The sequence below is a fragment of the Salvelinus namaycush genome, chromosome 30 (genome assembly GCF_016432855.1).
Source record: "Salvelinus namaycush isolate Seneca chromosome 30, SaNama_1.0, whole genome shotgun sequence".
NCBI lineage: Eukaryota > Metazoa > Chordata > Actinopteri > Salmoniformes > Salmonidae > Salvelinus > Salvelinus namaycush.
This window is the reverse complement of record NC_052336.1, coordinates 26181730-26325212: the sequence shown is the minus strand read 5'-3', so window position 1 is coordinate 26325212 and position 143483 is coordinate 26181730. Positions and strand designations below refer to the sequence as shown.

Sequence of the window (143483 nt, the reverse complement as noted above, 5' to 3'; positions counted from 1 at the left end):
AATTGAGAACGTTTTCTGGAAAGCCTTTCCATCTACCAGAAGATTTTTCATGAGCATCATTGAACAAAGTTGAAGCTGCGCGCACCGTATTCAGTACGCTCATTGCCTCTTCAGAAAGTTACAGGAAATACGAATCACTGATGCATTCTGTTAATGTAAGGAAGTGCGCTGAGAGTCGGGAAGCAAGTTCAGGGAATGAGTGTTTTAATAAATAAAAGAAACAATGAACACAAAACACACAACGCACCGACATGAAAACAGAGTCAAAACACCTGAGGAAAGAACCAAGGAGAGTGACAGATATAGGAAAGATAATCAAGGAGATGATGGAGTCCAGGTGAGTGTCATGAGGCGCTGGTGGGCTTGACGATGGTGACATGTGTGTGGGATAATCAGCAGCCTGATGACCTAGAGGCCGGAGAGGGAGTATACGTGACCCCCTACCCGACGCGCGGCTCCAGCCGCAGGATGCCATCAGAAGGGATGAACCCGGGGATCAGGAGCGGACTGGTCACCCTTGCTGATGTGCGAGAACCTGTCACGCCAGCTAAGGCACAGGAACCTGTCGAGTCAGCTGGGGCGCGGGAACCTGACAGATCGGTTGAGGCAGGGGAACCTGACAGATCGGTTGAGGCAGGGGAACCTGACAGATCGGTTGAGGCAGGGGAGCCTGGCGATCCGGCTGAGGCATGAGAACCTGACGAGGTGGTGGAAGCAGGGGAGCCTGGCGATCCGGCTGAGGCACGACAGCCCGACGAGCCGGCTGAGGCAGGGGAGCCTGGCGATCTGGTTGAGGCATGAGAGCCTGTAGCAGTTCCCGGACCCGATGTCATTACTCTGACACAAAAAAATAACACTCCCTGATGCTTTCCTTATGTGAGGTGTTATTCTGTAACAAGTGCGCTGAGAGTCGAGAAGCAAGTACAGGGAGTGTTTTAATAAATAAATGAACACGAAACACAAACAACGCACCGACATGAAACAGAGTCAATAACACCTGAGGAAAGAACCAAGGAGAGTGACAGATATTGGGAAGATAATCAAGGAGGTGATGGAGTCCAGGTGAGTGTCATGAGGCGCAGGTGCGTGAGACGATGGTGCAGGATAATCAGCAGCCTGATGACCTAGAGGCCGGAGAGGGAGTATACGTGACAGTTAATGTCTTATGATAAACTTCGGCAATTTTTGACAATTATTTTATACATTTAATTGATTCCCTACTAATTACAATACATTTTTGAATATTGTTGAATCCTGTTTTATTGTCTGGATTCCTTGACTCCATCTGCGTTCTCCGTATTGCGGATTTTATAGGGCCCCCACCGTAGCCTAGGCTACATCTTGAGGAGGGAATTTTCTGAAGTCCTCTTTCCCTCCAAGACCCCCTTCGCCCCTCCCCTGCTGCCGTCTGCTCCTCTCATGCTATCCCGTGGCTCTGTGACTTGTGCTGCGCTCGTCTGTGGACTGCCACTAGAGCCTGGCTGCTCTCAGCAGGGCTCCCCTAGTCATGCACAGAGACCGGCGGGCTTTAGGATCAACACGCTAATCTCTGTTAACACAATATCCAGGGGCAACTTCAAACGACAGGAAGAGGGAGTCAGCAAGGTGGTTTTGGAGAACCTGGGGCTCTCTTTGTTATGGGCCTATCCCTCGGAAACCATAGCAATGGTGATGTGGAATTCATGTTTGCATGTGCAATCTGCCAAATAAGAAAAGACTCTCACTGGTTTATGGTATCAGCTGTGGGGAAACCACATTGCCTTAGCGTCTTGAGCATATAGCTGAACAAGGACGCCAGTCTTATAGTATAGAGATCCCTTGTTATGGATAAATGTCATGCCTGCTCCCACTCCCCCTCTCTGGTGCTCGAGGGCACCAGGCTGCCCATCATTATGTACACCAGCGCTCATTGGACTCACCTGGACTCCTTCACTTTGTTGATTGCTCTTCTCTATCTGTCTGTTCCTTAGTTGGTTCCCCGTGTCAGCATTATTGTCGTAACGTCATTTTCTTCCCCCTGTCCAGGCGCTGTTCTGGTTTTGTTCTATGTCCGTTGTTGCATGAAATGTTCACTCCCTGTACTTGATTCTCGTCTCCAGTGTCTGTCCTTACAGGTAAATATGTATTTAATGTACCTGTCTATTTCAATGGTGGTAAGAAATGTAAGTTATGTCTGTAATTCTGCAGAAATTCTTAATGGACTTATTAGGGTTTAAACTGCTATTAAGCTGTCGCAACTATGGCACACTAAATTCATCACGAAACCTACTCTTTGGTTTGTATCAGTGGTTGTGTGTGTTTGTGCGTGTGTGCGCGTGTGAGTGAGTGTGATACTTGATTTGACTAACTCGAGGTGAAAGGCCAGTAGAAGGGGGACTGTCATAGTAACTTAGAGTACCTCATAGTTAAATGAAGGCTGACACCCCACAACTTCAAGGATTTTCACCACTGATGTAATATCCTTTGTGTGTCGGTGGTTCAGTACAGTAAATCCTACATGTATACTATTTCTATTACGGCGATGCATGCCGTCGCTTGACCTTTACCATTTCAATTAGCTGACAACTCTATGGATGTTAACTTACTTTTAATACGACATGGATTCTGGAATGCAAAATAGTGACATTTGCTTCATGGTTTTTCCTTTCATTGAGGAAATTCCAATCCAGTCTGGCGTAGCACAGACAAAGTGTCCCTTTAGGCTTATTGTGATTCATTTAGACCACTAAATTGTCAGTTGTTATGTCACCAAACTATGTCTAGGAGTGAAAAATGCCTTTTTCTCCCCAGCATGCTATTTTGAGACAGTTGGTAGGTGAGGCCCTGTAGTGGTCTGGATTCACACAAACCTGTTACATAACCTCGATCAAAGTCTTATGTCGGCAAATCCTGGAACGTGATATTGTGGGGTAGTCACGGGGAAACAATTACTTAGACATGACTCTGAACACACAACACCTAATACATCAAATGAACTCAAAGTGGTCATCCCACTGGTACTTGAAAGATATGATTCTAGAAAATCCCACGTCAACATGCCAATCAACAAGGATTCTGTAGACAGGTGTTGAAAAGAGAGTTTCCATGCAGCTAAATTCAAGGTTTTAAAGTAAGTCACTTCCCACTGGGCACAGACGTCAATTCAACGTCGATTCCACGTCGGTTCAACGCAATTTCATTGAAATGACGTGGAAACAATGTTGATTCAACAAGTGTGTGCCTAGTGGGTTGTATCTTGTATTTAGCCTCCATTTTATCTGTGCTCGGAGTGTAAATCTTGGCACATACTGTATATAGGTCTCACGTGCAAATCTATGCTGCTGATAAAATAACTAAACTGGAAATAACGTTGCTACCAAATCAGTGCCTCCTCTGCACAATATGCCCGTCACAGTTGGGAAAACGTGGCATTTCAAGATGGAGGGGTATTCAGTCTGCTGCTGTGCTGTTGTCGTGCTCCGAGTTCAACCTCTCCTTTCTGCTAACAGTAGGGGAAGGAAGGAGGCGATGGAGAGTCGGATAAATACGGGGGATTTATCCCCAGAAACCTGCCATAGCTGTTATCAGCTTTCAATTTACACAGTGCCCATAGTATTGAATAGAGCAGCGTGTGGGTGGGTTGGAAGGTAAGTCGGTGTGTACAGTCCACACACACACACATATATGTGTGTGTGTGTGTGTGTGTGTGTGTGTGTGTGTGTGTGTGTGTGTGTGTGTGTGTGTGTGTGTGTGTGTGTGTGTGTGTGTGTGTGTGTGTGTGTGTGTGTGTGTGTGTGTGTGTGTGTGTGTGTGTGTGGTGTGTGTGCGTGCGTGTCTGTTGCCTAAAGAGAAGGCTGTACCTACCGTTGTGCAAAGTGAATGGCTGTTTTGTTCTCAGGAATGGCCTGTTCTGATCGTGAGGCCTGCCTCTATCAAGTACACGGACACACACACACACACACACACACACACACACACACACACACACACACACACACACACACACACACACACACACACACACACACACACACACACACACACACACACACACACACACACACACACACAATTTGTTTTACTATACTTGTGGGGACCAAACAATTGATTCCCATTCAAAATCCTATTTTCCCTAACCCCTAACCCCTAACCTAACACTAACCCTTAACATAACCCTAACCTTAACCCCAAACCCCTAACCTTAACCCTAACTCCTACATAACCCTAAACATATCCCCTAACCCTAATTCTAAACCTAACCCTAAACCTAACCCCTAAGCCTAAAATAGCCTTTTCCTTGGAGGGACTGGCAACATGTCCCCACTTGTCATAATGTTCCTTGTTTTACAATCCTTGTGAGGACTTCTGGTCCCCTGTCCTGCTGCTGTGACAGGTCAGGATCATAGAACTTGACACACTGCCTTTAGCTGCAGGAGCAGAGGGCAGCAGCAGAGGAGCGGGCGGATTCTCTCCCTCTATATTTTCTCGCTCTCCCTCCCTGTGTCTTCCCGTTCCCTCTCCAATGTAACACACATGTACATTACAAACCTATCTTTTATCTTCTGTCTCCTTTTGCCCTATCTCCACCCCCCTCTCCCCACCGGTGGTCATCTAACAGGACAGGCTCTCTGGTATGGCTGTCTTAAGTAAGCAGGGACTGTGATTTAGCCGTGTCACCACTACAGGCCTAAAATCCAACTTCATTTCTTATAGATTAGCCTAACAGTCATGTGGAGGGAAGGAGGTTGACCATAGTGGGGCTTTTTTCTAACACTATCCCTTCATTAATCAACATTATATTGTATTCTGTTAGTATGTAGCTTCATGATTTGCATTTATTTAGCATTTATTTTGAATTCCAATCATTTTTGTTGTGTTTGAGCCTCAAGCAACGCACAATGAAACTATTTGTCATTCTTCTCAGTATTTAGCAGAACTTTTTTGTACATTTTGATGACTGTGTGCACGGCCACATCCACATTATTGCAAAATGGTAATGGTATTAGTTCAGTTACCAGGAAGTTGTTCTCTGTGCTGTGTACTTCTGTGGTCTGGCTGGCTCCACTGTAGCAATTTTGATCAAGGTGACCCACCACAGAATGAATGTTAATCTTTCATCTAATCTTTCATCTAAAACACACACGTGGTGCGTTCTTACATACCCTCCACCATTGTTCATCAGGCAGCAATAGCAGGCGGAAAAAGCATGACGTAATAGCTTTCAAGAGCATTGTCTTTCGGTAAATGATTTCTTTATTTTAAGGGTGAGTGAGTATTGTGTGTCAGATTTCACATCAAGTGATATGCAGTGGTGTAAAGTACTTAAAGTACTACTTAAGTCGTTTTTTGGGCTATCTGTACTTCACTTTGCTATTTATATTTTTGACAACTTTTACTTTTACTCCACTACACTCTTAGAGAAAAAGGCGGTATCTAGAAACTAAAAAAAGGTTTTTGGTTGTACCAGTAGGAGAACCCTTTGACGAACCATTTTTGGTTCCAGGTAGAACCTATTTGGTTCCAGGTAGAACCGTTTTGGGTTCCATGTAGAATCATGCCGTACTTAAAGGGGAGAGAAGCCAAACGTGAGTTGGCTTGGGGGTGTGGTTTGATGTGGGTGTTTCTTGGGTGTCCTAGCCACCACCAAGACACGCCTATCTGTCAGAACCTTGCCCGCAGATGTTTCCCTCCACTCAATGACAACAAACAAACCTCCTGCAGGTTGTGTTCAATAACTACAGGCAGATGCATGGTGAGGTGCCGGAGGAAGCTTTGAATAGGTCAGTAGCCTACAGAGTAAAATGAGAAGAATGCAATTGCTGAATTTATGTAGATATTCTAAACTAAGTGTTTTGATAACTTTCAAATGTAGAATAAACAACCCTTTACACAATACCATAGAAGTAGTGTTCTGCTAATAGAGAGTACAAATGTAATTCCCAGCCGATACAGATACTGTACCTAACAGCATTTTTCTTGTGGTAATGGGGCTACCTTGGCAAATATGTCAGAGTGGTCATACCTTCCGGTGTGGTGTCCCCTGTTCCTGGTGCAGAATACACAGGGTTTCTCCCTCCCCATATTGACTGGTAAAATTCAGTTAAATAATTTAAAAAAAGACAATACAAGTAAAAGTTGTGTCTAGTAAAATGTTAATGCCGAGTGACAGGTCTCTCTTCATTCAGAGACATCAGCATCAAGCCTGTCTGTCAGTCTGGACTTCATCACAGCATCTTGCATCAAGTCTCCATGTGCTGGGTTTATTCATGTTTCTGTGAACACATACACACACAGTCACTGTTCTACTACCAATGGGAGTTAGGATAGGTAATATCTCATACACAAACAGGTATTAAGTTGAAGTTAGAACAGGTCAAACTAAACCTATCTAATTCTAGTCTCCCCATCGATGACAGTTGGTAAGCAGGCAAGACGTGAGGCTGGAGGTGAAGTCTTTGCCAGAGCCCCAATGATGGGCAGCACACACACACACACACACACAGACACAGACACGCACACAAAAACGCACGGATTACATCATCAATGTTGGTTATAATTGGCCTGGTGGAACCAACCTGATTGCTGCATTCACCTTTCTATTTCACTTCAGATATCCTAAAAGGAGAAGTGAAATAGAATGGTGAACACAGCGACCAGACTGGTTCCACCAGGCTAGGTTACTGTACCACCAACTGAATTTTGCTCTGCCCGGAGTATCCCTGCACTGAGAGCTTAGAAAAGGGGGGAATTTACTCGGTGTGACTCACTCAGGTTCCAAACTCAGTTTTACAGAAGATATGACTAAAATGATACTATGTCCACTTTCTAGTCAATTTTGACACTAGAATAAATGTTTCTGACTCATATCGATGCCACATAGGCCATTTTAAAAGGGATTAGTTGTTTTTTAGCGGCAGTCTCTGAGTACAATTGAAACAAGATACTTTAATAATTTTACTCAAGTAGTATTTTACTGGGTGACTTTTACTTGAGTCATTTTCTATTTAAGTGATAATGCCTGAGAAGCCGGTGTTTGGAGGATATACTGACACAGGTGTTGTTCGTCTCGGGCCGGCTTCGAGGGCATTCTCACCTTTACACAACGGGTTACGAGCGTATTCAAATAATTTTACATTTAAGTCATTTAGCAGACGCTCTTATCCAGAGCGACTTACAAATTGGAAAGTTCATACATATTCATCCTGGTCCCCCCGTGGGAATTGAACCCTGGTCCCCCCGTGGGAATTGAACCCACAACCCTGGCGTTGCAAGCGCCATGCTCTACCAACTGAGCCACACGGGATGATTTACATATTTTCATTAAAAACATTATTTTGTTGAATTTATTCATACTATTTCATCCTTCCACAAGATATAATCCTGAAACAAATCGAGGGTTGCTACCCAAGCTGGCTGGTTGTTCGTTCTATTGGTTCAGTTGCCAGAGACGTGACCCAGTCGTTCAGTCTTTTTGCTCTGTATCTATGGACGCGACCCAGTCGTTCGTTCTAAATGTTCCATTGAAATACTGGCTGGCAACGTTCTTATCCCTTGCTTGCTAGCTAGCCAACAACGACTAACTTACAGTCACGTCAAACATGGTCCACACAGTTGAGAAGAGGGCACGACAGCACCTCTTCCCCCTCAGGAGGCTGAAATGACTTGAAATGGGCCCTAAGATTCTCAAAAAGTGATGCTCACAAAAGCTGCACCCTTGTGAGCATCACTGGAGTTACAGAGGTGGTGAGAAAAGCCCAGTACATCACTGGGGCCGAGCTCCCTGCCATCCATGGCCTCTATACCAGGTGTCAGAGGAAGGCCAAAAAATTGTCAGACTCCAGCCACCCAAGCCATAGACTGTTCTCTCTGCTACCGCACAGCAAGAGATACCAGGGCACCAAGTCTGGAACCAACAGGACCCTGAACAGCTTCTACCCCAAGCCATAAGACTGCTAAATAGCTGATCAAACGACATACACCCACACACACATAACACACGCACACATGCATACTGATGCCATACAAACACACACTCACACACTCACACACTTTTTCACACTCGCCACATAAGCTGCTGCTACTGTATTTCAACCAATCCTGTTTCCTAGTCACTTTACTCCTACCTACAGTTGAAGTCGGAAGTTTACATACACTTAGGTTGGAGTCATTAAAACTAGTTTTTCAACCACTCCACACATTTCTTGTTAACAAACTATACTTTTGGCAAGTCGGTTAGGACATCTACTTTGTGCATGACACAAGCAATTTTCCCAACAATTTTTACAGACAGATTATTTCACTTATAATTCACAGTATCACAATTCCAGTGGGTGAGAAGTTAACATACACTAAGTTGACTGTGCCTTTAAACAGCATGGAAAATTCCAGAAAATGAAGTCATGGCTTTAGAAGCTACTGATAGGCTAATTGACATAATTTGAGTCACTTGGAGGTGTGCCTGTGGATGTATTTCAAGGCCTACCTTCAAACTCAGTGCCTCTTTGCTTGACATCATGGGAAAATCAAAAGAAATCAGCCATGAAAAAATTGTAGACCTCAACAAGTCTGGTTCATCCTTGGGAACAATTTCCAAACGCCTGAAGGTACCACGTTCATCTGTACAAACAATAGTATGAAAGTATAAACACCATGGGACCACACAGCCGTCATACCGCTCAGGAAGGAGACGTGTTCGTCTCCTAGAGATGAACGTACTTTGGTGCGAAAAGTGCAAATCAATCCCAGAACAAGAGCAAAGGACCCTGTGAAGATCCTGGAGGAAACGGGTACAAAAGTTTCTATATCCACAGTAAAACGAGTCCTATATCGACATAACCTGACAGGCTGCTCAGCTAAGGAAGAAGCCACTGCTCCAAAACCGCCATAAAAAAGCCAGACTACGGTTTGCAACTGCACATGGGGACAAAGATCGTACTTTTTGGAGAAATGTCCTCTGGTCTGATGAAACAAAAATAGAACTGTTTGGCCATAAGGACCATCGTTATGTTTGGAGGAAAATAGGGGATGCTTGCAAGCCGAAGAACACCATCCCAATCGTGAAGCACGGGGGTGGCAGCATCATTTTTTGGGGGTGCTTTGCTGTAGGAGGGACTGATGCACTTCACAAAATAGATGTCATCATGAGGCAGGAAAATTATGTGGATTTATTGAAGCAACATCTCAAGACATCAGTCAGGAAGTTAAAGCTTGATCGCAAATGGGTCTTCCAAATGGAAAATGACCCCAAGCATACTTCTAAAGATGTGGCAAAATGGCTTAAGGACAACAAAGTCAAGGTATTGGAGTGGCCATCACAAAGCCCTGACCTCAATCCTATAGAAGATTTGTGGGCAGAACTGAAAAAGCGTGTGCGAGCAAGGAGGTCTACAAACCTGACTCAGTTACACCAGCTCTGTCAGGAGGAATGGGCCAAAATTCACCCAACTTATTGTCGGAAGCTTGTGGAAGAATACCCAAAACGTTTGACCCAAGTTAAACAATTTAAAGGCAATGCTACCAAATACTAATTGAGTGTATGTGAACTTCTGACCCACTGGGAATGTGATGAAAGAAATTAAAGCTGAAATAAATCATTCTCTCAATTATTCTGACATTTCACATTCTTAAAGTAAAGTGGGGATCCTAACTGACCTAAGACAGGGAATTTTTACTAGGATTAAATGTCAGGAGTTCTGAAAAACTGAGTTTAAATGTATTTGGCTAAGGTGTATGTAAACTTCTGACTTCAACTGTATATATACAGTACTTTATTTAAAATATATATTTTTCTTTATTTTTACTATTTTCTACATTGTACAATAATAGTGAAGACATCAAGATTATGAAATTACACATATGGAATCATGTAGTAACCAAAAAAGTGTTAAACAAATCAAAATATATTTGAGATTTGAGATTCTTCAAAGTACTGCAGACACCTTTTGCCTTGATGACAGCTTTGCACACTCTTGGCATTCTCTCAACCAGCTTCGTGAGGATGAATGCATGAAATGCATTTCAATTAACAGGTGTGCCTTGTTAAATGTTAATTTGTGGAATTTCTTTCCTTCTTAATGCGTTTGAGCCAATCAGTTATGTTGTGACAAGGCAGGGGTGGTATACAGAAGATAACCCTATTTGGTAAAAGACCAAGTCCATATTATGGAAAGAACAGCTCAAATAAGCAAAGAGAAATGACAGTCCATCATTACTTTAAGAAATGAAGCTCAATCAATCCAGAATATTTCAAGAACTTTGAAAGTTTCTTCATGTGCAGTCACAAGAACCATCAAGCGCTATGATGAAACTGTCTCTCATAAGGACTGCCACAGGAAAGGAAGACCCAGAGTTACTTCTGCTGTAGAAGATAGGTTCATTAGAGCTACCAGCCTCAGAAATTACAGCCCAAATAAATGCTTCACAGAGTTCAAGTAACAGACACATCTTAACCACAACTGTTCAGAGGAGAATGCGTGAATCAGGCCTTCATGGTTGAATTGCTGCAAATAAACCGCTACTAAAGGTCACCAATAAGAAGAAGAGACTTGCTTGGGCCAAGAAACATGAGCAATGGACATTAGACCGGTGGAAATCTGTCCTTTGGTCTGATGAGTCCAAATTTGAGATTTTTGGTTCCAACCGCCTTGTCTTTGTGAGACGCAGAGTAGGTGAACGGATGATCTCCGCATGTGTGGTTCTCACCGTGGAGCATGAAAGAGGAGGTGTGATGGTGTGGGGGTGCTTTGCTGGGGGCACTGTCAGTGATTTATTTAGAATTCAAGGCACACTTAACCAGCATGTCCACCATAGCATTCTGCAGTGACACGCCATCACATCTGGTTTGCGCCTAGTGGGACTAAGCGCACGCCTGCCAGCGTGTTTTTCCGTAGTCCTGTTTTCATAGTCTCTGTTTTTCTAGCCCTCCCGGTTCTGACCCTTTCTGCCTGCCCTGACACTAAGCCAGCCTGTCTGACCATTCAGCCTGCCTTGACCTCAAGCCTGCCTGCCCCCACTGTACCTTTCGGACTCTGACCTGGTTTATGAACTTCTGCCTGTCCCCGATCTGCCCATTGCCTGCCCCTTGTATTTCAATAAATATCAGCGACTCTAACCATCTGCCTCCTGTGTCTGCATCTGAGTCTCACCCTGTGTCGTTATGGTACGAATTGGCCATGACTGACCCATTAGACTCAGACCGGCTCCACAACACTGTCTCCTTGCAGGGAGCCACCATTAAAGAGGAGGAGCTACTTCAGAGCCTTACGGAAGGTCTCCATACGCTGTCGGGACGCCATGACCGGGGTTTCAAAACGTTACTAGAGCAATTCCGTGGGCTGTCTTTCAGGCAGCATGCCACAACGGAGACCTCCCGGATGCTCAGTAATTCCCTGCCAGTGATGATTTTGAACAGCCTACCCCGGCTTCTCGGGAACCCTACTTACCTCCTGCTGAGAGCTATGTTGGGGACCCTGGAACCTGCTGGGCGTTTCTTTCCCAGTGCTCCCTCATCTTTGAGCTGCAGCCCTCTTCGTTCCATTCAGAGTGTTCAAGAATAGCGTATCTTATAACGCTCATGTCTGGTAGGGCGCTCTCCTGGGCTATGGCGGTATGGGAGCAATCTGTCTGCCATTTGCCTTCGTTTGGAGGATTTCATAGTGGAGGTGATGAAGGTATTTTGATTCTCCGGTGTCCGGGAGAGAGGTAGCCCAAAAGCTACTTCGATTAGGTTAAGAACCCTGTGGTGTGGCAGACTACGTAGTAGACTTTCGCACATTGGCCGCCGAGAGTACCTGGAACCCGGAGTTTCTGTTCAATACCTTTGTTCGTGGACTATCCGACGAAATTAAAGACGAGCTCGCTGCTCGGGATTGATGAACGTCTACGGGAGTGCAGGAGTGAGAGGTCTGTTTTCGACCCCACTCGTTCGTCCACGGCTGCCAGCTCGCCCCCGAAGAACCCCGGAAGTCCCCGATGCCTGCATGTTCGAGAGGACCCGAAGTAACCTGAGTCCCCTCGGGAATCATCGGGAATGAGCGACTCATTTTCTACAGTGCTTACACAACGGGGCAGAGCTAGATCGTCGCCTCAGGAACGACTACAGAGGCTTAATTCCAACAGTTGCCTGTATTGTGGTGCTACAGGGCATTACAAATCTACCTGTCCAGTAAAAGACCAGACTCATCAACTAGGTAAGAGTACCATGGTGAGCCATACTGGGAGTTTTCTAACTCACATTACTCATACTCTCTTCCATGTTATCCTGCTGTGGGGTGACCAGTCTAAATCTTGCCGGGTGCTCATTGACTCTGGAGCTGATGAGAGTTTAATGGACGCTACTCTGGTATCGGAGCTGGGTATTTCCACACAAACCCTCTCCGTTCCCATGGACACCAGAGCACTGGACGGACGCACAATATGCAGTGTCACTCATAGTATGGTGCCCAATAACCTGTGTTTGTCGGACAATCACAGTGAGTTCATACAGTTTCTTTTCATTGAATCTCCCAATGTTCCTGTTGTTTTGGGATTTTCATGGCTCCAGAGGCACAACCACGTTATTGACTGGACCGCTGGTTCTATCCTGGGTTGGATAGTTCTGCCACTCACATTGCCTGAAGGCAGCGCAGCCTGCCCCGGGATGCTCTCCTGCGGGCTCTGGTAAAGCCTCGGATTTCTCTGCTGTTCCCGCAGGACCTCCTGGAGGTGTTCAGCAAGACTCGTGCCCCCTCCCTCCCTCTGCATATTCCCTACGAATGCGCTATTTATCTCCTCCTGGGCACAACACTGCCTCGTGGGCGGCTATATTCCCTGTCTGGCCCTGAGACCAAGGCCATGGAGGAGTACATTGAGGACTCTCTGGCTGCTGGGAGCATTCGTCCTTCTTCCTCCCCTGCCGGCGCAGGGTTCTTTTTTGTGGAAAAAAAGGACAAGACCCTGCGTCCATGTATTGACTACCGGGGCCTCAATGACATCACGGTGAAGAATCGTTACCCTCTACCACTCCTCTCCTCGGCTTTCAAACCTCTCCAGGGGGAAACCATCTTTTGCAAGTTGGACCTTCGGAATGCCTACCACTTAGTTCAAATACGCGAAGGTAACGAGTGGAAGACGGCCTTCAACACAGGTAGTGGACACAATGAGTACCTGGTCATGCCATTTGGACACACCATCGCTCCCGCAGTGTTCCAGGCCCTGGTCAACGATGTGCTCCGTGACATGTTGAACAGATTTGTGTTTGTCTACCTCAACGACATCCTTGTTTTCTCCCATTCTGCTCAAGAACACGTCCTCCATATCCTCCAAATCCTTCAGCGCCTCCTAGAGAACCAGTTGTTCGTGAAAGCTGAGAAGTGTGAATTCCACCGCTCCACTATTTCCTTTCTGGGATACGTCATCACTGAAGGAAATGTTCAGATGGATCCTGAGAAGGTGGGAGCGGTGGTGGATTTTCCCCAACCCACATCCAGAGTGCAGCTGCAAAGTTTCTTGGGATTTGTTCATTTCTACCGCCACTTTATTTGGGGCTACAGCACCCTGGCGGCTACCCTCTCTGCACTCACTTCTCCCAAGGTGCCGTTCACATGGTCTCCAGCTGTTGACAGGGCGTTTTTGGACCTCAAGCGTCGTTTTACTTCAGCCCCCATCCTCATCCATCCGGATCCGTCCCGTCAGGTTGTGGTTGAGGTCAACGCTTCTGACATTGGAGTGGGGGCCGTCCTGTCCCAGTGGTCTGCCAAGGACCAAAAGCTGCGTCCCTGTGCCTTCCTGTCCCATCGTCTCAACCCCGTTGAGAGAAACTACGACGTAGGAAATCGGGAACTTCTGGCAGTCAAGATGTTGTTGGAGGAGTGGAGGCACTGGCTGGAAGGGGCAGAACATACATTTTTGGTGTGGACCAATCATAAGAATCTAGAATATCTCCGCACCGCCAAGCGCCTTAGTTCTAGGTAGGCCCATTGGACCCTGTTATTCACCAGGTTCAACTTCACCATTTCCTACCGCGCAGGGTCCAGGAATGTGAAGCTGGACGCTCTCTCTCGCCTGTATAGCTCCGCTGCCACACAGCCTGACTCTGAGACCATCCTCCCTACCTCATGTCTGGCAGCTACAGTTGTCTGGGGAATCGAGAGCCTGGTTCGCAAGGCACAACTTTCCCAGCCCATGTTTGTCCTTGGTTCGGCCCGAGCTCAGGTCCTGGAATGGGCTCATTTCTCCAAGCTCGCCTGCCATCCCGGCTCCAGTCGAACCCCGGCCTTCCTCCGACAATGCTTCTGGTGCCCCACTATGGTTCCTGACATCTCAGCCCTCGTCGCCGCATGCACGGTATGTGCTCAGAACAAGACTCCGCGGCAAACTCCAGCTGGCCTCCTTCAGCTACTCCCTGTTCCTCATCGCCCCTGGTCCCATATATCCCTGGATTTTGTAACTCGGCTTCCTCCCTCTGATGGTAACACCACTATCCACCATTATCCTAAAGCTGCCCATTTCATCCCTCTCCCCAAGTTACCTTCAGACAAGGAGACGGACCAGCTCATGGTGCAGCACGTCTTCTGAATCCATGAACTCTGTTGACATCGACGGCCATCCGGCGTACACAGCGAAACGCTTCCTGAAGGTTCGATCTCGGGGCAGGGATTTCCAGTACCTGGTTGACTGGGAGGGTTATGGCCAGGAGGAGACTCAAACCATCTGCCTCCTGTGTCTGGTACAGTGTATAGATATATATATATATATATTTTTAGATAAACAGGTGGGGGTGGAGACCCCAGGGGCCTCATTTATAAACCATGCATAGGTACAAAACAGAACCAAGAAGGTGCATGTGCCATTTTTCACTTAAAAGTTTATACATTTATCAAAACTGTACTTGACTTGAGAATATGTGCTTTCCTCCCCGCAAACTTTAAACCATGCATACTCACAGTTTCTAGTGGTTGAAGTACTGCATTGCAAGAAGGTAAAAGTAGCCTAGTAACCTTGTATAATGGGGAATATATGATGACACTTATTCATAACCAAAACACGGGTAGCTAAATATAATTAGAACATGCAATGATTTGAGATTCATGAGAGATTCAAGAGCAAAAGGGTATTTTATCTTTGCATTCTAAAATAATTGTTTATTGTTTATTTCATTTCCATTATCATTGAAGAAAAAAATTCCTCACCTTTTCTGACTGTGTTGGTTTCATAGTCGTGAAATAGCCTACTGGCCTACAACAAGTTAGGGTAGGCTACCATTCGTTCCATCTCTCATTTAATTAGACCTACTTCACAGTTGTAAATAGCTAAGCTATTTCAAGTATTTTGCTATATGCGATCCGCTCCGAAGTTTAACGATAGAACAGAAGTTCACCTTTTCCATTGACCTTTTACAAATTTCTCGAATATTTCATTTATTAACATAATACAGTATACATATAGGTCTATAACCATTGCAGAATAAATTCCTCACCTTTTCTGGCCATGATGAGTTTATATTCCCGATGTAGCCACACAACAAATTACCATGCATCTTTCATTTAATTAGGCCTATTAGATGGGCTATTATAATTTTTTGTTTTTGCTCTATGCATCCGAAAGGGAGCGCGGTTTATGAAATACAGTAGGATTTAACAGGTGAACAGACAGTTGATATTTTGCATTAAAGTGTGTAGGCTACCACTGTAAGTAGGCCTACTGTAGTTTTCATTTCCTTCCGAGTAGACAATGTTTCATAATTTGCGGGCAGTGGAACATTATTGAATTTAAACAAGCTGTTTACAGGTCCACAACAATTCAGAAACGGTCAGATACAGCAAATGTCACTGCAAAAGAAAACATTCTGCCAACACCTCCAAAGACATTTGACCAAGTTCACCATTGCTATTTCCTTTAGATACGGTCTAGGCCTAATTCCAATAACTCCAAACTATAAAGCAAATAAGGGCGTTATTGTCACCATAAAAGGTGAATGATGGGAATTTTATAATGCTCATTCACGCACGCACAATTTTTCGATAGGTCTGATTCATAACAGGAAACGTGTATGTATGGCGAGCGGCAAATTGATTAATCTCTATATTTTTGTACATGCGCAGATTTGAAAGAAATGGCGCAAGCAGATATTTCATGTTCAATTTACGCAACGGTTATGAATGAGGCCCCTGGACTGCCACAATCGTCCTATGACGATCAAGGAGAGAGTTACTCTTGACGATCCAGGACCGCCACAGTCATGACAATCCAATACCGTCATGGTCATATGACGAACCAGGACCGCCACATTCATATGATAGTCCAGGACCACCAGTCATCTGATGATCCAGGACTGCCACAATCGACCATCCACATTAGGAGAACATCCGATTCAGGGAAGACTTTCCTCAATGCGTTGATTTCGCACATAGTGTATCTTTGTCAACCATCAAACATCTAAAAATACAACACAAGGATAAAGGGGGTACATTGCATTTAGTACAATCCAGTGAAATACCCTAAAAATACACTTGGCTGGCCATTGCTTTGGAGTTACTAGTTTCGGAATGGCATACTCAACTCAATCGTTCTAAAGTCTTTGGGTGCAGGGTTAAATGAAGATGTAACCTATAAAGAGGAAAACTACTCACTCCCTTTTTTTCCCGTGTTGTCAACACTACCCTAATTGGAAACGATACTGCTATCAAATATATATTACTGTAAAACGACTTGAAACAACTGCTACAGTTTGAATGAAATAATGGACAAATATTTATAAGTGACTGCAGGTTTTTTGCTTCTTACATAGTTTTGGAATGAACATAACATTACGAATTTGAAAATGATGTTATTAAATAGTGGGATAGGAAACAATGGGTGTAGTTTGTGCAGTGCTAGTTCAAGAGTCTCTTGAACTGCTTGTTATAATGTATGCCTTAGGAATTTCATGTCCATGTTCATTTCTTACTGCCAATGTAGAAAGGAGTACTAGTTGACGCAGGGGTTGGCATCTAGAAACAATGTTCTTTCCATGCTGTTCCAACTTCTTCCTAGTGGAAAAAGTCTGACAGATCTTGTTAAATGTCTGGTAAAATAAAACAGTCTTTACAAGGACCTGCGAATAATCTTGCTGTGCTTTCAGAATCATCCTAGTGTGAATGTTTCTTGCGCAGCATACCAGTACAAATATTCTATATGTCCTTTGAGGTGACAAGGTATTCTCTATTGTTCAAGTCACTGTGTCCTTGGGCCCTAGACCATGAGTGTGCCTGAAGGAGTATCATGTCGGGTTTCTCTCCTAAAGAGATCCATTCTTCAATTTGGGTTGCCAGTTCAAGGCATATTCTTTGGAAATGACGACCCTCTTGGGACTGTTGATTATGGCCATTGTGGTGGCTAAATGTCCTCTGTACCATTACTTTGTAACCCAACCAGTCTTTTCTTAACTTAAAGTACATATATGCCTTGCAGCCTGTTGCTCTCTGACTACATTTGAAAGTCTGGCCAGACCGCACTCAAAATAACAAATCGTATCCCCCAGCTTTGTCCTTGGGACATTCAGAATTGTGTTTTCAATGGTGCAGGTGAAACTTGCCCTTTGACCATTTCAGAAATATATTTATCTTCATCATAGTCTGGTTTAATGATGTGGATTTCAATGCGTGTGTTTTTCTTCATTCCTTTCTTTCTTTCTTTCTTTCTTTCTCAATGATAGTTTTTTTTATGAAGCCTTCCATGCCTACCTGAACATTTAAACAATATTTGATAATCCAGGACTGCCACAGTCATGTGACGATCCAGAACCGCCACAGTTGTATGACAATCCAGGACAACCATAGTGACAGTGGTTGTCCTAGTCCAATCAAAGCTACTGTACATATAACATATAGGATATAACATTTTTATGTGGGGCTCATTAATACGAGTCACATATCAGTTTGCAAAAAAATAAAATATATATAATTGAGTTTAAAAAGCGGCATACAAACATGGTCTCTTGGTTTTCTTGAGTAAGGCAGCTCCAAAATGCAGGTGTTTCAGCCTAGCTCAGTGCTTTCTGTGGTGGTGAGGCAAGCCAGCAGAAAATAGGAGTGTTGCGCCGTGATTGGCTCAGTGTTCTGTCACTCATGTGGAAACTACGTCACCAGTCCTTAGTAAGGGTAGACATCAAAAATTCAAGCCCTTTGGGTCCTGCCTTAGAGTTACATTAGTAGTGCCCTTCCAAGAAGGCTCAAGGTCATTGGCCACAGATAAAATGAAGTCAAATCACGTTATTTGTACAGTAGCTTTGATTGGACTGATCATGTCAACATCATACTTTCAAAATCTTAGCTAGCAGTCATCATCATGAATCAAGTCGACAATCTACTGGCAAATCCTTTTTAATCCTTGTCATATGAAGACAAATAATGAAGAGAAATTATAGATAAAGCATATCGGTGCTCATTGGCCATAAACATTACACAACAAGTTGCAAATCACAAATTCAACAGTGAGTGGTTTGGAAGGAATCGGTGACAGTGGCTAACAGCAAGCATTGCAACTGGGAAGTCGGGAATAAACGAGCTCAGACTGGGAAAATACGTTTTGAACGGTCACCCAACTCGGGATTGTAAATCCGTCCTCTTTGTCTTTCTTTGATGACAAAATTTGCCCACGAAGGACCGCCACGCTACTTTCCACATTACAACAAGATGATACAGGAACGTGTGCTACTTGGTCAAGCCTGCCATTGACGCATTGACGTCAGTCGTTACTATAAGGGCACAAGGCGAGACCCAGATGCAGACACGGGAGGCAGATGGTTTGAGTCTTTGATATTTATTAATAATCCAAAGGGGTAGGCAAGAGAATGGTCGTGGACAGGCAAAAGGTCAAAACCACGGGCTTAATCCTAGACACATGGAAAGTAGGGTGAATACGGAGAGTACGCGGTAACAAAAAACGAACAGCAGTGGAACTAAGGACTCTAGAGATGGGGAAAGGGACAATGAAACGTGGGGAAAGTTTGCGGGACTCCACCCGAAGGGGGAGTTCCTGTGTGGATAGCCATACCCTCTGCCCAATGCGATAGCGAGGAGCTGGAGTCCGGTGGCGATCTGCTTGTTGACAATACCTGGAGTTGGTCTTGAGAAGCGCCGCCCGGGATCTTCTCCAGGTACGCCGACAGCGGCGGACGAACATCTGGGCCGAGGGTATGTTGACTTCCTGCTCTTGTTCTGGGAAGAGTGGAGGCTGATACCCCATGGAGCACTCGAACGGAGAGAGTCCCGTAACCGAACAGGGAAGAGTGTTCCGGACATACTCCACCCAAACCAGTTGTCGGCTCCAGGTAATGGGGCTGGTCGAGACGAGGCATCTTAAGGTTGTTTCCAGGTCTTGGTTTGCCCGCTCCGACTGGCCGTTGGATTGGGGATGGAATCCGGAGGACAGGCTGGCCGACGACCCAATAAGGGTGCAGAACGCCTTCCAGAACTGAGACGAGAACTGAGGACCCCGGTCGGAGACCATGTCCACTGGGAGTCCATGGATCCTGAAGATGTGCTGCACCATTAGCTATGGCTGTCTCTTTGGCAGAGGGTAGTTTGGGGAGAGGGATGAAATGGGCGGCCTTGGAAAACCGATCCACTACCGTCAGAATGACGGTGTTGCCATCAGACGGAGGGAGCCCAGTGACAAAGTACAGGGAGATATGGGACCAGGGACGATGAGGGACAGGTAGTTGCTGAAGGAGCCGGAAGGGGCTTGCCGCGGAGTCTTATTCTGAGCACAAACGGTGCATGCGGCGACGAAGGTAGATGCGTCAGGAACCATTGTGGGTCAACAGAAACGTTGTCGGAGGAAGGCCAGGGTTCGACGAGAACCCCGATGACAGGTAAGCCTGGAGGAAAGAGCCCATTTCAGGACCCGGGACCGGACTGAATTAGGGACGAACAACCGGTTAGCCGGGCCTCCTCCAAGGGCAGGCTGGGAACGTTGTGCCTTGCGGATCAGGGTCTCAATACCCCAGCCCACAGCATCCGCAAGGCATGAGGTAGAGAGGATGTCTCGGAGTCAGAGGATGTGGCAGCGGGACTGTACAGGCGAGATAGGGCATCAGGTTTAACATTCTTGGACCCTGGGTGATAGGAAATGGTGAAGTTGAACCTGGTGAATAACAGAGCCCACAGGGCCTGCCAGCAGTTAAGGCACTTGGCTGAGTTGAGATATTCCAAGTTCTTGTGGTTGGTCCAAACCAAAAATGGATGTTCTATCCCTCCAGCCAGTGTCTCCACTCCTCCAGTGTGGAGACTGGAGGAGAACTCTTGACCACCAAGAGTTCTCGGTTACCCCAGTCGTAGTTTCTTTCTGCAGAGTTGAGACGATTGGACAGGAAGGCGCAGGGATAAAGCTTTTGGTCCTGGATGGATCGCTTGGACAAGATAGCCCCCACTCCAACGTCAGAAGCATCTACCTCAACCACAAACTGACGGGACGGGTCCGGATGAACGAGGATGGGGGCCGTAGTGAACTGGCGCTTCAGGTACACAAAGGCTCTGTCAACCGCTGGGGACCATATGAACAGTACCTTGGGAGAGATGAGTGCCGAGAGGGGGGCCGCTAGGGGGCTGTAGCCTCGAATGAAATTCCGGTAGAAATTGGCAAAGGAAACGTTGTAGCTGCACCCTGGCCGTAAGTTGGGGCCAATCCACTACTGCTTTCACCTTTTCCTTTTTTTCTTCCTTTCACTTTTTCCTGGACATTTCCTTCAGCGATGACATATCCCAGAAAGGAGAGGGTAGAACGGTGGAACTCGCATTTCTCCGCTTTCACAAATAACTGGTTCTCCAGGAGGCGCTGAAGGACTTGTCGAACATGGAGGACATGTTCTTGGGCAGAACAGGAAAAAACAGGATGTCGTCGAGGTAGACGAACACGAATCGGTTTAACATGTCCCAGAGCACATCATTTACCAGGGCCTGGAAGACCGCGGGGCGTTTGTGAGTCCAAATGGCATGACCAGGTACTCATAATGTCCACTGGCAGTGTTGAAGGCTGTCTTCCACTCATTCCCTTCGCGTATCCAAACCATGTGGTAGGCATTCCAAATGTCCAGCTAGGAGAAGATGGTAGCCCCCAGAGGTTTGAAAACTGAGGAGAGGAGTGGTAGGGGGTAACAACTATTGATCGTTATGTCATTAAGGCCCCGGTAGTCAATGCATGGTCGCAGGGTCTGGTCCTTCTTTTCCACAAAGAAAAACCCTTGACTTAAGCCCTGAGGAGGTCGTCTCGGGGAAGGCTGCGCTGCTTTGAGGCAATGGGAATGGCAGAATGGACTCCAACCCAGGATTGAACTCATGGTCCAGTCAATAACGGGGTTGTCTTTTTGGAGCCAAGAAAATCCCAACACAACAGGAACATGGGGGGACTCAATGAGGAGAAGATGTATAGCCTCACTGGGATTTCCTGAAACTCGCAGATTAACAGGAACAATGCTGTGGGTAACTCTACCAATGGAGCGGCCATTCAGTGCTCTAGCATCCATGAGAGGAGAGAGGAGAGGAGTTGAGTGGGTATACCTAATTCAGAAACTAGGGTAGCGTCCATAAAACTCTCATCAGCCCCAGAGTCAATGAGCACCCAGAGAGACTTAGACTGGTCTCCCCACAGCAGTATCCCGAAAAAAGGAATGCGGTTGATTCCCAGTCTGGCTCACCATTGTGCTTGAACCTACTAACGAAATAGGTCTCTTAACTGGACAGGTGGCTATATAATGTCCCGCAGCCCCACAGTACAGACAACTGTTGGAACTTAGTCTATGTGAACGTTCCATAGGCGATAATCTAGCTCTGCCCAGTTGCATAGGTTCCGGTGTATCTGACTGACCCGTCGCCGATGATTCTCGAGGGAACTCGGGTGGCTTCTGGTCTTCTCGGAAATAAAGCCTTCGTGGACTTCCAGATTCATTTGGAGAGGAACAAGTAGCAGCGGATGAACGAGTGTGCCAAAGACCAGACCTCCTCTCACTCCTGCATTCCCGTAGATGCACATCAATCCTAAGAGTAAGGGTGATAAGGGAACTCCCGAGCTGCTAGCTCGTATTTTATTTCCTCTGAGAGTCCGTGAAGGAAGGTATCGAATAAGGACTCCAAATTCCAGGCACTCTCGGCGGCCAACGTGTGAAAATCTACTGCGTAGTCTGCCACACTACATGAGTCTTGATGTAACTCGAGTAGTTTTCAGATCGCCTCTCTCCCAGATACCGGAGAATCAAACACCTTCCTCACCTCTGCCATGAAATCTTCCAGATGACGACAAATGGCGGATTGTTGCTCCGAAACTGCTGTAGCCCAAGAGAGCGCCCTTCCTGACATTAGCGTAATAATATACGCTATCTTTGTGATGACCCTCCCACTCTGTCTGCCGAATTCTTTCTCTTTGCTCTTGTTTTCCTAAATAGGATGTCGGTTGGCGGAGCCGGGAGTGTCGTCAGAGAAATGGGACACACCTGGGCTCGGGTGTGTCCCAGGATAAATGCACCTCTTCCCCATTCATTGAGGAGACTCTCCATACAGACACACTTGCAGATTTTGGTTGTGGCATTTTTATGGCTGTTTTGTTTGTTTGCGTTGGCACCTTTCAACACCCCTCATTATCACATGTATACACGTAACTTCTCACTTACACTACTGACTACTGACTACACACACCATTGTTTATTGTATTTACTTTACTTCAGTTAATAAATATATTTTGTAATTCTTTATCTCCACGTTGTCTCCCTTTTGTTACGAACTTCGAGCCGGTTCCTGACAAGTGGGGGCTCATCCGGGATCTTGAAGGTATTGTGTTTGGGAGAAAATGTGGAGTTAATGTTAAACTCTGTAGGTGCTTTGTTTGCATTTTTGTTACAGCTTGTTTGAGTTGTAATGTTTGGTGCCCAGTATTGGTTACCTTTGTTTGTTTGGTAAACTTGCCACTGCGGTGGATAGTTGGTTGTGTGCTGCATTGGAGAGAGTACATTGGGTTAGTTTCCAAGCCTTTGCCCAGGCTGGAGACTCTTGATCTACTAGCTGTTGGGACATCGGTCCGAGGAGGTGAGTACAGTCGGCTGTGTACCTCAGTGGGAGATTTGGGTAGGGTAGTGACATTTACTACCCGGAGCTATAGCCTTTTTCCCCTGTTAGGCTTAGTGACGTGTTTCATTTTTGGAATACGTTGGGCATGGTTATTTTGTTTGTTATTTTTGTGTGGTGTCTGTGGACTGAGCAGTTGTCTCGGGGGCACATCCGTGGCTTGGGAGAATCTGCCAGCGTGCTGGGTGGTTTATTTCCTTGCCAGTTGGCTACAGTGCCTAATTACCCACCGCAAATCTGCATGAAGACAAGGGTTGAGTTACTGTAGGTTTTGGGGAAGCTCCATATACACTGCTCAAAAAAATAAAGGGAACACTTAAACAACACAATGTAACTCCAAGTCAATCACACTTCTGTGAAATCAAACTGTCCACTTAGGAAGCAACACTGATTGACAATAAATTTCACATGCTGTTGTGCAAATGGAATAGACAAAAGGTGGAAATTATAGGCAATTAGCAAGACACCCCCAAAAAAGGAGTGATTCTGCAGGTGGTGACCACAGACCACTTCTCAGTTCCTATGCTTCCTGGCTGATGTTTTGGTCACTTTTGAATGCTGGCGGTGCTCTCACTCTAGTGGTAGCATGAGACGGAGTCTACAACCCACACAAGTGGCTCAGGTAGTGCAGTTCATCCAGGATGGCACATCAATGCGAGCTGTGGCAAAAAGGTTTGCTGTGTCTGTCAGCGTAGTGTCCAGAGCATGGAGGCGCTACCAGGAGACAGGCCAGTACATCAGGAGACGTGGAGGAGGCCGTAGGAGGGCAACAACCCAGCAGCAGGACCGCTACCTCCGCCTTTGTGCAAGGAGGTGCACTGCCAGAGCCCTGCAAAATGACCTCCAGCAGGCCACAAATGTGCAAATGTCCTTCCTCTGTCAGTAAGCGGTGAGAATTTGAATGGAGTGGATTGCACCATCTGGGGCCCTATATAAGCTCATGGAACGGAAGTACCGTTCTTTTCAACGGGGCGCCTGGCGCAAGAGGGACATCACAATGGCGTCCTGCAAAGCTTTCGTTTTAGCAGTTCTATATCTCCGGTCATGTTTTTATTCGTTATAGTTGTTAAAGACATCATAAGGTAGTTAATTTAAACCGACTTATAGCAGTTTATATCAGTTTATTGCGATTTTCTGGGATTTCTTTGTGACGCGCTATCAGGAGTTGGACACCTTTCCGGCACATAGCTAACGTTCAGCGGCTATTTCGACAGGAGAAGAGGACATCTTTCAACCAAAAGACGATTGTTCTGGAGAAAGGACACCTTGCCCAAGATTCTGATGGAAGCTCAGCAAATAGTAAGCAGTCTTTATGCTGTTAATTCGTATTTATGTTGACAAATGTCAAATAATAATTCCGCCATGAATTTCGGTGCGGTCTCGCTTTAGCGCACGCTGTATTGCGCAGTAACGTTAATTTTAAAAATCTAACACAGCGGTTGCATTAAGAACTAATGTATCTTTCATTTGCTGTCCAACATGTATTTTTTTAGTCAAGTTTATGATTACTTATCGATTAGAATAGGTGCCTCTCCAAGATGGCGCCGGACAGATTGCTTGAAGTTTTGGCCACTAATCACATTGTATAACCACGATTTGTGCCGCTAAATATGCACATTTTCGAACAAACCCTATATGCATTGTGTAATATGATGTTACAGGACTGTCATCTGATGAAGAATATCAAGGTTAGTCAAAAATTATATATCTTTTGCCTGTTTGTTACGATCGCTAAACTTTGCTGCTGGTAAATGGTGTTGTGTTTCTGGCTATTGTGGTAAGCTAATATAATGCTATATTGTGTTTTCGCTGTAAAACACTTAAAAAATCTGAAATATTGGCTGGATTCACAAGATCTGTGTCTTTCATTTGCTGTACGCTGTGTATTTTTAAGAAATGTGTTATGGTGAGTAATTAGGTAATACACGTTGCTCTCTGTAGTTATTCTAGTCGCTTTGGTGAGAGTTGTGATGGTGGCTGCAATGGTAAACTATGATTTATACCTGAAATATGCACATTTTTCTAACAAAACATATGCTATACAATAAATATGTTATCAGACTGTCATCTGATGAAGTTGTTTCTTGGTTAGTGGCTATTTATATCTTTATTTGGTCGAATTTGTGATAGCTACTGATGGAGTAAAAAAATGGTGGAGTAAAAAAGTGGTGTCTTTTGCTAACGTGGTTAGCTAATAGATTTACATATTGTGTCTTCCCTGTAAAACATTTTAAAAATCAGAAATGATGGCTGGATTCACAAGATGTGTATCTTTCATCTGGTGTCTTGGACTTGTGATTTAATGATATTTAGATGCTAGTATTTACTTGTGACGCAATGCTAGGCTATGCTAGTCAGCTTTTTTACTGATGGGGGTGCTCCCGGATCCGGGTTTGGGAGGAATTAGAGGTTAAATTAGCATGGTCACGAAAGTCAGAAAAGCAATAAAATGAATCGCTTACCTTTGATAATCTTCGGATGTTTGCACTCACGAGACTCCCAGTTACACAATAAATGTTATTTTTGTTCGATAAATATTAGTTTTATAACCAAAATCCGCCATTTAGTTTGCGCGTTATGTTCAGAAAACCACATGCTCGTTCCGGCCCTGAAAGGGAGACACAAATTCCAAAAAGTATCAAGTTAAAAAATAATACTAAAAATATTTATAATCATGAAATCACAAGTGAAATATACCAAAACACAGCTTAGCTTGTTGTTATTCCACCTATGGTGTCAGATTTGAAAATATGCTTTACAGCGAAAGCAATCCAAGCGTTTGTGAGTTTATCATTCACTAGACAAAGAACAAAGAATAGCTAGAACAGTTAGCCTTAAATTAGCTTGGTCACGAAAGTCAGAAAAGCAATACAATTAATCGCTTACCTTTGATAATCTTCGGATGTTTGTACTCACGAGACTCCCAGTTACACAATAAATGTTATTTTTGTTCGATAAAGATTAGCTTTATAACCAAAAATCGCTATTTGGTTTGCGCGTTATGTTCAGAAAGCCACAAGCTCGTTCTGGTACTGAAGGGCAGACGAAAATTCCAAAAAGTATCTGTAATGTTCGTAGAAACATGTCAAAGGTTTTTTATAATCAATCCTCAGGTTGTTTTTAACATACATAATCGATCATATTTCAACCAGACGGTAAACTGTTCAATTCTACAGAGATAGAAAATGTCGAGCAAAATCTCTCTTACGCAGGAACCAATCAAAGGACACCTGGTCATCCACTGACGTGTTTTGATAAATCTCGCTCATTTTTCAAAATAAAAGCCTGAAACTATGTCTAAAGCCTGGTCACAGCCGAGGAAGCCATTGGAAAAGAAATCTGGTTGATACGCCTTTAAATGGTGGACGGGCAAGCAATGTAACAAGGTTTTTCTTTTTTTTAAGCACTTCCGGGTTGGAGTTCTTCAGGTTATCGCTTGCAAATTCAGTTCTGTTATACTCACAGACAATGTTTTGACAGTTTTGGAAACTTTAGAGTGTTTTCTATCCTAATCTGTCAAATATATGCATATTCTAATATCTGAGCCTGAGAAATAGTCAGTTTACCTTGGGAACGTTATTTTTCCAAATATAAAAATTCTGCCCCCTAGCTTCAAGAGGTTATCCCGTTATCTGTACCCCGCTCCGATCTAATCAAGTCGCAACGGGCTGACCCCACATTAGAAGAGTTGCTTGACCAAATTTTGCCTGTGGAACAGTTGGGAGATGTCGCCCAGGGCTATTTTCTCAAAGAGGATGTCCTGATGAGAAAGTGGGTGTCTCATGGTAGTTGTTTTCTGGGGGAGGCGATTAGTCAGGTTGTTGTACCAGTTAAGCTTCGTGAGTTGGTTTTGACAACTTCCCACAACGACGTTGCTGGACATATGGGTGTGAGGAAAACTTACAATCATTTTTTTTTGGCCTAGGTTAAGAGGGATGTTTCTGAGTTCATCAAAACTTGTCACACCTGTCAATTAACTGATAAACCTAATCAAGCTATTCAGCCGGTACCACAGTGTCCTATTCCTGTACTCAGTCAACCTTTTGAGTATCTGATTATTGACTGTGTTGGTCCTCTGCCTCGTTCTAAAAAGGGTAGTAGTTACCTGTTCACTGTGATGTGTCAGACCACTAGGTTTCCTGCTGCCTATCCTCTCCGGTCTATCACGACTAAGTCTGTGCTAAAAGCTTTGACTCAGTTTCTCTCACTGTTTGGAATCCCTAAGGTCATTCAGAGTGATCAAGGATCTAATTTCACCTCTAATCTGTTTGGTCAGGTTTTCCAACAGCTCCATATTAAACACAATTTGTCTAGCGCCTATCACGCGCAAAGTCAAGGAGTGCTGGAACGTTTCCATCAAACACTTAAGTCTTTGTTGAGAGCTTATTGTACTGAGATGGATAAGGATTGGGAGGAGGGGTTGCCTTGGTTACTGTTAGCCGCTAGGGAGGTTTCACAGGAGAGCACGGGGTTCAGTCCAAATTACCTTGTGTTTGGACATGGGGTGCGTGGACTTCTATCTGTTCTCAAGGATGACTGGAAGTCTCCCGAGCCACCTGAGTCCCTGTTATCTTATGTGTGTGATTTCTGGCGACGCCTGTACACCGCTGGTGAAATGGCTAAAGAGAAGCTATCATCTTCACAGGAGAGGATGAAAGGCATATTTGGTCGGCGAACTGAGCCTCGTCACTTTAGTCCAGGTGACCAGGTTCTTGCTTTGCTGCCAATTGTTGGATCTCCTTTTCAAGCCAAGTTTTAATGTCCATATACGGTTATGCACCAGTGCACTGAGCAAAACTATCTAGTTGCCACTCCAGATTGGAGAAAAGTACACCAACTGTGCCATGTAAATTTGTTAAAACCCTATTATGCACATTCCTCTGAGGCTGAACAGTGGGAGGCTACAGAGGACGGTAAACCTGTTCTTTAGGCAGATTCCGTTATTTCTCTGGGTTCTTGTCATGCTAGGTCCATGCATGAGGAGGAAGATGTTCCTGGTCCCAACGATTGCATACTGCAGGGTAGATTTAAAAATTCAGAGACACTGGATATTTTAGATAGCCTTCTCGCTCATCTACCTGTTGATGGGCGGAAAGAGATGGTTGGTCTGATTCGGAGATTTCCAGGTTTGTTTTCTGATACACCTACACGTAAAAACTTAATAGAACACGATATTGACGTTGGGGATACTGACCCCATTCGTCAGTGGTTCTATAGTTTCTTCAGAGAAACTGCATTGTCTGGATGCTGACGTCAGGTACATGCTGAAGAGTGAGATAGCAGAGCCTTCTTTCTCCAGATGGGCTTCTCCCTGTATCTTGGTCAGTAAACCGGATGGGACAAACAGATTTTGTACGAACTACCTTAACCTCTAACGCCTACCAAACCCGGATCCGGGATCCCCCCCAACACAAAAGCTGACTAGCATAGCCTAGCCTAAAGTTACAGGGATATCATAAATTTTTTTTTCATGAAATCACAAGTCCAAGACACCAAATGAAAGATACAGATCTTGTGATTCAAGCCATCATCTCTGATTTGTAAAATGTTTTACAGGGAAGACACAATATGTAAATCTATTAGCTAACCACTGTTAGCAAAAGACAACAATTTTCTTACTCCACCATTTTCTTACTGCATCAGTAGCTATCACCAATTCGGCCAAATAAAGATATTGATAGCCACTAACCAAGAAAAAACCTCATCAGATGACAGTCTGATAACATATTTATGGTATAGGATAGGTTTTGTTAGAAAAATGTGCATATTTCAGGTATAAATCATAGTTTACAATTGCACCCACCATCACAACTCGACTAGAAAAAATACAGAGAGCAACGTGTATTACCTAATTACTAATCATAAAACATTTCTTAAAAATACACAGCATACACTAATTGAAAGACACAGATCCTGTGAATCCAGACAATATTTCAGATTTTCTAAGTGTCTTACAGCGAAAACACAATAAATCGTTATATTAGCATAGCACATGTGCAAACATTACCCCAGCATTGATTCACGGCAAAAAGAGCGATAGCATTATCACCACCAAAATGTATTAATTTTTTCACTAACCTTCTCAGAATTCTTCAGATGACACTCCTGTAACATCATATTACAACATACATATAGAGTTTGTTCGAAAATGTGCATATTTAGCCACCAAAATCATGGTTAGACAATGAGAAAAGTAGCCCAGCTGGTCAGAAAATGTCGGGCGCCATATTAGACAGTGATCTAGTCTTATACATAAATACTCATAAACTTGACTAAAAAATACAGGGTGGACAGCGATTGATAGACAATTTAATTCTTAATACAATCGCTGAATTACATTTTTTAAATTATCCTTACTTTTCAATACAGGTTGCGCCAAGCGAAGCTATACCAAACAAAATGGCGGCATAAGCGTTTAACATTTTTCAACAGAAACACGATTTATCATCATAAATTGTTCTTACTATGAGCTGTTCTTCCATCAGAATCTTGGGCAATGAATCCTTTCTCCGGTCTAATCGTCTTTTGGTCGAAAGATCTCCTCTTGTCCGGTCGAAATGGTCACTAACGTTCACCATGCACTCGAAAAGTGCCCAGCGCTTCAAAGTGTATTACACAGAAATGCCATAAAATCGCCCTAAACGGATATAAATTGCTATAAAACGGTTCAAATTAACTACCTTATGATGTTTTTAACACCTATAACGAGTAAAAACATGACCGGAGAAATATTACTGGCTAAACAACAGCTTGGAAGGAGGCAAGTCCGACGTCCTTCGTGCGTCAGGCGCAGGCAGCAAAAGAAAGCTACTTCTGGTATTTGGTGTTTTATACAGGCCCTGATTGCGCAATCGACTCCATTCAAAGCGTCACCACGTACTGACATCCAGAGGAAGACGTAGGCAGTGTCTGTTTCTCCATAGCATTTACAGGGACATTACAACCGACCTGGGAACAGGGGCCAAGATGTCTGAAATCTCACTCCCTGTCATGAAAAGTGCTGTAGAAGGAGTTCTGTTTCACTCAGAGACAAAATTCCAACGGCTATAGAAACTAGAGAGTGTTTTCTATCCAATAATAATAATAATATGCATATTGTACGAGCAAGAATTGAGTAGGAAGCCGTTTAATCTGGAGCCCGATTTATGCTAAGTCGAAACAGCACCCCCTATATTCGCAAGAAGTTAAGGTAAACAGTGTCACTAAGCCAGATTCATTTCCGCTTCCTCGGATGGAGGACTGTATTGATCAAGTCGGCACAGCTAAGTTTGTGAGCAAATTTGACCTGTTAAAGGGCTATTGGCAGGTGCCACTGACGACTATGGCACGTGCAATCGCTGCCTTTATTACACCCTCTGGTCTGTACTCATATTCAGTTATGAGTTTTGTCCTGCGTAATGCACCTGCCACTTTTGAAGTGTTTCCATTCCCCTTTAAGATAGCTTTACCTTTACTCAAGTATGACAATTGAGTACTTTTTCAACCACTGGAGATATGATGATGAGCCTTTAGATGTTATTTAATCTGATTATTTGCTGTTACTTAATTATTATCTGAGTAAACTAATTATTTGGTGTAAACACAAATCTGTTGAGTATCTAAATGAGGGAATCAAGCAGCTCATCTTGAAGACCTGAAAGGTTGTGCTATGGGCACAGGTTCCCAGGTTCCCTTGACTCCATTTAATGGCCCAGAATGATTGTCGGAGTATACAATTCTGTTTTTTCTGCCTGCTGGTGGCTGAGGGAAGGGGGTTGGACAGTGTGACAAAGGCCTGATCTCCCCCATACAGACCCCATGCTGGAGCTGTCATCAGCACTCTCTCTCAGAGGAAGAACGCTATGCTTCCCACACATGCATACACACACGTACGCCTACGAACAAACAAACACACACATCGTGCGCACACACACACACTCCTACACTAAGAGACACATTGAGTATGGTCAGCTTTAAAGTGCTCGCTCACCCCCAGTAGTAGTTGAAAGAGGAGCAAGTGATCTGCAGAGGAAGGGAATCACAGGCCTTTCAGTGGCCATTAGGGCTAACACCATGGATCAATAAGGAGCCATACTACCACTGAGGTCTGACTAATAGGCCTCTGCAGGCCCGCATATAATGACAGCATTAGTGCAGATTCACAGATGGATAGCACGTTGGGAGAGAATGATGAACCAGAGACAGATGGAGATAGAGAGAGATACAGAGAGGGGAAATAGGTTCCTCATATTAGTTGACGTGATCGTTCAGAAAATACTGTTTCTACAGGGAAAATCCCCTTTAGTGTTGAATGATCATGTTGGTACAATCATTTACATCATGTTCCTTCAGCTGACATTTTTTAGGGAACAGTTCTGGCTCAAGCTACAGAGGAAGTAAGTAGTCCCTTTAAAATAAAAAAAAGCAGACATCATGTGGTTATAAGAAAATAGCAAATTCACCACAGTGTGTTTTTGCATGAGGAGATAAATCTGGACTCGCATTTGGATGTATCTATCCACCAGGCTGATCCTGCTGGACTAATAAATAATGCCACCTGACACCCATTAGCTGTAAGCCCAGCTGAGGGGCTGGAGTTGGGGGAGCAGCAGCGTGTATCTTCTCTTTCTACACATGCACAGTTTTTAATATAGGCTCATGTTGTTGGTAATCTGCAGCCTCCAATTCCAGGATGTTGGCTTGGGTTTCATTTAATTACTGTCTCAATGTATCTTCCTCATTCTCTCCAAGTCAGTGCTCGCTTGTCTGACTGTGTCCAACAATGTGAATGTAAAAAAAGCTTTGTATTCTGTAGAGTAGTACATTGTGTGCTGTGAAATGTGGAGTGGATCTGGCAGTTTTACTTGCTACTCGTGATAACATGGCCTTTGAATTGAGTACACATTTTCCTTCCTGTTTTCTTTCAAAGGCACCACTGAGAAATAGCTAAATAAACGAGGGCCATTCCACATATGAAAAAAAAGGAACAGGAAAGCACTTTTAGCTCTGTGCCAAAGCCTTAGTATAGAGTGCATAGTGTTAGAGTAACCAAGCAATGCAGCTGGGGATGGACAACTATGCAACTTAAAGGCAGTGTTTAAATCAAGATGCAAGCAGGGCCTCTACCGCAAACTACAGGTCACACACACACACACACACACACACACACACACACACACACACACACACACACACACACACACACACACACACACACACACACACACAGAGAGAGAGAGAGAGAGAGAGAGAGAGAGAGAGAGAGAGAGAGAGAGAGAGAGAGAGAGAGAGAGAGAGAGAGAGAGAGAGAGAGAGAGAGAGAGAGAGAGAGAGAGAGAGAGAGAGAGAGAGAGAGAGAGAGAGAGAGAGAGAGAGAGAGAGAGAGAGAGAGATGTTTACTACAACTGGATTCCTCATGTGAAAATGTCCACACTATGATCCCATCCCCTTAGAACGGCCTGAACCAATGAAAACTTGGCAAACACATGCTGTTGACGACAAGCATTTTTCTAATTTAAGTGAGAGAAAAATATGTTGATATTTGGTGCTGTGGTTTTTTCTACAGTCCTTGGTTACATAACTGATGGGTTTGGGCAAAAAAAAAATTGCCTCATTTGAGCAAGTATTCAATACAGGTTAGCTAGGGGAGCAGGGGAAGTTTTAAAACTCTTGGTCACAATGGAGTTTTTAGAGGTGATATTGAGAGTAGAGCTGGTCTGTTTTTGTGGAGAAAAACGCAACCTTTGAATAATGCAAACACAACCAAACCCATGGGAGTAGTTATTGGATATACATGATTTCCGTGTCTACAGACTGTAACAGATACTGTATATCCTAGAATTTGTTCTGACAAAAAATCCCTATCCCTAGGCACCACTGATGCATTTTGTTATCTATTGACAAGTTAAATAGTCTGTGTACAGTCGTGGCCAAAAGTTTTGAGAATGACACAAATATTAATTTTCACAAAGTCTGCTGCCTCAGTTTGTATGATGGCAATTTGCATATACTACAGAATGTTATGAAGAGTAATCAGATGAATTGCAATTAATTGCAAAGTCCCTCTTTGCCATGCAAATGAACTGAATCCCCCAAAAACCTTTCCACTGCATTTCAGCCCTGCCACAAAAGGACCAGCTGACATCATGTCAGTGATTCTCTCGTGAACACAGGTGTGAGTGTTGACGAGGACAAGGCTGGAGATCACTCTGTCATGCTGATTGAGTTCGAATAACAGACTGAAAGCTTCAAAAGGAAGGTGGTGCTTGGAATCATTGTTCTTCCTCTGTCAACCATGGTTACCTGCAAGGAAACACGTGCCGTCATCATTGCTTTATACAAAAAGGGCTTCACAGGCAAGGATATTGCTGCCAGTAAGATTGCAACTAAATCAACCATTTATCGGATCATCAAGAACTTCAAGGAGAGCGGTTCAATTGTTGTGAAGAAGGTTTCAGGGCGCCCAAGAAAGTCCAGCAAGCGCCAGGACCGTCTCCTAAAGTTGATTCAGCTGCGGGATCGGGGCACCACCAGTACAGAGCTAGCTCAGGAATGGCAGCAGGCAGGTGTGAGTGCATCTGCACGCACAGTGAGGGGAAGACTTTTGGAGGATGGCCTGGTGTCAAGAAGGGCAGCAAAGAAGCCACTTTTCTCCAGGAAAAACATCAGGGACAGACTGATATTCTGTAAAAGGTACAGGGATTGGACTGCTGAGGACTGGGGTAAAGTCATTTTCTCTGATGAATCCCCTTTCCGATTGTTTGTGGCATCCGGAAAAAAGCTTGTCCGGAGAAGACAAGGCGAGCGCTACCATCAGTCCTGTGTCATGCAAACAGTAAAGCATCCTGAGACCATTAATGTGTGGGGTTGCTTCTCAGCCAAGGGAGTGGGCTCACTCACAATTTTGCCTAAGAACACAGCCATGAATAAAGAACGGTACCCAACACATCCTCAGAGAGCAACTTCTTCCAACCATCCAGGAACAGTTTGGTGACGAACAATGCCTTTTCAAGCATGATGGAGCACCTTGCCATAAGGCAAAAGTGATAACTAAGTGGCTCGGGGAACAAAACATCGATATTTTGGGTCCATGGCCAGGAAACTCCCCAGGCCTTAATCCCATTGAGAACTTGTGGTCAATCCCCAAGAGGCGGGTGGACAAACAAAAACCCACAAATTCTGACAAACTCCAAGCATTGATTATGCAAGAATGGGCTGCCATCAGTCAGGATGTGGCCCAGAAGTTAGTTGACAGCATGCCACGGTGGATTGCAGAGGTCTTGAAAAAGAAGAGTCAACACTGCAAATATTGACTCTTTGCATCAACTTCATGTAATTGTCAATAAAAGCCTTTGACACTTATGAAATGCTTGTAATTATACTTCAGTATTCCATAGTAACATCTGACAAAAATATCTAAAGACACTGAAGCAGCAAACTTTGTGGAAATTAATATTTGTGTCATTCTCAAAACTTTGGGCCGCGGCTGTACATGCCGTAACACTTGTTTTGAAATAGACAGTATCATGATGATGCTGTGAACATATCCGCTTGAATCAATGCCTGCACTGTGAGCAATCTACTGTAGCTTGTCAAGCTTACTTTAATCTCACTGATGATCTCTTGATTGAAATGTAAGGGGGATTTAGATAATGATCATTTACAGATCGTTTCCTGAAATAAATAGGGAAATCCATCCAATTTGATCCTGTTTTCATATACACTGTAACCATTTGACACAGAACGCTTCAGATGGGAGAGAGAAAACAACACAGCGTGTCCATCCACCCAACACCCAGCTCTCAAGAACGTTCCTTTCATAAATCTGAGGGCCTGAGTATTTCTTGAAGAAACCGGAGCGAGAATTCAGGGTTGCTATGTGGAGGAGCTCGTTATGGTGCCGTTGGAAGACGCTTGGGAACCTTCGATATCTCCATCGAACCTTCTTTCAGATTTTGACCCACTCTCTATAAATTCTGTAGGAGATTCCATAAACAGTGCATATGCCTTGGACACTCATGAACACAAACACAGACTCATGAACACACACACATACACATACACAAACGCACATCCACAAACACATAACATTTATCTCCCTTGTGCTAATGCATGTGCTTTGGTACCTACATCACAGATATCCTCTAGCCTCTTTTAAGATGTAGGTGCAAGCACCATGCTCAGGAGCATTCTGCAAAGGCCGGTGAAGTAGGTGTCAGAACCTTCTACGACCGTTTTATCCTTCTCTTCCACCCTCGCCACCCCCCTGCCCAATTTCAGCCCCTGAAACAGTATAAAAATGTCTCAAGGCAAAAGAGAGATTATCTAATTTGTCATGGTTGTGTTCTCCTCTGTGCTGCGTCAGAGCTCTTCCTTTCATCCCAGACCCTCATCCCCCACTCACTCCCGCCAACCCCCTTGAAAGCCCCTTCCTCCTCCAAGAACACATGCCCCTCCCCCAAACCCCCTCGCCATTTCAGTCTCTGAAATGTGGGGAGTGTGTGCTGCCCACAGAAATAGAATGAATAGAACAGGCGTCCCCATTCAAGTCAATGATGGTATAATGGGTGGACTGGCAGCCATTTTGAGTGTACCCATGCCAGGAAGTAAAAGCAGGAAGTGTACCCTTCAATCTGCTGTGATTTGTAGAGTCAACTCAACTGACAAAAACAAAAAATACATTCTATTGTATGAGCCACATCAGTTAGCATCATTTGAATGAACATTCTACATCACCATATTTCCCGCATGTGTTTCCATGGCATTTCCATTGTTTGGGTCGAGTTCCATTGACCTCTTTACCGCATCTTACCGCAGCTTCCAAGCCCTCTCTGTTCATTCTATTTCTATGGTGCTGCCTGCCTACCACAGCTTGGAGTTCCAGTGAGATGGGCTATTATGATGTAAGAGGTGGAGGAAGAGACGGCCTATGAAATGATCTGTCTGCATGCATTAACATGGTCATATTTTTCAAACAAACACACAGGCAAGCCAAGATTCACCAAACAAAATATTTGCAAGGCCAATGACCTCGAGGACATTGGTCTACAGGTAATACAATCAGGCGACCCCTAACCCAAAAGAAACCTTGTCTGTACATGACTGTAGAAGTTTGAAATGAATGATGTTCTGTAGATAATGTCTCCGACTGCTGATATTGGTGCACTCAATCTATCAGCCAACAACAATAAAGCACTGGACTAATTTCAGTTTTCAAAGATCTCCATTGTTTGCACCTAGGTTTACTTATTATAATCAATCATAAAGGTATCTTAAAATACAGTTGAAATGATTGTAACATGCTAAAATTGACTAAAATGACCTGTCATTATACAATAAGGCCTTGTGTCAAATGACTTTTGCCTAATTTATATAGAATACATAACAACAAAGGAGCAATCAGGTATAACAGTCTTTTTTTATTCTCCATTCCAAGCCATCAATGAACATTCCTTACTGTTTGCACCATTATAAAAGCCCAAAACTTTTCATCCATTATTTTTTCATATGGTTAAGGAAAGGATATGTGAAAGTCTAAATTAGATCACTATTGAATGCTATTCTGATAAACCATTTTTAATATTCATCAGGCTCACACACAAAGACAAAACTACTCATTCCATTCCAAATTTCCAATGTCAATGTCACGTTTTTTTCTCTGTTGTCCAGTTTTTTTTCCCGGTTTTCCTATACTCATCCCTCAAATTTTGCTGGCTTTCATCTCACCACAAATGCTGCAAACACAGGCTGCCCCTCTGCAATGACGTGTGGGGCACAAAGATTCAACACTGCATCCATGTCTCACATCTCTTCCTACATGTACCTCACTCCCCCTCTCTACACTTGAGTGGTTGTATTTCCTTTTAGTTAACCGGAAACTCCTTTGCCACAACAAACATTTTTAGATTTATCTTCAGAAGCTTGTGTTGGAGGTTTTTTCGGATCATTAGGGACTTTAGGGACACATTTATATTAGCTTCAGACCAAGTCAACAGCCTGACTTATTGCCTCACCGATTGCCTCAGGAATCTGGATGTCGCCAGTCAGGTTCAAGTCCTTTTTTAATTCACAGTCAATTTGCACCTCAACGGCATCCTCTGGCTTGTCAATGCCATTGACACATTTCTTTTGCTGTGGCTCCGGGGCAGACACGGCAGCCGGCTCGGCCGCCTGCTCCTGACACTCCCCATTGACCGCAGGGGCAGAAGGCTCAGCAGTAGCCTCCTCTGCGGAAACAACTTCCCTGTTGTCCAGCACAGCCTCCTGTGGCACAGCGTTGGCCTCCTCTGCAGCAGCAGGTGCAGCAGATTCTGAAATGATGATCTCCGGGATGGGTTCTGCAATGTCGGCAGCCTCTGGCTCTGCTGCCTCTGTTACTGCATCAGCAGCTTCAGGTTCAAGCTCTGCTACGGATTCTTCTACAGGTAGGGGGAGCTCTTTAGCGGCTGGTTCTAGGACGGATCCTGGTTCTGCGGCTGCCTCTGGCTCTGCGGCTGCCTCTGTGGCTGACTCTGACACAGCTTCTGCAACTGATGTAGGCTCCTCCTCCAGTGCGGGTGAAGCTGCTTCTGCCTCTACTGGTGCCTCGGGCACAGCCTCAGGTTCTGGGGCCTCCCCTGTAACAGTCTCTGTTTCAGGCTCTGGAGCAGCAGGCTTAGGTTCTGTAGTGTCTGCCACTTCTGTGGCTTGTTCTGTAGCCTCAGCATCCTTTTCTGGTGCTGCGGATAGTTCCACAGAGGCTGCCGCAGGCTCTTCTGGTGCAGGCTCTTTTGGTGCTGCATCATGCTTTTCTGGTGCAGGCTCTTTTGGTGCTGCTGCAGGCTCTTCTGGTGCAGGCTCTTTTGGTGCTGCATCATGCTTTTCTGGTGCAGGCTCTTTTGGTGCTGCCGCAGGCTCTTCTGGTGCAGGCTCTTTTGGTGCTGCCGCAGGCTCTTCTGGTGCAGGCTCTTCCACTGCAGGCTCTTTTGGTGCTGCCGCAGGCTCTTCTGGTGCAGGTTCTTTTGGTGCTGCCGCAGGCTCTTCTGGTACAGGCTCTTCCACGGCAGGCTCTTTTGGTGCAGCCACTGTTTCGTCTAGTGCCGCTGGTTCTTCCGGTGCCTCTGTTTTATCTGGTGCTGTTACAGGTTCCTCTGGGGATGCTGCTGGTTCCTCAGCTGCTGCAGGTTCTTCCAGTGCTGACACTGGCTCTTCTGGAGCTGCGGCTGGTTCCTCTGCTACTGCTGCAGGTTGTTCCGGTGCTGACACTGGCTCTTCTGGGGCTGCAGGTTCTTCTGGTGCTGCAGCTGGTGCTGGCTCCTCTGGTGCTGCCGCTGGTTCTTCTGAAGCCACTGGCTCTTCTGCTGTTGGCGCTGGTTCTGCCGGGGCTGCCACAGGTTCATCTGGTACAGCCGCTGGCTCGGCGGTGGCCCCCTTGGCCACAGCCTCTATAGCTGACAGGGCCTCTTCTGTCGCTTCTGTGATGGTTACCGCTGCCGACTCCACTGCTCCCTCTACCGCAGCAGACACCTTAGGAGCAGTCTTCGCTGCCAACTCAGCGACCGGAGCTGGTGCTTTGCTCTCCACGGCATGGGCCACGGCCTCAACGGCACTCACAGCAGCCACAGTAATCTCCTCCTTCTTGTCCTTTGGGTCGCTGACATCGTACCCCTTCTTCCTCTTGCTCAGCTTGCCTCCCATGGTGTCTCCTAAAAGTGAATAATAAAATCAGAATGACTTAACAAGTGTGACAGGTTGTTGCGTTTGATAATCTATGCATAGCATATATCCATTTCCTTTAATTACCCACCACAAACCTCAATACCAAGTTAAAGCTGAATAAAATTCAAAGCATTGCAATCATGCCAACATAGTGCCGCCTGTCTCCGTTGTAAAGCACTCAGTCGGGCTTTAAAGGGGGAGAGCATTTCAATCTGGAGACCACACTCTGCCAAATACTATTGGCAAAAAGACAAATGACCACTGCATGGGAACTACTCCAAGTTCTAAACTATCCAGTGCTCTTGTATAAACCACAGGACAAGACACCCTCTCTGGAGTCTTAGGTAATGTTATTATGTGCCAAGTGAGCCTCCCATTCTACTGTTGCCCTTTAATGGTCTGTTTTAGTTGTACACTTATTCCCACTGGTATACTTTTAGAATAGCAGGTTAGAGGCACAGTTAGAGGAAGAAGGGGGACTTGAGTTCACAAAATAAAGAAAAAAACACAAATGTTTTTAGCTATAGGTTTTGGGAACCTAGTGAGCACTTGTTGTGCATGACTAGGACCTGTTCAACAAGCCTGGTGAAAATGATTGTATAATCTGCTAACCCTCTATAGCTATCTAGTGCACTGTATATAAATAAGTAAGGGATAAATCAACGAGGGGCTATGCGTTCTGTGGAAAATAATGAACGACGTGGAATGCCCTTTAACCAATCAGAAACGAGTATTGAAACAATGCCATGGTATTTTAAAAACGACAGGTTGGTAAGACATTTTTTGGGGCTATGGTCTGGATTTTTTCTATAGTTTAGTGCAAGGGTTAAATAAGATTCAGGCCAGGGTAAGCATGGATAAGATAACATGTTATTTTACAGACCACAAACTCCTGTTCTGCCCACTCCTGTTACTTTGCAACCACTAAAGCATGGGAATGAATTAAGGGATAATCAAAGAGGGGCTATGCGTTCGGAGTGGAACTGACCTTCCACAGAGATGCTTTATTTTCCAGAGAAAGCATAGAGCCCAGAGTTGATTATCCCAGTTATACCATCCCTTTTATACTATTTGCTTGTAGAAATGTGTTCAACATCCACTGAAGTAGCTAGCTAGCAAGTTTACTAGATATCTACAGTAGTTACCATGGTAACCAAACAAACAGACGCGCTAGTTTAGCGAGCCAAGCCATCAGACCTAGCTGCGCTATTATGAAAATCGAATTCAACAATACCAATAGTGTTTTCAATTTGTGTCACGTTCTGACCTTTATTTCCTTTGTTTTGTCTTTATTTAGTATTGTCTTTATTTAGTCAGGGCGTAAGTTGGGTGGGTAATCTATGTTTTGTGTTTCTGTGTTGTATTTCTGTGTTTGGCCTGATATGGTTCTCAATCAGAGGCAGCTGTCAATCGTTGTCCCTGATTGGGAACCATATTTAGGTAGCCTGTTTTCTGTTGGGTTTTGTGGGTGGTTGTTTTCAGTCTTTGTGTGTCTGCACCAGATAGAACTGTTTCGGTTGTCACTTTTGTTGTTTTGTATTTTGAGTGTTCACCTTTATTAAAGTAAGATGAACAATTACCACGCTGCACCTTGGTCCTCTTCTTCTCCTCCAGACGACAACCATTACAATTTGACTTTTGCTTTCAAAAGCAGCTCAAACAAAACGTGTAAAAATGAACTATAGCCATTGATTTCTTTCATGCAAAAAAAAAAAAAAAATGCCCAAGGGGGTGTGGTATATGTCCAATATAACATGCTAAGGCCAGGTCTACGCACGCTGCAACTCGGAGTGCCTAGATACAGCCCTTAGCCATGGTATATTGGCCATATACCACAAACCTGAGGCGCCTTATTGCTATTATAAACTCGTCGCCAATGTAATTAGAGCAGTAAAAATACATGTTTTGTCATACCCGTGGTATACATAAGCAATAAGGCATGAGGGGGTGGTATATGGCCAATATAACATGGCTAAGGGCTGTTCTTAGCAGGATACATCACGGAATGCCTGGACACAGCCCTTAGCCATGGTATATTGGCCATATACTACAAACCCCTGAGGTGCCTTGTTGCTATTATAAACTGGTTATTAACGTAATTAGAGCAGTACAACTAAATGTTTTGTCATACCTGTGGTATACGGTCTGATATACCACTGCTGTCAGCCAATCATCATTCAGGGCTGGAACCAAACAGTTTATAATGTCTGATATTCCACGGCTGTCAGCCAGTCAGCATTCAGGGCTCAAACCACCCAGTTTATAAAGGGAAATAATGCATGCTCTAGAATGCCCTTCAAGCCAATCAGAAAGGACTATTCAACAATGCCATGGTATAATACTGAGTAGTAGTATTCCGAGTAGTAGTACTATACATCATCCACTGATGACAACAAAAACATATAGCTAAACTATTTTAGCTATAGATATAGCTAAACTAAGTACGTGTGTAGGGTTAACGTTATCACACTGGTCTCACTCACAAAATGTTGTTTATTTTACTCCATTGCCATGCTTGTAAGAGGAAGAGCTGATTTCAACCTACTTCAACTTCCCTTCCCCCTATCAGAAAACCGAGAACTGGAAGTTAAATGTTATCTGAGAGATTATGTTTGGTGATAATAGTACTAAATTATTCCTTTATATAACAGTAGGCTGACTGTCACAGAAAACAATATTTACCATGGGAATTGGTATACTAAACAGGCATTACAGGTTACAGGTTTCTTCTGCCTGACATACAGTTTTAAGTGAAGCCAAAAGGTGGAAAATGCTCAACATGCAGGCGGTTCTCAAAACATGAAGCAAAACCAATCACGAACGTAACAATAGACTATGACATTTTCCGCAAGTACTTCGATTGACCATTATCCAAAATGTCACAAACGTAGTTGAATCTAATCTGTCTTTCTTGTTAGATGGGTGAGAGAGCGACTGCCATATAGCATATTTATTAGAACTGCAGAACACACGGGCGTGATCATAATAGGAGCTGTCCATAGTGCTGCATTAGGGCAATCAAGAAGGGATGCGGACAGAGGGAGCCATGCGGCAGGCCAGGGCAGGCTATGGGCTGTACAGCTAAATCCATGCTGATATCAGAGCAGCGATGGGTCCCCTCTACTAGGCTATCGGATAAACAGGCTTTCATATTCCTCCCAATCACTGTCCATATTTAAGGGTCGCTATAGCATGCGAATTAAGTTAATTGCGCGAGTTATATGTGTTTGACTCAATTAATTTACTCGGTTTACATGACATTTGCCTATACACACACATTAAAAGAAAACAGTCAGACTTTTCAAAAAGAGATTTCATGATACATCTGCCAAAAGCACATGACAATGTTCACACATTGGGGAAGTACATGGAGCTTATAGGCGACGAGGGGATGAAATAGTACCGGTTTAGGGGTGTGAGGGATAAACCAATTATAGCAATATGACCACACAGAGATTACTGTAAACACTACCGGGTAGCCATGTATTATTTTCTATTAAAACTCAAATAGGGCTGAAGACACGTTAAATCACATTGAAGGAAAATGCGCAGGTAATTTTACAACTCCTGTTGCATCAGCAAGGCTCTGAGAGACAGGCATCCTAGATGCCTGCTACAGAATGACGTTAACTGTGAAATCCACCTGATTGTAAAAAGTATAACTTTTTATAGCTTGGATGGATGGCAGTCTTTGATGTTTGTCATTATAGAACAAATATAAGTAATGATTTAAAACGATATATTATCGACAGGGAAGGCACAAGCGCAATGACTCCATTCCCCCAAACACATACCCCCGCTACTTCACTCTATTTTCACTGTTCGTTAATGTTGCCATACCGTCTTGTGGGACACAGGCGTGTAGAGCTACGAAGGAAAATATGTTTGTCTTTTTTTCTATTAAGCTTGAATCTTGATTTGTCATCTTACTCTACACTTGATCTTTTTTCAATGTATTACATAAATTGATTTGGGCACACACAGCCCTGTCACCCTGATGCTTCTGGATTTAAAAAAAAGTCTACACCTCATAGCGCAGACAAATTGTTAAAATCCCAGGAAAGACTCTTTGGAACATCCACATAATAAAACGCAAATCGTGGCTCGAAGATGTTGAATGTGAAAATCTACGCACGCACCAGTAGGAATGCAAATACATGAACAAAAGAGAACAAAGGATAGCTTATCCAACTCTTTCTCCCTTCTCTATTCTTTATTCTCCAATTGACCACAACAGCAGGCTATACGTTCTCTTATTTTCTCCAGAATAAAAAAAAGAACATGCAAAAGCGGGAAAATATAGATACAAAGTTCACTAACCTGGATTTCTGCCTTAAACCCAAACGGTAAGGAGAGTCGAGGAACTGATGTATTCCCTTGCAAGACTGAGCACGGACTGATAATAGAAAGAATCTTGCGACTGAAAGCTGCACCAAAGTCCTCCTCGCTCCCTGAGGTGCAATCTAGGACTGTGCTTTTTTGAAGAGTGCCCCTATAGGTTTGCCAGACATCATTCGCTATCACAATCTATTCCACAATCTAGGAGAACGTGGGGTAAATTTAGCAATTTTTTACATTCAGCGTCACTCTGTCAAGGGAAATATAGTATTCTTCCTAACAAAGATATCTAGGCTACATATATTTCAGGATGTTGTGTATCCCTGGAAATATTCAGAATTCATGTAAACGTTACATTTTTGAAAACATACTGTAGCTTGTTTTCTCTCAGTACAATTTACCCCTGAAATTGGGTAAATTGAGCCGCAGTACAGGGTAAATTAAGCCACCTACACATTTCTGTACTGAATGAAATATGACCTATGTCTATCTCAGAGGAGGCTGGTGGGAGGAGCTATAGGAGGACAGACTAATTGTAATGGCTGGAATGGAACCAATGGAACAGAGTCAAACGCGGTTTCCATATGTTTAATGTGTTTGATTCCCTTCCATTTATACCATTCCAGCTTTCACAATGACCCCGTCCTCCTATAGCTCCCCCCACCAGCCTCCACTGGTCTATCTTTATTTCCCAAACACAATTCAACACAATCACAATCCCTTTTTTGTATTTTAATATATTTTAAGCATATTTTAACACAGGCTTAATACCAAACAAACAACGTACTTAAAAAAATAAACACTTTTAACATAGGCCAGGCACGGTTGTTACCTCATATCCCAGCAACAATGAAACGCTACTAGCGCACACTGCTAAGTAGCTAGCCATTTCACACCGGTTACACTCACCCCCCTTTGACGTCTTTCTTCTCGGCAGCAATGATCCGGGTCAACAGCATCAATATAAAAGTGTTGCTTCGATCCCTCTCCTTGCACCAACCTGGGCTTGTTACCTTTCCCTCCACAAAAGCCTAGCATAGCAAGGGAATCATCTACTTCAAGGTCTCAGAGTGAGTGACTTCACTGATTGAAATGCTACTAGCGCACACTACTAACTAGCCTGCCATTGCACACTAGTTACACAAGGATACACTTTCACAATAGGTTTAGGACCTCATACAGCAGCTTATAGAGACCCCAACTGATGTATAGAACAATCTTTAAAGGATCTACTGTGGTGTAGATACAAGCATCATGAAACCTCTTAAAACCTCTGAAGGATCGTACGCTTTTTAAAAATTTTCGCCTAAAATGACATAACCAAATTTAACTGCCTGTAAGCTCAGGACCTGAAGCAAGGATATGCATATTCTTGATACCATTTGAAGGGAAACACTTTGAAGTTTGTGGAAATGTGAAATGAATGTAGGAGAATATAACATATTAGATCTGGGAAAAGATAATACAAAAAAAAAACAGTAGGGGATCAAACTGTAGAACCAGTTCCTACATTTGAATATAAAAATGGATTTCATCAAACAAAACTATGCCACATTTTATCTCTGGGACCATCAGGATGACAAATCAGAGCAAGATTACCGAATGTAAGTACATTATTGACCTTCAGAGGTGAATGTATCAAACCAGTTGCCATGATTAAAGTTGTTTGTTGTTGTGCACTCTCGTCAAACAATAGCATGGTATTTGTTCACTGTAATACCTGCTGTAAATTGGACACTTCAGTTAGATTAACAAGAATTTATGCGTTCTGCCCATATAAGACATGTCTATGTCCTGGAAAGTTGGCTGTTACTTACAACGGTTGTTGCTAACATTAGCGCATGTTAGCATCAACCGTGCTGGTATAGGGACACCGATCGAGGAACTCTTAACATAAAACATTTATTTGACTTGGTGAAAATCTATTTTTTGGACCTAACTTGCTTACCACTTACCACTCCATGAAATGATGACCTAAATATTTGGTAAAATTATAAATGTTATGTTTCACTATATTGGATCATTCCAATATATTGGTATCACTCCGCAGTGGAGGGATACATCCGAGGTGAGAATTTACAGATTTACTCCCGTGTACACCTGTGTCACGGCTGGGGTCCGCCCCTATATATAGACCTCATGGCCGCGACACACGTTCTCTTTCATTTTCTCGGCGGATGTCCGTATGGTTTGAAGTATAAACTTTCTGAAGTTCGCTTGGTAAGTCACTAGTAAGTGTAATATCTTGCGTGGAAGTATACTCACTGGCTGTTTGTATCCTGGAGCAGCTGGCCACATGGCCAGCCCCTTCTCTTGAGTGCTCCACTCATTGCGTGCGGTTGGTCTATATCTTCCGCCCATGGTTTGTCGTATTTGTGTTTTGTTAGCGTTACACTACGACTCCGTGTGCATCCATTAGTATGGTGGCTCTTGCTGCCACAAACAGTAATTTACCTTACATAACTTGCCGACTGGCATGTTCTATGTGTGTGTTGTGAATTGCTTCAACATGCTGCTCCCCATGCCTCAGGCGTGGGTTCTCTGCTAATTACCCTGCAGGTTTCTTTCTTGTTCTTTACCCCTGCAGAGTGTAAGAGTATTGTGGTGGGCTTTCCACTACATTGAGACATTAAATTCAGTTCCTTAATGGAGTTATTCCATCATATGGTGCTGTTTTTACTGCTTGGATATTTAACCGGTAGGTAATATTGCAGTTGGCGTAAGACAAAAACAAAAAAAACAAATAAGTCAAACCCATTACCTGGTTGCAGTTTTTTTGTCTGCCTGCTTTTCCTACACAGGGTTTCCCCATTTTTTGTAGAGGTACTGGGTAATTTATCCCTCACTAGGTTTCTATTCCTCCAAGCGGGTCACAACATAAGCTCTCCCAGGGTGTCGGACCCCTGCTCCGTGGCCTTGTTGGCTTGGCTGAGCTTATGGCTTCCCTTTGTGACAGGTGTGATGGTGGCATCCCCCCTGGCGAAACCCGCGACTGAAACTGGGACCCCCCAGAGTCTTTGATGCCTGCCCCATCGCCTCGTGCTGAGGGACGACAGCGGGGAGGGGCACAGCGTGCGGTGAAGCAACAACCTGTTAACCGTCACTGCCATAGGGACGTGCCTGGGGGACCCAAGCACTTGGGGTGCCAGAGGAGGGGCGGGCCCCGGCAGGACCCATGACACACCCTTCCCTAGGGCAAAGTGGGAGGAGGGTGTGGAGTCCCCCTGGGTGTTGTCCGCAATGCTCAAGGGGTACCGACTCCAATTCCGGTGCCCGCTCCTGTCCTTCAGGGGCCTTGTGTCTCCACGGTGGCCGACCCCCTGAAGAAGAAAACCCTGTCGCTGGAGATCTCCTCACTCCTGGACAAGAGTGCCATCCGCAGGATCAAGACACCAGAACGGCTAGGTGGGTTCTACTCCACTTATTTTGTGGTCCCAAAAAGAGACGGATTCTGGACCTCCGCAACCTCATTGGGTACTTGAAGGTACTGAGGTTCTACATGCTTGCCCCAGCACGTGTGTTGCAGGCCGTGTCCAGGGACCAGTGGTTTGTGACGCTGGACCTGAGGGATACGTACGTACTTCCATGTTCCTGTTCACCCAGGTCATTGGCAGTACCTCCGATTCATTTTCAAAGGGACGGCTTACGAATTCATGGTTCTTCCCTTCGGCCTCTCCTTGGCACCCCACACTTTCACAAAGTGCATGGACGCTGTCCTGGCACCTCTCACGTACCGAGGATTTTTGATTCTCAATTATCTGTGCCCCAACCAGGACTCTGTCAGACAGAGACATGCTCTGACCCACATCGTCAGGCTGGGCATTACTGTAAATGACAAGAAGAGTCGTCTGACGCCCACCAGAAGGGTTCAGGCGATTTTATCTTGCCTCGACCATTTTCGGCAGGGGCGGGTGGTATCCTCCCTGACCTGCTAATGCCTGTTGGGCTTGCTGACGGCGGCCTCGTTGCTGATTCCCCTGGGCCTGCTCCATCTCCGGCCTCCGCAACGGTGGTTCACCTCCCCGAAGCGTCACCGCCAACTGCGGGTGACCGCACAGTGCCTCAGGGCACTGGGGGGCATGACCAAGGACAGGTCGGCCAGCGACTGTTGGCTACCCCCATGGAGCGGCAGGCACATCAACACACTAGAGCTCCGAGCTGTACTGCTGGCCCTGCGGTCTTTCCTTCCATATCTGAAGGGAAGACATGTCCTGGTGAGAATGGACAACACCACAGTGGTGGCTTACATCAACCATCAGGGTGGACTGAAGTCTCACCACCTCCATCTTATGGCACAGGAGCTCCTTCTCTGGGTTGAGGGACGTTTAGCGTCTCTACACGCAGCGTACGTACCTGGCATCCTGAATGTAGCAGCGGATATGCTCTCGAGGTAGGGCCCACCACCTTGGGACTGGAGCCTACATCCTCAGGTGCTGCAGCACCTGTGGGACAACTATACGGATTGTGGTTGTTGTGGATGGCTGTTCCCACATCTAAATATGAATGTGAACCCAATAATGGTTGAATTCAAGAAGTTGAAGCTGCCTATCAATCATTGTTGCGCTCTTGCAACATCTGCAGAGTGCAGATCCCAGCCTATGGAATAAAAGTGGGGCTTCTATTGCTCAATCTAATTCATGCTGATAAAAAAACACATCCATAGGCCTAATGGACACATGCTCAAACTTGCACACTTTTGATAGACTTAAAGGGGCAATCTGTAATTGATACATCCATTTTTGGACTTATAAATTAGATATATTAACGTAAATATATAATTTAATCGTATTATTATATGTAGTAGAAAGCGATGGGTTAGAAGAAGCCTACATAACCAACCTATAAAGTAAAATGTAACATCCATATATGGCCAGCTATGTAAACTTTAACATTTATTTATCCTGCAATAGATGTCGTTCAATCTTCTCTCTTAAGTAATCTCAAAGTAACTGAATGTAATCAGATTACGTTACTGAGTTTGGGTAATCCAAAAATTACATTACTGATTACAATTTTGGACAGGTAAATGTAAAGGATTACATTTAGAAAGTAACCAACCCTGCATATGAGGACACTCGGTCCAGACCTCGGTTATTTAATAAAAAAATTGTCGGTCTGAACTTACTGTTGAGAGTTAGAATAGAAGAATACACAAGGTTAAATTTCTAAAATTGGTTGTAGCAGCTTTCTTCTTGTTTTATGTCACTCACTGACAGTCACTCAATTAGCCCATGTCAGTTAAAACATGTTAGATTATTATAAAAAATATATATATATATTTAACCTTTATTTAACTAGGCAAGTCAGTTAAGAAAAAAAGATTTTTTACAATGACGGCCTACTCGGCCAAATAAAGAGAGACCTAAGTAAATTAGTCTAGTTAGCTATCTAAACTTGTAGCAATCATGGCCGAATTACCGACCAGGCAGGCAGGGCATGTGCCCAGTGACCCTGACGTCCAGGGGGCCCCGATTGATTTTGTTGGTCACTCTCACTCAGATATCACATTAACCTGGCATAAGTCATGGCAAAATATGTAGAATTGCAGGAAATGTGCTTTTAAACTGCACAATAAATGGTTCTGTAAAGCAAACTTATTTACCTTTTGTTAATAAAATACTTTTTCTGATAACAGATCCCTCAGTATGTATTAAATTATCGTTTTTAATCACAGTAAGAGTTCATGTGTACCAGCTAATTGTATAGCTAATAGGCTATGTGTTTCAAGATCAACTGATGTGAATGAAGCTACAGCAAGCAATGTTATAATGGCTGGGGTCATTAGAGCTTCAAGCAGCGAAGCTGGTGAAACCATAGTGTATTTGTTCCAGTAGATTATTGGTTTTATTAGTATACTGAACAAAAATGTAAACACAACATTCAACAATTTCAAAGATTTTACTGAGTTACAGTTCATGTAAGGAAATCAGTCAATTTAAATAAATAAATTAGGCAATAATCTATGGATTTCACATGACTGGGAATACAGATAGGCATCTGCTGGTCACATATACCTTAAAAAAGGTAGAAAACCAGTCAGTATCTGTCATGTACCAGTCATGCAGAGCGACACATCTCCTTCGCATAGAGTTGATCAGGCTGTCGATTGTGGCCTGTGGAATTTTGTCCCACTCCTCTTCAATGGCTGTGTGAGGATATTAGCGGGAACTGGAACACACTGTCGTACACGTCGATCCAGAGGATCCCAAACATGTTCAATGAGTGACATGTCTGGTGAGTATGCAGGCCAGGGAAGAACTTTTCAGCTTCCAGGAATTGTGTACAGATCCTTGCGACATGGGGCCGTGCATTATCATGTTGAAACATGAGGTGATGGTGGCGGATGAATGCCATGACAATGGGCCTCAGGATCTCGTCACGGTATCTCTGTGGATTCAAATTGACTTCGATAAAATGCAATTGTGTTTGTTGTCTGTGGTTTATGCCTGCCCATACCATAATCCCAAAGCCACCCTGGGGCACTCTGTTTACAAAGTTCAGCAAACCACTCGCACACAGGATGCCATACACATGGTCTGCGGTTGCCGGGCCGGTTGGACATACTGCCAAATTCTGTAATACAACATTGGAGGCTGCTTATGGTAGAGAAATTAACATTACATTCTCTGGCAACAGCTCTGGCGGACATTCCTGCAGTCAGCATGCCAATTGCACACTCCCTCAAAACTTCTGTGGCATTGTGTTGTGTGACAAAACATTTTAGAGTGGCCTTTTATTGTCCCCAGCACAAGGTGCACCTGCGTAATGATCATGCTGGTTAATCAGCTTCTTGATATGCCACACCTGTCAGGTGGATGGATTATCTTGGCAAATGAGAAATGCTCACTAACAGGGATGTAAAACAAATGTGTGCACACCATTTGAGAGAAATAAGCTTTTTGTGCATATGAAAATTAATGGGATAATTTATTTCAGCTCATGAAACATGGGACCAACACTTTACATGTTGTGTTTATATTTTTGTTCAGTGTATATAATTTTTTTGGCCATTTTGGTGAAAAAAAATGCAAATTCCCGTGAGACGAAAAGGCCCAGGACTGTGCAACTTATCAACATGGTTAAGGCCCAAGAGCCACACCCTCTTATGCAATACTATGCCAATTGGCCACATGGTGGCGCTATAACAAGCGATTGAAAATGCAAACTTTGGTAAGGTTAGCCCCCGCACCCTGTGTGACCTAGAGTCATGACATTTAGTACATAGGTCCCTCTCCTCACAACGATAAAACTACCCTTAAGAAACCATAAAGTCGGCCACTATGGATTGTCCACCATTTAGACATTTGTGAAAATCACTTAAAACGCTACTCCTCTAGCACCGATTGACCGATCTACACGGAACTTGACATGTGGCATGTATGGACCAAGATCTCTCAACACAACATTTTCCAGACTAGTAACAAAAACAACACACCTACTGATTGACCAATAAACATTTACATCGGTGTGGTCTCGCACATAAATGCATACAAATCAGACAAGGATTTTCTTATTGTGACAAAAATTGGTACATATGTTCCAAACACTGTCAAGACTCAATGTATCAAAGCACATTAAGATCAACCACACGGTGGCGCTATAAGGGGCACATGTTTTAATGAAATTTGGCATACACGCTTAGGGGAGTACAGAAATTGAGTCTAGGTGAGTCTAGCTAACCTAGAGTATGGTTGTTGAGTTTGGCTGCATGTTGGCGCCGTTGGACAGGAAAAAACATTCATGCAAGCTCATTGGTTCATAGCAGCCATGTTGTTTTAGATAGACTCTTGGGAAATGTTGCGTTTAAAGACGTGGATCCATAGATGCTATATACCAAATTCGGTTCAGGAGAAGAAGACGTTTAAAGTAATCAATATAGTAAATAAATGTAAAAAATACAGTACCAGTCAAAAGTTTGGACACACCTACTCATTCAAGGGGTCCTCTTTATTTTTACTATTTTCAACATTGTAGAATAATAGTGAAGACATCAAAACTATGAAATAGCACATATGGAATCATATAGTAACCAAAAAAGTGTTTAACAAATCAAATTATATTTGAGATTCTTCAAATAGCTACCATTTGCTTTGTTGACAGCTTTGCACAGTCTTGGCATTCTCTCAACCAGCTTCATGAGGTAGTCACCTGGAATACATTTCAATTAACAGGTGTGCCTTGTTATAATTTAATTTGTGGAATTTCTTTCCTTAATGCAGTTGAGCCAATCAGTTGTGTTGTGACAAGGTAGGGGTGGTATACAGAAGATAGCCCTATTTGGTATAAGACCAAGTCCATATTATGGCAAGAACAGCTCAAATAAGCAAAGAGAAATGACAGTCCATTATTACTTTAAGACATGAAGGTCAGTCAAACCGTAAAATTTCAAGAACTTTGAAAGTCACTTCAAGTGCAGTCGCAAAAACCATCAAGCGCTATGATGAAACTGGCACTTGCCTCTGCCTCTGCTGCAGAGGATACATTCATTAGAGTTAGCTGCACCTCAGACTGTAGACCAAATAAATGCTTCACAGAGTTCAACAGACACATCTCAACATCAACTGTTCAGAGGAGACTGCATGAATCAGGCCTTCATGGTCGAATTTCTGCAATGAAATCACTACTAAAGGACACCAATAAGAAGAAGAGACTTGCTTGGGCCAAGACACATGAGCAATGGACATTAAACCGGTGAAAATCTGTCCTTTGGTCTGATGAGTCCAAATTTGATATTTTTGGTTCCAAACGCCATGTCTTTGTGAGACGCAGAGTAGGTGAACGGATGTTCTCCGCATATGTGGTTCCCCCCGTGATACATGGAGGAGGAGGTGTGATGGTGCTATGCTAGTGACACTGTCTGATCTATTTAGAATTCAAGGCACACTTAACCAGCATGGCTACCACAGCATTCTGCAGCGATACGCCATCCCATCTGGTTTGCGCTTATAATTTGTTTTTCAACAGGACAATGACCCACAATACACCTCCAGACTGTGTAATGGCTATTTGACCAAGAAGGAGAGTGATGGTGTTGCATCAGATGACCTGGCCTCCACAATCCCCCAACCTCAACCCAATTGAGATGGTTTGGGATGAGTTGGACCGCAGAGTGAAGGAAAAGCCGCCAACAAGTGATCAGCATATGTGGGAACTCCTTCAAGACGGTTGGAAAAGCATTCCTCATGAAGCTGGTTGAGAGAATGCCAAGACTGTGCATAACTGTCATCAAGGCAAAGTGTGGCTACTTTGAAGAATCTCAAATATAAAATATATTTTGATTTGTTTAACACTTTTTTTGGTAATAACATGATTCCATATGTGTTTTGATGTCTTCACTATTATTCTACAATGTAGAAAATAGTAAAAATGAAGAAAAACCCTTAGATGTTAGGTTTGTTCAAACTTTTGACCGGTAGTGTACATCAAAATGTCACGATCGTCGTAACTTTGAAGATGAGTGGACCAAGGCGCAGCGTGATAGAAAGACATCTTCTTTTATTATGAAGACGAACAAAACAGACGACCGTGAAGCTATTCAAACAAAATAGTGCTGACACTAAACACTACACATAGACAATTACCCACCATAGCCTAATGCCTATGGCTGCCTTAAATATGGCTCCCAATCAGAGACAATGAAAGACAGCTGTCTCTGATTGAGAACCATTCAGGCAACCATAGACTTACCTAGACACCTACACTAAACACAACCCCATAACCTCTACAAAACCCCCTATACAATACAACCACCCAAGACGAGACAAATACACACAAACATCCCCCCTGTCACACCCTGACCTAACCAAAATATTACAGAAAACAAAGAATACTAAGGCCAGGGCGTGACACAAAAGTATTTAGAATGATCTGGTTGATTTTTAGTTCTGATATTTGTCATGCGTGGTAAGGAGTACAGATGTAGCTCATCCTGGGGCAATGTGTCCAATTTGTCCTGATGGTGGCACAGTGGGCCCACACCTTGAACCCCACCAATGCTGCTTGCAGCTTTAATTTTTTGTTTGTTGTTTTTTTGTTTTTGCTGTTCTCCAAATAGTATTTTAGAGTTTTGAAATGGTATGCAGTAAATGATCTTAAACTTTTCTGGACCTCACTAAAACAGACCCTGCCCACTGGGCACAGACATCAGTTCAACGTCTAGTTTTGATTTACATTTGTTTGAGTTGTCAACTAATGTGAAATCAACAACAAATTTCACCATGTCATTGGATTTAGGTTAGAAGTTGTGTGAAAAAAATACGAAATTCCCTTTTACATTGATTACTTTTGCAAATCCAATCAGTTTTCCACTTGGGTAGCTACGACCCTGTGTGTCATAAACCCTCAGGAACATGATGTCTGATTCCCGTAGGTTCAACATACTGTTTTTCATGTTAGTTATTGTTCGTAAAGGTGACAGAGTCCCCAAAGTTCACTCTCAATATTACTTTTCCATTTGAAGTTTCCTGACATATGGCATCTTTGTTCTATTTGCCTTCTTTGTGTTAATATGCCCAATATTATGTGTGAGGTTTAATGAAATTCTACAACTTGCTCCTTTTTGTGCGTACAGTTAACCCGAGAGATGACACCGTTTTTCATGTACATTAGGTCTTGTCTTGTTATCATCTGCATCGTTGAAAGACAGGGAACAGGCAAATATTTATAGGGACATTTTGAAACAGAAAACGGCAGAGTATTCCATTTTGTTCTCAAGACAGGAAACATGAAGAGTTTGTCTTATTGCCCAGGAGTGGATTTTGTTTTGATGGACTGAGGGGAATGGTCTTTGCAAGTGTAAATCAAAGAAAAAAGGAATAGGAAAGGAATAGAATGTGTTTGTGTTCTTTCAGCTGCAATTTTATATGGAAATTGTTTAGCAACCACAAGGGAAAGATTAACTTCAGGCACTTGTAATAGCCTACTAGGCTAGACTACAGTCTTTGACCAACCAATACTGAACCAGATATTACAAGCCAGATATTACATGTGTGGTTTAATAACACATTAAGGACTTTCTGGATCCCACCTTACAAAACAAAAGAGAGTGACTCTTGTTTTTCTGTCTCACCTAAGAGTGGACTGAACCAGTCTTTAATTTGATCACTCTCATTGGACAGGAGCCATCAGCAATCGGAGATTAGATCACATCACATCAATGAGGAGGAGGATCTGTCCTCTCATCTCTATGGTGTGGAATGCAATCAAACAAGTATTGAAGAAGTGCAGTCATCAAATTAACATGCTCATGAATAGGGAGAGGTGTGGTAGCAGGGTTAAATATTTTCTTACTGCATACAGATGTAGGATCTAAACTTGAGCCAGTCTCCTACAGCAAGAAAAAAATCCTGCAGCAACAGGAAATGTGATTTATTATGTGGACTATAATTAAAGGAAATTTTTGTAGCGGTTGATACATTTTTCATAAGGGAAAATCAAGTCTAAATTTGTAAGTGGAAATAACAAACTTTAGAAGCCTTTTAAAACCTCAAATACACTAGAAGTTTTAAATGTCCTAGGGTGAATTTACAGAGTGATCAAATTAAGATCTTACATCTGTATGATTGCCAAGCTTCTTGCCATCCAGGACCTATATACCAGGCGGTGTCAGAGGAAGGCCCAAAAAATTCCAAGGACTCCAGCCACCCTAGTCATACACTGTTCTCTCTGCCTACCGCACGGCAAGCGGTATCGGAGCGCCAAGTCTAGGTCAAAAAGTCTCCTTAACAGCTTCTACCCCCAAGCCATAAGACTCCTGAACAGCTAATCAAATGGCTATCCAGACTATTTGCATTGTCCCCACCCCACCCCCCATTTTTACGCTGCTGCTACTCTTTGTTTATTATCCATGCATAATCAATTTACCTCTACCTACATGTACATATTACCTCGACTAACCGGTGCCCCTGCACATGGACTCTGTACCGGAACACCTATGTATATAGCCTCGCTACTGTTATTTATTGTTGCTCCTTAATTATTTGTTATATAGAGATATTTTTTAAACTGCATTGTTGGTTAAGGGCTTATAAGTAAGCATTTCACTGTTTGGTGAATACCTTTTGTATTCAACACATGTGCAAATAAAATTTGATTTGATTGGCACTTAAAAGGGAATTAACTTTTCCAAGACATGAAAACATTAATTTCCATTCAATTATGTAGTCAGTACACTCAACTGTCACACGCTCATCAGATTCTGTTGATGTGCCTTGGGGAATAAGCACCCTATTTGGCAACCTTACTATACCAAAGTTCTTTCCCATGCAGGCAGAGTGTTATAAGGCATGACTCATGAGAAAATGCTTCATTTATACCAGTCTATCACATTTTCATTTCCCCACTATCAGTCGACTGTTCATTTGTTAGATTGACTTTGGCTGAGAGTAAGGTTATAGACTTCCCATACCCTTCAAGTAGAACGTTTTATGGTTTGTGTGCTCAGTTCCACTTACTCAGCTCTTCAAACACATCATACGCAATCAATCATAAGGGTTTTGCAGAACCAAGTTCTGGATGGGAATTTTACTAGGAGAACAGTGTCACCTTCTGTCTCTACTATGGAATTACATCAACTGTTTGATATGAGAGTATCTTTTATGCACAATAAGCAATATGTATGTTAATGTGAACTCATAGCTTGCTGTTTGGTGGTAAGCATTTATTAGTTTAAAGGACACACTATCCAATCTGTGTTTTTTGTTTGGAATACTAGGCCTTGTATCAGAGACTGATGCAGGATGTACCTTCTCTGCAATTCCCTCTCAGGAATTGTAGAGAAGGTAGCCTAGTTGTGTGTGCTCGTGAAGAAAATATAAGCACGCTTAGCTTGCTGGAATGACAAGTTCAATAAATTAAATGAATGTAATATATTGTATTGCAGTGTAGCAAAATCAGTGTCATTGAGCAGAAAAGCAGAACAGGGGCTTGTTTCCCTCAAGCCTTTGACAAAAACAAAACCTGTTTTATTAGATTTCCCTGGCAGCAGGAGTAGGCCTCTCCACACCATGAATGGGAGTAAGAGTAGAAAGGCCAAGTATCACATGACTCACAGTTCTGGCATACACTTCAGCCAATATTCCCAATCTACCCTGGATCTATAGATGGGGAAACCCAAAGCCATATGGGGAGTTCTAAGGGAATTCCCTACAGCAATAACGTAGATGCCTCAGTTCAACTGCCTGCCCTGCCTTCCTGTCTCAAAGGTCTATGGTGGGGCAGGTGGGACTCTGAGTCCCTTGGTAATCTCAAAATGAATTACCAGCACAGCTCTATTCAAGTCTGGGTGCCCTTTTTGACACAGTGATTGATTCAGGTTTACAGGATTGCTCCTATTTCATTTGTGGCCCAGATTTAGTTATTGATTAGCGTCATTCTGGTTTGAACTAGTGTAAAGCAAGTTTCGGTCATTATGTTGTTTACATGGTTTTTCTTGTAAAGGCTGATTATTATCTAACGATTGTGTGTGTTGGCGTTTACATTAACAATGTAATGTGTAACTGAGAGGCACTGACTAAGGACATTGAAACCCTTTACATTTAGTGGAAAATATGTTTAAAAAAATGTGAGGGACCCATTAACAATGCAATTGTTAATTGTTGGGGCGGCAGGGTAGCCTAGTGGTTAGAGCGTTGGTCTAGTAACTGAAAGGTTGCAAGTTCAAATCCCCGAGCTGACAATCCCCGAGCTGACAAGGTACACATCTGTCGTTCTGCCCCTGAACAAGGCAGTTAACCCACTGTTCCTAGGCCGTCATTGTAAAATAAGAATTTGTTCTTAACTGACTTGTCCAATTTGTAAGTCGCTCTGGATAAGAGCGTCTGCTAAATGACGTAAATGCAATTGGTAAAATCATATGATTTCCTCCAAATCGTTAACACTTTACAGCGTTTACTTTGAAAACAGTTAGCATACGTATGAAAATGTATGCACTCACTACTTTAATCGCTCTTCTCCTTAAATGTAATCCTATAAATCCTCTTGCAGCCCCTCCTCTCTAAGCACACACGGTCTCTGTTTATTAATTACATCTTGCGGAAGACTTAAGAAAAATGAATCCAAGCAGTCGAAATGATTACGTCTTAGTTTAAATTCAGATGATCGTCTAGACACACACCTGTTTGACATGTTTTCTAACTTTAGCCTTTAGCTCGATGCTTGCTGGCTTTTAATATAAGTTCACTGTCTTGTCTGTCAGTAAAGCCAGTGACACCAAGCAGTTAGCAAATTAGCCAGCTAACTAACTAACGTTACATTTCACTACACCCGCAACAATATCTGCTAAATATGTGTATGTGAGCAAAAAAATATATATCTATTTTTAAAGTATACCAGTGAATACTGTAACAGCGTGTCTTTTCTTATGACCGTTTAAATTTGTCCATGATGTTCCTGTACTGCCCGCGTCTGAGTGATGGAAGCGATTTTTTTTTAATTTAGCCTTTCGTTTACAGACTGGCCAATAGCTTCTATCCCCAGACCGTTAGGCTGCTGAATAGCCACCCAATCAGCTACCTGCCAATCACCTACCCCACCTGTTGGAGCTCGGAGTTGAAGATTTTCACTGGACCCTGCATTTACATCTGCAACCATGTGCATGTGACTAATAAACTCTAAATCTATATGTTGCCTTCTTATGATTCCACTAGGTGGCATCACTTTACTTGTCTGCAATACGGTCTACTCGTCTGCTCTACTGCTCCAGTTAATTTTCTTTGGTCTTGCAACTGATGTGCAGTCAGCTCTTTCCACCCCAAACTTACCCAAATGTATTATGGCCTAGCTGTACAACTGATCCTGGACCAGTTGTTAAGTGTACAATGCCCAATATTAAAAATAAGTCAGTCAGCCTTGCAGGATGACATCATGCAAGCCAACGCGTACTGAGCGCGCTGTTATTATGCCTGATCACAATTAGCCTACCCAACACTTTCATGGTAACTTGTTGTTTTTCTTTGTCTTATTTTCCCCCTCTTTCATGATTACAGTAAATCATTGAGTAAATAATTATGATATAATCAGATGTAGTTTTTGGAAGGAGGCTACTGAGTTGTGTAGGTGCACTGGGTTTAGTATGCGCAAAATATTGTACACTAACCCACTTCAGATATTTTGATTGGGCCACGGAAAAAATAGTGATTGAATATTATCACCAAAAGTTATCATCAGCTTTGACCCTTTGTTTGTATTTGGTGCTTGGTTGGTAGCAAGAGGTGGTAGGTATCCTTCTTCTTTCTCTGTGTTGTTTAGCTATAGATTTTGAACCATCAATGATGAGCCGCATTCCGGGATTTGTTGCGGTGTAAATCGGGTGCACACAATTTTAACAAGGTCCTAGGGCGCCCAAGTCGCGCCTCTCTCTTTGTGGCTGTAGAAAGAAGATGGCTCCCGTTCTGGAGAAGAAGTTCCTGGGCGCAGCCGGGGCAGGCGACACTATGGAAAATAGCAACGAAGACGAGGAAGGACAAAACCTATGGCAAGTTCAAGTACTCGTGATTTACAATGTGCTATTTTCTGTAACGGAAAAGTTTTTTATTAACTTGTTTAATGTGCTTTGTCACTGCCGGGTGCTCTCATCAAAACGGTCCCGGATGCCTTCAAAACAGTTATTCCTAACGCGTACTGTAGTTACGATAGCAAACGTTCGTTCAGCTAGTTAGTGTGGCTACATAACTAACCAGTTACAATAACAAACGAACCAACCTTATAGCTAACTAGGCAAGCTAACCAATATCCACTCCAAATCAATACCAATAACAGGCGCGTTAACTAGCTAACTAGCCAAGTTATTGTCGTCTGATTGTGCAGGACCAAAGAATGTAACGTTAACTAGCTTGCTTTCCAGCTAGCCCCGTAGCCACAATAATTTTTGTTCCTTGATAGTTACAGCTACATAACTAGCTATGCTATAATATTGCCAAGCCAGTCAAACTTATTTTATAAAATATTCAAACTTAAGAAACGATATAGCTAGCTAGCTATGATCAGTGACAGCTGACACTCAAAAGCTCATTTGACAAGGTAGGCTAATTAGCGTAACAAGTGATAGTTAGCTAACGGTCTTGGTGGCCAGACAGACATGCAGACAGACACCTACCAGTAGGCTATATGTGTTAGGCCTAGGCTACTTAATTGCATCATGTGATAGCAAGCTAGCAAACTAATTGCGTTGTTATTCCCTTCAGGACTTCAATTCTCAGTGAGGTTTCAACACGTTCAAGTTCTAAGTTGCCATCCGGGAAGAACATATTGGTGTTTGGTAAGTGTAAATCCATAGCCTTCAGTAACTTGTAATCACATCAAAAGGGAAAAGTAGCTTATTTTCAGGAGAGGTTGCATATAACATTATACAAGTAATAAATGTTGTCTTAAGTCAAATAAACCAAACCAAATCATAACAATAACATGACATTAACCCATTTGTGTTGAAATGTTTCAGGTGAGGATGGGTCAGGAAAGACAACGATTATGGCAAAACTCCAAGGAGCAGAGCACAATAAGAAAGGAAGAGGCCTGGAGTATCTGTATCTGAATGTCCACGATGAGGACATAGATGGTAAGTTACCTGTTCTAGTGGCAAAAAATACAACTACATGGGTTAGGCTACATGTTATTTTTTGCGTGACTGTAAATCTCTGAATATTGGCAGACCTTACACGCTGTAACGTGTGGATCCTGGATGGGGACTTGTATCACAAAGGCCTGCTAAAGTTTGCAGTGACAGCAGAGTCGCTGAACGACAGCTTGGCAGTGTTTGTGGCAGACATGTCAAGACCCTGGACTATCATGGAGTCGCTCCAGAAGTGGGCCAGCGTGCTGCGTGATCATGTGGACAAGCTCAAGATCCCGCCGGAGGAAATGAGAGCAATGGAGCAGAGGAGTAAGTAGTGCTGAATCATCTACTTCACCTTGGCTGCTGCGACAGTGTCTGTGGGGACGATTGTCCAAGCAAAGGCCAGTCCCAACATTGAGCTATGTTTGTTTGGCAATCAGACAGTAGAGGTGATGATAATTGTTTCACTTTATGTTGCGAGATGCTCGTGGAGCTGATGATATGGGTTTTGTTTGGCACGTGTCTGCAGCATAGTGAACATCCCCAGACAGAGCCAATGAGATGTATGCTTACATAACAAATTTAGGCTACAGTTTGGATGCTGGCTGGTTTTTCATTTAAACTAAAGGGAATGGCAGTAGAAAGCAGACACTGAAGTATAAAATTACACATGGTCATGGTAGTTTGTAGGTCATCAAAGGCCCATGATTATCAGCTGTGTTCAGTCATGATGACCAAAAGCCTAGTCTGTTGATCACTGTGTCTTATGTACTGAATGCTCCCTCCTGATCATTTTAGAAATTATCATGAAGTGCTCTTTTGTGCTCTGAACTTGCATGCTCTTACAAGAGCCGGGGGTTATCTGAGGTTCTCTTGAGCAGGCTGTCTGAAGGTTACTCTGCTTGGAGATGCTTTAGAGATTGGTTTGATTTTGCAATCCAGAATTAAACCAATGCCATGTTTAATGTGCTCAAATAATCCTAGTGGATAGGTTCACTATTGTTTTTGTCATCAATCAACTGTAGGCCTATGACTACTCTGGACTTAAGTGTCAGGTTTATGATTGGAGAACCACTAGGCCTAACTGTTAACAAACTTAAATGTGTGAAAGGGGAAGTGGCAGAAGGATGATGTTTCTGTAGGCAAAAAAGCTTTGAGGAAAGGTAGCACATTACTGCATTCTATACAAATATTGAATATTTTGCATAATCTGAACCCTTCTACTGGACCAATAATCAGTGATTTACTGAATCTATACTGTAGGCTAAATTACATCATTTTGAAGACTTGGTTTGACTTTTCTTTCTCAATATAGGGAGGAAAGCCTTTGCATAGTTGTCAAGCCTTGTTTTTCATTGTGGATTGTGTTGTACTAGTAAATACGTTTTACTTTGTTCAATATTGGAGGCCTGATTTTGGCAAATGGTGTTTGCTGATATCCAACACAGGTAGCCAGGCTGGTATATGCTCCCTGCTAAACTCTCTTGTTGAATACACGCCCACCCACAAACAGTTACAGCCTTCCAATCTAGCAGAGTAGCATATCATCCAGACAGTCATCTTTCAGGATGTCGGTAATGATGTCATCACTGCACATGTCAGACTAGTGCGACATATCTAAAGGGAGGAGGGGTGTCCAGGCGCCCTTACAGCAGTGTTGCATCATGGTTTCTTCTGACACCAGATTGAGTCTAAGCATGGAAGGGATATCGAGTGGGCAGGACGTTCTGGCTCAGTTGAAACTGGAGCAGCTTGATGGTGCTCTGTAGCGGAACCATTCCTTGCTGTATCATGCACTGAAATAACACAGGTCAACAGTTTTCTATTAACAACTGTCAATATCAGGATTCAGGAATATGTCTCTGCATTATAGGCCACAAAGCTGAAGGGTCGTGCAGGAAAAAAATGGAAATTACGCTTCAAATTGGTCATTATCATATCTAGGCTAATGCTTATACTGTAAAGCTATTTGGCCCCACCCATGTTTGTACTGGAACGGTTAAGTGGGCAAAGTCGAACGATGGACGATTCACGCTCTTGTCTCGGTCTGTCCTTCTGATTTAAAGTGGTATCTGAATGATGAGAAATCTGGATTTATAACTGTACAGATGTGAAGGCTAGAAGTGTGACCACTGCACCTTTCTGACAGGCACTTTACTGTTATTACCTTACTAAAGATGCTTTGCTGCTCAGCCAGGTTATGTAAGAAATGTAGGCCTAAGCTATGTATGTCACTCCCACCAAGGCAGTCTACCAAAATATCCAAGGAGAAAAAACAAAGCTCAATGGCTGAGAAGTGCCTGCCTAAGAATGTGTTCTTCAAGGAAAACAATGTGAGCCAGGCATTTTTTTGTACACCCAGTTATTTGAGTTCTTTGTAGACAATTGTTTGTCCAAGAGAGTAAATGCTGTAGTGTTACACTAGGGCAATTGCACATTTGCATCTTTTGGTTTGTTTTTGTTTGTTGAGACTGTTGCGTCTAGGTTCTGCTGGCCCCCTATAGCTTTAGCTGGCACAGATCAGAGCCTGAACAGGGAGTCTGATCCCATCCCTGTTCCCAATCAGCTGGAGTTTACATCACAGGGCTCAGGCCAGGCAGCCCAGCACCCTAAGGGTTGTTCTGTTCCTGGTGGAGGGAAGTGCTGTAGCAACATTGGCTCTCTGGGTTAACCGTAACCACATTCCTAAGGTTCCTGAGGAAGGGGAAGTGCCTTCCCAGACCACTGCTCACAGCTGCTGTTCTGGGATGCATACAGGGGACAGACTGCCAACACAGATGCCTGCAGCAGTGCCCGATTGGGAGTTATGCTTCTCCTTTATACCGAAATAGACCTAGCCTTTGTTGTGTTTTGCTGTAGAAATATATGGATCCATCATGTTAGTTAAGCTCTTTGGAGTGTAAATATATTAGCAAGTAGTACTAAAAGCTTAGCGAGTCGTTCTGAAAGCTTTTGCGCTTGTTTTACATATCTACCGACTACAGTCTCTAGGGTTGAGTCCTGTAGAAAGTCCAGGAGAAGCTAATTGTCATTGATATTCTGTTTAGTTGGAGTTAACAGCACATAGTGGCATGAATAGCTAGACAATGGATGGGCTGTTGTCTGCTTGACTAAGGCAGACGGTTAGTTATGTGTGTAAAACACGGTGGGAGTTATTCTCCAGTCTGGGTAGTGGAGCAGGCAGGAGAGGAGCTGCTGTCAGATCAGCTAATGTCTCTACAGACATGGTGCAGTGAGTTCTGGAGCTCAGTGAGAATGGCTGGGTCTGGGGGAACAGGGACTGCATTTATTCCTTGTCAGGTCACTTGGTCTTTAAAAACTCAGGGCCCTAGTTATGGAGTACTCATTTGTGATGCTGTCCTGCATGCTTTATTTCAATCAGAAGAAAATGTATGCTCTCTATACAACCTGTGTTAATAAATCTTGTAAAGATTATTGATCCTCCAAATGAAAAAGGTGCATTGCGACTGGCCTAACCAATGCGGCCGTCCCCTGTCTGCCCCACAGTGGTGAAGGCTTTCCAGGAATACACAGAGCCGGAGGGAGCAGACCCAGCCTCTCCCCAGAGACGGGCTCCCCCTGCAGGGGGGGATGACGAGGGCGTGGTGCTACCGCTCGGGGAAAACGTACTCACACACAACCTGGGCATTCCAGTGCTAATAGTTTGCACAAAGGTAAGTTGAGGCTGTCTGGTTGAAATATACCGTTTAAAAAAAAAAGTTTGGACACACCTACCCATTCAAGGGTTTTTCTTTATTTTTTTACTATTTTCTACATTGTAGAATAATAGTGAAGACATCAAAACTAAGAAATAACACATGGAATCCATGTATTAACCAAAAAAGTGTTTAACAAATCAAATTATATTTGAGATTCTTCAAATAGCTACCATTTGCTTTGATGACAGCTTTGCACAGTCTTGGCATTCTCTCAACTATCCTCATGAGGTAGTCACCTGGAATGCATTTCAATTAACAGGTGTGCCTTGTTATAATTTAATTTGTGGAATTTCTTTCCTTAATGCAGTTGAGCCAATCAGTTCTGTTGTGACAAGGTAGGGGTGGTATACAGAATATAGCCCTATTTGGTATAAGACCAAGTCCATATTATGGCAAGAGCAGCTCAAATAAGCATAGAGAAACGACAGCCCATTACTTTAAGACATGGTCGGTCAGTCTGGAAAACTAAGAACTTTGAAAGTTTCTTCCAAGTGCAGTCGCAAAAACCTCCATGAGGACCGCCACAGGAAAGGAAGCCCCAGAGTTGCCTCTGCTGCAGAGGATAAGTTCATTAGAGTTAACTGCACCTCAGATTGTGAAGCATTTATTTGGGCTGCAGAGTTCAAGTAACCGACACATCTCAATATCAACTGTTCAGAGGAGACTGCGTGAATCAGGCCTTCATGGTCGAATTGCTGCAAAGGAACTTTGCTGAAATCCTTTGGTCTGATAAATCCAAATTAGATTTTTGGTTCCAACCTCTGTGTCTTTGTGAGACGCAGAGTAGGTGAACGGATTATCTCTGCGTGTGTTGTTACCACCATGAAGCATCGATGACGAGTTCTGATGGTGTGGCGGTGCTTTGCTGGTGATGCTGTCAGTGATTTATATCAGGGCACACTTAACCAACATGGCTACCACATCATTCTGCAGCGATACATCTGGTTTGGTTCGCCATCACACCTGGTTTGCGCTTAGTGGGACTGTCATTTGTTTTTCAACAGGACAATGACCCCAAACACATCTCCAGGCTGTGTAAGGGCTATTTGACCAAGAAGGAGAGTGATGGAGTGCTGCTTCAGATGACCTGGGCTCCACAATCACCTGATCTCAACCCAATTGAGATGGTTTGGGATGAGTTGGACCACAGAGGTGAAGGAAAAGCAGCCAAGTGCTCAGCATATGTGGGAACTCCTTCAAGACTGTTGGAAAAGCATTCCAGGTGAAGCTGGTTGAGAGAATGAAGCTGGTTGAGAGAATGCCAAGAGTGTGCAACGTTGTCAAGGCAAAGGGTGGCAACTTTGAACAATATCAATATATTTTGATTTGTTTAACACTTTTTTTTTTGGTTACTACATGATTCCATATGTGTTATTTAATAGTTAAAAATAGTAGATGTCTTGACTATTATTTTACAATGTAGAAAATAGTAAAAATAAAAACCCTTGAATGAGTTTGCCCAAACTTTTGACTGGTACTGTAGGTACCTGAAAGAAGTAGCCTGCCATTTTTAGGCACCAGTTTTGAAATGAATAGACAGTTTTTGTACTGAAAGATTTTAAATAACACTGATCCACAACTAACTAGTACACCATTGACGCTCCACTCTGGCAGTCCATTTCATGGTTGGTGCCTGATCAACCCCCGTCTTGAGTTGCTGGTTTTTAGTGTTGCCCGTGAGGCAGCATCTTCAGCCCATGAAAGCACCACATTATTCCATGTCCATGAGCTTCTGGCAAATTGCTGCTTTAAAAGAACACAATGTTGTCAGTCATCAGTACTTCACATGCTAGTCATGACGAGGACGAGTGAATGTATTCTTTTCACTGCTCACTGTTTTTCTATTTCTCTTCTGCCTTTAGGGAGGAAAGGCTTATTTCACTCCTGGGGAATTCATATTGGTGCAGTTTGTTGAATATACTCTCAGAGCATTAGTGAAGTGTCCTCTCTTCAGGCACTATACATATGGATTTTGTGGATTTGAAGTGTGGTATGTCTTAGTCTGCTGTCATTACGTGTTCCATATATTCAGACTATTTGCTGTATTTTCTTTTTCTTTAATTTGTTTGTTTTTGCAATCTCCCCAATTTTGTGATAGTAATATCTTGTCTCCGCTGCAACTCCCCAACAGGCTCGGGAGAGGTGAAGGTCGAGTCATGCGTCCTCCGAAACATGACCCGCAAAACAGCCCTTAACATCCGCTTGCTTAACCCAAAAGCCAGCCGCACCAATGTGTTGGAGGAAACACTGTTCAACTGTCGACCGAGGTCAGCCTGCAGTTGCCCGGCCCGCCACAAAGAGTCGCTAGAGCGCGATGAGCCAAGTAAAGCCCCTCTGGCCAAGCCCTCTCCTAACCCGGATGACGCTGGGCCAATTGTGCGCCACCCTATGGGACTCCCGTTCACGGCAGGTTGTGTCACAGCTGGTCGAACCACAGGCTGTAGTGACACCACAACACTGCGATGCAGTGCCTTAAACTGCTGTGCCACTCGGGAGGCCATTTGCTGTATTTTCTAAATTCATTATGTCATTGAGTTTGATAATTGAGTGAGAACTACATTGCACCACCTGCTGCCGTTTACTGAGCTATAAGGAATATGAATGCCAGTTTACTCGCTGACACAGATACACAGGTTTTAAATTATTAAGCATGCTAGCAGATACCATATACTTCCAGTCATTGTGCTAACGCTAGTTAGCATTGGCTCTCAAAACTACCTCTAACTTCCTTCATACTGGACACCGAGACATATACAAATGGTATCCACAAGTTCATCTGACTTTGGGAAGTAGATAAAGAACCTCTGCTCAAATTGCAAAATATCCCTTTAAATCCCACTGAGTGTGGCACTTGGGTATGTATATTTAATGACGGGCTCCTGCATATTTAACTAGGCCTGCTGTCTTTGCTACTGCCATTTTTTAATTTCAGGAAGTAGCTAGCCTGGCATTCCCTGAGTCATGCTCAGCCAGTCAGCCTTGTTGTTGTCAAGGTTACCATCTTGTGGTCACTGTGGGGAAGTGTATATGTGTGTGAGAGACAGGGTGGGGCCTGCCTGCAGGGTCTTACTGCTCCTCCCGGAGGGAGTGAGGAGGGGAACTTGCAAGCGAGGGGAGGAGAGCGGAAGTGAGGGAGGGTCAGGGCTGAGACTGAAAGGGAGGCATGGCGAAGTGAGCTAAGCTTGAGCTAATGCGAGTCATTTTTATGTCCCTCAGGAAGGTATGGTTTACTTGCTCCAGTTGTAGCATAATTGCCGTCTACTTTGCTCTCTTTCTCTGTCAGTTAAATCCAAAGGGCTTTATTGGCATGGGAAACATATGTTTACATTGCCAAAGCAAGTGAAATAGATAAACAAAAGTGAAATAAACAATCTAAAAATGAACAGTAAAAGTTACACTCACAAGTTTAAAAGGAATAGAGACATTTCATGTCATATTATGGCTATGTACAGTGTTATAATGTCTCTCTCTCTCCACAGTGTGATGCAGTCAGTGTTTTAGAGAAGGAGCACGACTTCAGAGAGGAGCACTTCGACTTCATCCAGTCCCACATCCGACGATTCTGCTTACAGTGTATCCTTTCCACTCAAACACAACTCTCCCTTCTTAGAATGACAGGCCCCACCATAGATGCAATATTATACAGTTGAAGTCGGAATTTTTTTTTATTTTTTATTTTTATTTATTTATCCATTATTTTACCAGGTAAGTTGACTGAGAACACGTTCTCATTTGCAGCAACGACCTGGGGAATAGTTACAGGGGAGAGGGGGATGAATGAGCCAATTGTAAACTGGGGATTATTAGGTGACCGTGATGGTTGAGGGCCAGATTTGTACGTACACCTTAGCGAAATGCGTTTAAACTCTGTTTTTTTACCATTCCTGACATTTAATCCTAGTAAACATTCCCTGTCTTAGGTCAGTTAGGGTCACCGCTTTATTTTAAGAATGTGAAATGTCAGAATAATAAGAATTTTTCAGCTTTTATTTCTTTCATCACATTCCCAGTGGGTCAGAAGTTTACATGTACTCAATTAGTATTTGGTAGCATTGCCTTTAAATAGTTTAACTTGCATCAAATGTTTCGGGTAGCCTTCTACAAGATTCCTACAATAAGTTAGGTGAATTTTGACCCATTCCTCCTGACAGATCTGGTGTAACTGAGTCAGGTTTGTAGGCCTCCTTGCTCACACACGCTTTTTCAAATTTTCTATAGGATTGAGGTCAGGGCTTTGTGACGGCCACTACAATACCTTGACTTTGTTGTCCTTAAGCCATTTTGCCACAACTTTGGAAGTATGCTTGGAGTCATTGTCCATTTGGAAGACTCATTTGCGACCAAGCTTTAACTTCCTGACTGATGTCTTGAAATGTTGCTTCAATATATCCACATAATCTTCCTTCCTCGTGATTCCATCTATTTTGTGAAGTGCACCAGTCCCTCCTGCAGCAAAGCACCCCCACAACATGATGCTGCCACCCCCGTGCTTCACGGTTGGGATGGTGTTCTTCAGCTTGCAAGCCACCCCCTTTTTACTCCAAACATAACGATGGTCCTTATGGCCAAACAGTTCCTTTTTTGTTTCATCAGACCAGAGGACATTTCTCCAAAAAGTACAATCTTTGTCTCCATGTGCAGTTGCAAACCGAAGTCTGGCTTTTTTATGGCGGTTTTGGAGCAGTGGCTTCTTCCTTGCTGAGCGGCCTTTCAGGATATGTCGATATGGGACTCGTTTTACTGTGGATATAGATACTTTTGTACCTGTTTCCTCCAGCATCTTCACACGGTCTTTTGCTGTTGTTCTGGGATTGATTTGCACTTTTCACACAAGTACGTTCATCTCTAGGAGACACAACGCGTCTCCTTCCTGAGCGGTATAACGGCTGCGTGGTCCCATGGTGTTTATACTTGCGTACTATTGTTTGTACAGATGAACGTGGTATCTTCAGGCATTTGGATATTGCTCCCAAGGATGAACCAGACTTGTGGAGGTCTGCATTTTTCTTTTCTGAGGTCTTGGCTGATTTATTTAGATTTTCCCATGATGTCAAGCAAAGAGGCACTGAGTTTGAAGGTAGGCCTTGAAATACATCCACAGGTACACCTCCAATTGACTCAAATTATGTAATTTAGCCTATCAGAAGCTTCTAAAGCCATGACATTTTTTTCTGGAATTTTCGAAGCTGTTTAAAGTCAGTCAACTTAGTGTATGTAAACTTCTGACCCACTGGAATTGTGATACAGTGAAATAATCTGTCTGTAAACAATTGTTGGAAAAATTGCTTGTCATGCACAAAGTAGATGTCCTAACCGACTTGCCAAAACTATAGTTTGTTAACAAGAAATTTGTGGAGTGGTTGAAAAACGAGTTTTAATGACTCCAACCTAAGTGTATGTAAACTTCTGACTTCAACTGTACGTGTTTTATTTAATTTTGTGCCCTATCATGTCTGTATGTTCCTTAACCCCACCTGACAGATGGAGCTGCATTGATTTACACCTCTGTTAAAGAGGAGAAGAACTTGGACCTCCTATATAAATACATAGTGCACAAAATATATGACTTCCAGTTCACCACGCCTGCCTTAGTTGTGGAGAAGGATGCTATTTTGATGTAAGTGAATGCTCAGTTATGCTCTGTTAGATGCCCATGTATTGAGGTAATTATTTTTAATCTTGTGATTTGGCCTTTTGATTGCCTCAAACAAGAAAGACGAAACATTTCAATGTACAAAGGGGCAACACAAGGCCAGAGAATGCAAGAATCCCTTCAAATGTAATGTACTAACACGCCCCCTTCCTGCATTGGGGAACATCCCACGCTCTCCCTGCGTGTGCTCCATGTCTATTTCTATGGGCACAGTTACTGTTCATGACACAAACTTTTCTACAGTTCTGCACATTTTGTTATGTGGTGCAAAGAACATTTTCCCGTTTTAAATCAAAAAGAATTGCAATTCTATATGTTTTGCCATGTCTAATGTGTTTTTGTGGTAATTGAGTTACTAAAGAATTACTATCTATGGGCTAAAAGAAACTAAATTAAAGAATGTTAGCTGACATGGGCTAGTTGATCTGGACATTTCTGACAAGTTATAAATAGCTCTCTAAGATATGCAATGACTAACATGACAAGAGGAACTGATGATGCACTACCCAATTGTGAAATTGCACCTTGTGCATTCTACTATTACAACTTTCAAGAGTAAGCTTAGAGCTGGACTGAGTTTAATTTAATTTTTTTTTTAATGAATGTTAACATTTTTGGGGGGGAACCCCTGCGTGTGTCCTCGCACCCCCCACAGTTTCGGAACCACTGATTTAGCACACATGCTTTTCCAGAGCGACTAACAGGAGCAATTGGGGTTAAGTGCCTTGCTCAAGGGCACATCGATGTTTCACCTAATTGGCTCTGGGATTAAAACCAGCTAACTTTCGGTTACTGGCCCGACGCTCTTAAACACTAGGATACCTGCCCCCCCAGATATGACTGGTGGAGAGTTCTGAAGTTATATGAACATGTACTGTATCGTCATTGATGGTTATTGTAACAAACTATTGGTCAGTGCTTGAGTACCAAACAAAAGTGTTTTCCTTTCCTAGTCCATCTGGATGGGACAATGAGAAGAAGATTGCAATTCTGCATGAAAATTTCACAACAGTGAGACCTGAAGACCCCTTTGAAGACTTCATCATGAAGCCTCCAGTACGGAAGGTAGGATCATGAGACTTCTACGGATAAGAGACATGACTAGGACATTTGACAAATTTACCTTATGCATCTCCCTTGGTTGGACATTCATGCCTTCTCTCTCCAGCTGGTTCATGATAAGGAGGTCAACGCGGAGGACGAGCAGGTGTTCCTTATGAAGCAACAGGTATGTTTGTTTACATTCTAGAACACACAGTTCTGGGTTGCCTTTCATGGTTGCAATTCCATTTCATTTCCTCTTCTAAAGATGCACACTAGATGGTAGTGAGCTGAGAATAAAATGATTGGTTTTGTTCAAAGCTATGATTGTGCATAGTGGAGCCAGTTTCATTTTATTAGCCTTTCCCAGGCTTCAAAGCCTGAGGTTCCTATTCTGTACTTCCTCACGGGCCAATCAGGAGCCTGAGGACTCCCAGAGCTTTAGCCTAATTGGTTGAAAGGGTGTTGTTTCTGAGAGATCACGTGGTTGCCTTAGGGCAAAGAGCGTTTCCTTTTTGTACTGGGCTTCAGTCAATCCCTGTTAGATCAAGCTACCAGTATCCATCCATGCAATGTTTTTCTACTATGCCCATAATCTGTGATGGAAGAAAGTGTTTCTGGGAATGTTACGAGGGTTGGAAAATAAAATATAAAATGCTGAATTTTATGGCTCCAATTATTTCAGTGAAAGTAGAACTGTCACACCATTTTTCTTTTTGTCTGTTCTGAAGTCTTTGCTGGCCAAGCAGCCGGCCACACCAACAAGAGGATCAACAGTAAGTGTGATAACATCAACCACATTTTTTTTCTTCTGTTTTTCTCCTGACCACTTTCTCTTGACAAATGAGAGTTGGATGACAATCATTTCATCAATAGGAGCCATGATTAATTTGAATTGCCTCAACTGTACTCCGCTCTCTGTCTTCTGTCTGTGTTTCAGGAATCTCCTGGACGGACTGCTTCTGGCTCGCCTCGACCCACTGGGCGTACAGGCCCTACCAATGTGGCCAGCGTCTCGCCAATGACCGCGGTCAAGAAACCTGACCCCAACATGAAGGGTAAGTTGGACCACTGGAACTTACTGCCCACCCTTTCTTTGTATTTTTACAGAGCATCATGGAAACTGTTGTATGAGAACTGGCAGTCATTTGGGCAACACTTCATTTGGGTGTTGGAAGTGTGTGACTGCTGTGTAACCACTGCCCCCCTGAGGTAGCTATTGAAATAATTCCATAAACAATGGATTCCTGCAGTCCTCCCTCCGCTGGCCTTGCTTGGGGAGAAATATTGACATTTTCTCCATTAAGCTCAGTGGGGGAGCTGTGCATACCCGTGTGAATAGATCCGCTTAAATTAAACCGAATTTAATTGAGACCTGTAACCCCTACCCTGTAGTTGGTTGCTGTTGGCAAGGACATGTGGGGAGGAAAGGAATTGGATACGCTGTATGAAAAACAAACAGTTAATCCTCTAGGAATGCATCTGCATTGAATTGAATTATGTAAATCGTGTTCCAGTTAAAGTATGATCCTGTGTGCAGTTGTTTTTAATGATGAAATTATGAATACTATGATCATACAGTAATAACTTGTGTGCCTGAATTGTATGGAAGAAATAGATCTCTCCTTTTAAATCTCATGGTTCTGATCCTAAGGGATGCTCGTCTCATGTGTTTGTGTCTCAGGAGCAGCAGCAAACGAGGGAGTGCTGGCCAACTTCTTTAACAGCCTTTTGAGTAAAAAGACTGGGTCCCCTGGGAGTCCAGGCACCGGAGCTGCAGGAGCAGGATCTCCAGGATCTGTCAAGAAAACAGGTAAGGTCTCCTCTGGCCTGGCCCTCCAGGGCGTCACTGGCTTCTCTCTGGTTTAACTGCCTCTTGTTGTTGCCTTTGGACTATGCTGTTGTCTGGAAGTTTACCCCTAGAACCTGAGAGGGTGAAAAGGGAGTTCTTGGCAGGTCCTAGAGGGGAAAGTGTTCCACTCGACTCCTCTGCCACTGGAGGAACTGGTGAAAGGCCTGTATGCATGGGACAACAGTTGTTAACAATGTGTCATTCTCTGGTTGCAAAATGGCACAAAACCACCCTAAATGACACCAAGCACGTACCACGGCTCACTGCTTATCTCTCGTTTATGTTCGTCCATTCAGTATGAAGTTGTAATTAACCCATTGTCCCAGCATACTTCCGTGGCCTTGTGTCCTACTGGCCTCGTTCAGCTAATGACATAAAACTGAAAGAATATGCATGGAATGTCTTATGATTGGTTTTGCATGTGTCACGTGATGCAACTGAAGTAATTTAGCATGGGGCCACATCTCATCAGTTTCCATCCGCTTGCTGGCCTGGCCATAACAGTCAATGTCGTATTTCTAGTACAGGCACAGAAGCTACAGGATATTACTTTCTCTTCTCTCTTTTATTTTCCAAGGGCAGAAGCCGGTTTTGACTGACGTCCAGGCAGAGTTGGATAGAATGACTCGCAAACCGGACTCCATGGTTACAGCTAACACACCGACAGAGAACGAAGCGTGAACTCAACAACAGCATTGTCCACTGCAAATACTCTGGAAGACAAACACACACAAGCATAAAAAAAAAACGAAATATGACCAAATTCCCAATGTTTATATCAGTCAGCAGACAGTAGTTTTGCCAAATGAATTTGAGATGCTATCAGATATATTGGTTATTTTGGTAAGATGGGGAAAGAACGAAAGGTGGAGGTCTGGAGGAGGAGGAAGTTGAGGACTTGGCTGTATCTATCCTTATTACTTCAATTGTAATGTTTTTTTTTTTTTTTTTGCTGCAAGGGTTGTCCGGTTAAGTAATGCGTGCACACTCCTTGGGGGGCAGCCAAATCCCCTGGTCAGAGAGCCCTCCGTTAGCTAGGGGATACACCCTCCCTCACAAGCTTAAAGAGTGGAAAAGTGCTGCGGCCTCTTGTTCAGCTAATCTTATGGAAGGAAAGCGGTTGTGATAAGAACAATTAAACCCTAAATATATTCATTTAAATAAATGAAATACTTGCAAGCGTATATAGTATGTACAAAAAAAAGAAAAGGTTAGAGATATGATACTGGTGTATTTATATATAAAAAAATCTTTATTTTCTATTTTTTCTGCACTGTTTGCGATTAGAAAAGGGTTTAGATAGCTATATCTCATAACATGTTAAACTCTACTGACGTCATGACACTAATGTGACAAATACAGATAGCTGATAGCAAACAGTGGCCTGCCCACAAAATGGCAGGTCCAACTAGTCATCTAAGGATTCTGTAAATATCAATGAAATTGCAATTCAAGCTTTTGGTCTTATTTTGTACAAAAATGAAATTCTTTCACAAGATTGTGAAGAAATGTCTGGGATAAAATGAGCATTGTTGGGATTGACAAGTGTAGAGTTAGCAAGGAACACTCTTTTGGCTAGAGGTGTTTTGGGGGCTGCATCTTTCCTACTATAACTCCCAAGTGCCTGGCACAGTAACTGTTTGTGTCATAGTGGAGCTGCTTGTCTACTTAAAGAGGAAATGCACTGTACCACCAACGGCAAAAAGTTGTTGTCCATTTGGTCATTTCAAGTAATTTATTTTGTTAATTTTTTTTGAATAACAAGTCTGTGGTCTTTGCATAAGGTTTCAAAAGAAATGTAGCTTACTTCCATGGCCTAGATGACATTGTTCGCTTGAGCAATAATGAGAATGCCTTTCATTTTATAAACTGTAAAGGTATCTAGATGCAGATTTTTAGAAGCAACCACAAGTTTAGAGTATTTGTGTCCCCCAGATGAACACTTGTATGGTTTAAACCACTCACTTGCGTGGCCAAATCATATGGAAATCAAATACTACGGTTTTAATGAAATGGGTTAGCCTTAAAAAGGAAATTTAGTTCTGTTCTTTTTCAGTTTCAAATGTTTGTATACAAGCTGTATGGCAGGTCAGGTTAAACATTCCCGATTTCTACATGATGTAGGTGTAAAAATCGTGGCCCAGTAGGAAATTGCAATGTCCACAGATCTTTTGTGTGATCTTCAGTGCCCATTTGCAATGTTGACTTTTTGCCTTCAGTGTACATACAGTTCACAATTTGTCCATCTGTGCACCCTGCCTTCACTCAGGGCAGATCTTAGTCAATATTATCAGCCTTTGCTTGTGTCCTTAGTAGTTTTTTTTTAATTGTCCTAGTTCTGCCAATGTTTTTGTTAATTACATCCACTCTACTGTACCATATCAAATAATTTGTCAAAATCGTAAGATTATTTTATTAATCACAAATAACTAGATGATCACCCTCAAATCTACCTACAGTCTAGCTATGGTTAATTTGCAGATCAGCAATTGTAACATTGGTTTAATAAACTAAGAGCAGCTACTTGGCTTTTTAAAACCACCTATAACAACAACAACAGAAACTACATAGAATTGGAACCTGGAACCAAAGATGCAGCAATCAGTGTGTTCTGTTTGTGTAGAATAGTCTGATTTGATTCCCAGGTGACCATCTCCCCTGGCCCTGCGTGGAACACCTATCATTCCAAAGTACATTCTAAGGTGGTCCGTATACTTAACCCCTACCTGAGTTGCCAGGCGAACTTTTTTTCCTCTGTAAGGGGAAAAAAAACGCAAGACCTAGAGGTGTGCAGTCTACTTCATTTTGCGTTAACTAATCTGTTGTAAGAATAAGAACCGGCTGGATTTTGATTCCTTTTTATCTTCATTGGGCAGAAATTTGCATCTAAGATCTGTTGTTGAAATTCAAGCACAATATTGTGACAGCCAGGAGTATTAATCTTATGTTGAAATAATCACTTTCATTGGGAGAGTTGTATTGAACCCCCAGATGTTATTGTTTAAACTAGAGAATGCATACTCTTCTACCTGCCTGCTTAGAACGTGTATTGATGAATTACAAGTATGATTTACTTAATATTGCATTCATATTTTTGGGATTAGCAGTATAACGAACATGTCCCTGGCAGTCAAATCTGCTCCAGACTTTTAAAGCTAGACATTTTTTGGAGATTTAAGAAAATATCCAAATAAACTAAAATGCATGTCAATGCTCCTTAGTTTTTCATGTGCATTTCTGGTACACCTGACCATTGCAGCGTATCTCCTTAGTATTTTTCTGTTCGATTTTTCTGTACAACAATGGTTGCTGTTTGCAAGCATTACTTTGCGTAAATGATATAGGACAGATATCTTTAGGGTGGTAACAGCCTAGAAATTCATGAACTAGTTCACTCCTCTGATGTTTGTCTCCACATAGTTACTATACATCTGCAGTAGCCAAACAGAAATTTGTATGTTTGGCTAGTACATCACACTGCTTGATTTCCAAATTGAAAGTTTTTGATGATTGGATATCATTTTCTTTCAAGGTTAAGTTAAAAGCGACTGCTCTATACATCATCTTAGTGCTATGCCTTCAGCCCTTGAAAATATACACATATAGGAGATTTAAAAGCTTTTGCTTCCAGTCCTTTTTATTCAGGATATAAAAACCTTTTAACCACATGGAGTACTGTGTTTGTGCCCTGGACATATTCCGTGTGATTGTATGGCTTTAACGTGATGCAGCCATGTGGTATCTCGCTTTTTGTGCCGACAAAGATGAGGAAAAGTGTGTCTGCCCTGGCTTCAATAAAACAAAGAATTCAGACTTTTGTTACCTTTTTGTATCCCTTTGTCTCAAATCATGATAATGTGTGTCTAGAAGGCAAGTAAAATCCATGGTGAATATTGCTCTGTTTCGCTGTTTTAATTTCCTGGTATTCAGTGTGAATTCTAGAAGTGACACCATTGGGTACATATTGGTGAGTCATTTTATCAAACCCCTCAACCTACTGGTTGTGACTGAGTAGCAAGTGAATGGACTGTAAGTGGAAGTGCAGTAAAAGTATCACCCTGCTAACTTGCCCATGTTAACAAGTGATTTTCAGGGTCAGTACTCTGTAGTACTTAGGTTTTCAAATTGACCTTGACCATGAGATGGCAGTGTGGTGTTTTTCCAGACACAAGGACAGTAGGACACTTAAGTGCAATTCTTTTGTTCTTGCCCTACATCGGCGCTGAACAGATGATAGTGATCAGTCGTTATTTGTTTTATTTTTAAATGTCTGTCATCACTTTTAGTAGATATGACTTACTCTGATGGTCAGAGTAAGTAATGTAGCCAGTGGTTATTTTATGACTTATTCCTTTTTAAAAAGTCGGAGCATATTTGTTTTGCCTGTTCTGTTTCATGTATGTTGATTGGCCTGTTTGGAGATGTGTAGCCTAGTGGTATCTATTGTCCACTCCAAACGACCACTGCATAGTGGATGAACATAATACTGTAATATGTTACAGTAATCGCGGTACTATTGCAAACACTATACCGTAGGACTAGCCATAGAGATGATGGGGCCTACCTGCCAAAGCGTCATCAGTGTACACCTGTGTACACGTCACGATCATAGACCACCACTCTCCGCGCCCTGCATGGCATGGGCAAACCTACGCAGTATCTATCAGCGAACGATGATGCACACATCGGGAAAGCTCTTCACTATTTACAATTAGATCAACGGGGATAGTAAAGACTGCCCCCGGGCCCTAAACTAACAGAAGTTACTCTATCCGATGGGCGTCTTCAAGCATTTAAATACGTTTTAAAGCGTGTGCATACAGGAATGTGCCGTTTTTTGGGGCGAAGACTTTACATTTACAGCAACCGTAACATAATTTGTATTTCAGCTCAGAACTTTTGGCTACAAACGCCATGGTGTAAAAACGGCATCTCTCGTTTATTCTGGCCATGATGGATTTTTGTTATTTACATAAGTATCACAAAGGAGCGGAATGTAGCTCGCCTGTTTCTCCAACTCCATGAATAGGTGTTTTCGGTGCGTGCAGAACAAACCAGAATCGTCCCTTACTCTAGTGCGCAGCTGTAAGGCAATTTGTATCACATTCTTTATGGAAGCAGCATTTGATCAACGAGGAATATTCGCGGAATAAGCATTGTTACCCCTTTAAAAAAATGTTCGCCACAACAAAGTAGCTTGTGCGATCGTCGCATCAAAAGTGAGCTGTTTTTATTTTTTCCCTTTCGCGTATTGCATAAAGTGTTTTTTTGTTTTCAAAGCCCAACCGTGAGTAATCCACTGGGCTACTCTACTAAAAGTTCCGGTGCGTGTTAGGAGCGTACAGTGAAATCATGAGGAACAGTGAGGAGGCGGAGGGGTTTCATGGCGAGGCCTCCAACACTTCCATGATCTCGGGAGCAAGTAGCCCATACCAGCCCACCACCGAGCCCGTACACTCAAGGAATGTTTTGGGTGGCATTAGGTGTGACTTTGAGTACCTGAAGTCACACTTTGGCATATTAAAGGCCGTTGAAGTGGTAAGTTAAATAATTAAGTCAAACCATTCAACAGACTGCATGACTAGGCGACTGAAGTGTTAAAGATGTGCATATAAAAACTTAATTGAATGATGTGCGTTGTAACCTTGTGTTTGCATTTGTATGCGTGTAGCCGGTGCTTGTCTGTTTTTGAGAGATGGCCTGGTTCTTTAGGCACAGTGACATAATAGTAACCCAGTTTGCATGTGGCTCACCCACAGTCCAATATGCTACACTTTCAAATGTTTTCAAATCAAAATTTGTCTCACGTGCCGAATACAACAGGTTTAAGACTTTATCGTGAAACGCTTGCTGCCGAGTCCTTCCCAACAATGCAGAGTTTAAAAATAAAATACACAAGAATGGCGCAATATAGAGGGACTAACAGTACCATGTCAGTGTACGAGGTATTTGAGGTAGATATGTACATGAAGTCAGTACATAATATTGAAATGGAAGTAGCCCAAATAATGACAAATTCCTCTACTAGAAATAATTCCATATCAACCAGTTATAAAAATTGTATGACTATTGTTTATTTTCATGAAATCAGTTTATTTTCATGAAATCTAAGCAGTTTACAGGAAGGGGAAACAGAATAGTTCAATGTGGGGTTTGAGCCAGTACACCTAAAACCAGGGGAGAAAACACAACAACAAAGGAAGATGATGCCTCCCAAAGCTATGATAATTCAGCTGCAGAGGAAACGTCTCAGCCAGAGTTTTGTCCCATCTATTGGTGCCAAACTGCTCAGTCAGAGATGGTGCTCTCACATAGCCTACAGATGAAGCACTGTATGCACAGTGGGGGGAAACCAGTGGAACCAAGGGAGTATTTAAGTGCATACAGTGACAAGAGAAACAACCTAAGCCCCCTACTCAGAAGATGCCATGTTCGAATATTGCTTCATTAGCGGTTATAGAACGTAATTTGGCTTCTGTTGTGCTGTACAGCGGTCAACACACACACACACACACACACACACACACACACACACACACACACACACACACACACACACACACACACACACACAGACTCTTTAAGTGAACTCATTGTACGACGAGTTTTGATGTTCAGAGGATTCACCAGATTCAAAGCCAGAAATGGCACAGTACCAGTCTGACAAGGAGAACAGTGGGAGAGGTGTACCTGGAGAATCACACACACCGGAGATATATGTCTTTGAGAAAGACATCTGTAGCCTGCGTGTAAAGTCTGTGCCGAGAGCAACTCTCTGTGCCCAGGTGGATGTTTACTTCTCGGTCAGATGATACTGACAAAAATAAGCATGTAATTACAATGTCATAGTTGGAGAAAGCTGGTTACATAAAAACAAACAAAAGACTGAGGTCATACAGGAAGTCATGTCTTTCACCACCGTTACCCGGGGCAAATGTAAATGTGCAGTGGAGACAGCACAACTCTCAGTGACATTACGGCAGGTAGCCTAGTGGTTAGAGTGTTTGGCCAGTAACCGAAAGGTTGCTAGATCGAATCCCTGAGCTGACAAGGTAAAAATCTGTCGTTCTGCCCCTGAACAAGGCAGTTAGCCCACTGTTCCTAGGCCATCATTGTAAATAACAATTTGTTCTTAACTGACTTGCATTGATAAATAAAGGTTAAATAAATAAATAAATTACATGTGTGAATGCGACAGGTCTTTCCAGTCTTTCCTATTCATGCCAGTCTAATGTAATACCTGCGCTGGGCAGGACATCTGAATGTCATTATCTCACCTTCACCATGTCTGCCAACCAAGCCCTGTTGGGTTCATGGACCTAGTGACTGTATTACTTTATTATTCTTGCAGCCGAGAGCTGCCTACCAGACGAGCTAAATAACTTCTATGCTTGTTTCGAGGCAAGTAATACTGAAACATGCGTGAGAGTACCAGCTGTTCCGGACGACTGTGTGATCACGCTTTCCGCAGCCGATGTAAGTAAGACCTTTAAACAGGTCAACATTCACAAGGCCGCTGGGCCAGGCGGATTACCAGGACGTGTACACCGAGCATGCGCTGACCAACTGGCAAGTGTCTTCACTGACATTTTCAACCTCTCCCTGTCTGAGTCTGTAATACCAACATGTTTCAAGCAGACCACCATAGTCCCTGTGCCCAAGAACACTAAGGTAACCTGCCGAAATGACTACCGACCCGTAGCACTCACATCTGTAGTAGAGGTCGACCGATTATGATTTTTCAAAACCGATACCGATTATTGGAGGACCAAAAAAAGCCGATACCGATTAATCGGCCAATTTTTATTTATTTATTTGTAATAATGACAATTACAACAATACTGAATGAACACTTTTATTTTAATTTAATATAATACATCAATAAAATCAATTTAGCCTCAAATAAATAATGAAACCTGTTCAATTTGGTTTAAATAATGTGAAAACAAAGTGTTGGAGAAGAAAGTAAAAGTGCAATATGTGCCATGTAAGAAAGCTAACGTTTAAGTTCCTTGCTCAGAACATGAGAACATATGAAAGCTGGTGGTTCCTTTAACATGAGTCTTCAATATTCCCAGGTAAGAAGTTTTAGGTTGTAGTTATTATAGGACTATTTCTCTCTATACCATTTGTATTTCATTAACCTTTGACTATTGGATGTTCTTATAGGCACTTTAGTATTGCCAGTGTAACAGTATAGCTTCCGTCCCTCTCCTCGCCCCTACCTGGGCTTGAACAAGGAACAAACACATCGACAACAGCCACCCTCGAACCATTGCTACCCATCGCTCCACAAAAGCCGCAGCCCTTGCAGAGCAAAGGGAACAACTACTTCAAGGTCTCAGAGCGAGTTACATCACCGATTGAAACGCTATTAGCGCGCACCCCGCTAACTAGCTAGCCATTTCACATCGGTTACACCAGCCTAATCTCGGGAGTTGATAGGCTTGAAGTCATAAACAGCTCAATGCTTGAAGCACAGCGACGAGCTGCTGGCAAAACGCACGAAAGTGCTGTTTGAATGAATGCTTACGAGCCTGCTGGTGCCTACCATCGCTCAGTCAGACTGCTCTATCAAATCATAGACTTAATTATAACATAACACACAGAAATACGAGCCTTAGGTCATTAATATGGTCGAATCTGGAAACTATCATCTCGAAAACAAGACGTTTATTCTTTCAGTGAAATACGGAACCGTTCCGTATTTTATCTAACGGGTGGCATCCATAAGTCTAAATATTCCTGTTACATTGCACAACCTTCAATGTTATGTCATAATTACGTAAAATTCTGGCAAATTAGGCGGCCTAAACTGTTGCATATACACTGACTCTGCGTGCAATGAACGCAAGAGAAGTGACACAATTTCACTTGGTTAATATTGCCTGCTAACCTGGATTTCTTTTTGCAAAATATGCAGGTTTAAAAATATATACTTCTGTATATTGATTTTAAGAAAGGCATTGATGTTTATGGTTAGGTACAGTCATGCAACGATTGTGCTTTTTTCGCAAATGCGCTTTTGTTAAATCATCCCCCGTTTGGCGAAGTTGGCTGTCTTTGTTAGGAAGAAATAGTCTTCACAGAGTTTGCAACGAGCCAGGTTAGCGGGCAATATTAACTAAATATGCAGGTTTAAAAAATATATACTTGTGTATTGATTTTAAGAAAGGCATTGACGTTTATGGTTAGGTACATATTGGAGCAAGACAGTCCTTTTTCGCGAATACGCACCGCATCGATTATATGCAACGCAGGTCACGCTAGATAAACTAGTAATATCATCAACCATGTGTAGTTAACTAGTGATTATGATTGATTGATTGTTTTTTTATAAAATAAGTTTAATGCTAGCTAGCAACTTACCTTGTCTTCTTACTGCATTCGCGTAACAGGCAGTATCCTCGTGGAGTGCAATGTAATCAGGTGGTTAGAGTGTTGGACTAGTTAACTGTAAGGTTGCAAGATTGAATCCCCGAGCTGACAAGGTAAAAATCTGTCATTCTGCCCCTGAACAAGGCAGTTAACCCACCGTTCCTAGGCCGTCATTGAAAATAAGAATGTGTTCTTAACTGACTTGCCTAGTTAAATAAAGGTGTAAAAAAATAAAAATAATCGGACAAATCGGTGTCCAAAAATACAGATTTCTGATTGTTATGAAAACTTGAAATATGCAACGCAGGACAAGCTAGATTTACATTTACATTTAAGTCATTTAGCAGACGCTCTTATCCAGAGCGACTTACAAATTGGTGCATTCACCTTATGATATCCAGTGGAACAACCACTTTACAATAGTGCATCTAAATCTTTTAAGGGGGGGGGGGGGGGTAGAAGGATTACTTTATCCTATCCTAGGTATTCCTTAAAGAGGTGGGGTTTCAGGTTTCTCCGGAAGGTGGTGATTGACTCCGCTGACCTGGCGTCGTGAGGGAGTTTGTTCCACCATTGGGGTGCCAGAGCAGCGAACAGTTTTGACTGGGCTGAGCGGGAACTGTACTTCCTCAGAGGTAGGGAGGCGAGCAGGCCAGAGGTGGATGAACGCAGTGCCCTTGTTTGGGTGTAGGGCCTGATCAGAGCCTGAAGGTACGGAGGTGCCGTTCCCCTCACAGCTCCGTAGGCAAGCACCATGGTCTTGTAGCGGATGCGAGCTTCAACTGGAAGCCAGTGGAGAGAGCGGAGGAGCGGGGTGACGTGAGAGAACTTGGGAAGGTTGAACACCAGACGGGCTGCGGCGTTCTGGATGAGTTGTAGGGGTTTAATGGCACAGGCAGGGAGCCCAGCCAACAGCGAGTTGCAGTAATCCAGACGGGAGATGACAAGTGCCTGGATTAGGACCTGCGCCGCTTCCTGTGTGAGGCAGGGTCGTACTCTGCGAATGTTGTAGAGCATGAACCTACAGGAACGGGCCACCGCCTTGATGTTAGTTGAGAACGACAGGGTGTTGTCCAGGATCACGCCAAGGTTCTTAGCGCTCTGGGAGGAGGACACAATGGAGTTGTCAACCGTGATGGCGAGATCATGGAACGGGCAGTCCTTCCCCGGGAGGAAGAGCAGCTCCGTCTTGCCGAGGTTCAGCTTGAGGTGGTGATCCGTCATCCACACTGATATGTCTGCCAGACATGCAGAGATGCGATTCGCCACCTGGTTATCAGAAGGGGGAAAGGAGAAGATTAATTGTGTGTCGTCTCCATAGCAATGATAGGAGAGACCATGTGAGGATATGACAGAGCCAAGTGACTTGGTGTATAGCGAGAATAGGAGAGGGCCTAGAACAGAGCCCTGGGGGACACCAGTGGTGAGAGCACGTGGTGCGGAGACAGATTCTCGCCACGCCACCTGGTAGGAGCGACCTGTCAGGTAGGACGCAATCCAAGCGTGGGCCGCGCCGGAGATGCCGAACTCGGAGAGGGTGGAGAGGAGGATCTGATGGTTCACAGTATCAAAGGCAGCCGATAGGTCTAGAAGGATGAGAGCAGAGGAGAGAGAGTTAGCTTTAGCAGTGCGGAGCGCCTCCGTGACACAGAGAAGAGCAGTCTCAGTTGAATGACTAGTCTTGAAACCTGACTGATTTGGATCAAGAAGGTCATTCTGAGAGAGATAGCAGGAGAGCTGGCCAAGGACGGCACGTTCAAGAGTTTTGGAGAGAAAAGAAAGAAGGGATACTGGTCTGTAGTTGTTGACATCGGAGGGATCGAGTGTAGGTTTTTTCAGAAGGGGTGCAACTCTCGCTCTCTTGAAGACGGAAGGGACGTAGCCAGTGGTCAAGGATGAGTTGATGAGCGGGGTGAGGTAAGGGAGAAGGTCTCCGGAAATGGTCTGGAGAAGAGAAGAGAGGAGAGGAGGGGATAGGGTCAAGCGGGCAGGTTGTTGGGCGGCCGGCCGTCACAAGACGCGAGATTTCATCTGGAGAGAGAGGGGAGAAAGAGGTCAAAGCACAGGGTAGGGCAGTGTGAGCAGAACCAGCGGTGTCGTTTGACTTAGCAAACGAGGATCGGATGTCGTCGACCTTCTTTTCAAAATGGTTGACGAAGTCATCCGCAGAGAGGGAGGAGGGGGGGGGGGGGGGATTCAGGAGGGAGGAGAAGGTGGCAAAGAGCTTCCTAGGGTTAGAGGCAGATGCTTGGAATTTAGAGTGGTAGAAAGTGGCTTTAGCAGCAGAGACAGAAGAGGAAAATGTAGAGAGGAGGGAGTGAAAGGATGCCAGGTCCGCAGGGAGGTGAGTTCTCCTCCATTTCTGCTCGGAAACCATGTGTAGATGACTAGTGATTATGTTAAGATTGATTGTTTTTATAAGATACGTTTAATGCTAGCTAGCACCTTACCTTTGCTCCTTGCTGCACTCGCATAACAGGTAGTCAGCCTGCCAAGCAGTCTCCACGTGGAGTGCAATGTAATCGGCCGTGATCAGTGTCCAAAAATGCCAGTTACCGATTGTTATGAAAACTTGAAATCGGCACTAATTAATCGGCCATTCCGATTAATCGGTCGACCTCTAGTCTGTAGCCATGAAATGCTTTGAAAGGCTGGTCATGGCTCACATCAACACCATTATCCCAGAAACCCTAGACCCACTCCAATTTGCATACCGCACCAACAGATCCACAGATGATGCAATCTCTATTGCACTCCACACTGCCCTTTCCCACCTGGACAAAAGGAACACCTATGTGAGAATGCTATTCATTGACTACAACTCAGCATTCAACACCATAGTGCCCTCAAAGCTCATCACTAAGCTAAGGACCCTGGGACTAAACACCTCCCTCTGCAACTGGATCCTGGACTTCCTGACGGGCTGCCCCCAGGTGGTATGGGTAGGTAACAACACATCCGCCCCGCTGATCCTCAACATGGGGGCCCCTCAGGGGTGCGTGCTCAGTCCCTGTTCACTCATGACTGCACTGCCAGGCATGACTCCAACACCATCATTAAGTTTGCTGATGACACAGCTGTGGTAGGCCTGATCACCGACAACGATGAGACAGCCTATAGGGAGGAGGTCAGAGACCTGACCGTGTGGTGCAAGGACAACAACCTCTCCCTCAACGTGATCAAGACAAAGGAGATGATTGTGGACTACAGGAAAAGGAGGACTGAGCAGGCCCCCATTCTTAGCGACGGGGCTGTAGTGGAGCAGGTTGAGAGCTTCAAGTTGGGCGATATATCAAGTGTTTTTTTTATATATTCGAGTTTATGTTTTAGCGCGATATGGAAAATGTATATCGCAAAGAATCGAGGTTCTGTTATAATGTTTTAACGTTCTACAAATGCAGCATCTCACTGTCTCTTCTCTGTCAGCCCACTGTCGAGTCATGTCCCAATTACATGAGAACAGGTGCACAGAGGTTATCCACCAATCACAACCCTAGACAGCCTGTCACAAATTGTAACCACGCCGGAGAAGTGTAGCGCCGGTAAGAATTCCACCAAAATGGAAAGTGAGGAAGCCAGCTCAGCCTCTCGTGAGGATGAAATCATCCCCAAAAAGGGCTGTTTTCAGTAATATGGAAGTGGTGTGGGTTTAAGAGGTCTGATGTTAAGCAAACGAATGTCCTGCGCAAAATGTGTCGAAAGACAATTGCAACGAAAAGCAGCAGCACAACCAACCTCTCCCATCACCTGCAACTGAAACACACGGTGGAATGGGAGGAACGCGTGAGACTACGCAATGCCAATTCCAGTCGCCCGATTCCCAAAACGTCTGCTAAAAGACAAACTACCATAGCCGCATCTTTTTCAAACGTAATCCCTTATGACAAGAAAAGTTTGAGGTGGAAGGAGGTAACGGATGCAGTGACCTATTACATAGTGAAAGATATGGTCCTATTTTTTTACAGTAGAAAAGCCAGGCTTTATAAAGCTGCTAGGTACAGTTGACCACAAATATCAGTGGCCAAGCCGCAAGTATTTCACGGAAGAAGCCCTGCCGCGATTATACACTGCTACCCGCGAAAGAGAAGCTGGCTAGTGTGTCATATTTTTCCACCACAGCCAATCTATGGTCAAGCAGAACGTCAGAGCCATACCTAAGTTTGACAGTCCACTACATAAAGGAAGACTGGAAATTGCTAAATGTCTGCCTCCAGACGTCTTACTTCCCCGATGATCATACGGGTGAAGTAATAGCCCAGGGTCTCAAAGACTCTCTGGCATCGTGGAAGATGAGCGAAGACCGACAGGTGTGCATGACAACTGACAGCAGGAGTAAAATGATAAAAGCATTGGTCTTGAACAACTGGACCCGCCTGCAGTGCTTTGGGCACTGTCTTCACCTCGCCATCGGTAAGTGTGACATTAGATAATTCAAGTGCATTCAAAAAGTTATGTTCAGACCAGCTGTAGGCTGTGTTAGTAGTTGTGTCATTCTGACAATCCAATAGCAAATATCCACAGGCTGTTTTAATTATAACAAATTAACACATTTTCAATCAAAATGATCGAGATATATATCATGAATCGTTCAAACCTCTGAAAAAAATTGAGATATTACTTTTAGGCCATATCACACAGCCCTAACTTCAATTTCCTTGGCGTCCAAATCACCAACAAACTAACATGGTCCAAGCACACCAAGACAGTCGTGACGAGGGCACGACAAAACCTATTCCCCCTCAGGGGACTGAAAAGATTTGGCATGGGTCCCCAGATCCTCAAAAGGTTTTACAGCTGCACCATCGAGAGCATCCTGACGGGTTGCATCACTGCCTGGTATGGCAACTGCTCGGCCTCCGACTGCAAGGCACTACAGAGGGTAGTGCGTACAGCCCAGTACATCACTGGGGCCAAGCTTCCTGCCATCCAGGACCTCTATACCAGGCGGTGTCAGAGGAAGGCCCTAAAAATTGTCAAAGACTCCAGCCACCCTAGTCATAGACTGTTCTCTCTGCTACCGCACGGCAAGCTGTACCGGAGGGCCAAGTCTATGTCCAAGAGGCTTCTGAACAGCTTCTACCCCCAAGCCATAAGATTCCTGAACAGCTAATCAAATGGCTACCCACAAATGGCTACCCTACGCTGCTGCTACCTACATGTACATAATTACCTCGACACCGGTGTCCCCAGCACATTGACACATTGACTCTGTACCGGTACCCCCTGTATATAGCCCCGCTATTGTTATTTACTGCTGCTCTGTAATGATTTGTTATTCTTATCTCTTACTTTTTTTAGGGTAGTACAGAGGAGTTGATAACACATTCATTTACTCACGGCAGCTCAATGAGGAAATATGCTCAAGGTTGACCATAATAGTTTTACAATAGCAGAGCTCCCATGTTTAAGCTCGGGTTTGACTGTCAGTTGACCTTGGAGTGCATGTATGCCACAGCCTTTTCCACTGGACAATGATTGACTGACTTGAAGGGCCTCACAGGGAACTGCTGAGGTCTTGCGTTTTACTATTTAATCCTCAAAACACCACTCATTGTAACTCATCTGCAAATGTGCCCAGTTTTTCCCTGAACAAGAGCACTCTCAATATAAATGGATCATCCCAGTTCAATCCGCATTAGTGCAGAGTTGATGATTTGATATTGTTGAACTAAATTAAACTAGTGATAATGGACTTAAGCCTAGTTTAAAGGGAGGGTTGATGATGAAAAGTTATCCTTCCCTAATAGGCTATTCAGTTACATAAAATCATATACGATTTCAGCTATAAATCAAAAAGCATACTTTTATGGGCTAGTAAAGAGGAATGTTCGGTGCTAACCTTGCTGGTCAAATCAGGAGGGTTGTGTGTATAGTATATGTCACATTAGTTAAGTTGAGGTGAAACCCTCTTCCAGTCAGCATGTTTACCTCTCCTAAGGACTTTACTATGGGAACTGTTCCCTACAGCCACACCCTCTTGGTCTCTGGTCCCGTAGAGGTTGTTGTAACATAAACACTCTGAAGGCCTGAGGTTGACTTGGTGTTACTGGGAGAAACAGTAGTACCAGGATACTGGCGCTATCACTTTCAGAGAACCTTTCTTTGTGTCAGTCTATGATGAAACTTTACACGGATGTGAAAAGTCTCGTGACAACAGGCTTTTTGTGAATCTCATCTCCTCTAAGCATTTCCACAGAGCTCAAGTCATCTAACCCAATCATCTCTTACCCAGTCAGCTCTTACCCAATCAGCTCTTACCAATCAGATTTTGACAGTCCCTCCTTTTTGTACTGTTTATAATGTAATTTACACCGTGGCCTTTATAATACCAAAATAAAACTCCCTTTTGATCTCTTTTGTAGAGTGTTGCCGTTTGGATTAAGTTGTTACATAGCTATTCAGTTGTGTCAATGGACCTTGTAATGTAGATATTTTTTGTGTGGCGATTTAACAAGGGAAAGTTAAATATTATTGAAGGCCCTTTTTGTAGGCTGTGTATGGAGCTAAATGAATTTACCAGATGCTGCTCCGTGTCAGCTAGCACTTCCCATTCTGGAGAGACTGTGTGTTGTGTTCTAGGGTTTCTCTCAGACTGGTCTTTAACAAACACACATGATAGGCGGAGTTTCTGGCTCTACAGACATCTCTGGGGTCAAGAAACAGGCGAAAAACGGTTATTTTTGCACAGATTTCTATGAGACATTTAGGCCGGGAACGAAATGCACAGGACACCGCTGATCAAAGGTCGTTGGAGTGCAGTCTGTGTCGTGATGCCTACCTCCGTTAATTTTCTGGCCACAACAGATGGTGAACAAGACTGGGATCTGACTCCCAAGTGGCCATTGCAAGCAACTCACAATGTACCTAATCCCAGAGATGAAGAATGGGAGGTTTTGAAGAAGGGTGGGGGGGTTGACATATAATCATTAGTTACACACTTACCCAGCATGCATAGTAACCCCATCCCCTCCCCCCTCCCTGTCTGACACCTGCTCCACACTGGGCCAGGGAAGGGCTGCTTTTATCACAACTCAGCGATGACTTCATCCACTGCATCCACCCTCCACCCCCAGTCTGGACACGTCCATGTTGTTATGTCACGCTGTGTGTACCCAGGCAAACACCGCTCTAATGCGGTGTCAGTTGGCTGCCACAGAGAAAGACATAGGCCCGAATGAATCCCTCGCAGAGGGTACCTACTGTAAGTGTGGCCTTGACAAAGATTTGCCGCTCTGAAATAGTAATACGTCTGTATGCGCGTGACTGCGCATGTCCGCGTGAGATTGAGTGCAGTGTTTGGCCTTCGCAAGGCTGTAATTGCAGCAGATGTGTAACGTGTGAAGGGTGGTTAGCCAGAGAACCTATCAGGAGTGTAGCCTAAGCGCTCTCCTGCCTCAACAACTCTACGTGTCAGAAACAGAGGAGTGTTGTGATGAGAAGCCCTGTTGCAGTCCCCTGTTCTGTTCATTAACCGGGCTGACAGGTTTAAGAAACAGCCCGGGGCTAGAGAGAAGAGGTGAGGAAAGGAGGGGAGCTGGTCAGAAGGAACAGCTGCCTCCCTGCTGCTCCCATCAGCATCTGGTCCAATATACTGTTTGGTTTACTCCCTGCACTTATCATGTCCGTTGTCTTCTATCTCAGGCAACTAAGATGCCAGTTTTACAGCAAATTCTGACGTTGACAATATTGCTCTATTCTATAGAAAACTGTTGTTGTCAGATGGATGATTAACTCATCCTCACGGTATCACAAACTTGTTCTTCAGGATAATATATGACTTGGATGGAGAGGAAAGAGTGGCTTCTGATCAGCAGCGTGTTTGACCCAGAAAAAGACGGGATGGATTGGGCGTTGACACTGCGCCAACATATTTTATAGAAAATGAGTTTTGTTTTCATAAACATTTTTAATATTACAGATGGATTGGTGTTTTGTCCAACTTCATAATTATGGTAATTCTTTACACATAAATCATAGGATTCATATTGTCTCCAACGCCATTACAGATAATTGTACAGAGGCGAGATGTTTTTCTCTCTCTAAAGATAATATCACGGCTTAAAAGGGAGGTGAATCTGCATATTCAAGTCCCACTGTTGCCATGGAAATCGTTGTCTGTCAATCACCCTTTCCATTTAACCAGTACAAAACAGGAGCTGGCTCTTCACAGAGAGGCCTGGATCAATCTGCATTTCAAAAGAGCATGGAAAACAGACAAGAAATCTGAGCAGGTCATACATTATAGAAACAGCATGAAGTGTACGCGTGTGCAAATCTGGGTGTCTCATGGCTTCTTGATAAGGCTTGTTAGGGATGGATTCTTTAGGTTAAATCCTAAATCTTTTAGAGTTCTGGCCATAAGCAGATCCTCAGACGCTTGGCTGTCCCAAGTCCATGTGGGGAGCCGTAGACTGTCATGAAGTCATGTGACTTCCTTGTCAAAGCTGTGAAACCACGCATCTGCATAAGACACCTGAAAGCTCCCCTTAGGAACGGGCTTTTTCAAAAGTGGTGGGAGGAGAGAGAGAAGGAAAGAGATTCTGTGTGTGTGTGTGTGTGTGCGTGCGCGTGCATACGTAAGAGTGATGATACCAAAATAGTTCTCTTTCTTTCTATCTTCCTCTGGCACTGAGTGATGTGACTAGGGAATGGTCCATTAGCCACCTTTTAGCTTTCTCAAGGTGGTGTGAATGTATACATGGCAAGGGTGCTAAGTGTGTGCATTAGCATGCCTGTAATTCTCAGACTTCCTGTCACAGAGCTCATACATTTTTGATGATACAAGCTGGACTGGGCCCATTATCCCAGAAGGAACAGATTCTTTATTTAGATCTGTCAGGCAACTAGATCCGGTCTGAGCCCGGCCCAGATGGGACAAAGCCTGGAATATGTATGCGTGGTGATGGCGGTGGTTCCGTCTCCCTCAGGCTCACGCGGACCAACCTGTAATCTGCTGGTCTGAGGTTTGTGGAGAGTCGGGCTGATTACAACGGAAACCCTAAATAACACATTAACCTCCGAGTTCTCCCCCATCACTGTGGCGGAGTGATGAATGGGAGGGAAAATATATCAGTTAACTGTTCACAATGAGGTTGTGGGCTCCTCTCACTCACTTCTCAAGGCAACGCCACTCCATCAGCACTAGTCACCTCAGTCTCATCAAAGTTATGGAAACGTTGGTGTACGGTGAAAGAAACGTGGTTAGTGTCACTAGTTGATATGTAGTTATCATGACTACATGGCTAACCCCTGGCATGCCTCAAATTATGAATGAACAATATTAAAACGTAAGCTGTCCTGTGTCAATTGTGGTTTTCACGAACGTTGGCTGTACTCCTTCTGACTGAATGGATTTGTATGGGTTGATGTGGGTAGTATCATAACGACACACTCTCTACCACCCACTCTACTGTAGGACTGTATGTTTATAGTTTATTTTAAGGCTGTCCTTAACCTGTCCCTCTTCCTCCTCCCTCTCTGCAGGCCTTGGCCCTCATAGCCTTCATCTGCATAGAGACCATCATGCTGTGCCTACCCTGCGGAGGGGTCTACTTCTTTGAGTTTGTCAGCTGCAGTGCCTTTGTAGTCACCGGCGTCCTCCTCCTCATCTTCAGCCTGAGTCTGCACACCAAAGTGCCCCACGTCAACTGGAGCCTGACGGTGTGTATACCACCTACACACACTGACCAATCACATCCTCTTACTGGAGGCAAGAGTCTGGTTCAGATGTCGATAAGGGTTGGTCTCTTTGTTTTGAGACTAAAGTTGTGACCAGTTTAAATACAGTGTTATTATATAGGTATGAGAGCAACTTGACATGACGTTTGATCAAATAAAAGTTGATCAGTTGAACTGAGGGTAAACTGAATGTGCTGAAAGTGCACTTGCCTATAAAATGTGGGTGACAAATGAGTTTTAAAAAATGCAGTCGTAGCAAATGTCAGGTGCGGGTATGCTGGACCCTTCGAAAAAGATGGCAACAGTGCACCATGTCAACACAACATCTTTGTATCTCCATAATTCAATATGTCCATATCTCATTCTAATGATGTGCTATTTGATCCTGTCATCTCAACCCTGTGTTTTTGGTGGTATGTTTGGTAATGCTCTATTGCTGTCTTGGGAATATAGGGGAGCTGTTCCCTCACCTAAGAAAATGAGCACAGCCTTGGGCTTCATCATAAAGCTCTCTGAGGTAACCTTTACGAAGAGTTGGTGAGTGAAGGCTCCTGGGAATGTCATATTTGGTTAGAGGCCATTTGATTATTCAGATACATTGTTGGCTCTAGCTGAGGGGAGTGAGTTCAGTATTATTAGTGTTCTTTTTCTCTCCCTGCCCCCCTGGTGATCTGTGTGACGCCGTGTCTCTGGATTGGGTGGCATTGTGCCGTTGGTCTGTCTTGTGCTAGGCAGAGACTGGCTCTCTTTTTGTGGCGTTGCCACAACGGCCATGCCACAACGGCCATGCATTGTCTCAGCTGGCTTGCTCTGTTGTTTCTCCGCACAAAGACTTTCAAATGACCAACTGTCATGCCAGGGAGAGACAGCACAGAGAAGGGTGACCATACACACTGCCAGTTTTCAATGTGGGTGAGTGCTGGCCCAATGAATGCTGGGAAAGTTTTTGCTCAGAAACGAGGAGGCTGGGAACAGAAATCTCAGTACATGCACGAGTGGAATAGCAGCCTGTGGGAGAACCTGAAGTGGCCTCTTGACTGGATCTTTGACAATGTGCCAAGTAGAGTCTCCCGTCTGAGTGTGAGAGCATACTGTATGCTGATCTGGTTTGCAGGTTATCCCCTTCTCACTACTGCAGATCCTGCTGTGCCAGCTCCTTATGGAAATCAGGCAGTGTATTGGCTTGAGTGGAGCGAAGGTTTCTGTTTTGATGGATGAGCCTGTGGCAAATCACAAACGACGTATTATTTATTTACTTTGCTTGACTACTGATTAAACATGAGACACAGTGCATTCCTCTTGAATATGTAGCTGTATGGTTTATTTTCCTTGAATCTTGGCATCTGTTGAAATAGTGTGCAATGCCGCCCTGTTTGTGTGTGCGTTAGTAGTTTCTGCTGTTTGTTCCGAGGCACGTCTCTGTCAGACCCCGTGCTGTTTTACCTAGCAGGGTCCATTCATTGCTATTGTGATTAACCTGTTGTGCTCGCACAGCCCTCCTCTCTTACATTCAATTTATTTTCACTCAGTTATCTCAGAGGGTGTTCCAGGAAAAGTTCTTCACTGCAGTTGTTTTAGCCCTGTATTTTGCCACCCAAGCGGAAGACATGCAATAATTATGCTTCTCTTTTTATCGATTTTATCCCCCCCCCCCGAAAAGAGTGTTGAACTGAATGTATTCTGTAATGTGTTTTTGGTAACTCTTATTCCATGAAGTCTACTCCCACTTCAGAGAGTTTGTCTGGATATGCGTGCTTCCTGTTGCCTTAATCCTTGTCTAAATCAGCATAAACACGCAGCTGAAAACATTTGGTAGAGCCATTTGAAGGGGATGTAGCTACTAGAGCCTCGACAGCCCTCCTCATCGAAAGACCACTCCTAACACACTCACACTTTCTGGCTTCCGGAGAGTCCCTGACTGCTCTGCCAAATGCTGAGCTTGCTGACATCTCCCCGTCTCCCAGAGAAGCCAGTAAGTCTAAGCGGCCTGCCTGCCTCTCTGCCTCGCGGCTGAAGTTGAAGGAGGGGTTGGAGAAGTGTGTCACTCTGCAGAGAGAGAGAGAGAGAAAGCGAGAGGCAGTGGTTTGACTGGGGTATTTAAAGGCAGGCGCTCCATCTTTTGCTACTGCTTTACAAACCGCTGCTGTGCATGTGGAATGTGGGAAGGGTTTCTCCCAGAGAGTATTGTGCTGGGGTGAGCTGGACCTGAAGTGAGCTGGATCTAGGGTGAGCTGGACCTGAAGTGAGCTGGACCTGAAGTGAGCTGGATCTAGGGTGAGCTGGACCTGGGGTGAGCTGGATCTAGGGTGAGCTGGATCTAGGGTGAGCTGGACCTGGGGTGAGCTGGACCTGGGGTGAGCTGGATCTGAGGTGAGCTGGATCTGAGGTGAGCTGGATCTGAGGTGAGCTGGATCTGAGGTGAGCTGGATCTGAGGTGAGCTGGACCTGAAGTGAGCTGGACCTAGGGTGAGCTGGATCTAGGGTGAGCTGGACCTGAAGTGAGCTGGATCTAGGGTGAGCTGGACCTGAAGTGAGCTGGATCTAGGGTGAGCTGGACCTGAAGTGAGCTGGATCTAGGGTGAGCTGGATCTAGGGTGAGCTGGATCTAGGGTGAGCTGGACCTGAAGTGAGCTGGATCTGGGGTGAGCTGGATCTGAGGTGAGCTGGATCTGAGGTGAGCTGGATCTGAGGGTGAGCTGGATCTGAGGGTGAGCTGGATCTGAGGGTGAGCTGGATCTGAGGGTGAGCTGGATCTGAGGGTGAGCTGGATCTGAGGGTGAGCTGGATCTGAGGGTGAGCTGGATCTGAGGGTGAGCTGGATCTAGGGTGAGATGGATCTGGTGTGTGTAGTAGAGGGAGCATGGCAGTATTGACGCTGATAAATCAGTCCAGTAACTCCAGTTGGACCAGTGTATGCTGTGCTGTTACTATTGTGTTGGTGATGGTGGTGTGTCCAGTGGGAGATCCAGCTCGACAAGATAGCCTAGTGCCGCTGTAGAAACACATCAGACCGATTAAACCCCAGGAAAAACAGCACTTTTCACAGTTTTACATCCCACTGAGCACCGTTTGCTTTCTTTTCACACATCTTGCCGAGTGGATCAAACTCAGACACACTCTATACCTGCCACACATACAGACTGCATATACAGGGAGTGAGGCATTAGAGGATTTGCCCTACATCTGAAGCCAAGTGTGAGACTCAGGCTTGATTTGTCTCTGATTGATTCCAGTGTATGTGTGGTTTGGTGGTCTGAGCTGTACATGTGTGTTGGTGCAAAAAAGGGAGACTTGAGTCTGGTTTGGCCAGTATTCTGGTTCTGAGGGTCTCGCTTGTCTAGTCTTCAGTCTTGAGTCTGGTTTGGCCAATGAGTCTGTGGGAGAGAGTTGGTGTCATGTGAGACGATGTGGGTTATGACTCCCATCACAACAATTCACATGGGGGGCCTTGCCCCAGTCATGCTGAAACATTTATTAAGCACTGAAGAACTGGTCAGCCAGCCAGAACAACACATACTGAAAGCTCACGGAGATACAGTGTCCTACGTTCATGTGAATAATCAGATCTTTGTACAAGGACCTTCAGTGATTGGCTTCAGCGCCAATTACTATCAACAGAGAACAAGAGAACAGTACAAACACTTCCAAACATTTAGATAGCTGATGGATTGACAAGTATGACAATGGTGTGGGTTACAGAGACTCCAAATATGCAACTTTGATATGACAGAAACTCCAAAAATGATATCTTAATATGTTATTTAAATATTACAATTCTGAAATAGAGCATGAGCATACCGTACCAGTCAAAAGTGTGAACACACCTACTCATTCCAGGGTTTTTCTTTATTTTTACTATTTTCTACATTGTAGAATAATAATGAAGACATCAAAACTATGAAATAACACATATGGAATCATGTAGTAACCAAGAAAGTGTTAAACAAATCAAAATATATTTAATATTTGAGATTCTTCAAAATAGCCACCCTTTGCCTTGATGAGAGCTTTGCACACTCTTGGTATCCTCTCAACCAGCTTCATTAGGTAGTCACCTGGAACGCATTCAAATTATTGTGTGCCTTGTTAATTTGTGGAATTTCTTTCCTTCTTAATGCATTTGAGCCAATCAGTTGTGTTGATACAAGGCAGGGGTGGTATACAGAAGACATTTTACGCCCCCTGTCTCCTGTTCATAAGAACTACATCCTGCCCAATAAAAGACCCACGCTCCACCAAGCCTCAGGCCACCCTTCTCATCTCCATCCATCCATCCATCCATCCATCCATCCATCCATCCATCCATCCATCCATCCATCCATCCATCCATCCATCCATCCATCCATCCATCCATCCATCCATCCATCCATCCATCCATCCATCCATCCATCTATCCATCTATCCATCTATCCACCCGTCTGTCACTCTCTCCCATTAGAGCTGGACACCACAGAGTTACCACTTTCTATCAGATCAAAAAATGTGTGTGTGGTTTTAACCGCTAGATGGGTAGCTTTTATTATTCTATTTGAGTCTACTTGGTAAATATTTTCTTCTTCTTGAACTGCACTGTTGGTTAAGGGCTTGTAAGTAAGCATTTCACAGTAAAGTCTACACTTGTTGTATTCAGCGCATGTGACCAACAGAGTTTTTGTTTATTCTTGTTATCTTTTTTGGGGGGGGGGGCGGACATTGACATTCATTGTAAATAATTGCTGGATGAGTGATCTGAGGTTCCTTTGAGAAACACTGCTGTTTTTTGTTTTCTTTTTGGGTGGGGATGGTTTTTAAAGTTGTTATATCATATGACCCTGGAACATTACTCAACATTGTCTCTGCACAACATGGTGAGAGAAGCTAGTACTAACTCCTTGCTACTTACAATATGTACAGTAACTATCAGTCTAAACATGACCTGTTAATTAATATGCATGGTCTGTCTGTCTGTCGCCACAGGACCTGGTCAACACTGCAGCCAGCACCTTCTTCTTCTTCCTGGCTTCTGTGGTCCTGGCTGCTCTCAACCACAAGTCCGGTGCCGAGATCGCAGCAGTGGTGGGTTCCCAGTCCCGCCCCACTGCATCCTCATCCTGGTCACTCCCTTGTGACCCCTGACCCGGGCCTTCTCGGGAGTGACCACCCTGTTTATCAATCTGTCTCAGATGTACACCACTGAAACATGGGCTGAGGTCTGGTCTTTCTCCTTTCACCCCCTCATCCTCCCTTCCCTACGCCCCTCTCTCTGTGAAAGAGTTCTTTGATCCATTATTGTGCTACGCAAAGAACAGTGGCTGGTGTTACATGACCCACTGGATTTCTGTTGTTTGAAGAGTTGCCTATATGCATCTAAAATATACATCAGAGACCTTTACTACAAAATGTAATGTTCAGAGATATGTTCAATAATCAAATCGAATGCAAGACATTTAGCTATTAGCTACAAGCCTCCCTGAAGTTTTTCTGTTGATTTTCCTTTCTTTGTCTGTCCACGTTATACTGCATTTCCTGTTAACTGCTGCCTCCCTGTGGAAGGTAGCCTGAACTGCATTTCACCAAGTCAATATGGCATTTCCTCCCCACCTACGGTATAATAAATCCAAAATAGAATTGCTGCTACATCAAGCTGCTTGACAGTGTGTGAGGTTTGAGGATCAGTTGGCCAGGCAGTAATTGGCCAGCCCAGGTGCAAAGTGTTCAGGGAAGTGCTGAGAGCTTGATGATGTGAGCAGAGCCACAGTGAATGTTCATGGCTCCATTGGCCACCCTGCTGCTGCCACATCCACACTATTTACTGATTCAGTCCCTCCCTGGAGGTTATGAGCTGATTTCTGATTCCTGTCTTGTCAGCTCTGAGCTGTGACATGGACGTTTACTCTGGAGTTCAGCCCCAATCCCCTGGTTGGAGAGAGGAGAGCGCGAGGTCACACCTCATTGGTTTCTCTCTCGTTTCGCTCTCTGTTTCATTCTCTTTTTCGCTCTACCTTTCTCTTTCTCTCGGTCTCTTTCTCTTTTGACTATTAACCCTCTTTGTAACCCTCAACCTAATTTCGATGTCTCTCCCTCTCATTCTCTGCACCGCTCGCTCCATGATCTCTTGCAGATTATGTGAATTGTCTGGCAAGGCTGACTTGTTTCCTTACACGTAAGAAAGCATGCACGCCCTCGTACATACTGCTGGTCCCTTGATTCCTGTGGTTGTGCATGAGGCTGGATCAGCAGAACTGTGCACTACGGGCGCCCGGCCGGTGGCCTGGGGATTTGTGCTGAGTCGTTTATGGTACAGATGTTCTCAGCAGGAAGTTTCTATTAAACATCCTGGGCTTTTTCAGGCCTGGAATGGGCCAGTTAAATCCCTGGGCTCTCCTGCTGGGGAGGGATGGAGGGAGTCGTGGGAGGTGTGTATTTGTTGACTTCCACTCTTGTCTATTTCTTTAGGGGCGTAGACTGTATAAAGGGCTGCGATTTGGAGAGAGATTAGACACTTTGTGTGTTACTGTTTAATTGGCTAAATGTCTTGCTGTAATTATAAAGTAGTCCCTATTTGAGATGTATTTACTACTGGGAATATTAGGAAGGACTGGAGGGAGGTGTCATTTCCTCCTGTACTTCTTGGAAACCTACATTTATTTTAAGATCATAGTAACATAAATTCTGTTGTGTTGAATCATGTTTCTGTAACTTCCTGTGTAGGTCTTTGGCTTCCTGGTGACGTGTGTGTACGCTGTGAACACCTTCCTGGCGGTGAAGAGATGGCGTATGGGTGACGGGCGCTCAGTGGCGGTCCAGACCAGTGAGTACATGCGAGCCCGCACTGCCTCCCGGGGAGAGATGGAGGCACGGCCTGACCTGGCCTGATGGAGGTGACATTCTGAGACCAAGACTGACATTTAGGGCTTCTATCCTACCATACCCTCTCTCCGACTACCCCCTAGTGACAGAACCAATCACTGTACCCACTCCATGGATGAGCACTGCAGCCTCTTTACTTGTGGTTCTCCCTTGGCGAGAGTGCCTCAAGGCCTGGACCCAGAGCCTTATCCCCATGAGTGTACCAATACACAGACTGGCTCAGAGATCTACCTCTGTCGACGGTCATCAAGAGCATTGATTTGATATTAATGAAGTGTTTTTCTGGTTTTGAATTCAGCTTGGTTTGAAGTCTTGCATCAGTGTTTGGTAAATGCTCTTGACTGTGTGACTTGGTATCTATGGCCACCAGCACATACTGTACAGGGTTTGGTGGTTGTTTTATTTGCAATACGTACAGGTAGCACTGTCTGTTTTAGATATGGATTATTATTTTTTAACACTACAGATCTGACACACAAAGAGAACAACAATTTAATAAATTCAATTGATTGATATTTTTTTTTAACATGAACTTGAAGAAAAAAAGGACCAAAAGCTTAGGCCTATTCGTTACGGCAGGTCAACCGGTTATTACGTTTATAAACTCCGATACTCCTGAAACACATTCCCAACACAGTTCAGTTCCACAATGCCATTACAGTGCAGTTGTCTCTCTCTCTCTGTAGAATATGTAAAGTAACCATCCTCAGTGTATCTCACTAATACACAACACCGAACCACATGGACTTTTGAAGGAAGATTGAAGGTATTTGTTTTTTACCCAAAAAAATTATGATTTACAGTTTCTTCAGAAAATATTCACACCCCTTGTCTTATTCCACATTTTGTGTTAGTCTGAATTCAAAATGGATTAAATAGATTTTGTCTCACCCATCTACACACAATACCCCATAATGACAAAGTGAAAACAGGTTTTTCCTTTTTTTTTTGCTAATTTATTGAAATTCAGGCTGTAACACAACTAAATGTGGAAAAGGTCAAGAGGTGTGAATACTTTCTGTAGGCAATGTAGTTGGTGTGGGTGCTATTTGTAAACGGTTAAAGAGTACGAATGTGACGTTTATAGGTGTTGTACCTATAGTATATCTGGCCTAGTGAGTGACAGACAAATTGCACAGTGGTACGTTACTAACATGGTGGTACGTTTGATAATTGAACGAAATACTGATAAACGGGTGCTGGTCGAGGTCAGCGTCCATAGCACATCTCAGGTATTGGCTGACTCATAATTTCTGTTCTATTGTCTGTTTGAAACTTAAATGTGGCAACACATACATTTGTCAAAAGATGTTGCCGCCTTAATAATTGGGTCCGTGGTATACTCATTCACAGAATGGCACACCAATGTATCTCAGTTGAATGTGTGATCTTATTCATCTTATATAGCATACATAATCACATATCTTATTTCATTAAACACCCTCGCAGTCAATTTAACTTCCTGTATTTTTTTGTTTTGGTACAGACAAACAGAGCAAGGAACATTGAATTCACATTTATGGAGATGTAGCCTGTTCATATGTGCAAGATTGTACTGAATGTGTCTGGGATGAAGGACTTTTAGAAATGTTGACATGTGTTCTGGTCTTTGTATTTTTTGTTCTAAATAGTATTGTGTGTTTACATCTACACAACATTGTGATTCCGGGTGTTCTGTATCCCACTGACCCTGCTGGTAATACTGTATGTATATGTGGATTATGGTAAAGATACCCTCAGAGGAACTGCTCACAGTGGATGCTTTATATGTACTGAAGTGCAACCACTCCTAGTTGTGGGACATCTTACAAATGTTTTAAAAGATGCCATCTTTGTCAAAGTGATCATATTTTGTGTTAAGAGTTGATGAACCAATATTTTTGTGAGGACAGTGGGAATAATCTTAAGGCCTAACTAAATGAATGACTTTGTAGGTGAGGGCAGGGACATTGCAAATCTCAAATTGCAGATATAATTTGAATGAATTGACCGTAATAACTGTGTGAAGAATAGACAATCAAATGTGTGTGTTTGTCTCTCTATTCAGGACTGGGTTGATTGTTTTAAGTCGTATATTATGCCTTGACTTCACAGTAGTGGATCCATTTCCTTTATCTAGCAATACATTATGCTCTAACATACAGTAATAGGCCATGTGAGTGCATATGTAATCCTTGCTTTAACTAGTAGTGAAATGATGTGACTATAGTGGAACAATACAAGTTAATGCTTCGTGAAGTCCTTAACAATCTAGAGCACTCTGTAAATATAACCTAATATTTTGAGCTGGGTGTATTTATATTACAGTTTCTTGTATCATCCTTAAAGCAACTTTACCAACAGTGCTTCGTGCAGAGGTTATGGCTTGTGTCAAGGTTTTGAACCACTCAACATCTGAAATGGCTTATCTTAAAGTGAAGACTTAACTGCTCTTATCTTTTTCAAGTTTGACCTTGATTTTTCTTTACTGATACAAGTATTTATTGTACTCTAGGAAGCAGTATTAAAATCTGTATTGTTGTATGTAAAGAATTTTCTGTAGATTTAACAAAACTATAGTTTATGGTGACAACCTTGTCTCAAAATAAATGGGTTTGGAAATACTGATGAACATGTCTTCATTTTTTATGAAACAAATTAAAGCTTACAAATGGCTGAAAATCAACTGATTTCTTTCTTATTTTCTTTACATGACCTGTAAATTGGCAAATGTTTGATGTACACACCTGGTAAGAAAACCCTTCTAAATAGGAAAACATTTTGGTGTACCATTTTCAATAATTGAATGCAGTCCTACCACATTTGCAGTTTACATTTCAAACACAATCACAAAAGTCTCCTAGTGCTTCTCCATGATTAAAAGTTTTCGGAATTGGAAGAAAAGAGACAAACATTCTGCTGACAAATCAAATTCAAACAGGAAGTGGCCATTTAGGCGGTAGCTAAGTGCCATGCACAGTCAGTCTTCTCAGCTCAGTGAACATGGATCTGTCACAAAATGATTTTAATGCTAGGATATCACATCAGATACAGCAACATTTTCAATAAAGGACACCAGAAAATGAAAAATCAAGCAAAGCAAGTACGATGATTGGACAGATGGTGTAACCAGCCAACCAGCTGCCAATCTTTTCAATTATGTAAAAATGTAGTGTCATCTGCCTTTGTTCCCCGTGCTCCTCTTGGTATTATGGAGGCTGAGCAACTGTAAACCAATAGCCATCACTAAAAATACCACAGTTCATTCACAGCTTCAGAAATGTATTTCAGAGTTTGGGCAATTTTAGAACATTTGGAAAATAATACTGTAACCGTAATTGATCATTGTATATGCCAACATTCCAAAGCTCTAAAGACTAAGATTGGAAACCTGTTTTCACGTCAGTTTAAAATGAAATGTGAATCCTTCAGGATGCCGTTGACATCTGCAGAATGGATGTCTTCCTGCCAGGCATGGTGGACGACACACACACACATGGTCCCTGGGCTAGAACCTCTTCAGTCTGAGTCAGAGTCTGAGTCATTGTACTCTATAACACAGAAAAAAACACTTTTACAGTGAGGGTATAAGCAATGCATGTCTTTGTCTGTCTGTGTATGACACTTCCCCTCTGCCTATCCCTTTCATAGAGGGAAGTGAAGGCCTGTGGTTTCTGACCTCCTTATGCAATGATCAGGAATTAAAGTTAGAGATTAATATAAAGTCCCTATAATCGAGGAAGCTAATCATGATAGGTAAAAACACATACAACATTGATGATTAAAGAGTTAATATAAATGTTATTAACATAGTAACAACTAGGTTGTGCTCAGATACAGTTCCATGGCAAATGAGAAATCAGAATTCAGATGTTACCATGTTTTGCTTATTGAATAGATTAGCTACTCAGAACGAAGCCAACAATCTGCACAGATTTTCACAGACGATGTGCTGACTCCACAAACACACTCCATGAGTATTCACTCCCACTGACCTATGGGACCCTTGGCTGAGTAAACTTGAGCCATGTGGTCCACAATGTGGCTTATGATTTCTATCAGCAAACTGCAAGTTCATTTGTTTTCCTAAACTGCCCAAACAAATTTCATTAGAACTGACAGAAACAAAAACCCTGAATGGAGGGTCAGCATTAAGTTTTCATTTTTATATTTCCTGTATCCGTTTTCTGGGAAGAACAGGAAAGGACTGAATGTTTCTGAGGGGTACTGTAGCAGCTACAGTGTGTAGCATTGGGGACAAAATGAAGATTCACATCATACTATATACTAGACATTATTTGAAAGAACGCTTTACCTGAGGTTCTTGGTGGCTCGTCACCTGAGTCCCCTCCTTGTTTGAGGAAATTAGCCAGGTCATTAAAGATGAAGTAAAAATCTAGAGCAAAAACAATGGTGGCAATGAACCCAAACACCTGGAGGGGGTGGAAGAAAAGAAAACCTTTGATATCAACGTGAAACAGCTAGTAAATCCAGAAGGGGGTGAATTGTCTGACAGAAGCTAGCTGTAATATGGTATCCAGACACAATGAAGTAATGCAGCGAAGTAACCAGACACAACTTCTGAGTTCAACCTTAACTTCAGAGTTCAATGTGTATACTGTACATCAGGGTTGTCACAGTCATTCCATGGGAAGCCTAGTGTCTGCAGGTTTTGTTTTTTTCCCCTTTCAATTAAGACAACCAGGTGTGGGGAGTTCCTTACTAATTAGTGACCTAAATTCATCAATCAAGGACAAGGGAGGAGCGGAAACCCACAAACCCTCAGTGGAATGAGTTTGACACCTGTGCTGTAAATGCTGAGGAGATACAACTCTGATCATGGCATAGGCTTGAAGAGAGATGTGTTGATAGTGTCAAAGAGCTTTTCTTACACCTGCTGCTTTAGAGGCCCCGTCTGTGAACTTGGAAACCGATATTATGGAGATGATAAAAAAGATGATGGACGCACTGACACAGCGCAGAAAATCCTAAAAGAGAGATAATACAAATGAAAAATGTGTTTTACAATTGTCAGCAGTGGCTACCATCCCTACTGTACCCAAGTGGACTATAAATATACTGAGTGTACAAAACATTATGAACACCTGCTCTTTCCATGACATAGACTGACCAGGTGAAAGCTATGATCCCTTATTGATGTCACTCATTAAATCCACTTCAATCAATCCACTCTGGCTCCCGAGTGGCGCAGCGGTCTAAGGCACTGCATCTCAGTGTAAGAGGGGTCACTACAGTCCCTGGTTTGAATCCAGGCTGTATCACATCCGGCCGTGATTGGGAGTCCCATAGGGCGGCACACAATTGGCCCAGGGTCGTCCAGGTTTGGTCGGGGTAGATGTCATTGTAAATAAGAATTTGTTCTTAACTGACTTGCCTAGTTAAATTAAGGTAAAAAAAAATGTTTAAATGAAGGGGAGGAGACAGGTAAAAAAAATATTTTTAAGTCTTGAGACAATTGAGACATGGATTGTGTATGTGTGTCATTCAGAGGGTGAATGGGTAAGACAATATTTAAGTGCCTTTGAATGGTGTATGGTGGTAGAAATGTTTTTCCCCCCACGCTCAACAGTTTCCCGTGTGTATCAAGAATGGTCCACCACCCAAAGGATATCCAGCCAACATGACACAACTGTGGGAAGCGTCAGAGTCAACATGGGCCAGCATCCCTGTGGAACACTTTCGACACCTTGTAGAGTCCATGCCCCAACGAATTGAGGCTGTTCTGAGGGAAAAGGGGGTGCAAATCAATATTAGTAAGGTGTTCTTCATGTTCTGTACACTCAGTGTATACTCACCATGAGGGGGAAGTGGAATCCCTTAAATCGCTCATTGAATTTGGTGGAATAGGCAAAAAGGAGGAAAAGGGCAGCCAGGAACTCAATGAGGGGTGCTGTGACAAAGGCTGCTGCCGTGGACGCCACAAAACAGATGAACGCGATGAGGGACAGAGCCTGACGGAGAAGACAGAGGGAGGGAGAGATAGAGAAAGTGACTAATAGAATGCAGTAAAGGCATTCTAAAGTTATTTTGGTTCAAAATCTCCCTTTCAAGAAATGTTGCAGTGACCCGAAGCTATTACATTTCCTGTCTCAAGCTGTAAGGAGATGCAGCTGTTGAATGACAAATAATATACACAGGCCTACACAGACACTCACAGACACACTATAAGCCTATACTGTACGTGAGTTCAAAAGTTTATGCTTGTTTATACACAAATGTATCAACGTAATTGTTCACTTTGGCTAATCATGAAACGTGCTTGTCTGGTTGAGCACAAATCCTGAAAGAAGCAACTGTCTTTGTGATTTCAAAGATCCCCATAAGTCTTTAATATCAGCATGCAGTCTCTCCACGAATCACAAGTTTGTGTTTACTTTGTAAAGCATTTCTGGTGATAGTGCTTGTTTCCCTACATCCCCTTGTCCTGAATTCCTCCGGCCAACATCATTGGACGAGACAAGCCCAGGCACTGTTATCTACACAGAGCCATCTTGTATTTGTTACACTGGGCCATCAAAACCATAGACAAGGCTCACCTTGGGGTGGGAACTCCCCGAAATGCAACACAGACTGCTACTGCTGCTTTCATAGATACAACCCTGAGCACACTGTTCATCTATCTTACACTTAGAATGTGTTTCATAATAACGTTGAATATCTTCATAACGCACAGCAGAACTGCTTATCGTACATTTTGTCTGACCTTGACATGGCTAACGTTTCTCATCTCAGACACCCACTGCTATGTTTCTGCATAGTAAAGCAACAACGTACATTCTCTAGGAATCTTGGAATCTAAAACTGGCTTCTGAGAATTCTGGCACAACACATTTCTTGTAAATTGGATGCTACGAGCGACAAACTAAAGGACTTAAGCAGCATTATTGTCATTCCAGCTATTAACGATCATGAAAAACTCCATGCATATATGTTTTCCAGCTGTCTTGAGCCACTACTAAAACCAGGATATTTCATATTTTATTGTGAGTTTTATAAAGTCATAGTAGCACCCATGTGGTTTCTAGCACAAACAAGGGAGAGGATCATATTCTAAGTGTGTGTAAAGAGGCCGCATTGTTCTTGGAGACTGATTCCTTTACCTTATAGGGCCAGTCAGCCAGAGCCCTCTAATAAAGCCCTCTATTCTATACAGTATATCTTTTGAGCTACATGCCCTCCAGCAGAGTCAGTTAATTAGAGACTGAGAGGGTTGATCATTGTTTTATGCAGCACATCCAGGAACTGAATCTCACATGACAGTCCATGATAATAACATATGTGTTCAATCGGTTCAAATCCTTGGTGATGACCCCTTTTACAGTGAAGATGTCTAAGCAGACACACTCTCTTGTTTCACTTCCTGATATCTGAGGTTTGAAATAATCAATACTCATTGAAGAATTAATGGAGTTAATTTGTTTGCAACGATTTGTAATTTTAGCAAACTATCTCTTTTAAAATGTATTTTTACCATTACCATTTTGGTTTAATTGCATGTGCAAATGTGTCCCTACAATAGCCTACTGCACATCATGTCAAAACCTATTATCCAGTAATACAAAGCAGAACTGCGACAGTAGACTGACCACATGAAGTATAGAACACATTACAGTTGTATGTAAGGTCTATTGCCTGCTTGTGTAAACATGAATTAGCCTACACTAGGCTACATGAATATGAATGATAGTTTACAGGCTACATGTCTCCAAAATGATCCATATGCATTATGTCTTTCGTTTAACTGGTATACATCAAAGTTCTCACCCGAATTAAAAGGTAGTCAGTCGTAAACTTAAAACCTTTTTCCAAAGTAAAAAAAATATGTGGCTAACTAATTCATAAATCCTTTTTAGCGCCTTTGACGAAAACAAAATGCTCCCTTGCCGAAATGAGAACAGTGTGATGGACACATTGACCTCAATAGAAATGGGCAGAATTCAATGGATGTGTTTTCCATATAGTTTACCTAAACAGCTGTTTGAAGAGTTGGTTAGGATAGGATAAATTAATCCTAACAAAAACCTACTTTTGACCGTTCAAAAGCGTTACTCTAAATAGCACAAACCCGTTAAATCGAGTGCACCCCGCCCCCGCCAACTAAACTTCTACGCATCTGTTTGTCTTGGCAGCGTTGAAGAAAAGTATTCGGAAGAAACAATGGAAATAAAGACACTAATGTCTTCTTTGAAATGCTACGTTACCACTTCTGCAATAAGAAGTTGTCCTTTCCGTGAAGATGCGAATTCTTTTGCGATTGGGAGAATCGTTTGAAGGACACTTTGGCGCGGTCCAGTCGTAACGGGAGCTTCGATGTCCCCCATTTCAAAGATAACGTTTGACTTCAGTAATGGTTACAGATCCAGCCGCCTGGAAGAGTTGAGAGTGGAAAATGCAAAGCCCCGAAAAAGAGTGTTGCTTCTTGAAGTGGAAACGGAAATAATGACAGTGCGAAAACGTAGTTCACAAAGGCGCAGATCTGCATTCCAGAGATGTTAGTTGACTGGGCTATGTGCATGCGTCAAAACTAAAATACTGTAATGTATTTGTTAAAATTGTTGTGATGTATCCCTCGAGTTTTATAAATAATCTGTTTTAACTTTATAGGCCTATGGTCCAACTTGATGGGAACGTCATAAACAGCTCAAAATGCAATATAAACATTACTTAAGAATAAAGTAGAAATGGACTCGGCCTGCATGTAATCTGATATTGTTTCAAAAATTATACAGGCCTAGGTTTCAAAGGTGTATTTATTTTTTATACATGATAATTGTGTTGTTGCATTGATTAGGCTATACAAACAAATGGGCAGTCTGCAGTTGATACATCAACTTTTGGATTTAGAAATGAATGATATATGTACTCATATATAAATGCCTAATGAGCTTAGTTCTACTGCCGTACCCCATCAGAACCCACAATATAAGCTTGTTTTACTCCAATAATTGTAAACAAATTAAGTGTAAACAAACACTATAAAGCCTCGAAACATGGTTATAACTAAAATGTTGATATCATTGATGGTCAGTCCTTGCATACATAGCTCTGTCTATGAATTTGAGAGTGGTTACATTTCTCCAGCCCTATATCCTTCAGGTTTTTACCAAAATGGGCCAGGGTCAAGCTTTGTTATTGTTTCAACTGCTGATTTCCCCTTTAAACCTACACATACACTACCTTTCAGAAGTTTGGGGTCACATAGAAATGTCCTTGTTTTTGAAAGAAAAGCACATTTTTTTGTCCATTAAAATAACATCAAATTGATCAGAAATACAGTGTTTTTGAAAGAAAAGCACATTTTTTTGTCCATTAAAATAACATCAAATTGATCATAAATACAATGTAGACATTGTTAATGTTGTTAAATGACTATTGTAGCTGGAAATGGCTGATTTTTTATGGAATATCTACATAGACGTACAGAGGCCCATTATCAGCAACCATCACTCCTCTGTTCCAATGGCATGTTGTGTTAGTTTATCATTTTAAAAGGCTAATTGATCATTAGAAAACCCTTTTGCAATTATGTTAGCACAGCTGAAAACTGCTGTCCTGATTAAAGAAGCAATATAACTGGCCTTCTCTAGACTAGTTGAGTATCTGGAGCATCAGCATTTGTGGGTTCGATTACAGGCTCAAAATGGCCAGAAACAAATAACTTTCTTCTGAAACTCGTCAGTCTATTCTTGTTCTGAGAAATGAAGGCTATTCCATGCGAGAAATTGCCATGAAACTGAAGATGTGTACTAGTCCCTTCACAGAACAGCGCAAACTGGCTCTAACCAGAGTAGAAAGAGGAGTGGGAGGCCCCGGTGCACAAAAAAGATTAAGATGGGCGAAAGAACACAGACAGACAGAGGAACTCTGCGAGTGAGCATGTGAAGAGACAATTGTGGTGTCTTCACTTCACAGTGCCAGTTGCTGCTGTTCTTGGTTGATTGAATGTGACCCTCTTGAAAAGCATGTAGCCATCCACACACCACAGGCCTGTTGCTATGAAACCCACTATCTGGATAAGGAAAATATACAAGACTTAGTGTTAATATTAGATATAGGCTACAAGATAGAATTATAGCTGACATTTTTTGTAATAGTTCATTCATTAGTTGTACTGGGTGCCAAATGTGGGATTACAGTATATATTCATGTTAGTGGAAATGTTCATGAGGATTGTAATGCCTTCGGGCAGTTCATTATTGACAGGATGGTGTGTAAGATGAGGCTTCACCCAGAAACCCAGTTCTATAAGGCCCCCAATTAGAAGGTCAACAAGGAATACATTTGTTTTTATCTCACCCCTCCACCCAGGGTCCCTGTCACTGTGTAAGTGGACACTGCTATCAGACTCAGGATAAGTATGAAGACTGCTGCGAACAGTGAGTTGAACAAATCCTGAAGAAGAAAAGACAATGGAAGTAACTCAGAAAGCTTGACTGCCTGACATTTTCACAGCAGCTAATCAATGTAAAAGACCTACAGTAAACACTGTACTGTAATTGAATAGGTTCCTTACAACGAGAGGCCAGAAGAACAGAGTCAGCTTCTTGTTCAACTTCAGTGTGTACAGCAGAAGCAGGGAGAATGTGATCACAAACTCCATGCACGTAGCTGCAATGTATTTGGGCCTGGATACTAGAGCAAAACACACAAACGCTACAAACATAGTCCCCTGAAACAGAGAGCATTGTCAATTAGGAAATTATAGGAAATGCTAATTGATTGTTTCCATTCAAAGATATTTAAGAATAGTCTAATCCTACAAATTGAAATGGTTGTTTCACACCAAAAGCTATGAAAATGATGGTCGTTTTTTGTTGAATAAAATGTAATGTCCACTAGAGGGCATGCAGTATCTTGTTTAACGTCATCATCAACTACAGGGTTTAACGTTTGTACAGTTCACAGGAACTACAGCTCTGACATTCACTTCTAGTTCTGCTTTCTCATAGACAACATATTTAGGAAATAATGTATGTCAATATAATCTCTCTGTAAGAGTAAGCAATTGTAATATCCTGTAACAATACTGTGCAATACATTCTTGCTGTTTTTATCAAGTTTATAGTATATGGCTTTATCTGTGGTGATAAGTCTTTCCAAAAACCCAGTGGTTTATCAAAGTATGAAAAATGTCTCACCATCTCTGCTAATTTAAGGACACCCCTCAAGGATCTGAGAAAAGCAGTATCAACCTCCATGGGTAATGAAGGGATGTTACTGGTTGTTTTGGAACAGTCGCCTGTCATGTTAAGTTTCAAAAGAACCAGCTCAGAGTCTGTGTTTCCTGAACAAGCAATTTCCTTTCAGTTGCAGGAAATTACAGTCCGTTGCAGTGTTTCAACACCCATCACTGCTAAACATACTAGGCCTTATCATACTGCTTGCATGCCACTAAACAAACTAACCATGATCTGAAAATGTCAATCAATCTGTATAGAATATTACAATCAGAAAATATTTGATTGACTTTCTCATATAGGCCTACAGACATAGAGGTGTAAAAACATTATGAGCAGCCCTATATATTTTAATGATCCTCATCATTGGTGTACTGATAGTCTGGCATAAATAACGGTAGCAGTAGTTACCTATACACGAGTCCCTCACTGAAAGAGGATCAGTTTTTATCTTTTTTTGCCCTCAATGGTGATGGCAGTTGGTGGAGGGAATGCAGGTCTCAGAACAAATAAAGCGCTTCAACCAATAGAAAAAAACTACGTCTCCATATCATGAACCAGGAAGAGGTTATTTGACACACGGAACTGGAGCGGAAATTCACGGTCGAGCGCTGTGTGTTTCAGATAATTATGCGAGATTTCCTTTACATCTATTTGTATTAACAATTTGTGGAGATCTGCTACACGACTATATTCTCACACTGCTGTCACGTCAACGCGATTAGTGGCTATTCGCTGCAAAAGATTTGGTGATACGCGCGGTGAGCTCTGCCAGACGAGAGGCCATAGCAACAATACACAGCACGTCTCAAGTAGGTGCCCTTGCACAAGGTTTATTTATTCGCTGGTCTGAAACATTGTTTCGGTACAGAGTGGTACAATGAAACACCCTGTAGACTAATGTTACAATGTCATGTTACAAATGATGTGAGTTACAATGTTGCATCAGAACAACAGAATATATTAACTCATACTGTTACAATTTGAATTGCCAAGTTTACAATATAATGTGGCAGAAAATGTTAGAAACAATACACTTATACTTTGAGCACACTTTAGCTACCACCAATAAATTCTGTAAAGAATTTAAATTTGATGCAAATGTAAAATAAATGCTAATTAGACATGGCCATTCCTGTCAGACTCATCCATGAGCACTGCTATTATCTACCACTACTCTGTGAGGCTACTTGCTCATCAATTTGCTCTAACCAAACCAGGGCAGAAAGCTATCGCCCTGCTTACATCACCCATATTAACATCCTTATCTGTTTGGCTTTACCATAGGTACTGATTTAAGCTGAAACCAAGAAGTCAGGTTATCTCACAATGCAGTCTTACTCTACCCAAGGAAAGCTGGTGCGGAGTGGGGAGAAGAATAAGTTAGTGGTATGTACTGGTACACTGTCATTTTAAATCCTTGAAAATCTTTGAAATTGATACTAAGACTTTTGAAGCCTATATACCTGAGGGAGAAGCCCACACATGTATCTTGTTCTTTTTCTTTAGATCTGTATAGAGGGGAACATTGCTAGTGGGAAGACAACATGCCTAGAGTATTTCAGCAAAACCAGTAACATTGAGGTAAACAACAAAAAGAAACATGCAACATGCTTGTTCAACATTTTGCATTCCTTCATTTTCCTTTCATCCTTGTGCTGCACTGTGTGTAAAACAAAAGGTACAATTAAATCACAATTCTAGTTTTGAATTCTCAGGTGCTGACTGAGCCAGTTTCCAAATGGAGGAATGTTCGAGGGCACAACCCCCTGGTACGTGACCATTCTATAGAAGATGGTTCATTTTGATAAATGACATATTGTATGCTGATGTTAGATCTCCTCCCCACCTGCAGGGGTTAATGTACCAGGACCCTACTCGATGGGGCATCACTCTACAGACCTATATTCAGCTAACCATGCTGGACCAACACCTCTCAACAATAGTAGGTACTCTAAAACATTGCACAGAACACGTTGCACTGATATCCTACTGTTTCACTACTGTTGCATGTGTTCTATCAATAGTACAGATTTCTCTTTCACCAAGTACAACGACTTGTATTTTACATTGCATAATTAACATGGTCTGTTTTGTGTTTGTTGATTCCAGTCAGCCCCAATGAGAATGATGGAAAGGTCCATCTACAGTGCCAAGTACATCTTTGTGGAAAATCTTTACAGAAGGTAATGCACATGGTATATTTCACACCACTTTATAGCTGGTTTTCATTTGTGCCCAATCTAGTTCATTTGATGTACTTCACAAAATTTTGCTCTCTGCAGTGGGAAGATGCCCGAGGTGGACTTTGCTGTTCTTAGTGAGTGGTTTGAGTGGATCACTCAGAACATTGCCATTCCTATGGATCTTATCGGTAAGCTGTGCAGAAACACACACTTTCTACTTTATTCTGATGATGTTGGGTCCTTGTTGGGTCCTTGGTAGAACCTTGTTCACTTAGTTCCTCCTCTGTTTCAGTTTACCTCCAGTCGTCTCCACAGACCTGCCATGAGAGGCTGAAAGAGAGATGCAGGGAGGAGGAGAAGATCATTCCTTTGGTGAGGGTAGAAGAATGACAAACTCTCAGTGCTGTTCTTGGTCTAACTTCAGAGGAGTTTTAAGACTCGTCTCTCGCCCTACTCTCTCGTCCTACCATCTTTCTCGCTTTTTTTTTTAAAGGAATATTTAGAGGCAATCCATCAGCTGTATGAAGACTGGCTGATAAAGAAGACGTCCTTCAATGTTCCTGCTCCAGTCCTTGTGAGTGATCCATCATTTTCAGGCATGCGTTTGGAGGACAATGGTCAATTAATGAGGAACATTGTTTATACGTTCTAGTGTCTCCTGTGATAAGCACCAGAGTATTGGTCATCTATGTCAAGGATTCCTTGTTTTTCATTGTTGGGAAATAGTCAATGGTTCAATAGAAAGACAGGCGTGCAGGTAAGTGATTGTTAAACACAGCTCTGTTTTTGTATCACGTTACTATAATCTGTAAAGGCAGTTTCATAACATTTTAATGATATATATACACTGAGTATACAAAACCAGGTGAAATCTAAGATCCCTTATTGATGTCACTTGGTAAATCCACTTCAGTCAGTGTAGATGAAGGGGAGGAGACCGGTTCAAGAAGGAGTTTTAAGCCTTGAGAATTGAGAGATGGATTGTGTATGTGTGCCGTTCAGAGGGTGACTGGGCAGGACAAAACATTGAAGTGCCTTTGAACGGGGTATGGTAGTAAGTGCAAGGTTTGCACCGGTTTGTGTCAAGAACTGCAACGATGCCGTTTTTTTCACGCTCAACAGTTTCCCGTGTGTATCAAGAATGGTCCACCACCCAAAGGACATCCAGCCAACTTGACACAATTGTGGGAAGCATTGGAGTCGACATGGGCCAGCATCCCTGTGGAATGCCTTCGACACTTTGAAGACTCCATGCTCCGACGAATTGAGTCTGTTCTGAGGGCAAAAGGGGAGGGGTGCAACTCAATATTAGGAAAGTGTTCATAATATTTGGTATACTCAGTGTATTTGTATTTCTATATTTTCAGGTAATTTCGGCAGACGATGACCTGCAGAAGATGATCCACCAGTATGAGGAGAACAGAGAGAAGATTTTATCAGGGAGCAATGTGTGACTGAAGTACAGTGGTTTCAAAAAGTATTCAGACCCCTAGACTTTTTCCACATTTTGTTAAGTTACAGCCTTATTCTAAAATTGATTAAATAGTTTTTTCCCCTCATCAATCGACTCACAATACCCCATAATGACAAAGCAAAAACAGATTTTTAGAAATGTTTGCTAATTCAACTTTGTTGAAGCACCGTTGGCAGCGATTACAGCCTTGAGTCTTCTTGGGTATGACGCTACAAGCTTGGCACAACTGTATTTGGGGAGTTCCTCCCATTCTTCTCTGCAGATCCTCTCAAACTCTGTCATGTTAGATGGGGAGTGTTGCTGCACAGCTATTTTCAGGTCTCCAGAGATGTTTGATCGGGTTCAAATCCGGGCTCTGGCTGGGCCACTAAAGGACATTCAAAGACTTGTCCCCGATGCCACTCCTGCGTTGTCTTGGCTGTGTGCTTAGGGCCGTTGTCCTGTTGGAAGGCGAACCTTCACTCCGGTCTGAGGTCCTGAGCGCTCTGAAGCAGGTTTTCATCAAGGATCTCTCTGTACTTTTCTCCATTCATCTTTCCCTCGATCCTGACTAGTCTCCCAATCCCTGCCGCTAAAAAACATCCCCACAGCATAATGCTGCCACCACCATGCTTCACCGTAGGGATGGTGCCAGGTTTCCTCCAGATGTGACGCTTAGCATTCAGGCCAAAGAGTTCAATCTTGGTTTCATCAGACCAGAGAATCTTGTTTATCATGGTCTGAGAGTCTTTAGGTGCTTTTTGGCAAACTCCAAGCGGGCTGTCATGTGCTTTTTACTGAGGAGTGGGTTCCGTCTGGACACTCTACCATAAAGGCCTGATTGGTGGAGTGCTGCAGAGATGGCAGAATCTTCCAGAAGGACAACCATCTCCACAGAAGGACTCTAGAGCTCTGTCAGAGCAACGATCGGGTTCTTGGTCACCTCCCAGACCAAGACCATTCTCCCCCGATTGCCCAGTTTGGCCGAGCGGCCAGCTCTAGGAAGAGTCTTTGTGGTTCCAAACTTCTTCCAGTTAAGAATGATGTAGGCCACTGTGTTCTTGGGGACCTTCAATGCTGCAGAAATGTTTTGGTACCCTTCCACAGTTCTGTGCTTCGACACAATCCTGTCTCGGAGCTCTACAGACAATTCCTTCGACCTCATGGCTTGGTTTTTGCTCAGATATGCACTGTCAACTGTGGGACCTTTACAGTGCCTTGCAAAAGTATTCATCCCCCTTGGCGTTTGTAGAATTTTGTTGCATTACAACATGTAATTTAAATTCATTTTATTTGGATTTCATGTAATGGAATTACATAAAATAGTCCAAATTGGTGAAGTGAAATTAAAAAAATAACTTGTTTCAAAAAATTATTCACCCTTTTTGCTATGAAGCCCCTAAATAAGATCTGATGCAATCAATTACCTTCAGAAGTCACATAATTAGTTAGATTGTACACAGGTGGACTTTATTTAAGTGTCACATGGTCTCAGTATATATACACCTGTTCTGAAAGAGTCCCAGAGTCTGCAACACCACTAAGCAAGGGGCACCACCAAGCAAGTGGCACCATGAGAATAAGAGCACCTCCTCCCAGCTGCCCACTGCACTGAGAATAGGAAACACTGTCACCACCGATAAATCTATGATAATCGATCATTTCAATAAGCATTTTTCAACGGCTGGCCATGCTTTCCACCTGGCTACCTCTATCCCGGCCAACACCTCAGCACCCCATGCAGCAACTTGCCCAAACCCCCCACACTTCTCCTTCACCCAAATCCAAGCAGCTGATGTTCTAAAAGAGCTGCAAAAGCTGGATCCCTACAAATCAGCTGGGCTAGACAATCTGGACCCTCTCTTTCTAAAATTATCTGCCGAAATTGTTGCAACCCCTATTACTAGCCTATTCAACTTCTCTTTCGTATCGTCTGAGATCTCCAAAGATTGGAACGCTGCCGCGGTCAATCCCCCTCTTCAAAGGGGGAGACCCCTTAGACCTAAACTGTTATAGACCTATATCCATCCTGCCCTGCCTTTCTAAAATCTTCAAAAGCCAAGTTAATAAACAGATCACCGACCATTTTGAATTCCACCATACTTTCTCCACTATGCAATCTGGTTTCCGAGCTGGTCATGGGTGCACCTCAGCCACGCTCAAGTTCCTAAACGATATCATAACCGCCGTCGATAAAGACAGTACTGTGCAGCCGTCTTCATCGACCTGGCCAAAGCTTTCGACTCTGTCAATCACCGCATTCTTATCGGCAGACTCAATAGCCTTGGCTTCTCAAATGACTGCCTCGCCTGGTTCACCAACTACTTCTCAGATGGAGTTCAGTGTGTCAAATTGGAGGGCCTGTTGTCCAGACCTCTGGCAGCTCTATCGGGGTGCCACAGGGCTCAGTTCTCTGGATGACTCTCTTCTCTGTATATATCAATGATGTCGCTCTTGCTGCTGGTGATTCTCTGATCCACCTCTACGCAGACGACACCATTCTGTATACATCTGGACCTTTGGACACCGTGCTATCAAACCTCCAAACGAGCTTCAACGCCATACAACACTCCTTCCGTGGCCTCCAACTGCTTTTAAATGCTAGTAAAACTAAGTGCATGCTTTTCAACCGATTGCTGCACGCACCCTCCCGCCCGACTAGCATCACTACTCTGGACGGTTCTGACCTAGAATATGTGGACAACTACAAATACCTAGGCGTCTGGTTAGACTGTAAACTCTCCTTCCAGACTCACATTAAGCATCTCCAATCCAAAATTAAATCTAGATCGGCTTCCTATTTCGCAACAAAGCCTCTTTCACTCATGCCGCCAAACATACCCTCGTAAAACTGACTATCCTGCCGATCCTTGACTTCGGCGATGTCATTTACAAGATAGCCTCCAACACTCTAATCAGAAAACTGGATGTAGTCTATCACAGTGCCATCCGTTTTGTCACCAAAGCCCCATATACTACCCACCACTGCGACCTCTATGCTCTCGTTGGCTGGCCCTCACTACATATCCGTCGCCAAACCCACTGGCTCCAGGTCATCTCTAAGTCTTTGCTAGGTAAAGGGGGCCTTATCTCAGCTCACTGGTCACCATAGCAACACCCACCCATAGCACGCGCTCCAGCAGATATATTGCACTGGTCATATTGAATAGTTGTGCACGCTCAAGTTTTCAGTTTTTTTGTGTTATTTGTTTGTTTCACAATAAAAAATATTTTGCATCTTCAAAGTGTAAATCAAAAATCTATTTTCATTCCAGGTTGTAAGGCAACAAAATAGGAAAAATGCCAAGGGGGGTGAATACTTTCACAAGCCACTGTATATAGACAGGTGTGGGCCTTTCCAAATCATGTCCAATCAATTGAAATTACCACAGTTGGACTCCAATCAAGTTGTAGAAACATCTCAAGGATGATCAATGGAAACGGGATGCACTTGAGCTCAATTTCGAGTCTCATAGCGAAGTGTCTGAAATACTAATGTAAATAAGGTATTTCTGTTTTTTATAAATTTGCAAACATTGCTTAACCAGTTATTTCGCTTTGTCATTATGGGGTATTGTGTGAATTCCTGAGGATTGTAATTGATTTAATACATTTTAGAAAAAGGCTGTAACGTAACAAAATGTGGAAAAAGTCAAGGGGTCTGAATACTTTCTGAAGGCACTGTACACATGCTGCACCAACAATGGCAGTAAATATGTTGTCTGTAAGCAGGTATTTATAGTCCAAGAGAGAACACCAGAATGAGCTTGTGGAGTTTCTGTTATCTTGTCCACTGTTACACACTGTCTTAGAACAACTCTCTGACCAGTACATTTTCAGACCGCAAGTATTCCATACTGTATATTTACTGCTTCAAGTCGCTTTCCAACATATATTCCAAAATATATTTCCATATATATATATATGCACTAACATAGCTATGTGTTTTGTTCTTATTTTATTTACTGCTAATATATAGAGGAACATGTTGTCAGGCTGGAATTGCACTTAGTTGTGAACAGGACCGACAGTTATTGTGCCAAATCTTGTACTCTTTCGCTGAGATCATTTAAATAAATGCCTAAGAGGGATTTTGTATAATAACATATGTTAATGTATGCTATATTGCCGATGTAAAGTTAGTGTAACAGTCTATTTTGTATGATCCATTTGAACTTCTGAAGACCACGAAAGTTTTCAATTTTTGTTTATTTTTGTTTAAAAAAGTCATAACATTCTGAATACAATTGGACGTACATTTTCATAAACATTACAAAGCATTCGGTAGTCCCAATGACAATGAGCAAGGAAAGTAAGTGCAGGATTGGCATCAAATTAATTTCAGTAAGGCACTGTCACTGTAAAAGGACACAGTGGAAATATTACCTCCACCTCATAAATTAGGTCAAGCATAATTAACATTGTATTAAAAGTCTATCTCCTGAGAAAGAGTACAAAGCAAAGACCAGAAAATACTGAAGAGGAATTAAATTCAATTAAGAAATTATTTCCGTCACCTTCATACATTGAATCCACAGGAGGTTGGTAGCAACTTAATTGGGGAGGACGGGCTCGTGGTAATGCCTGGAGCAGAATCAGTGGAATGGTATCAAACACATCAAACATGGTTTGATGCCATTTCATTTGCTCTGTTACAGCCATTATTATGAGCCGTCCTCCCATCAGCAGCGTCCACTGATTGAATCGCCCCAGACCAAAACAACTTAGTGGCAAGGGATGTTTTAGACCTGAACAGGCATGTCAATCAATTTCTCTCTGTGTGTCCTGATGCTCCAGGAGCACCAGCATTCAATCATGACCTTACTTCCTCTAAGGCTCGTCCACCATGACATATGTCTGAAGCAGCTCGTCCTCTGAGGGCTGAGGGATGGGGCCCTCCATGTCCTGGTGCTGAGGGCCTGCGGAGGGCTGGTGGTCAGCAGCAGTAGGGTCCGGCACTGGGGGGTCCAGGTGGTTGGTTGGGACATAGATGGAGTGAGGTGGCTCTTTGATGGTGTCCCTACCAGGAATGTGTTTGTGGGGACTGTCTGCTAGTTCACAGCTGCTACAGCCTGGGATGTTACAAACCGGCACCAGAGAGGGATGGCACATTAGAGGCTGGCTCTGGTCCCCTGCAGAATCCTGGTGAGGGGACCCATCATGACAACTGGCATGCGGCGGTGCTGTCTCTTCTACGGGGTATTTCAGGTTCTCCTCCACCTTGTGCTCCTCCACCTTATGCTCATGGACATGCAGTTGGCCGATCCTCTCAGCCAGCTTGCTCAGCTCGTCTGCATCATCGGCCTCCTGACCCTCTCTGGTCACTTCTACCTGTGGAGGAGTTGGTCCGTGGAGCGTGGCAGTAGTCTTGTAGGCCTTATCTTCTGGAGGCTGGAGTTTTGGGACTGCTTCTGTGAGATGAGGTTTTGGTGCTGCTGTGGTGTGAAAGGAGATGAACTGGAGACCACTTACATCACTGCCAGCTAAATTGGCTGGACTGCTACCTTCCTCGGGTGTGTTCTCTTTGATAAGTCGTCTCCGCGATACAGGAGGTCCACCCAGTGGCTTACTGAATATTGGCTTCTGCCTTATGGCAAGGTCTGGGTAATTCTGCTGCATCTCCAGGATAGACCTGTCATCATTCAAGAACCCCCTGGGTGGTCTGATTCCTGGAGAGTGTGTCGTCTCAATGGACTGAACCTCCAAGTTGAGGGTTATCTGTCCATCATCTTGTTGCCTGCCTGGTGTGCTAGCAGTGACACGGTTCTCCTCGGTTAAGTCTCCCTCATCTGTCTCCACCGGTCCTGGGTCTACCAGGGAACAACCATTAGATAGACCCTTATCTTCATTCTCCTCTTGTTTTTGCATTTGTAAGGGCTCTGTTTCAGAGTCCTTTGCTGTCTCCTCGGCAGCCCTCTGGGTGTTATGTCGTGGTGCAGCTCTCCTCTGTAGGATCTCCAGACACTCAGGCTGTGACTGCTGACCCATGAGCTCCAACAGGTACTCACACTCTGTTCGGGCCAGGAAAAGCTCAAAACCCATTTTCATGGATGTTTCAGGGTCTGCATTGTCTGTGAGTCGGTACTCTGTGTCAGTCTCCAGATGATACCCTATTGTTTCAAGGATACTTTTCGTGGCACTCTTTGTCAGGACCGGCTGGATGCAGTAGACAAAGGGGCCAGTGAAAGTCTGAGTGGGAGATAAGAGTCTTCATTATCACAACAACAACTTAATGAAACTTAAGAAAATGATCACTACAGTATGGAGAACATCTGTACTTTAATCCTCTCCAGTTTCAAATAATGCTTCACTTTTTGACATTTCACAAGCCTGGCAAATAATTTAGCCTATACAGTTTACTTTCACTTCCTGATATGTGACAGCAGCACCTTTGAATATGTGGCTTGTGATTAGAGAAGGCATTTCAATGTAAAACCATAGCCATATATTATCCCTCTATTTCTTACTCTGATAATAATAATCTGTACATGTGCATTAGACTATCCTAGCCTAAGTCGATACAACTCCTCCGCACCCCATTTGCTTGGGTGCATTGCGCAAGATAAAAGAAGCCTAGGCCTAATTGTCGAAATCGAACTATGAATACCATGCCAATTATATTTTTTTACCTTGAGCATCTTGATTTCCTTCTTCCATGGGTAAAGAAACAGATTTACACAGAACATCTCCAACACCTCTGTGGCTTTGATGAGCGCACTGAAGAATGTCCGACAATCTTTAAAGCCGGATTTTACGCATTCGGATGCAGTAAGGTAAAAGTCAAAATGAGAAAATCTTTCTCCGGGGTCTGTCTCTAACAGCAAAAATCGTCTAGCTCCCACGGTAACCTGTTTCTCTTGGCATAGTTTCAGGTTACCCTTACTCCATATCTGATCATAGTAATTTAGGTAATTGTCGAAAGCCTCTTTACGCGCTACAGGCGTTTGGTCACCGACACCATCCTTCATATTTTTTTGTTGTTGAAAAATACTGTTCAGTTAGGCTACACGCTTCTTATCGGATTTAGAAATAACATAGGAACAAGGGAGTATGACAAGAGTGGAAGTGAAAGAGACGGCACACCATTGTTATTGATCTGACAGGTTAGTCAAGTAGGTAAAAAATGGACAAAATGCGGAAGCATGGCTGTTTCGCTACAGTTAGGCTACCGCGATATTAGATTTGCCCATGTATCAATGAAGCTCTTGTGTTGCTTAGCACGACTGACATCTAGAGGACAAAATATAACATATCCGTTCTAGACTGAAGACATGCTTCTTCCAACAGATGGCGCTACAGGAAAGAAAAAAAATATTATATTCTAGTCATGCCACAAACCTGAGATGACGCTGAAAAGTCTGGAGCAGCTCTTCTCTGCAATGAACCAACTTCCAGTGTATCTCTCTCTCCATCAGGTTGTTTTTCTGTGCTGCTACAGGTGATAGATGTTACAGTACATACCCCACCAAAAACAACGAGATAGAGAATGATGATAAACCCTTGAATTATGAATGCATAGCTGCAGCAGCCTGATTTAAAGAATGTTTCAGTTGAATAGTGATAATGTTAAAACTATTTTTCAATGGCATGGTGATTGTTCAGGCATTTAGGGGATTGGAGACATCGCTGTACGACACATCTATGAGGTTCTGTCACAGATTATGTCCGCCTGACCCATGGTCACCTCTAACTCGCTACAGAGACCAGAGCAGCTCCAGAGAGCTCTCTTCTGCTTTGTCAGTCACATCAGGAAGGAAAACACAGTTTAAATGATTCCCCTCCTAAGTCAATAAGATCTGGGTGGGTGCAGTATTCACAAAGCCTCATAATGGACGCTGTGGACTTATTATCTAGAGTGCAGTGGCACTAGATGAAATTAGCTTTCTGCTGGCACACCCTAATAGGAGCCTTGCACTGGGCAACGAGGGTAATTAGGAGCAGAGCAATGGCACAGACCATCTGCTCAGTCTGATTTACATTAGCTAGCTAGCCCACCACCCAAACACACCATTCAGAGCCGATCAGAGGGGAATGAATGGCTGTCAACGGACAGGATGTCACAACATATTCCCATGCATTATACATAGCAGGATTCGATTGGTTAAATGTTTAGGGAAACATTTAGCCAATGTAGATAATTGCACTACACTGTTTCTGCACTTTTGGATGCTATACAAACACTCCTCATTCCCAGCTCCCTCTATCATCCCTATGTTTATTAATAGTAATGGCCCTCCTCCTATTTATATTACAGCTACTACTCCTAGGTGTAGCCTACATGTAAAACAGGAAGGCGATTTCCATGCCCAGAGTAGCAAAACCAGAACGAACAGTCACACCGACTCAAATCATAGAGGTCAAATGTATTTAATTTCCCCAATATAAGAAATTAATAAAAGCTCTAATACAAAACATGGATATACGTTGATGACTGTGATTATAGGAAACAAGAATCTTTGTCACACAGGACAGTTGTGTACAACAGTGGGACTTATAGGGAAACTATACATCGGAAGTGTACATGTACAGTATTACACATTGATTCACATTTATGTTGGACATGTACCTATTGTGCTACCAGAAGGAAGTAAACAACAAAGACAAAACAGCATGTAAGACCAGAGTGAACCGCATTGCAGTTTTACCTCAACAGGTATTGAACTAGGTCTTCCAACACAGTTACAGTGCATTTCTACTGACTTGTAAAGGCAGGTAAAGTTGCATTTCTAGATGACTCAGAGTGTGTCACGATGCACACAATTCTAATACGTTGTACTATTCACTGCATTGCACTTTTAGATTTCAGTTTATGAAACACAAGACCATCATTAATGTTGTATAGCATCGCTAGATTTGCAGCAGGTACATAACAATAAGCAATAATGCTCATTGTCAAGTTAACACATCATTTTCAGGCCAAACATTGCTTTATTTATAGGGCTTGACATGACAATTCTGACCACAAATAGAATATGTATTAACAAGTGATGATTAACAGAATTTGGTTTTTAAAAGCCATTTAACAAACTCTCTTCAAAGTCAAATCCATTCGATGACGATTGTAATGCAAGAAAAATAACCTGTTGATCTTTCATCTTTAGACGTTTCTGTCTAGTGCGAAGCATCTGTGTTAGTACATCTACATTCTGGTGAATCTCACAACAGCTATTTAATAGTAGTCTTTCCACAGTTATACACATTATTGATAAAGCTATTCTAAATAAATACTCATCTCTTTATAACTTTTATCCACAATGCCAGCAATGCAATCATGCGACTAATTCATTTATAAAATATTCTTTAAGGGTTCAGTGAGGATATCAGTCGAGGATATCACTTCACAATAAGGGATTTGGTAAGATAAATGAGGGAGACTATGAGAAAGAGAGGGGGGCTGGAACAGAGATACCAAGTTCTGGGGCCAAAGGTGACAGGGGGTCATTGACTCCACAAATACGGTTTTATACACAAAATATGGACATTATGTCACATTTTCTGCTGAGAGTACTTTTTCTGGGGTTTCAATGATGAACATAGACTTATCTGAATAACTTAACAAAGTAACACAAGCCTTGAAAAATAACAAGCTATTTGGAAAAGGAAAGCTCTTGATTTGTCAATCAGTGTTTCAAGTTACTATGGCTACAATGTTAAGCAGTCTAACAGTCTTAGACTTAGTGCTTGGCAGGCACAGTCATTTTTATACCATTTATACATGGATGACAGACATGTAAAAGCAGTTCAACTGAAGACAGTTTATCTGTACAATGAATACTCACAACCAAAAACAAAATACTGAATAATAATTTGGAACCATTAAAGATTCCAGCATATTGAAAAATACAATGTGTCTAGACTGAATAATATTTTGTAAAAATGAATTGTTTATTTATCATAATATCAAAGATGACAGTACTAAAGTATAGTAAATCCCTCATCACAGTAAACTGCGTGCTAATATTATTTGTCCTTCGCACCAATTGTCAAATACCATTGTAACTCTGCTACAAGGTATATTGAACTTGGATGTTAGCTGGCGAATGGGTCAAGCTCATAGTAATTTCGCTCGTGAACACCTAAAGAAGCTCTTCACAAAAAGAGAAGTAGTGAGAGAGAGAGAGAAGAGGAATGTGTGGCGGTGCACGTTTAGAGACTGAAACAGAACAGTTTGGATCTGAATAGGCCTCAGCCCCCAGAGGGGAAACCCAATTATAGAGATCAGACAGTATTTCCAGCTCATATGAATGTGTTTATATCCAGAAACCATATAAAACCATATACCACAAAAATTATTTATTTCAAATAATAGTGCAAAAAAATACCTACACTCTTAGAAAAAAGTGTTTTAAAAGGATTAATCGGATGTACCCATAGGAGAACCCTATTTGGTTCTAGGTAGAACCCTTTCGGGTTCCATGTAGAACCTTCTGTGGAAAAGGTTCTACATGGAACCAAAAAGGGTTCTTCAAAGGGTTCTCTTACGGGGACAGCCAAAGAACCCCTTTAAGTTCTGGGGTATATTTATCAGTTGAAATTACTGGACATTTTACAGACTGTCGGAGTCCTAAAGTCAACTAAATATAAATCAAATATTATTTGCATGTAGAAAATATTAATAAAACGATATGGATATGTGGTGGAATGTGAAATTAGGCATTCTTGCTATAGTTGTTTTTAAATCAAGAGCAATTCCATTACAACACAACAAGAACCAACAGTACATACAGAATATCTATGTGAAACCACTTCAGGTTACCTCTACTGTTTTTTCTGGTGCTAAAAACAGACTTTGATAATGCTTCCTAAATGCGTGAATGCCTCCTAAACTGAGACCATTGTACAGTATGAAGTGAATTCCCTCTGGACAGAAAGACCATACTCCCAGCCCCAGGTAACTAGTAGTAGCCCTGTGATTTCATGGCAGTGCCCCAGTAGGGAGAGAGAGTGAGGAGTGATGCGGGTAACATCTTGGGAGTCGGGGGACACAGCTTATCCAAGAGGTAGGGGGAAGGAAAGGAAGGTGCAGACTGAGTTCAGGTTCAACCCAAAGTTTCCGCTTCAGTCCAGAAAGTCCATCTCTTTTGATACTGCCTGTCATGCACAAAGGGACACTGGAAGAAGCAGAAGAGAGATTCAGGCTGTCCGCACAAAGAGCATAGGAGTGGACTAGCCCAGTCAGCTCTACAGGATTCTGTGTGCGACAGCCCGGGCTCTCTGGGGACTATGGCTGTCCTCCGAGAGGTGTTTGAGCAGGTCCATGGGCATCAGAGGGATGGGCTGGTTCTGCCTGCTCACCACCACCTCGTATGGGGGCGCCTCCTCCAGGGGGAACGCTGACTGGGAGATGGAGGATATTGGCTGCTGCCGGAGCTCATGCAGTCCGATTGGGTAGTGGGAGGCGGCGGCGCTGCTGGCGGACACCCAAGAGGCTCCAGCTCCAGCGGACGGCTCCTCCATCTCCAGGCTGGTGTAGGTGGCCTGCTGGTGGCCCCGCTGACAGGGGTCCGTGAGGGAGTACGGAGGGGGGTCATCTGTGGGGACGTATATCTGTGTCGCACCTGGTCCCACACATTCATCATAGCTGCAATAAAGAAGAGTATATCAGGTAAATAAGTTTTACATTTTAAAAGAGGTTTGAAAAGGCCTAAGGATATCTCCAACCTTCAAACAGTGGTAGGTCAAACAATTTAGCCTATGCCGATGGACCTGGATTCTATGTTTGTAGTTAGCAACATGAACACAAATGAAATGTTTAGCATACGAAGAGAAAATGAATATGACACGACTGCTGTCCTGGCTGTCTGGTGACTAAACATAATAGAAATCTGAACGGTGAAACAGGCCTGTTAGAGGAGACTCTTGTCATCTACTGTGAGCTCTTTTCCTGTGTGGCGGCTGCTAGTCTTGGTTTGGTGCTTTCCATGGGAGAGCCTGCCAATGGACAGTTATTTCAGCTCTCAAATAACCCACAATCCCACAGTGCACTGGAAGTCTGTGTAGCACATACAACCACACTGCTAGAGCTGCTGGCCTTTATAGAGGCCCTGTAACACAAAGGGGATAAGCGGGGAGAGAAAGAGAGGCGAAAATGGTGTCAGTCAGGTCGACTGGCTTGAGATACATTTGCCACGGACCATCGTCATATGTGTAAACCAGCCGCTAAATCGCTCTCTACCACCCCGACCGCAGGGGATATCTGGGAATAGAGAAAATACAGCGGGATAACTGAATCTGTGGAATTGTAAACAGTATCACTCTCTCAGAGAGCGGGTGTGGGGAAGCAAGGCAAATGGCACTGTGGCTGTGGATTACTTAAGCCTGTCACCTCCGGGCTGGGCCGGGCGATACACTGAGAGATTTAATGAGGAGAGAAGGCATTGGGAGCCGGAGTAAATGAGATCTTTATTAATGATAGACTGGATGAGAGTTCCACTTCCTCTGCACAGGACTGGGAAAACAATATTTTCAGTAACAAGTTTCGCTGAACTGAACAGTAGGAACATTCACAATTGCTCTCATATATCAGATGAGTCCAGCTATAAAGTGTATTAGGTATACACTGAGTGTACAAAACTTTAGGAACAACAGCTCTTGCCATGACATAGACTGACCAGGTGAAAACTATGATCCCTTATTGATATCACCTGTTAAATCTACTTCAGTCAGTGTAGATGAAGGGGAGGAGACAGGTTAAAGAATCATTTTTTAAGCTGTGAGACAATTGAGATATGGATTGTGTATGTGTGCCATTCAGAGGGTGAATGGGCAAAACAAAATATTTAAGTGCCTTTGAACGAGGTATGGTAGTAGGTGCCAGGTGCACTGGTTTGAGTGTGTCAAGAACTGCAATGCTGCTGGGTTTTTAATGCTCAACAGTTTCCTGTGTGTATCAAGAATGGTCCACCATCCAAAGGACATACAGCCAACTTGACACAACTGTTAGAAGCATTGGACTCAACATGGGCCAGCATCCCTGTGGAACACTTTTGACACCTTGTAGAGTCCATGCCCAGACGAATTGCAGCTGTTCTGAGGGCAAAAGGGGTTGCAACTCAATATTAGGAAGCTGTTCCTAATGTTTTGTACACTCAGTGCATATTTTCTGACATCCCATTACCCCATTCTGTTCTAAACATTATTCTGGAGGGTTTCACATGGGTTTGAGGTAAATGAAAGTATGTGAGCTACTCTCATACAGTCAGGTATCTGCTCCTCATAGAGACTCATACAGTCAGGTATCTGCTCCTCAAAGATACTCATACAGTCAGGTATCTGCTCCTCATAGAGACTCATACAGTCAGGTATCTGCTCCTCAAAGAGACTCATACAGTCAGGTATCTGCTCCTCATAGAGACTCATACAGTCAGGTATCTGCTCCTCAAAGAGACTCATACAGTCAGGTATCTGCTCCTCATAGAGACTCATACAGTCAGGTATCTGCTCCTCAAAGATACTCATACAGTCAGGTATCTGCTCCTCATAGAGACTCATACAGTCAGGTATCTGCTCCTCAAAGAGACTCATACAGTCAGGTATCTGCTCCTCATAGAGACTCATACAGTCAGGTATCTGCTCCTCAAAGAGACTCATACAGTCAGGTATCTGCTCCTCATAGAGACTCATACAGTCAGGTATCTGCTCCTAAAAAGAGACTCATACAGTCAGGTATCTGCTCCTCAAAGAGACTCATACAGTCAGGTATCTGCTCCTCAAAGAGACTCATACAGTCAGGTATCTGCTCCTCATAGAGACTCATACAGTCAGGTATCTGCTCCTCATAGAGACTCATAGAGTCAGGTATCTGCTCCTCATAGAGACTCATAGAGTCAGGTATCTGCTCCTCATAGAGACTCATACAGTCAGGTATCTGCTCCTCATAGAGACTCATACAGTCAGGTATCTGCTCCTCATAGAGACTCATACAGTCAGGTATCTGCTCCTCATAGAGACTCATACAGTCAGGTATCTGCTCCAGAGTCAGGTAGCGGGTCCTCTCCTCGGGTGGTGCTCTGTGCTCAGTGGGACAGTAAAAGGTGCTGTTCAGGAGCCTCAGTAATGACTGCTTGATTTCAAATGAGCCGTGCAGCTGACGAACTCCCCGGCCTCTGCTCCCTCCACCCTCCATCACTGTGCTGCAGAGTGCTGCCTGTATGCCTGCGTGCAGAGCTATTTTAGACTCCAGCCGCACTCTGGCTCATTCAGACAGACTTAATGTCCCCAGAACACAGCAGGACAGAGACATTTCACATGATCCGGGGTTCCAGACAAAAACAGGACTTGCCATTAGCCGGTGCTATAGTGCAAAAATGGTTCATAAGGGCATTTTCTATGCAAGACTACAGTGGGCCATTAATTTGCCATATAGCAGTACAAATCCAGAGTGAAACCTGACAAGACAACATTGACTTTATTCTAAAACCCTTCACCTTTTTTTCCTTATTCTACTTGGATCGACACATTGAAAAATATTTGTTTTACGATTTTGAGTAAAAAGGTGAGCGTGATCTTACATTCAACTTTGTAAAAAAGTTGAGAGATACTTTGTAACTGTGTAACCAAAGAAACAAAAGAAAAAATGCACTCGTTTCCTCCCTCTGGCTCTGTACGTGTAACGCTCAATACTGTAGCATGCTCTGTTATGTAATGACTGCATAACACAGCAACGTTAAAGCAGTGGGCACATAAACGCCAACTTACTATTAAGAGGTGATGACACAACTGGCAGTCAGTGGTGATGCATACAGTATCTCTCCACTACTTTATTTTCTTATCTCAGATACTTTCTTCTAAGAGTTGAAGAGGAGGATGATGCCCCACTTCTTATTAGTTCAAATTCTCTCTGGTTACTTGCTGTTATTGAGTTGATTGTATTCCATACTCTTATGCATCATTGGTTATAGCTGTGCAGACAGCTGGGCAGTATCGGAACAAACTGACCAGGGGTCACCTGACTACTTGAAGTATCCTGATGTTGTGGGTAAAGAAGGATTTGTTTTGCTAGTAATCACTGTCGGGCACTGGGGCCCTTCAAAAGCACTAAATCAGGAGTTCCCAAACATTTTGGCGTCTTGACCCTTATTTTGACATAAAAAAATGTTTTGCGACCCCACCATGTAAAAAAAGTGACGGAATCAACGGCAAATGTTTACTTTTTAAAATTAGGGCTATGACAGTCTATTATAAATCAGTCTGACAGTATTTATGACAGTGTTTCAATCTGACGAAAGTATAGTTTGAAGTGACTAAAATGCATCAAAAATATATTGAGACGTTCAGAAGATCATCAGGCAATCATTTTGTATGACCTTCTGTGTAGAAAAGAACATACCCATTCATTATGTTTAGTGCCTGGTCTTGTCCACTCTGTTCTAATGAGACCTGCGTAGCTTGTGGGCATCGTAGACGGAAACAGAAGACCTGTATGTGTTCAGTGATAATCTTATCGTTCAGTAATGGGATCATAATATTTTGTCGTTTAAACCGTTCAAAAGATAGAGCGACATTTGTAGGAAGAAAACAGAAACCGCTCTGTTTACTACAACCACATATAACGGCTACCAGATTTTCAAATCAGGCAACCCCACATGAGTTCGCGACCCCTACTTTGGGAAACGTTGCACTAAATACTGTACATAACACCCACATGTCTCTTAACCTTTCTAACCCATACTGTTAGTCAGCTCCAGTCAGAAGGAATATCAAGTTATCAGCTGTTGCCCCGGTTACTTTCAGCAGTTTTCCCCCCTACTTGTTTTCATGAATAAATTATGACCATGCTGATCCAGGAAAGAGGGTGAGAGTCTCAGCTTACAGAAGTACCTGTGTGTGTGTGTGTGTGTGTGTGTGTGTGTGTGTGTGTGTGTGTGTGTGTGTGTGTGTGTGTGTGTGTGTGTGTGTACGTGTGTCTGATATTCATCACACAGCTCAGCAATGTTATTAATCCCTTCAAGGGTGCAATAAACTACCAGCTCCAAATAAACATTGAAAATAGGACTTTTCTCTCTAAATATACACGCTGATACAGACATTTGTCGAAAGTTTGCCAGGTATGGTAGTGTAACGGATGTGAAATGGCTAGCTAGTTAGCGGGTACGCGCTACTAACGTTTCAATCAGTTACGTCACTTGCTCTGAAACCTACAAGTAGTGTTGCCCCTTGCTCTGCAAGGGCCGTGGCTTTTGTGGAGCGATGGGTAACGACGCTTCGTGGGTGTCAGTTGTTGATGTGTGCAGAGGGTCCCTGGTTCGCGCCCGTGTCGGGGCGAGGGGACGGTTTAAAGTTATACTGTTACATTGATGCTGTTGACCCGGATCACTGGTTGCTGCGGAAAAGGAGGAGGTTGAAAGGGGGGTGAGTGTAACGGATGTGAAATGGCTAGCTAGTTAGCGGGTACGCGCTACTAGCGTTTCAATCAGTTACGTCACTTGCTCTGAAACCTACAAGTAGTGTTGCCCCTTGCTCTGCAAGGGCCGCGGCTTTTGTGGAGCGATGGGTAACGATGCTTCGAGGGCGACTGTTGTTGATGTGTGCAGAAGGTCCCTGGTTCGCGCCCGTGTCGGGGCGAGGGGACGTACTAAAGTTATACTGTTACAGTAGCGCTGTGGACACCTGCGGGCCTAGCTGTTTTCATGCCAGGGTTTCATGAGTGTTTCACCAAGCTGAGAATCCCCCCTCTAATTACGGTGAGAATATTTTTCACGTTGCAGTCACCCCCCCTTATGGGATCTATAAGTCCCCTAGGATGCTAACACAAAGTGTTGCATCCTAAAAAAGGATGAATTATTAGCTAGCAAAGGCATATATAACACAGCCTAGCCCTGTTTAGATTGTCAAATCAATCCTGCCTGCAGTCTACTGCTGTTTTTAATAATCTACATGCTTTATGGGGTGGTAGGTAGCCTAGCGGTTAAGAGCATTGGGCCAGTAATCGAAAGGTCACTGGTTTGAATCCCTCAGCTGACTAAGTGAAAATCTACCAATCTGCCAATGTGCCCTTGAGCCAGGCACTTAACCCTAATTGTTCCTGTAAGTTGCTCTGCTAAATGAGGTAAATGTATGTTTGCATACACATTCATTTCCCTGAGCACAGTTGTATAATTTGTCATCTTGGCTTAATTAGTCATAGGATGAAACTACAGTACGGAGAACCATGGGACTTCTCCAGAAACACCTGTGGTGCATATGACACAGAATGTGTTACTTTCCAACGCCTAGAGAGGCGCTCACAACTATGATACATGAATGCAGGCGCATTAGGCGGTCCAAAAGTTGGAAGTAAAGCGCAATACTATATACTGTAAATATTTAAAGGTATACAATGTACTCCAAAGCCCAAGGAGAGGTGTGGGTCACTCGAGGGAGGACCTCTGGCTTCTGGCCTGTAGCTCTGGAGAGATGACAGCACTGACTGGAGCATATGGCTCGGTCTGTCCACTGCACTGCGGGGCTGGCACAGGGAGCTCATTCTTTCAGCTCCCTGGCACTGTCAGAGGCCCATGCCTTGTAGAGCTACGTACAAGAGCAACAGTGTGTGGTTATGAATGTGCTGTGCATACATTATTGTGCATATACCTGTAGATGTTAGTGTGAGTTTGTGCGTGTGCGTGAATGCAAGCGTGTGTGTTTAGATTGGTATACACTCAGTGTACAAAACATTAAGAACACCTGCTCTTTCCATGACATAGACTGACCAGGTGAATCTAGGTGAAAGCTATGATCCCTTATTGAAGCCACTTGTTAAATACACTTCAATCAGTATAGATGAAGGGGACGAGACAGGTTAAAGAAGGATTTTTAAGCCTTGAGACAATTGAGACATGAATAGTGCATGTGTGCCACTCAGAGGGTGAATGGGCCAGACAAAAGATTTAAGTACCTTTCACCAGGGTATGGTAGTAAGTGCCAGGCACACCGGTTTGTGTCAAGAACTGCAATGCGGCTGGGTTTTTCACGCAAAACAGTTTCCCGTGTGTATCAAGAATGGTCCACCATCCAAAAGGACATCCAGCCAACTTGACACAACTGTGGGAAGCATTAGAGTTAACATGCGCCAGCAACCCTGTGGAACGCTTTCGACACCTTGCTCTGACGAATTGAGGCTGTTCTGAGGGCAAAAGGGGGTGTGAGGTGCAACTCAATATTAGGAAGGTGTTCTTAATGTTTTGTACACTCAGTGTATACAGTACCAGTCAAAAGTTTGGACACACCTACTCATTCAAGGGTCTTTCTTTATTTTTACTATTTTCTACATTGTGGAATAACAGTGAAGACATCAAAACTATGAAATAACACATATGGAATCATGTAGTAACCAACATTTTTTTAACTAATATTTTTGATTCTTCAAAGTAGCCACCCTTGGCCTTGATGACAGCTTTGCACACTCTTGGCATTTTCTCAACCAGCTTCATGAGGTAGTCACCTGGAATGCTTTTCCAACAGTCTTGAAAGAGTTCCCACATATGCTGTACACTTATTGGCTGCTTTTCCTTCACTCTGCGGTCCAACTCATCCCAAACCATCACAATTGGGTTGAGTTCGGGTGATTGTGGAGGCAAAGTCATCTGATGAGGGCGTGACAAATATAACATATTTTTTTATTTGTTTAACAGTTTTTTGCTTCCTACATGATTCCATATGTGTTATTTCCTAGTTTTGATGTCTTCACGATTATTCTACAATGTAGAAAATAGTAAAAATAAGGAAAAATCCTGGAATGAGTAGGTGTGTCCAAACTTTTGACTGGTACTGTATGTAAATAACATAACAGTGTGGTGTGTGTGTGTGTGTATGTGTGTGTGCATGTGTATTTGTGCTGGGATGTGCCCAGTTCTCCCTCTGCGGAAGCAAGTCCCTTCACAGGCTCCACAGGTGAGCTGCTGATCTAGGTGGTGTAAGCTCTGTAGTTTCCCTGAGCCATCTGTGGCAATGGCAGCACTGCCCAGCATCACATGCCTTTCCCTCCATCCATCCACTCCACCCTGCTGCCTCCTATCCCTGACTATGCACACAATGTACACTACAAAACACACTCTCTTTTATCCTCTCCAATGCACTGGTCCTCGGCCAAAAGATTTAGATATTTCTATTTTGCACTGCATATTCTTCCTGATCTAAATCTACCTGAATCTATGACACATCTTAGCCTAAATTCAGGCAAAAGAAAACATCCCTGTGGTGTGGTTGATGTTTCCTACATGAATTGGAACAGCGGCGAAGAATACGTAGCTTGAGAAGACGTAGTTTGGGAGTGATAAAAGCCCATTAGGTCTCAGACAGGAATCGTGCCTCTGTTAATATGAGGAGTGATTTCCCTCCCTCCACAGCGTAGTAGAGATGGATGGAGGCTATGAAAGACTGAGGCATTGACAGAGTGGCTTGTTCAGCACCAACAACCAAGCCCACCACCACCACCACCACTAACCCCATCTAACAGTGGAGCCTAACATCCAAACCAATTATAACACCAGCTCCCTAAAGGCTTGAAAACACAAGCACTACTTGACAATTTGCCAATTAGAAGCTGGTAATCCTGTCCGTTGTGTTAGCATAGGACTTTCTTAGCTGTAGCTGTGACACTGCGAAGATCAACACTGTTGTTGACAATCTGTTGATAATTAGCATGTCTGTCTCGTTAAAGGACAAGCTCTGACTATCAACAATCAGGTGTTGGTATTTAGCGCAGAACAAAGACTGTTAAGAAACACGACTGGACATGTTAAGAGACATGATTGGCTAAACCTCCTCTTTCTCTCACTCGTACCCACTCAGGCTCTCTTGTAATCCTTGTTTATACCTGGCGCTAACATGTGTCCTGATCTGGTCCACATTCTGATTGTGCCCACATCTTCAGATATGCATCTACACATGGTATTTAAATGTCTCTTATCCATCCACTGTGTCCACATTCTGACCAGTTTTCTTGGTCTCTCCCTGTATGCAAATTATTAGACAGATACATAATATTGATTTATTTATTGATTTTAAGACACATATTGACATCATAAGTCAATGTTGCAACCTGACTGATGATTTTAGAAGGCAGGATAGTGATGTTTTAAATGGTTTCACTGTCCGGATCCGTCTACAAGATATCCAGACACAATGCGTGCCTGGCTACCTCCGGAGGTGGTCAGGAAGACCTGATCACAATCTGATCACAATCTGTCTTTTAATCTTCTACACCTGTCAAAAAAATGTGGGCACAATAAGAATGTGGACAAGATCAGGACAAAAGGCGCATGTTAGAACCAGTTATAAATGGGGCTTTAGCCTACATTTGCATACTGTAAGTAACCTACAGGTTTATCTGATGGAAAAGGCCAGTGAATAAATGAGGTAGGACATTACTATCTATACAGAAATTGAGCAGATTGATATATCGGCAAACTGAATTACACACTATTCAGTGACATTAATAGCCCTGTCTATGGCAGTAATATTCCATATTTTTCATAATTTGTTGTTGAACAGGAATGGGCCCGATGTTTCAGATGGCTCCTCTGGAGGGAGAGGTAATTTCACCCTCTTTAGAGACCCTCACAGGGCCTTACACAGGGGCCGCCGCACTAATGGAACTGTCATATAAATGTAAATAACATTGTGACTCTGTGAAACAAACCATGAAGGGCAAGCAGGCAGAATTGAGCCGGATAAACAAACAAGCACGCACGCACGCACGCACGCACGCACGCACGCACGCACGCACGCACACACAACCCTGGAATGCTGGGCGGCAGGTAGCCTAGCAGTTAAGAGCATTGGGCCAGTAACTGAAAGGTCGCTGGGTCAAATCCCTGAGCCAACTAGGGTGAAAAATCTGTCGACGTGTCCTTGAGCAAGGCACTTAACGCTAATTGTTCCAGGGTCGCCGTCAATAATGACAAATCTGTGCTCTGACCCTACTCTCCGAGGGTGTCTCAGTGTGATATGCAAAAAAAAAGTGAAATAGGACAAATGTAAGCACCCACCTAATTATCTTATCTCATCTTTATACCTGAGGGATGGGAGGGAAAGGTGAGTGGCTTCAAACCAAACCCACAGAGTAGTCAGTCATCTAGTCACAGAAAGGTTGCATTTCCTCTCAGGTTAGTTTTCTAGCTTCATTCCGAAATATATGGGGTAATTCCTAGATAGTGAAATCATCAGGAGCTGTCTAGGATGTAATCACAGACTTGTAGTCAGTAAGCAGGTGTAGTGTCAGCCAGGGATCAGAGTGGAGATGATGTGGTGGAGGCTGGCAGGATGTCTAGACCTGCATATTGAGCCTGTGGAGGTTTAGAGGACTGTCAGGATTAAGTCTCATCCTCCTCCTATGTAATCCAATCACAGTGAGGAAAGAGTGCATTAACTAGACTCTAGCACACTGAACCTAAACAGGGAATAAAGAACTGCTCCGTAGCCTACCCTCTCTCTGTGAGGAAACAACTATTTATTTATTTTTATTTTATCTTTATATTATCAGGGAGACCAAGGTCTCTTTTACAGATGAGCCCTGAATTACAGAAATGACAGAAAATACACACATCAACATATAAATACAAAAATGCAAGCAGAAAGAAAGAAAAGTAATCAGTAATAACCTGTTGAGGACAGAGGGCGCTGTTTTCACTTTGGGGGAAAATCGTGCCCAATTTAAACGGCCTCATACTCAATTCTTGCTCGTACAATATGCATATTATTATTACTATTGGATAGAAAACACTCTCTAGTTTCTAAAACCGTTTGAATTATATCTGTGAGTAAAACAGAACTCATTTTGCAGCAAACTTCCTGACAGGAAGTGGAAAATCTGAAATCGATGCTCTGTTCTAGGGCCTGCCTATAAATGTCCTTGATATTTATTAGAATACATGCACTTCATACATCTTCCACTAGATGTCGACAGGCAGTGAGAGAAGAAATGGAGTGTATAACTTGATCTGGGGTCGAATAAAAGCTCTCGGCATGACGTGTCACCAGTTTCCTGTTTTCTGGAGAGCGCGTGAAGGGACCTGGTTTTGCCTTCTGAAAAGCTGCCGTTATAGACGACTAATATCTCCGGCTTTGATTTTATTTGATACATGTGACAATATCATCGTAAAGTATGTTTTTTCAATATAGTTTTATTAGATTATTGAAATTTATTCGGGACGTTAGGCCTGTTGCGTTGTGTGCCTTTGTTCAGGAAGGAGAGCTTTGCGCTACTTTGCTAGCTTTCCGTGCTAATTGACTGGAGAAGAGGACATTCTAAAACCAAACAACGATTGTTCTGGACAAAGGACCCCTTGTACAACATTCTGATGAAAGATCATCAAAAGTAGGACCCATTTTATGATGCTATTTCATATATCTGTCGAACATGTGAAATAGTCGTTTGCGCCCAGAATTTAGGTACTCTCTCGCTATAACTAAGCTGGATGTCGTAATGAAGTTATTTTTAGAATTCTAACACGGCGATTGCATTAAGAACTAGTGTATCTATCATTTCCTATACAACATGTATTTTCTAGTAACGTTTATGAATAGTTATTTGGTCAGAATAGTTGAGTGTCATAAAAATATCCGCACATTCTGGGAAAAGGATGCTACGTTAGCACAATGTATAACCACTGATTTCAGCTCTAAATATGCACATTTTCGAACAAAACATAAGTGTATGTATAACCTGATGTTATAGGACTGTCATCTGATGAAGGTTTATGAAGGTTAGTGAAAATTAATATCTTTTGCTGGTTTATTCCCTATCGCTAACGTGCCTATTGCTATCGCTAACGTGCCTTGATGAATGAATGCGGTAGTGTGATAGGCTATTGTAGTAAGCTAATATAATGCTATATTGTGTTTTCGCTGTAAAACACTTAAAAAATCTGAAATATTGGCTGGATTCACAAGATGTTTGTCTTTAATTTGCTGTACACCATCAATTTTTCAGAAATGTTTTATGATGAGTATTTAGGTATTTGACGTTGGTGTCTGTAATTACTCTGGCTGCTTCAGTGCTATTTCTGACGGTAGCTGTGATGGTAGCTGCAATGTAAAACTGATTTATACCTCAAATATGCACATTTTTCGAACAAAACATAGATTTATTGTATAACATGTTATAAGACTGTCATCTGATGAAGTTGTTTCTTGGTTAGTTTGGTTGGTTCTTGGTTAGTTAGGTTGGCTTTGTGCATGCTACCTGTGCTGTGAAAAATGTCTGTCCTTTTTTGTATTTGGTGGTGAGCTAACATAAATATATGTGGTGTTTTCGCTGTAAAACACTTAAAAAAATCGGAAATATTGGCTGGATTCACAAGATGTGTATCTTTCATTTTCTGTATTGGACTTAATGTGTGAAAGTTAAATATTTCTAAAAAATATATTTTGAATTTCGCGCTCTGCCTTTTCAGTGAAATGTGGGAGGAGTTCCGCTAGCGGAACCCCGGTGCCAGACAGGATAAGGTCCTCAATCAGATTTCTGAATTGCCCTAGAGGCACCAAAACATCACATTTAAGAACATTTTGAAGATTGTTCCACAAATAAGGTGCAATAAAAACTAAAAACTGATTTATCTAACTCAGTAGAGACCAAAGGATTTTCTAGAGTTAACCATCTCTGAGACCGGGTGTCTAAAGTTTAGTAATCATGTTAGGCAGCTGCGTTCATATAGATGATGTCGCCATAGTCTAGGACCGATCGGAATGTCGACTGAATAATCTGCTTTCTACTATGTAGCGAGAGGCATTACCTATTTTTTTATAGACGAAGCACATTTTTATTCTCAGTTTCTTAACTAACTCATCAATATGCTTTTTAAAAGACAGCTTTTCATCTATCCAAATGCTCAGATATTTGTAAGCCGGGACACGATCAATATGGACACCATCCAAAGAACATATGTTTACATCATCAGAGTTATTTTTATGCAGTCGATATAACAACATTTACTTAGTTTTACCTGCATTCAATACTAATTTCAGGTCAATAAAGTGTTTCTGTAATACAACGAATGCAGACTGTAGTTCAGGTAGAACCTGGTCAATCGTGGGGGCAATAGCATACAAGTGCAGGTTACAATATTATGATTGGAAACAGTAAAGAGTACAGGACCTGATTTAACACCATCAGTAGATACACATTGAGTACTATCTGCTCAGGTGGAGGTTGTTTCCATGTTGTTACACAAACCTACGGCGAACCTCTCCTCTCATTGACAGAGGTAGTGAGAAACAGTGTTTATTGTACCATGTATTACAATCAATGTATTGTAGACTCTCTTTTATCAGCTGGCCTATCAACTTTCTTTTATCAGCTTATCGACTTTCTTTTATCAGCTTATCAACTTTCTTTTATCAGCTGGCTTATCAACTTTCTTTTATCAGCTGGCTTATCAACTTTCTTTTATCAGCTGGCTTATCAACTTTCTTTTATCAGCTGGCTTATCAACTTTCTTTTATCAGCTTATCAACTTTCTTTTGTCAGCTGGCATCATCACTTCATACGTGTCTTTAGAAAGGATGGCAGACCAAACTGCAAGAGAGAGGAATATGGCTGAATTATTAAAGACGCCAATTAGCTGGGCTGCCATTTAGATCAAACACATCAGGCGTCTTTCACTGCAAAGCAGTGGCATTTACCAGCAGCACCAGAGGCTTGTTCAGGGAGCGAAGCAGGCTGGGCGGAGAGTTTAGAGTGTGAGGCGGAGCACCCAGCCATGAAAGAGTTGAGCTGTGCAACAGTGCTCTAATGAACGACTTGACACAACAGCATGGTTCAACTCAACCTCAGAGAGGTTACCGAGGCCTGACCTAACTCAGCAAGCGTGCAGGAGAACTGAATTGTAAGGCTGGTGTGTAAATGGAGTCTTCTTTTCCCTCTTTCTCTTCCTCTCTTTCGCTTAGCTCTCCTACTCTTTCTGTCTCCTTACTGTATGTCTTCAAAGACTACACTAGGAGGGTAGAGGACAGCCATCTTGGCAAGTTGAAACTAAAAAATGCTTTCAAAAGGATCTTCAAGCACAATCCCCAGTCCCCACAACTGTTTGCTGCTAATAAGGTGAGCATGGCTTACAGCAAAGTTAGAATATCAGTATCAATATATACAGTATCATTTAGCACAGTGGGTCTTGACTAGCTTTGACTGCGGACCCAAATTTGACAATGACAATTGAGTCGCGACCCAATGTGATGGACTGTTGATGATTACATTTTGTCATGTTGTATTGCAGCTGCCTTCTAGGGCAGGCTTCACTTGCAAAATAGACTCTGTCTCACGGGTCTACTATTATGGTATTAAAGAAAGTCATTACACAGCCATATTAACTGAGAAAACATGTATGTACATTCAAGAGAATAAGCCATTTTAAATAGGAGACCAGTTCAGGAGTGGAGTGTAATACATTATCAGGCACCATGTCCTTCGCTGCCAATGCCTCCCTGTGTAGGAAGCAGTGGTTCCACGTCGCACTCTGTGCTCTCTCCAGGATCCGCTTTACTACCCTGAAGTGCTTTCCCGTCATGGCAGCTGCCCCATCAGTTGTCACACCGACGCACCCATCCCAGACCAGTCCCACGGAGCCCAGGTGCATATCAATTGTGTTAAAGACAGGCTCTGCAGTGGTGGTGGTGGGAAAATCAGCACTAAAAAGGAACTGCTCCTCGAAGTTACTATCCCACACGTGTCTAACATAGACCATTAGAATTGTATGGTTAGCCACATCTGTTGATTCATCAAGCTGCATGTCCTCATGTCCTCAGACATGTCCTGGATTCTCCTCCTCATGGTGTCATTGGATAGGGGTATGGTTTTAAGTTTGTTGGCGGGTGACTCTCCCAATATTTCAGTGCACATATCAATCACAGCAGGAAGTATGAGATCCTCTGAGCTGGTGTGGGCTTTTTTGCACTTAGCAATGCGCTGGGCCACAAGGCATGATGCGCAAAGTGTCTTTCTTGTTTGGTGAATACGTTCTTCAATGAATCTTGTGAGGACACCAGATATTGAAATTTTCTTTAAAAAAAGTCAGCTGTCTTATCTTTGTGGCTTGGATGCTTGGTGTACAGATGCCTTTTCATTTTGGAGGGTTTCATGCTCTCATTAGCTAACAGCTCGTTGCATAGGACATCTACACTCACCATGCTTGTCTTCAATATATGTAAAACCATGATTGATGAAGTCCGGGTGGTATTTTCTCTTCTTGACAGGGACCGGGTTGTCCGACTTGCTGTTGACATTGGAAGCAGCAGTAGACGAAGAGGGAGCTGCACGTTTTAAAAACTTCCGTGATTTTAGCTGTCAGAAGAAGATCTGTATTATCTGATTGGTCGTGTCACATTTAAAACAAAACAATGTTGCAGAGTGACATTTTCATTGGATCGGTGTGTGTGTGATGGGGGGGGGGGGGGGGGGGGGGGGGGCACGCATGCCTGTGTATTGCCCCCCCCAGTTGAGAATCCCTGATTTAGCAGACACTTTTATCCAAAGTGACTGAGTCATGCGTTAGACCGCGGCGCCACTCGGAAGCCCAAAGGCACTGAATCTCCGCGCAAGAGGGGACACTAGAGTCCCTGGTTCGAATACAGGTTGAATCACATCCGGCTGTGATTGGGAGTCCCATAGGGCGATGCACAATTGGCCCAGCGTCGTCCGGGTTTAGTCGTCATTGTAAATAAAAATTTGCTCTTAACTGACTTGCCTAGTTAAATTTAAAAAATGCATGCATACATTTGACATACAGGTGGCCCTGGGAATTGAACACACTATCCTGGTGTTGTAAGTGCTGTGCTCTACTAACTGAGCTAGAGAACTGCAGTTATTGCATGGAAACTGGAATGCACATGAAATACATATTTCATATATTCCAAAACCCTTTACATTTCAATCATATAACCGTAAGCGTGCACTAAGTACAGAAAGCCTATGGCTCTCCACTATGGTGGTTGATAATGTGATCTTCAGATTGATTAGAGAGCTCTTAAAACCACTTCTCACATCTACTCATTACTACAGTTCTCCATTCCCCTGCACATCCCTCCATTCCATTACCTTGACCCTTCACAATGGTCCTGCTTCATTATCATAGCCAGATCCTATCTCACACACACACACACACACACACACACACACACACACACACACACACACACACACACACACACACACACACACACACACACACACACACACACACACACACACACAAAAAACCTGGGGATCACCCAGAGGTAACCAACCAGAAGAATAGTGGTGATCATGATCATTACTCATCCATCATTTATCATAATGTACGATGATAACAGAAAATGGACCATCAGAGAACTCCCTTTATCTAGCCATAATGGTGACCAAAGGAATGACGATGATCGTAATGCCATTTTGGGTGGTAATACAGTAGAGTTAAATGACTTACTGTGGCGGGGAGTCTGGATACATCACATTGACTTGTGATAGAGTCTCCACGTAGGAGTCAAAGTCAAACGCTGGAGGGAACTCCTCGATACACGTCGACCTCAGCTCCCCGATGGAGCCGCCGTATGAAAAGCCATCCGGAGCTGTGGAGAGGGAGGGCAGTTTAATACAATACTAACGAACAAAATAGCTTTTTCTCAGTGAACTACAGCACACAGTCAGGATTGTAAATATGCTCTGTGTTCAGCTCAACTGAATTATATATATCATGGTTTAGGAATCCTACTTTGAACTGAATAAGCAGATTTACAGTAAATATTTCTTTTTGCAGTCTATCTCTCTCATCTGCACAGTTTTTACACTGGAGCAGTCAGAATCTTTTATGAAACATAAGGCTAAGGGCATGTGGTTACTTGAAGATAGAGGGGCTGTGATTGAAGCCAGTGCGATAAAATCTGGGTATATCAGCCTTTGGCCAGGCAGAGGGAGAATGGGGCCGCGTCTTCAAACAAAGGATGCTCTTTGAGCTTTTTGTGCAGTCTCTGTGTGAACTGACAATAGGACCCGGTCCATTGGGCCAAGTGGCCTTCCACAGACGTGACTTTGGCTGTGTGTGTGTGATTCAGTTTGGCGCAATATTTCGTTATTTTCCCATTCCGTTATCAACCCCACAGGCAGAGTGTGGTCCCTTTATTTGAGGTTTCAGGAGAAGAGCACTGGTTGGTTTAAATGCCAGCTCTGGAGAATGCCAAATGTGGCATATTAATGCCATGTGGGTGAAATGTGTTCATTGGAAGACTGAACTGAATATCTTCTATTGGTTCAGCTCTGGGAAAAGTAGCATAGACAATTCATGGCCATACATTTTGTCCCAGGGATTTGTAAATAAGACCTATGAAACAGCTTGTAACTGAAAACCGATAAACTAAAGCTTATGAATGAACGGGCCTCTAACACACCTACTGGCCTCATCGATGGACAACTCTCTGTAACTCACCATAGCTGGCCCGCAGGTGGGGGTTGCGCAGACGGCTGTCTTTGCGCAGGCTGCCCACGATGATGGTAACGCAGGACAGGAAGAGCACCAGGCCGATGACGATGCCAGCCACCACCAGCGGAGACACCAGCAGGCTGGCCTCGCTGCCCCCATCACGGCAGTCTGGGTACTCATGGGCACTGCTCTGGTTCGAGCTCACTGCACAGTTCACAGACCACAGGTGGGGCACAGCCACAGAAAAGAGAAGGCAGGGAAGAATGGAATAAAAGAGGGACAGTGTGGAGAGAAGGAAGTGGGGGGAGGGAGGGAGGGAGGTGATGGAGAGAGGAGAGTGGTGAGAGGATTAGAGAAAGTGGAGAGAAAAAAACACAGGTTAATTATTTTTGTTGGTTGTAAAGCAGAAATTCAAACCCTTTGTGGCAATGCCAATGTGAGACGTTGCCTCCATGACCCTACGGAGAGACATGTAAGCTGATATTTCTCATCATACACATACCTCTCTGTGGACCGCAGGTCAGGAACACTCCCAGGATTTTCATTCCTCAGCGGAGGAATAGATTCTCAAGTCTGCAGTGTTTAATATTTAATCCTCAACCCGTTAGAATTTTTAAATACACGGGGTGGAACTCTTTCATGTCAGCTCAGGAGGCAGAAACCCAACTTCAGCCATTAGTGGCTCTTCTCAAATCCCCTTCACCCTTTTCATCAGAACTAGAGAGAAACCAAAATAAGCGCACACAACTTAAATAAAGTGTTCTCAAATAACACCACACAGATAGTGACACAGGCAGATTCAATATGTGCAGGCCGAGATAATACGAGCTGTCGTGTTAACTTTGCCACATTTGGCCTCTGAAAATCTTTTTGGGGGCCATCAACAGGAGACAAGAAATCAAATCAATTTATTTATGAGGAGGCCGTTGTCTAAATGCTAATCTCTTCCCTGCTGAGGAATTCCTGCCATAATTGAGGTTATAAAATATTTGTGTAGATCATAATCAATGTTAATATTTTAATCCACAGTGAGCATTGTGTGTTGATTTGAAGATCTAGCACAGTAGTCTACATCTTCATGCAGTTTATGAAAGTACTCAGATCCCTTGACTTTTTCCACATTTTGTTAGGTTCCAGCTTTATTCTAAAATTGATTAAATTGTTTTTTCCCCCTCATGAATCTACACACAATGCCCCACAATGACACAGAAAAAACTGGTTTTTAGAAATGTTTGCTAATTTATTAAAAATAAAAAACTGAAATGTCACATTTTACATAAGTATTCAAACCCTTTACTCAGTACTTTGTTGAAGCACCTTTGGTAGCGATTACAGCCTTGAGTCTTCTTGGGTATGATGCTACAAGTTTCTCCCATTCTTCTCTGCAGATCCTCTCAAGCTCTGTCAGGTTGGATGGGGAGAGTTGTTGCACAGCTATTTTCAGGTCTCTTCAGAGTTGTTCAATCTGGTTCAAGTCCAGGCTCGGGCTGGGCCACTCAAGGACATTTAGACACTTGTCCCGAAGCCACGCCTGCATTGTCTTGACTGTGTGCTTAGGGTTGTTGTCCTATTGGAAGTTGAACCTTCGCCACCGTCTAAGGTCCCGAGCACTCTGGGGCAGGTTTTCATCAAGGATCTCTCTGTACTTTACTTTGTTCATTTTTCCCTCGATCCTGACTAGTCTCCCAGTCCCTGGCGCTGAAAAATATCCCCACATGATGATGCTGTCACCACCATGCTTCACTCTAAGTATGATGCCAGGTTTCCTCCAGATGTGACGCTTGGCATTCAGGCCGAAGAATCTTGTTTCTCATGTTCTGAGAGTCTTTAGGTGCCTTTTGGCAAACTCCAAGCAGGCTTTCATCTGCCTTTTACTGAGGAGTGGCTTCCGTCTGGCCACTCTACCATAAAGACCTGATTGGTGGAGTGCTGCTGGTTGCCCTTCTGGAAGGTTCTTCCATCTCCACAGGGGGACTCTAGAGTTCTGTCAGAGTGACCATCGGGTTCTTGGTCACCTCTCTGACCAAAGCTCCTCCCCCGACTGTACAGTTTGGCCGGGCGGCCAGCTCTAGGAAGAGTCTTGGTGGTTCCAAATGTTGGGTTCTGAAAATATGAAATATACTTATTCATGTCACTGAGGGAGAGAGGGGAATGTATAACGTTTACATTCTATCCGCATATGCTATTGTTAGCCATCAGGGATCCTATGTGAGGAAAAAAGGCACAGTCTGGTATGAGTCAACATGACAGCCGTGAGTTGGGGAGGAGTGAGCACTTTGAGGCAGAGGTCAGGTCAGATGAAGTGACGAAGAACAGATATCACTAAGGTTCTGTCTTGCCACAAAGATAAATTGGCTGCTCAGATATGTAGGAGACTCAGCAAAGGAGAAAGGGTTAAATATCAGTGCTTGTGTGAATATGTATTTAATTCTATGCAGCTGTATGACCCAATGGGGGAATAAACTTGGTTTGAGCTTTTTTAAGCGCCCGTGAAACTTTATAAGGTTAATTTAGAACCTA

General features: G+C 43.2%; 8 protein-coding genes across 12 annotated transcripts; 3 read left to right on the top strand and 5 right to left on the bottom strand.

The window, feature by feature from the left end:
- Positions 1 to 36446: 36446 nt before the first annotated feature.
- On the bottom strand, positions 36447 to 43129 carry LOC120025152 (proteoglycan 4-like). Its single transcript, XM_038969607.1, has 2 exons — positions 43047 to 43129; positions 36447 to 38713 (listed from the first exon to the last, which is right to left on the bottom strand). Exon 2 carries the CDS (start codon positions 38703 to 38705, stop codon positions 37008 to 37010), a length of 1698 nt encoding a protein of 565 aa, XP_038825535.1. The 5' UTR covers positions 38706 to 38713; positions 43047 to 43129; the 3' UTR covers positions 36447 to 37007.
- A 15307-nt stretch (positions 43130 to 58436) lies between these two features.
- Positions 58437 to 75773, top strand: LOC120024873 (cytoplasmic dynein 1 light intermediate chain 2-like). Of its 3 annotated transcripts, none has more exons than XM_038969210.1 (13): positions 58437 to 58536; positions 59246 to 59319; positions 59500 to 59616; positions 59710 to 59940; positions 63121 to 63287; positions 66812 to 66905; positions 68814 to 68949; positions 69939 to 70050; positions 70154 to 70213; positions 70758 to 70802; positions 70967 to 71084; positions 71711 to 71839; positions 72461 to 75773. In XM_038969210.1, the coding sequence occupies exons 1-13, from the start codon at positions 58442 to 58444 to the stop codon at positions 72475 to 72477; spliced, it is 1395 nt and encodes a 464-aa protein (XP_038825138.1). In that variant the 5' UTR covers positions 58437 to 58441; the 3' UTR covers positions 72478 to 75773. The 3 variants fall into 3 exon arrangements, with proteins under 3 accessions (XP_038825138.1, XP_038825136.1, XP_038825137.1); XM_038969208.1 differs by having other exon boundaries at positions 72456 to 75773; XM_038969209.1 differs by lacking the exon at positions 70758 to 70802 and having other exon boundaries at positions 72456 to 75773.
- Positions 75774 to 76535: 762 nt separating this feature from the next.
- On the top strand, positions 76536 to 98689 carry LOC120024872 (CKLF-like MARVEL transmembrane domain-containing protein 4). Of its 3 annotated transcripts, none has more exons than XR_005472954.1 (4): positions 76536 to 77416; positions 90740 to 90916; positions 95891 to 96123; positions 97625 to 97715. XR_005472954.1 is itself a non-coding variant. In XM_038969205.1 (4 exons), the coding sequence occupies exons 1-4, from the start codon at positions 77231 to 77233 to the stop codon at positions 97787 to 97789; spliced, it is 627 nt and encodes a 208-aa protein (XP_038825133.1). In that variant the 5' UTR covers positions 76537 to 77230; the 3' UTR covers positions 97790 to 98689. The 3 variants fall into 3 exon arrangements, 2 of the variants coding, with proteins under 2 accessions (XP_038825135.1, XP_038825133.1); XM_038969205.1 differs by having other exon boundaries at positions 76537 to 77416; positions 95891 to 95989; positions 97625 to 98689; XM_038969207.1 differs by lacking the exon at positions 95891 to 96123 and having other exon boundaries at positions 97625 to 98689.
- A 2081-nt stretch (positions 98690 to 100770) lies between these two features.
- Positions 100771 to 106202, bottom strand: LOC120024870 (CKLF-like MARVEL transmembrane domain-containing protein 3). Its single transcript, XM_038969203.1, has 5 exons — positions 105985 to 106202; positions 103579 to 103734; positions 102655 to 102750; positions 102078 to 102195; positions 100771 to 101313 (listed from the first exon to the last, which is right to left on the bottom strand). The coding sequence occupies exons 1-5, from the start codon at positions 106102 to 106104 to the stop codon at positions 101282 to 101284; spliced, it is 522 nt and encodes a 173-aa protein (XP_038825131.1). The 5' UTR covers positions 106105 to 106202; the 3' UTR covers positions 100771 to 101281.
- A 1230-nt stretch (positions 106203 to 107432) lies between these two features.
- LOC120024871 (chemokine-like factor) lies at positions 107433 to 109355 on the bottom strand. The gene is made up of 4 exons (XM_038969204.1): positions 108922 to 109355; positions 108297 to 108452; positions 108080 to 108175; positions 107433 to 107792 (listed from the first exon to the last, which is right to left on the bottom strand). The coding sequence occupies exons 1-4, from the start codon at positions 109027 to 109029 to the stop codon at positions 107685 to 107687; spliced, it is 468 nt and encodes a 155-aa protein (XP_038825132.1). The 5' UTR covers positions 109030 to 109355; the 3' UTR covers positions 107433 to 107684.
- Positions 109356 to 109546: 191 nt separating this feature from the next.
- On the top strand, positions 109547 to 112712 carry LOC120025127 (thymidine kinase 2, mitochondrial-like). The gene is made up of 10 exons (XM_038969567.1): positions 109547 to 109772; positions 110248 to 110349; positions 110470 to 110544; positions 110679 to 110732; positions 110816 to 110905; positions 111073 to 111146; positions 111246 to 111334; positions 111439 to 111518; positions 111640 to 111720; positions 112514 to 112712. Exons 2-10 carry the CDS (start codon positions 110290 to 110292, stop codon positions 112598 to 112600), a joined length of 690 nt encoding a protein of 229 aa, XP_038825495.1. The 5' UTR covers positions 109547 to 109772; positions 110248 to 110289; the 3' UTR covers positions 112601 to 112712.
- Positions 112713 to 116789: 4077 nt separating this feature from the next.
- LOC120025124 lies at positions 116790 to 119747 on the bottom strand. The gene is made up of 2 exons (XM_038969560.1): positions 119229 to 119747; positions 116790 to 118788 (listed from the first exon to the last, which is right to left on the bottom strand). Exons 1-2 carry the CDS (start codon positions 119565 to 119567, stop codon positions 117430 to 117432), a joined length of 1698 nt encoding a protein of 565 aa, XP_038825488.1. The 5' UTR covers positions 119568 to 119747; the 3' UTR covers positions 116790 to 117429.
- A 4033-nt stretch (positions 119748 to 123780) lies between these two features.
- LOC120025074 (protein BEAN1-like) lies at positions 123781 to 141508 on the bottom strand. Its single transcript, XM_038969510.1, has 4 exons — positions 141466 to 141508; positions 140970 to 141167; positions 139974 to 140115; positions 123781 to 124180 (listed from the first exon to the last, which is right to left on the bottom strand). The coding sequence occupies exons 1-4, from the start codon at positions 141506 to 141508 to the stop codon at positions 123781 to 123783; spliced, it is 783 nt and encodes a 260-aa protein (XP_038825438.1).
- Positions 141509 to 143483: the final 1975 nt, after the last annotated feature.

Excerpts from the sequence above, each read along its gene's own strand:
- LOC120025152 (XM_038969607.1), bottom strand. The coding sequence starts at position 38,705 with ATGGGAGGCAAGCTGAGCAAGAGGAAGAAGGGGTACGATGTCAGCGAC.
- LOC120024873 (XM_038969208.1), top strand. The coding sequence starts at position 58,442 with ATGGCTCCCGTTCTGGAGAAGAAGTTCCTGGGCGCAGCCGGGGCAGGC. Across the intron at positions 59,941-63,120 it reads GAGAGCAATGGAGCAGAGGA|TGGTGAAGGCTTTCCAGGAA; the intron begins GTAAGTAGTGCT and ends TCTGCCCCACAG. Across the intron at positions 71,840-72,455 it reads AGGATCTGTCAAGAAAACAG|GGCAGAAGCCGGTTTTGACT; the intron begins GTAAGGTCTCCT and ends TTATTTTCCAAG.
- LOC120024872 (XM_038969205.1), top strand. The coding sequence starts at position 77,231 with ATGAGGAACAGTGAGGAGGCGGAGGGGTTTCATGGCGAGGCCTCCAAC. Across the intron at positions 77,417-90,739 it reads TATTAAAGGCCGTTGAAGTG|GCCTTGGCCCTCATAGCCTT; the intron begins GTAAGTTAAATA and ends CCCTCTCTGCAG. Across the intron at positions 90,917-95,890 it reads ACGTCAACTGGAGCCTGACG|GACCTGGTCAACACTGCAGC; the intron begins GTGTGTATACCA and ends CTGTCGCCACAG.
- LOC120024870 (XM_038969203.1), bottom strand. The coding sequence starts at position 106,104 with ATGGGGGACATCGAAGCTCCCGTTACGACTGGACCGCGCCAAAGTGTC. Across the intron at positions 103,735-105,984 it reads AACTTCTTATTGCAGAAGTG|GCTCTGTCCCTCATCGCGTT; the intron begins GTAACGTAGCAT and ends CTTCTCCGTCAG. Across the intron at positions 101,314-102,077 it reads CGAGCCACCAAGAACCTCAG|AGTACAATGACTCAGACTCT; the intron begins GTAAAGCGTTCT and ends TCTGTGTTATAG.
- LOC120024871 (XM_038969204.1), bottom strand. The coding sequence starts at position 109,029 with ATGACAGGCGACTGTTCCAAAACAACCAGTAACATCCCTTCATTACCC. Across the intron at positions 108,176-108,296 it reads TGTTCTTCTGGCCTCTCGTT|GATTTGTTCAACTCACTGTT; the intron begins GTAAGGAACCTA and ends TTTCTTCTTCAG. Across the intron at positions 107,793-108,079 it reads CAGGGACCCTGGGTGGAGGG|ATAGTGGGTTTCATAGCAAC; the intron begins GTGAGATAAAAA and ends TTCCTTATCCAG.
- LOC120025127 (XM_038969567.1), top strand. The coding sequence starts at position 110,290 with ATGCAGTCTTACTCTACCCAAGGAAAGCTGGTGCGGAGTGGGGAGAAG. Across the intron at positions 110,350-110,469 it reads GGGAGAAGAATAAGTTAGTG|ATCTGTATAGAGGGGAACAT; the intron begins GTATGTACTGGT and ends CTTTTTCTTTAG. Across the intron at positions 110,545-110,678 it reads GCAAAACCAGTAACATTGAG|GTGCTGACTGAGCCAGTTTC; the intron begins GTAAACAACAAA and ends TTGAATTCTCAG.
- LOC120025124 (XM_038969560.1), bottom strand. The coding sequence starts at position 119,567 with ATGAAGGATGGTGTCGGTGACCAAACGCCTGTAGCGCGTAAAGAGGCT. Across the intron at positions 118,789-119,228 it reads AGGAAATCAAGATGCTCAAG|ACTTTCACTGGCCCCTTTGT; the intron begins GTAAAAAAATAT and ends TCTCCCACTCAG.
- LOC120025074 (XM_038969510.1), bottom strand. The coding sequence starts at position 141,508 with ATGAAAATCCTGGGAGTGTTCCTGACCTGCGGTCCACAGAGAG. Across the intron at positions 141,168-141,465 it reads GACCTGCGGTCCACAGAGAG|TGAGCTCGAACCAGAGCAGT; the intron begins GTATGTGTATGA and ends TGAACTGTGCAG. Across the intron at positions 140,116-140,969 it reads CCACCTGCGGGCCAGCTATG|CTCCGGATGGCTTTTCATAC; the intron begins GTGAGTTACAGA and ends CCCTCTCCACAG.